Source organism: Scomber japonicus, chromosome 19 (assembly GCF_027409825.1).
Source record: "Scomber japonicus isolate fScoJap1 chromosome 19, fScoJap1.pri, whole genome shotgun sequence".
In the NCBI taxonomy this organism is placed as follows: Eukaryota; Metazoa; Chordata; class Actinopteri; order Scombriformes; family Scombridae; genus Scomber; species Scomber japonicus.
In genome coordinates, this window is record NC_070596.1 from 11,256,773 (window position 1) to 11,378,668 (window position 121,896).

Genomic DNA, 121,896 nt, shown 5'->3' on the forward strand with positions numbered 1-121,896 from the left:
TTTGTGGGTCTGGCCATAAATCTTCATCCACATCACAGGCGATGTTGTCTTCAGGTAGACAGCATGGAAAATATTGCCTGGAGTTCCATATCCAGGCCTGGTGTGACTTTCTGTCCAATGCTGGCCTCCATTTTTGTCCAAACCAAATATTTCTTTCTATTTATGAGTGCTCAAGCTCTGAAGTGTCTAAACATGTTTTTTCATGTGTAAGTGTGGAAAGGCATTTTGGAAAACAGTGTAGCAATATAGAGACCAGTGCTTACAGTTATGCTAAAAGTGTGTATAAAATCACAAACTGAGATAAAGCAGAGAGCGTTTGGCACACTTGGTAAATGCGTTGGCTACAAGTATGAATGGTTTCAGAGGTAAAGCTTCAAGAAACACTGTTAGTGATTAAGCATTCTGATAAAAACTGTAAAACCACACACACACACACACACACACACACACACACACACACACACACACACACACACACACACAAGTAGCTTTCCACCTGTATTCTTTGACAAAGTACCTGCTCAAGAGGTACTGTAGTGTTAAACCACTTTTGCTGTTACCATGGTAACCACAGCCATGCCCAAATCAACAAGGTCTGAAGTCTTGTGTCTTGAAATAAAAATAAAAAAAATGTTTGAAAATGCATAGACTCAATGATTTCTCAATGAAGGAGAAGTAGATGTCACATTGAGATTTTTTGACAAGTTAATTGAACTAGATTTTGAGTGGAAAAATCATAGACACAAATTACTATTCAAAGCAGATTATCTTCTATTATGATTATGTCTTAAAACATAAGGAGGGGATCTTTTAAGGATTATGACTTTAAGATGACTGACTTGGCGACTTATCCGCCTTAAGCTACATATACTTGGGCCTATTTGCTGCTTGATATAAAAGGTCTACAGAAATGTCATCATAGAATTAAGAGAGAATGCTTTGCTTCTTTTTTTCTCCTTTGTGGTGTGCAAGAAGATTCCAATCATTTTTATTTATTTAGTGGTTTCCTTTAACAATGTATGAACACTGTAATGTGTTACAGATTGGGTGAGGGTGAGATAAACTGGACAGTATTACTGAGACATGGCTCAAATGTTGTCTTTCAGTATGACATTACATTAAAATTTGGTCAGATTGTGATATGAGTTCCAGTGTCAGTATTAGCATTCCATTCATACACAATGGATAGTGACATGTTAGCGATTAGCATGAAGCCAACGTCAGCGTAAGATTAGCATCACAGGGATGATGGCTTCTGCTCTGTGTCAACATTAGCATTTTCTAGTCTCCGCTGGTGTCATCTGCTAGACAAATAAAAATGCACATGAGCTGCTGTAATACGCATCTGACTGAGATGAGTAAGAGGTATTGATCAAGCTATGTGGATGTTTGCAGAAGCAATTACCTAACGCGCTATGGATCACATCATGGCATTTTGGATGAGACTGCACATTTTAAAATGCTTTACTTGAATCCAGTAAGAGCAAGTTTCAAGTTGCTAAAATGGCAACTTTACTGTACCAAGGACAAAAAACAAGCTATGTACTGTGGCATAATAACTTGTTACTGCAATGACAAGTGTCTTCTTCTTACTCTTTGGTCTGTGCGGTAAAGTTTTAATACTGATGCAGTGAAAAAGTTACATGGGCAAAGGTTTTCATGGATAAGCATTTATCATCATTCAAAAAAAAATATGGTGGTAGACACTCACTCACACAGCTTATGGTCACTTTTGGAGACATTACATAGACATTAATGTCATGGAGACTTACCCTAACCATAACCATATGACTTTTGTCCCTAGTTGGACAAACCAACCCAATTAACTGGTCCTTAATCTGAAATGTGTACCCAAAAGTAGCCTGTGAAAGACAGACACACACAAACAGATGCACAAAGAAAGGAGGAGACTGCCACTTCTTTCTTGCTCACATCTTAAGAAGCAGAGAGCAAAACAGAAACTATAAAACTAACATTTCTATTAAGCTAGTAGGAGGCTCCAGCTATCAAAGTTCGCCATTTTCCATCCCTCTTTTTTTTTTTTTTTTTAGTGCCATCGACTTAAAAGTTATATGACAGCACCACAGTTTTAGCTATTTGCAAGATGTTGTAGTTTATACTAGAGTGAGAAAAGCTGTGTTGTGACATTTCTCTTTTGAGTGGAAACATGGAAGCTAAGCTGTTCCTTCAAAAAGCAAAGTTTTGTACCGGGTGTCTCTAAGGTGCAACTAAATCAGAAAGGGTAGAAACTGGAGGACAAGGGCAAGAAATAGGTCACAGTTGAAATGCCCCGCCTGGACTACTTTCTACTTTCACTTAGGCACTCTAACATCCCTGCGGTGTAAAGGGATGCTAGGAAATGAATCACTGGGCTCATTTCTATCTCACCCAAAATGCCTACAGCAGTCATAGATATATGAAGAGCCTCATCAAATCAAAGAGCTACAATCTTTTAACTTCACTCTAACTTCTGCCTACTGGAAAGTTGTTCTAATATAGCTGAGAATCCTTTGAAAACACCATCATTTACAGTATATCTGCTAACTGCTTTGGATCAGTTATTCAGATCTTCTTCACACATCTGGGAACATCTGCAATGTTAATGTCACAACTAACACATCATGTCTGGGTGATTCTTTCTGACATCATTTTGCAGATCAGGGATTAGATACAAGTTTCTGCAAAAATGGTTCTACATCAATTTGCTATTATTTCTGTGTAGTGTTTGTCATGCAGTGTGTGTCTTTGTCCCCTCGTGATGATGTGTTTTTTTTTTTTTTTTTTTGGTCTTTTGAATAAAACGACCAATTTGTGTTCTGCAAAAACTTATGTAGACAAAAAAAAAAGACAAAATGAGGATTAGAAGAAAAAGTAGAGGCAACACAAATTTTGAGGGGTAGAGGACAGAACAAGGCAGAGAAGAGAGTACAGACGCTTGTGTGGCACCATGCTGTCCTTTGGGTGTCCAGCTGAAAACAAGTGTATTGTTCTCTTCTGCCGAATCTGGGTTTTGTAATCTGGGGCGATGTTCCAAAGGGGGATTGACAGAGCAACAGAGACTGCCTGTCTCTGAGATAAAATAGATCTTTAGAGTGAAGGACTGTTTAGTTTAATGCTGATTAGAAAGCAACAGAAATGCTTTCCCCCCTTTCTACTCCCCCCTGCTCTTTGTGTGGAAGCTGTGTTGCTCATGTGTGTTTTGTTCTGTGTCTCTGCTGCCATACCAAATTTGTTTATTAGAACTTCTCTCTGAACATCATCCTGTTGCATTTACATCATCAAAACACACATAGGAATTTCGGACTCCAAAATGAACTATCTCAAAATCTCAAGGTTATGTAGGAAATTCAATATCAATTACAGGCCAATGGAATTTCACTTTCTTTATATGAATGTTTTTTAGTGTCAGGATTCCATTGAAATCACCACAGCTGCAGATAATTCATTCACTGCTGTGTTATATGTGTATCCCAATAGTGCACATATATAAAGTGATAATTGTATTGATTGATTTTGTATTTTTGGTGACCTAGACTGGATCATTTAAAAATAATTGATAAAGGTCCTCTTAAAAGTGCAGTTTTCATACAGAAGCACAGCTGAGGATACAAATATTCTTATCACATTTTCTGCCTGGAACAAAAAGCTACAAAAGTCTAATGTGAATGTAGATTGTTCTCCATCTAGATTTAAATGTTCATACATCAGAAGTACTGTGCGGTGTAATACATTAGTTCAAACATGCTGAATGAACCCTTGAACACTGGATGTGTAAATGCAACCGTTTGAATTCTGGTGAATGAACAAGAGAAAGAAAGTGATGAAATAAATACCTTGCTGTTTGAATACCTGATGTGAGTTGTCGGCAAGTAAGACGCATAATGAAAACATATGGATAAACTACTGGAAACCACTTTATTTCTTGTTCTTTTTTTTTTTTTTTTTGGCTGTAAAACTTGACCTTGGCAGAGCAGAGCTGGATTAAGAGAAAAAAAAACATCTTGAAGTAGTGTATTTGTTTGCACTATGCTAAGTCTGATTTCTACAGAATGTACTTCATCATTTAAAGCATGTGGATTTTTCGACAAACAACAAAAATCCTATCTATAAAGAAAATGCTTCACTCAACTAAATTAATTAATATGAGACTCACAAGGGAAGAAACAGCAAATTAGTGTGTGTGTGTGTGTTTCTCTTTAGTATACTTGTAAAACATTATAATTCCTCTTAACAATAGCAGTATCTGATGACAGAAAAAAAACATTTAAGAGGCAAAAAGTCACTTTAAAGTTATTTTAGCGGACAGGTGATAGGTTGATCTTTAAAAATCAGGTGTTAATTCATGCTGGCCGTGCTGTATCAAACCTGATCATATAGATAGTTGTGTTAGTTAAGACTAAAGGGGCAGATTGTGGCTCATTAATGCCCAAACTGCAGCACATCTTCTACATCACCTCACCTGAACACTCATCATCATCTGTTTGAATCTCAGTCTTAGTCATAATCTTGCAGCTTTCTGCAGCTCTTGTAAGCTTTTTCTCTCTTCAGATGCCAGAATGCAGTGGCCCGTATTTGTTCATGTAAATCAATGTACCTGTATGCATGGAAGGATCTGTCTCTGTGATCTTTGTGCGTGTTTGTGCATTGAGACCCATGTGATCAGGTGTGTGTCTAATAGGAGCTCTAACCTTGGATTTTATTTTATTTATTTATTTATTTTTGTGCCTTCAAGTTTCATCAATTCATAAGCCCGAGCACTGGGGAGGGGAATTGAACCATGGAGGAATTTGGTTGGCAGGTGTAAGGGGTCAACAAAGTCTGCAGAGTCACTACACAGTAAAACAGACTAACAGAGAGTTGGGCTGGAAGGTAAAAGCAACAGACAAGCAGACAGTTACACGATGACGCTGACAGACAGACAGACAGACAGGTGGGATGATCAGCAGGCAAACAGACAGGTAAAGGAAATGTTCAGCGAATCAGACAACCAAAGTAGACACACAGGGGACATGGATGTATACTATCAGAAAAGGGGTCAGACAGATATTCAAACAGGGACAAAAGAGAGGGCAAATTTATAGATGTGCCGACTAGGAAGGTGGACAGGCGTGTGAAATCACATCAGCCTGCAAGCAGGAAGACGAGAAGACAGCTGACAGTTGCAAAGGAAGAGAAACAAGCTGGAAGTTAAATAAATGGAAAGTGGAGGGACAGAAAGATTGAAAGACAGGAAGTAGCCTTAAACTAAAATGGAGTAAAGTTAAAGGGAGTGCAGGGAACACATGGAGAAATGTGCTTTTGGTCAGGTTTTTACTTATGTTTATGTTACTTTACAATATTAATTAATACACTGCTTGAGTATAAATCATAGACTGTATATAAGAAATGGACGTAACATCCGTGACGTCACCCATTGGTTTGTGGACTGCTGCTCGGAAGACAATAGTATCGAATCTAGGCAGCGCCATCTTGAAAATTTCAGGTGCATTCTGGGAAAAAACACAGATTCTACTTATATGGGCATGAGGCGGAGTCATGAACGGACGTATGGGCGGGACCAACGGCGGAGCGGGGAAGCTGTGATTGGTTGCGAGGGCTGGATCTCAAGGACAATGGTCAATCAACCTGTCAATCACAACGTAGCCACATACCCTGCTTTATCGTCAAATATAAAATCAGGGAGGCCAAAATTTCACAAATAAACACCAGACTGCATTGAAGAAGGCTTTAAACTAGCGATTGAGACCATAAACACATTTTGAAAACGTTTACTGAGGTTAGAAATCAAGTGAGAAATTGGGGAATTCTCCATTGACTTGTATAGAGCCGGAAGTCTTTTTGAACACAAAACGGTCGCCCCCTGGTGGCCTTTTGATAGAATGCAGCTCTAAGTTACTTCCGCATTGGGTTCTTTTCAGAGGACAGGAACTCCCCGCCTGGTATAAATCCTCCATGACAAAAAAAAATTAAAAAAATAATGGCTTTTATTAAGTAGACAAATGTGTTTGTTGTTTACTCCAGACAGTTGAGCCAAAGATCACAAATATGAAAACATGACAAATTAATTACTAGCTTGCAGACATGGTTAACGTCCACTGTTTATGGATGCTACAGAGAGATTATTTAGTTTCACACAAAGTGACATAAACAAAAGCATTTAGTGTCTTGGCTACAGTTCAAGTCATTTTGGAAGAACAAACAATAACAGTGTGTGTGTTCAGATCAGTTTGCAGACTAAAGAACTTACCGCTCCAAACTGTAAATCATATGTTTATGTTTACTTGGCAAGAAGTAGGAATTGTTTGATACTGAACTTACATTATAGGCTTTTTTTTTCTCCAACTGTTTCAAAATTCGACATAAACCACCAAAATATTTCATACATGTCTCAAAATAAGCTTGTTTGACCATAAAACTGGCAACAATTCTCAGTTAGAAAGCTTCCACTGTGACTCATAATGCACTGACATAAAAAACACTACCAACATGGAGCATTATATACATGATTAACTTTTATCTTTGATATGATTTTTCACAGTATTTTATTACTGAATAAAACCAGCGTTTCACTTTATTGGGAGTACTAAAGTATGTGTAACAAGGATGAATCAGTAATGCAGTCAATTGCTTTAATATCCTTTATTTATTCTTTATCTTTTGCATATAAGTCTCACTAACTTGTGAAAAATAACCCCCAAAAAATCCTAACATTTCAGGGTTGCAATAATGATTACAAAAAACTATATTTATGGTGCCATCGCTCATGCTGTGATCAGTGATTATGACTATGACAGCTCTCCTGCATTTGGCCATAATTTCTCATCATCTCATGTCTTCTCTAGCGATGCATCTTAGAAAGTATGTTCTTGAATGTCTGACAGTCTTCAGGAGAAGAATCTCCACATCCCGCAATCATGGCATCCAGCAAGGACATCTGGACATGTGGATGGGGGTCATAAATCTGCTACCTCCATGCAGAGAAGAACTTTACTATGGTGGTTAGAGAGGGGGGGTGGGGGGGGGTGGCGGAGGGATGTGTGCTGACATCCTGGGATGTGCAGCAAACCTGTGTGTGACTGCAGCAGAGTGGTGAAGGTAGGGGAGTTTCTTGCCCTTCTCTCCTGGGCTGGAACAAGTCGATTATGCATGTCATCCAGAGAATAAATGAGACTATCTGTATTGTAGGGGGCAATGAGTAGTTTGTATAACAGCAAACCATTATTGGACAGAGGTGCAAACATTGTATGTGCGCTTTGCCTGACTTCCATCACCATTACTCTCTAAAATACAGTAAATTCACTCTTTTACTTTAGCTGTGTATGTACCCTGTTTGGTTGTTGAATAGACATCTTCCATATGGATACCCCAGTTCTATCACACATTGACCATTTTTCTTAAAGGGTCGAATGTACAACTGCTTTAACCTTGTTTGATTTTTCTCGAGGACTCTGGCAATTGTCGTTGTGCTGACCGTATTCACATTCCTAAAAGTGATAATGTCTGCCAGCACTTTGTCCCCAATTTCTAGCAGTTTTATTGCATTGCTGCAAATTACTATGTCACAAAAGCAATTTCCTGCGTATCTGAACTTTTGGCAACCTTTGGATCCTACTGTAAAAGACAAAAAAACATATATATTTCAAAATGTCTGTACAAGTAAACATGTAAACTAAATGTTTTGTACTGTAATATGTAGCTCCATTTTCAGTGAAAGATAAACATCTCGTCTTTTGATTTGCCGAAGATTTTGTAAGATTGATGCAACTGTTGAACGCCGCAGATGTGTTTGGAACCTTAAACTGGCCTCTCTCAAAGAGAGACCATGGTTTACAACATAGTCAATAATTGTGGCCCTTATCTAATCAGAGACCACCACTCTGGGTCTCCCTCTCCTTTGTCCTTCACACATTCTCCCTCTCCCTGCCAATCTTCTTTCCCCACCAACCTGTTTTCCTTGGTCCATGTTTCCAGACAAAATCATTGTGAAGTCGTCCCCTTTTGTCTGTCTGATATCACCACACATGGGTAGCTGAGACTCCAATCAGCTGTGTTTGGAATGATTACAATCATTTAATTTAATTGTAAATATTCTGCTAAGATTTTCTATGCATTTCAATATGCTTACTGCAGAAATGCTGAAACATTGCAATAATTCTGCTTTGAAGGTGTTTTTGACAGTTTTGAAAACAGTATGTTAGCATTTGAAAAATGTGCTGAAATATATAGTGATTTGCAGGTGATATATGAAAAAATAGGTCATGGATTTTGGAAAATGTGGTCATTTAATGCATTTTGTGTCAACACTTTGATCCACATAGACTTCTGTTTCACTGAGTTTGCAATGATTTTTGACCATGTGACTTCAGTTTTGACCAATTCATGCTAATAATCAGAAGAAAAGAAAAACTAACACTGCAGTCCTGTTGGGTGAAGGCCACTTCAGGCTGCTGAAATAACTGCATGCTTTCTTATGACGTGATAACACTCATTCACTAATAACTGAGAGAATTATTGGTACATATTGGTTCAATCAGTTACAAGTTGAATTTGATAAGGAAAACAAAGCTTTGATACAGAGATGGGACTTGTTTGCATGTGGTCAAGTGCAACCATGTGACATAAAGGTCATCTTTGTGATTTAGTTATTACTTCTCTTTTTACATAGTAAATGCCATAAGGTATGGCATAATTAAAAAATACAAATATGGAGTAAGAAAAAAAAAACATGTTCTCCATTCCCTCTATACATTTTTGTACAGTCCCTAAAAAAGTATTTCCTGTGGAGAGGTCAGCACTATAGCGCAGCCCATGGAGAAACTGATAGAACAAATGTGGTGAAAATACATTTTAAGAGTCTGCTGCTGAGCTCAGATCAAATGGCAGAGGTAATCTTCAACATTTGTGTGATTAAACATTCTTTTCATCACGAGCTGGAATTAGAATTAACACGACTACCGTATCAAGTCTTTCTGAAAGCCCCAATGCAGCATATGACTGTCTGATATCCAATTCCTACACACTGCAAACTGTAATGGCAAAAAAAAGAGGGGGATTGCTTTTTGGTGCAACAACAACTATGATGACTCTTTCAAAGATTCACTCTTAAATCTGACCTTGAGTCTTTCTCTCAATGTCCCCTCTCTTATTTTTGTTTTATCTTCTTCAATAAAATGTCTTCCTCTCATATTTGTTAAACCCTCATTTTTTGCAGAGATTGGAGCTGAAACAGCCTCTTGTGTCTCATATTTTGTCTTCATTTACCTATCCTTGTTCCTCCTCTTTTCCTCTTCAAGTTTTTACTTCTCCACTCCTCTTCCTTTTATTCCCCTTTCCCTATCTGCTCCTCTTCTCTGTTGCTCTACTCTCACCTCCCATCAATCCCCACTTTTACATCTTTACCTCTTATGCTTCTCTTCCTCCTCTGCCACCTCTGCTTATCTCTCCCTCCTCTGTTCCTGTCCCCATTGGTCACCTCCTCCTCCTCCTATTCCTCCTACCCTGTCAAAATCTCTCTTTTCTGTCTCGTTCCCTCCTCTCCTCCCTGTCCCATTCCTTTCAGGTCACGCTGTATTAGATCGATCAGGGTCATTGATTGTCCAATATCCCGGTAGGCGTACCTTTCATTTAAAGCCAGACCATTAGCCAATCATTAATCTAGATAAGACCATTAACCAATCATTAATCTGGGCCGCTATTTAAACTGAGGCTGGTGATTAGGTCAATGGTAACCTCTGACCTGTGGGTTACCAAAGCAACATGAAAGGCATCAGTTAAGTATTCACTCCTTCAGCAGCTCCTAATGATCTAATTGGGTGTCCTATGAGATATGATTTAATAAAACAATTAAGAGCAGGTAGCTGTCTGCTTTTGTCTAAAGTGGCTGCACTTATATTCCCACACACACACACACACACACAGTACAAGCCATATCTAAAATAAACTCTCACATCTATAATTTATAAGCAATCAGCTGCACACTGGAAACTTTTTGATATGTTCAGATTATGCATGAAAAATGAGATTAAGATGTTTTGAAACCTATAGATCAGCAGAATAAATGTCTTTCTGTACACCATTGGTACCTCAAATGATAATTATTATTATTATTATAATTAACATTTTATTATTTCTTGTAGCTCATTGTGCTGAGCTTTAAAACATCAACAGTGTGCTAAGAGGAAATGTGGCATTTTGCAGGTAGATCTTGACACCCTAACTACTCAGAAAAACTAAATCTTGTCATTAACTGAGTTATAGACATATAATATTACACATCTGGCATATCTAGTTTAAAACTTTACCATGAATCCGAAAATAATATTACATTTAAATCTAGTTCCATGTAGCAATTTTGTTTGTGTCCTTGTTTATTCTTTTAGAGCATGTCCCCCCAGACAGTATTGAGGGGTGAGGGGTGGGGGTGAAGTAAAGACTGGGTTAAATCTCATTGGAACGTGCGCAGAAGACCGCGCTCGCGTGCCGGAGGTCTCGCCGGCACAATTGTCAGTACAGCGGTTGACTCGAGCCAAGCAGCGCGCGCGCTCTGGAAAGCTTCTAACAAGAGGGGGGGAGGGGGGGAAACATGTTTTTCTTCACCTGAGTGCCGGGACGAAGTAATGTTGTCTTGGCTCCTGCGCTCTGGATGACAATGGGATAATTTTCCTTCGAAGCCATCAAGCCGGCAGATGTTTCCAGTGGTGGATTTCACTGTTTTGGAATGTGTTTGATGCGCATTAGCCTTTTTTTCGGCATTTCCTCCTCTGGGCTTGCCTACACACTCTGCTGCATTTTTTTTTCTGCCAGTGGGATATGTGGTGTGAAATTTTAGCGTAAGATCCAATGACCTGTAATCAAAAGGCTTGAATGATGAAAATCTTTTGAGATGAAAAACAGCACTTTTGGGGGTCATTTTTTCCTTGTGCGTGGCTCGTGCCTAATCGCGCACCTCAGCAGCCTGTTGTCTGTGTCCGTGGAGAAACACACAACTTTGCCGCGAGCTGGAGCCGCGGCCGGAGCTGGAGCTGGAGCTGGACCTGGAGCTGGAGCTGGATCGGGGCCTGCAGCTGGTTTGAGCGGCGCACCAGGGCCACACTCGGGGGGCCAGAAGGGGGACCAACGCAGCGGCCCCCGGTGTTCGGCCGTTCTGTGGAGTGGAGATGATGAAGATAGTGGTGATGATGATGATGAATGGCCCGTCAGCTCGAGCAGGCACCGGGGTCTCGCCACCATTATGTTTACTACTGTGCGCTCTCGTTGTCCTACTACCGTGCGCTCACTCGCACCCGCAGCCGTGCCAGGTGCTGAAACGGATTGGCCACACGGTTCGGGTCGGGGCTCTGCATGTTCAGCCTCGTCTGCTTTCCGCCACTGCCGGTAGCGGTTCTGGGGACTGGGACCCAGAGGACGGTCTGACAGAGAGCGGGGAGAGACGTCTGGAGTTGGAAAAGCAGGTTAAAACAAGTGCCAGTGCGCCTGGGTATGCAAGCCTCAGGACTAGAGGCACTGCCAATAGCCAGCGGGGCGCGAGCAGGAGTAAAAGCCAGGCACGGCAGCGGGAGGAGAACACCTCGAGGGAGAACCGCGTGTTGGCACCCCGAGACTCGATCCTGCTTGCGGTCGAGGCTATGAACCGGGCCGGATTGCTGCCCTACAATTTATCCCTGGAGATCGTCATGGCCGTTGGGTCCGGACTCGGTGAGCTGCCCGCCTTCTCCTTCGCTTCTGCGGGCAGCCCCGAGACCGAGGACCCACTGTCCTTCGTGGAGAGCGTGTGTCACACTGTGGTCGTGCAGGGGGTTTCCGCCATGATCTCCTTTCCACGGAACAGGGATGAGTTTGTCAAGTTGGAGTTCCTCTCCCTTGCGCTTCATGTGCCAGTCGTCAGCGTTGTGCAGAGGGAGTTCAAGCGCCACAGCGAGGTAATAAAAAAGTTATGTCTGAGTTACATCTAAACTGTTAACTGTTGATTTCTGCGCTCCAGTGGGCAGTGTGTGTGTGTGTGTGTGTGTGTGTGTGTGTGTGTGTGTGTGTGTGTACGGGTGTAACTGCGAAGACACACACGCTGTTGCAAATGATCATTAAAAGGTCAACAGCTATCTATAAACACAAGCCTATTACATTTACACAACACACATTCAGCTCAGTTCGTTAAGACGTGAGAAAAGCGCGTTCATGTGGATTTCCAAAGCCCAATTCACTAAGTGTTATCAGCGGCCCAAATATTACACAGAGGCTGGAGGAAAGGGACACTTGCTGTTGGTGTGTGTCCTCATTTCCTCATCCTTCTGTGTATTAGGAAATCAGCAATTTTGTCCCGCTTGTCTGGCCTCAAACCTTTCGAATGCATGACCATCTCTTCTTTTCAGCTCGGCATTGTTTAATTATCCCAAAATGAAGCTCGAGTAGAGAAACAATTCGTGACACAAGCCGATGGCCACATAAAGCATGACATTAGAAAGTAAGAAATTGCGGCAGTTGCTTCAAACTGACACAAACTTAAGGACCATGGAGAGAGCACAAGCTGACTCTGTCCATGGTGCTGACTCTGTCCATGGTGCTGACTCTGTCCATGGTGCTGATGTCTGCAGCACACGCAGGGTGTCTCCAGGCAGATGAGGATGAGAGTGTATCCTCACGCCTTTTTACACACAAGGTTACAAATAAAACGTTTGATTGAAGGCAGTATGCACCCAGCAGCAGCATATGCCCTGAGACAAATGCTTTGTTGGTATTCACCATCCCCACTGGGTGTACGTCAGAAGTTCAGCAGTATGGAAAGAGTGCACAACAGTACAATGCAGTCAATGTGGAGTATATAACTCTTTACTGGAGTCACTGTGGTGCAATCTCAAGAATAACAACTCCATTTGGAATTGTATTTCATTTTTGACATTTCACTATGTGGAAAACTGAGATGAACACACACACACACACACACACACACATACACACACACACACAAAATAGTACTCATTTAGGCTAACCCAAGGTTGTGCTGACATCTACAATATTGATCTCTCCTCCTTTCCTGTCAACAAAGAAAATAAAAATCCTCTCGCTCCATTAAAAGTTGTCACACATACACGTGTTTAGGCCTGAAACTACAGTCGATTCATTGATTAGTTGGCCAGCAGAAAAATAATCAGCAGCTATTTTATCAATCAAAAGGTAGTGAATCTAAAACAAACTTTACATTTTCTCTAGTTTCAACCTCTCTAATTTAAGAACTGGCTGTTTTTTGTTGGTCATGTATCATTACCTCTGGGTTTATACTGTTGGTCGTGTAAAATAAGACATTTGAAAATGTCATCTTGGTCTCTAGGAAGTTGCCATGGGCATTTATTCACGCTTTCTGGCATTTCATAGACTGTTATTAATCAAATAAACCATCAGCAGGTGGATTGATAATGAAAACAACCATGAGTTGCTGCCCTACATGTATTAAATCAGATTCATCTGCTTCAATATATTACTAACTAAAGGTCGAAACATTTCCTGTCCAAATGTAATTTAGCAAAGATTTCTTGGCTTTAGATTTGAAGGCGCAGCACCAATCAATCTAAAGTCAAATCTCTGACTTGATCATAGCCTTCTATTATGCTTGTACAAGAAAAAGAGCATTTATGTGGAGCCACCCATAAGAAAGACAAGTTGGATAACACATTTGGCATTTAGCATATTCAAAGGTTGAATGCACATTGAACTTCTTACTCTACTTCAATGACCACAATGAGCAATATCTGGTGTTTCTCTTGGTTTTAGTTCTAACTTGTTCTTCCTCACCTGTTCTCTAAATTTCTTCACTACAGCTTTGGTTAGATTATGTGAACTGTTCCTTTTCATAAACAATAAACCCTACTGACAGGAAAACATCATTATAGAGATTTCATCATTGAGTATATTAAATTCTGCAGTGGCATTATCATATTTTTCATAAACTATAGGCCAGTATCCATTTACTATCATGATGTGTTTAAATCAAGATGTATCATTCATTCTGTAAAAAATGACTTACACTTCTTCCACAAATTGAAATGTGACAAAAAGCACAAAAAACAAAATTACTTAATTTGTCACTTCTCATCTAATATTAGCAAGTCTCAGATTGACTGATTGCAATTTTTTTTTAAATGTGGCTTTAATATGGAGGTGTGATGTGTTTGTAGGCATCATGACTCCATATATAACACCTAAACAACTAAATAGATTGTTGTCAAATTTGTAGCATGTAGCTTTTTAAAAAATCTATCTCTCTTATGGATTTATGGTTAAGATTAAGCAACTACAACTGTTTTGGTGTTTTAGTTAGAGTTGGGAAATCTCCTCTTCGTGCTTAATGAAAACCAACTTTGACTGCTATCAAAAGATGAGATGAGCCTGGTCAATTTCATGAGCTGAAAAGCTACTCTTGTGCCAAATGCACCAAAAGAAGATTATCAGTATTATTTACAGCTAGAATATGACTGTGACAGAAAATCTGACAAAAGGGGAAACATTCTTAATTAATCACTGTAACAGACAATTTGGTGTGTGTGTGTGTGTGTGTGTGTGTGTGTGTGTGTGTGTGTGTGTGTGTGTGTGTGTGTGTGTGTGTGTGTGTGTGTCTCAGTGTTAGGGAGTAACTAGTCACATTTTAATTGCAATCCATTACAGCTACTGGATAAATATGTAATTAAATAACAGTTACTACTCAACATCTTGGTGATTACAAAAGTGGTGACATTTGAACATATTCTCTTCAGTAAAAAGCTTCAATGTAGATTATAACATTCATTCTGTTGCTTTGTTGTTGCATTGTTTTTGATTGGCTCTTTTGTTTAAATTTGCACCGCCCCTCGTTTGTTTGTGCATTGCTCTAAACAACCTGAGTCTGTCATACCTGCGACTAGCTGACTATGTCGAGGCGTGCGAACATGATATAAGACAAGACAGACAAGAACACCATTCAGTGCTGAAAATGAAGTTAACAATGAGGTTTGCACTTCCTGCTTTAAATGTATTTTTAAGGCTTTTCAGTTTTATAACATGTTAGAAAAGTAATCAAAAACTAATCAAATATAACAACATGACATAACTGAGGTAATTAAAATATTTACCTATAACTTGTAATCTGTAACCTTTTGCATTTCATAAGTAACCTTAGCAACATGTGTGTGTATGTGTGTATGTAGGTAAACACTTCTTACAACCACCAGTAGACACACCCTCACAGACACTTACACAACATGATGTAATGTAACTATACACTGTAAACCTCTTTAATTGGGTGACACTAACAAGGCAGTTATTGCATATCAATGTGTGCAGACTAACTGTGTGGGTGTGTATGTTTGACATTCCACACACAACTTTCCTGAGAGGGGAAAGCACACACACACAGACACACACAGACACACACAGACACACACACACACACACACACACACACACACACACACACACACACACACACACACACACACACACACACACACACACACACACACACACACACACACACACACACACACACACAAAAACCATTAGTTAGACTGAAGGGTTCTGGGATACTTGCCACCTACTGAGCTATAGTAGTGTGTGTGTGTATGTGTGTGTGGTATCCAGGTATCTTCATGTTTTGGGGACGTAAATCGTTTTACACAGTCACATTGAGAGGACTCACCTCCTTTAAGGGGACGAAAACAAGTCCCTTTAATGTAAATCGTTAATGCTAATTACTTGATTTAAAATTATGTTAGGTTTAGGAGTATGTTAAGCTCAGGGTTAGGGTTAGGGTTAGGGTTAGGCATGTGTTAATGACGGTTAATGTTCAGATAAGTCTCCAGGAAATAAATGTAAATCAATATTATGTCCTCTAAAGTGATGGAAACACAACTCTGCCTGTGTGCGTGTGCGTGTGTGTGTGTGTGTGTGTGTATGTGTTTCCCAGGTAATATCTAATTTCCTGCTCTATGCACAAGAAAGCATTTAACTGTAAGTAGTCAGCAGGTGTGTAAAGTCCAAACAGCCTCTTAAAAGTGAAATAACAGGTATAGATGGAGCGCGTAGACCATCAGATGAAGATGGATTCGTTGATAGATGGATGAGACGATGGCTAGATGAAGGCTGAACAGGCAGAAAAAATTGACTAGGAAATAAACGGGCAAACAGATTGTGGGGTGCTCGTGTGTGACTTTTAGAGAAAATAGCTTTACTCCCCTCTGACTCAATCTAGTGTCGCTAGAAAATCCCAAATGAAGGCTGACAGCAATTTCTCAGAAACAGAGTTTTTAAAATGTGGAAAGGTTTAGAATGTCTTACATCAGGATCTCATTAGTGTTTATTTGGTGACCTTGCTTACATTAGCTTTAGGTTACCAAAGTTTAGAGTTAAGGTTAAACAGAGTTCACTGTTAAGAATTACATAACATAATGAATCAGCAGAGCGACCCTCGCATTTTGTTATGTACATGTCAAAATGATGAGGTTGCATGAGAATATGGAGCCATGGATAAAGTGGCATCAGAGTAGAGGGACTATGTGGGTTTTGGAGTCGGTGGTGATGAAATTTGGAAGTGGCAAGGTTGAGAATTTAGATTATACATCTAAGAGACCAGGGGATGAGAAACCCCCAGAAAAAGGAAACTCCTTGGGAAAGACTAGTGTTTAATCACCATGAGGTTCAAGTTTTGGAGTGAAAATAAATCCCATGCTGACCCACAATACTAAAGCTTGTGTAAAATGAAGGCACAGCATATTCACTGTCAGTTTGAAGCATATACAGTATGCAAATATCTATTGATACCTAATCCAATCCATCCAATCCATTATGTAAATACAGTTTCCTCTTTGAATTTAAATGTGTAGCTTTACATCACCAATGTTAATTATAGATAGAGGCAGGGCTATACACAAAGTTACACCTGCCACCTGTATATGTGTAGTTAGTGGTGTTGTATTAGTGGTGCTGCATGAGTTTACACAGGTGTAGCTGAAAAAAATAAATACTTTGTCAGCAGTTAGAAATGCTACCTTGCCTTCGGGTCTTACTGAACGCCACTAAGCAGAGTTGTCAATGTGTTATGACATGACAGAGCGCTCAATTATTGATAACTCAACACAAACCCAAGATTATTATAACAGCAGCACTGATGATTGCATGTTTAAAATGAACTGATAATCATGATTGACACACTGTAAGAAGTCTTGACAGGCAAGCAGCAACTTACAGTAACCAACCAACATAACCAAACACTTCACTCCAGTAATCATTTAAGTGCCTTTTCATGATCATTTTGTCACATAGCAACCCTGAATTTTATTTAAATCACATAACAGTAAATTAATTAGTAGATTATGCTGATTAGGATATTGAAGTAATTATGTCCTCAGCACCTATGCAGGGATAATAGATGAATGATAGGGCTTTGCTGAGTGTGTGTGTGTGTGGTGGGGGGGGGGGGGGGGGGGGGGGTCTTGGAGTTTATCGACCCTTCATAAATAACGCACTGACATAAGGAGGCCAGTAGGATAAAAGGCCAAAAGCTATGGAGAGGTCTATATGGACATTGGTTTGTTTTTGTTGTCTGTATGTGTACTAAAGAAAACTTTTGTAATCTTGTTTTAAAAAAAAAAAAAAAAGAAAAAAGCAACATTTTTTTAATCAGTTTTCACACTTCCCACAATGAATCATCTAATCAAGTGCAGATCAATAACCAAGTCATTACCAGTTTATTTGATTTGTCCACTGGCTCATGATTCTGCCAGTCCCAGCAGTTTTGCCATACAGCAAGGGCTGCAATTTTCTCTGCATAAAAACTCAGAGTGAATGTATTTTGGCTGTGGAAAGTGATGAAAGAGAGCACGGTGACAACAGAGCTGGGTTTTCCCGGTGCATCGAAAGCTCCAGATGTCTGTATTTATGTAAGAGAGCAGGCGACGGCACTTCCTAGCATTTTTTTTTTTACTCTTTATTTACATGAGGAACAAAAGAGAGGGTAACAGATTTATGGCAATCACAGAACAGAGTGAGTGCAGCTGAGAATAAATCCTCCAATCCTCCAAAGGGGTGCGAGGAGGTGAGAGTCTGATGCCCTATGGACTGTATTACCATTTCTTTCCCTGAAGCAGGACTTCTAAATCTGATATAAAACACACTGTATTGCTTTTGTTGGTGCTTTTGTAGGAGCAATAATCCATCTCTGCATAAGCAACACACAGATGAATAATGGTTATCTAATTTGCATGCCTACCACGTAGTGTGATTAATGAGATAAATGAAATTAACCAATAGATGGCTCTAATGGACTTTTAGTGCAAACCTTGTGTAAAAGTTGTAAAGTCATTAAACAGTTGCTCACAGCCTTTTAAGCGCGTAGTTGGGAGTGTGTGTGTGAGTGCATGCAAGCAAGCGAGCAAGTGCATGACAGATTGATTGCCTGTGTGACTGGTATGTTGTGGGTTGGGTACAGTTTGCCAAGGTACACTGACGCAGATCTGGCAGCTCATGCAGCCTGATCTGGCCTATTTAATTTTATCGAAGGTATTAGAGGGATGACTGCGTCAACTTTGAAACCCATCTGCTCTGATCTTCTATCTTACTTTAATCCTGCTGGGGCAATGCACTGTACAGTTTGTGTAGAGTTGGGTATGCACTGATCTGATCATAGGGTCTCTGGGGAATCAGTTGCCTTTTATAGCCAAGTATCAAACAATCAGCCACATTATACACAACTATCAACCACTCTCTATAATACTATATGTTTTAAGATTCATTTCCAAACTTGCAGAAAACGGGTTGTGTCCGTAGAGCTGCAACACCTACACCTACCTAATTAGACCAAAAAATGAAATGCAACTACTTTGTTAAAGGAATAATTGTGCCAAATATTAGCTGGATACCACTTTTAAAATGAGGAAAGGATACTTTTTTGTGTACATATTTGTTTACATGAGAGTAAACAGAACATATTTGGGATTTTACTGACATTTAAAGTTGCCACCATGGTCTCTAAGAAGTTATAAGAGGCATTTTACAATATCGTTTCACATATATAAAAAAATTATTAATAAGGAAAATAATCTGAATGTTAATCACTAATGATTAATTCCTTAGCAGCTCATTACAGTATGTTGTTATTTCAGTGTGACTATAGTGCTTGACACATGATTTAGATATTTAACCAATAGGAGACAACATTTATTCACATGTATTTATGTATGTCACAAATAAAGGTTTTTGGGCCACTTGGGATAAAAAGACACAAGCTGTAACACGATATATATATCAGTATATTATCCCTTAATAAAGTACCACGAACATAATAGTTCATGTCTATTATGCACTTCTGTTTTAGCCAGTCACCATGAACCCCTATAGGATCTATGTAACTCTTAAGCACCTCAAAGCTCCACTCTGTTCTCCAGTCAATCTTTCTCTTTAGTTGACTGCTTTAAATTGGTGGCAGCAGCAACAGGGATCAGGAATTGAGTCTTGGGGAGAGACTCATCAACTCATCTCATCTTTCTCTGTTTAGGAGCTGCTAAATTGACACTAAAGTGAGAATACCTGGTTCACCTTAGAGGTCAGTCTACCTTTAAGTGAGCCTGGTTAGGTCTGGCTAACCAACTGTTGTTAACTTTGTGGCTAACCCCCTTCACAGATGAAACTTTTCTATGTGTCAAGAAGCTGCAGCATTTATTAACTGACACACTGTAGCCTGTACTGTACATTTACTGCCATATTGACAACTTCCTGCTAACCTTTTCCTCTGTTCTGCTCACGTTCAACGTCACCTTTCTGCCGCTCAACCACCCTGTTGCTACTCACCCCCATTAGGCACTGCCCTCTTATTTAAAAAGGAACTACGCTACCAAGAGTTCCCCAGGTATAACAACACAGACATGGACTCCTGATTCAGAACAATTCTGCATAGAATATCCCAAATGCTATTATTATTAAATACTATTTTGGCCCATAAAATCTCTTGGCCTGGTTGGTGTTCTTGTTGGCCTCTTGGCCCGTCAGCCCTATACAATTATAAGGAAAACACTGCCAGTGAATCACTAATTCCTGTCTTTTGTTTGGTGTTGTAAAGGTAGTATACAGTCAGTGGGTTCATCAGAGCTTTTCACTGCAAACCATGATGAGAGCAGTGAGAGTAAAGTTAGCCATAAAATCAAAACAATGAGCTGAAAGGTGCTAAAAAAGATACATTGGGTTGGTGATTATTCTCTGTGGTTTCATAGCTGGGAGCAATTGTATTTATGTTATACATTTTATCCACTGTTAACATCAACATTGTAATTACAGCAGTGTTAAGTCACATAGTACTTGAGTTGGAAAATTCTCTCTCTCTTTGTGTCTTCAAAAAGTTGCCCAAAATTTGAGGTTAGAGAGTTCGCTATTGAACAGCGACTCCAATTCATTACACATGTATACAATATGAACCGTTGCTGATCATTTATCTCCTGAGTTGATTTCCTGACAATATAGTCGTCAATGCACCAAACCAAGGAGACTTTTAATATTGAGCCCTGTTTAGAACCGTAGAAGTGGCTGAAAGAATAAATCAAGATTATGGATTCTTCACTGTGGATTAGCTATCTCAAGCAAATATAAAAACTCTATAAATGTGACATATTGAAATTCAACCAACTGTAGCCTGGAGGGGAGGAAATGAATCAATACAGTGTAGCTTGACAAATTGTCAGTTGTGTTGTTATGTTTGCAAGTGTCAATGTAAAATCTCCACTTTGGTCTTTTTATCTGAATTAATTCCCCGTTTTCTGTTTGGATGATATCTGTCCTATATTTATTTTTTGGTGAAGCTGTTGCTCTGATTTTTCATAATCAAGCCTCTCACTTTACTATCTTTCTTGAGCATTTTAGCCATTTCGCAGATGGTTTTCTCACAGTGAGAACAGTGAGACCACATAGTTTTAGAATTCATGGTCCAGGCAGAAGTCACGCAGCAGTGGTGTGCTGTACCCATAGATCTGCAGGGCTCATAAATCAACTGATTCTCAGGTGTACAGTATATTAAATTATGTGGAGTGGATCAAATATGTGAGAGAGTCTATTGAAAGAGACCCCAGTTGTGTTTCTTAAGGATTTAGGTATTGCTAAAAAGATACAAAGAGAGTACACATGAAAAATACATGTGTTTCTTGTGATGTGAATAATGATATTCATAGGAGCAGGTAAGTGAAGGCTGAAATCCATTATATCCAGCAGACTGTGTTTGTTCTCAAGGAACAAATTGAATTCTAAGATAGAAAGTAATTCTACTGTTGAGGTTATAACCTTTCTGTCCTTCTTTCCATCCTTCCTTCTTCTGTTCTCTCCTCTTCCGCTCTGCCACATCTATTTCACCTACTCCTGTTGCTCTCTAACCTTCTCTCCTCTTCCTGTGTGTTGCACCCCGCCACCTCCTTCACCATCTTCCCCGTTATCCTTTCTTTTTCTCTTGTTTGTTCCAACCCACCCATGTTTGGAAAAACCACCCTGCAATGTTTTTCTCCGATCTTTCTGCCCTCTTTGAAATCAAACTGACCCCCACCAACCCTTTCTTCGCCCCATCACCACCCTTATGTTGTCATTACCTCCATTTTCTTTTGTCTATTTAACTGTCCCTCCTCTCTATCCCATCTTCTCCAATCCCATTCCCTTGGCTATTTCCTCATATCTCTTCCATTCATTTTTTTTTCAATCTCTTAAATCTTACTCACTCTCTCCCCTTGTGCACTCCTTCTCTTCAAATACACCTTTTACCTTCTCTTCCTTTTCCGTCTCTGTCTTCCACCTTTACCTTCTTTTTTATCTTCCTCTGTATAAACCTAACACAACCACTTGCCCTTTTATCTCCCATCAACACATTTCCCACCTTTACATTTTCCTTTCAGAATCCTCTCCACTTCCAAATGGCGATGCGGAGCGTGGAGGCTCCACCATCCCGTCTCCTCTACTCCCTGCTGATGATGAATGGCTGGTGGGACATTAGTGTTCTGCTCTGCCAGGAATGGGACGTTAGTGACTTTCTTTCCCTCATCAAGAACAACACCCGTTTCCACCTGGGCACTCTCGTCAACCTGACAAATACCGGCTCAGCCTCGTCACTGTCTTCGTCTTCATTATCATCCTCAGGAGTGGCATCAGGTGTTGCGACGGGAGCAGAGGCATTGTCATCATCGCCTTCTTTACCCTATTTTTCATCTTCTGCCTTATCTTCTGCCTCTTCACCTGCTTCATCCTCTAAAACAGACCAACAGCAAGCTCTCATGCGGCAATTGGAGGCCCTGAGAGAACCTTCATCCACAATTGGAGTGGTGACATTTGGGTGCGAGATCCGCGAGGTGCGTCGTCTCTGGACGCTGGCCACTCGGATGATGCTCCCAGAATTTCACTGGGTCTTGGGGGACAGCCAGAATGTGGCCGAGCTGAGAACAGAGGGGTTGCCCATGGGGCTACTGGCCCACGGGGTCATGGGATCTCCTTCTCTGGATCATTACGTCCATGACTCATTAGAGTTGGTGGCTCGGGCAGTGGGAAGTGCAGCCCAAGAGAATCCCGCCCTGGCACTCATACCTGGGACTACCAACTGTATGGATATACAGCAGAACAATGGCAGCTCGGGGAAATACTTGGCAAGGTAAGAAATCATGTGGATACCTCAGTGATTATTACACCCTCTCATTCTCACAAAATGTCATACAATGACCACAAATCACAAACACAAGAACACATAATAATGTGACGATGATGCTTCAAGACTATAACAGGATTATTGAAACATGGTCATTTTTGCACTGTTAAGAGAACTAACACATTACAGTGAAGATTAGATGATGAATACAATGATAGTAAAAGCTGGTGAGAAGATTATGGCTAAGTTTAAAGTGTTTTTTACCTGTGTTTTGCCCACTTTCTACAAATCACACATCACATGGTTGTATTTTAGAAATTTGAATGAATGTGTCTGTGTTCCAGGTACGTTTTCTTCGGTAGTTTGAATTTATTAGCACTTTCTTGAAAAATACTTGTTTCAGTCACAGTGACCTTTTGGAACACTGGATGTTTATCAGTGTTACATTATTGTGTCTTGGTAATGCACGTGTAGATTAATTGAAAATGTCTCCTCTCCATTATCACACAATTATTATCTAAACAAGCAACTGATATTTTTTGGGCAGAGCAAATCCAAAACCGACATATATTATACTTTTACTAGCAACTGTTTCTTATTTATGCATCCATCAAATTTGGAACAACATAATCATTCATTTGGAGATATGTTTGTGGAGCCATGTGGAATGTAGGTCCCATATTTCCTTACTTAGCTCTCTTTTGGTTTCCACTGAATCTTGATGGAAATGTCTGGCTTCTTAGCATCTAAGTGCTAAATTATGTTCACCAGCTGGTTGCTGTCTTTGTTTGTTTGCCATCCAGTGCTGACCAGGGAGCATACACTGGGTTTTTAGAGGTTTTTCACTTAAAAACTGCTGCCTGCTGAAAATGATGCTGATGGGACTGAACCAAAACAGTAAAATTGTGAGCTGGGAAAAAAAGAGTTCTGTAAAGCCTGACTGAGTGGACCTGCAGAACTGGGTGATGCTTTTCTGTTAGATTCATTACAGCCACACAGATATGGTGCTAACACATACTATCATTGTATAAACTTTATAAGTAAAACAAATCTGATCATAAAAGAACTTGGATCATCTCCACCTAACAGCCCCCATCCTACTTCCCATCCCTCACACCTTTACTTTCCACTGTCACTCCGCCTCCTGTTTCTACACTTTCTCCATTATGTAATCCTTTTGTTATCGGAGAAACTTCTCACATCACGTATATTTTTTCTTACAGCCACAACTGAAAAGACTGGAATTCACCACAGATACACATAATTCATACACATCTGCATAGGTGCAGTGTATACACTCCATAACTGCGGCATTGTGATAAAATGATGACGTGCGAGGAATTTAGCAGCAGCGTTGTAATCTGCAGCTGGGCCACTCTATATTCCTGAGATATGAGTGATGAAGAGTGTGTGATCACACACCACTGCATTACAATTAGAGTTTGACCTTTCCTACTGAGATTCTCCTCAAAACACCTGAATCAGCAGAGTGGTCGTCACAGGAAGAGATTTATTTGAACATGGTGAACTTGGGGGAGCTGGAGGAGATTTCTGATTTTGTTTACATTCCTTTGGTTCGCTTTAAGAGGCTTATGAATTGTTGATTAGTCAGTCAGTGTTTTACATATCACAGAACAAAGAACAGGCGTCTCAGCAGCGTTTACCAAATTTATTAGAGCCCTGTTGTTGACCCTATGAAGCCAGGGGATTTACCTGAGGAGGTTTAGTTTCCCATGTCGGAGACTGGGTCTAATCTAAGCTGTTACACACACAGGGGATTTGGAAGAGTCAGCCATATGCCTGGCTCAGGGAAATATGTAGGTATTAGATAGCAATATATGATATAACCAGCTGAGGAAGCTGCGGAAGAGGAAAGGATGTGTGTTTGTATGTAACCTGTGAAGATAAGAAAGAAATGTTTCTTTTTTTTGTAATTCAATTTTTGTAAAGCCAGGGAACTGTTTGGACTGCCCAATCTCATTCATGCTGCAAGGATTAATAGATGTTGACGTATTGTTCTTTTTCCAATTTCCTTATGTCTCTCTAAATTATAAAGATTGGCAATAAATTGAATCCGGGTCACAATCATCATCTATTACCATTAACTTTAGTTCTTTGTAGTATCAGATATATTTGAGTGCATAGTCTTACAATGTTATTGGTTTCCTCTTCTTTTCTAAATCTTTATCATTTATTTTATCACTTGTATCACAATCTATGATTCCTGTGGATGTTCAAGGCAACACCACCTGTGGATACTATGAGCTGTGAGGCTTTTAGAATTTGTGTTTCTTGTGTTGTCCAAGTTTTGGCTGTTCCATCGTTTTCCTCCTCACCTTAAGATAATTTGTCATGTGCTGGTAACCAATTGATGACTTTGCATTCTTCTAAACACGCCATTTATAAACAAGCAGTATGGGAAAAGTGCTAAATATTCACAAAATGTAATGTATACAAAATATGAAATAATAGTATTCAAAAAATACCAACTGTTTTATTCATCATTCATAATATTCCCCACAGAGGGCCCAGGGGCTGCAGAGAGCCCAAGGGAGAGTGAGATATGTAAATGAGCTGAGGGTGTGGTGAAAGGTTGAAGTTGACCGTTCTCCAGTTCTGGAGAGGAAGGATGTGATTATGTGCACAGGAAAGTTCCTCAAAGTCAGACTACATATATTTTGAAACCAATTTTCACTTATTTTGCTTCAGGGTTGTTGGACATTTAGACCCAAGTGAAGTGCTTAGCTACATCAAAGTTTTATAGTATTCTATAATAATACTATTTTTATTAAACTTGAGTTCAGTTTGGGATCTGGGGATGTGAATGAGATGGATGCGAGTCTACACAAATGATGATATTTTAGAATGATTACAGATGCAGATTTATTTTAAAAAGTTGTATAATGTAACGAATTACAACAATTCTAAAAAGGGTAGTGCAAGGTGGAGGATATATTAAATGCAGATAACCGACGTTTGACACAGCACTTGTCATATCTGCTGTAAAATGGATTAAAGGCATGTTAACATACATTAAAAAAAGGCTCAGAAACATAGTACTAGTTAGACTTTATGTTAAAGAAAGAGGGATTTCATCCTGAAAACCGAAAGCAGCAAAGAGAAGACTTGATATTAAAGAGTCACTGGTTCTCTAAATATACACAAATATAATATGTTTGCCTCCAAACAAAGCAAACAAGCTAAAAAGGTTAGCAGCAAGAGTAGGTGCACTTTACATTGGCACTCCACAGTGATGTTCTATCTAGTGCACTAGTGTTCACTTCATAGGTGCTCTGGTGGACATGTGGCTTTAGGCAGTGTGCACGACTGGAGTGAGATTGACTTTAAAACTCTCCACCTGTTACCAGCAAATTGCCAGGGTGGCACAGTGCAGCTCCAACAAAAGGAAATCACTGAACTAATTAGATATGGCAATTAGAAAATCATCAATCAACTAACCTGGAACTCAGACTTCTCTTTCCCAGGCCATGTTAACAAAGTCTCACAGAGATTAAGCTGATGTAAGACAGGCTGACATGGAGTCACACTCAATCAATGTTTTTCAAACACTGATAGACAAGTTAGCTAGTATAAGTTTATACCTCTGTTCTCCTTAGTGACGTTTAGCCTTTACTCAAAATGCTTTAAAAAAAACTTAGTGTAGGAAAATAAATGAAAGTAGTCTCACAATATTTGTAGACATAAAAATACCGATCAACATGAACACTACTTGAAGCCACTACAGAAGTGAAAATATGTAATCTTTCCCTAATCTGTCCCCCTTTGACCTCCTCTAGATGTACTTTCTGTAAAGAAGCAGCAGTGTTACATTATAAAGCAAGTTGTATAGTTGTATAACACTCAAACATTTGAGTGCAACACTTGTTGGCCTTGTCTTACACCAGTGGTCCCCAAACTTTTTGACTTCTGAGTCAATGTATATTCATCTGTGTACTTTATCCTCTTCTGCCTTTTGTAGCACATTGTCTTCTGAATCCTTTGTGCCACACAGCACATGTGCACTTGAGTGTGTACAAGTGCACTTGAGTGTGTACATTTCACATTTTTTATACTGGAAATATTGCACAAGCCACCGACATACCAGGCTGTTATAACTTTAGCATTTTAATACTTGTATTACTCATAGTAATTATTATTCTTTATAGCAGCTGTGTCCTTTCGCTGTACATATGGTATGAGCATGTGAATGAAACCCCGGGGTTATAAGATAAACTTGCAGCCATTTTACGTGATTTTACAGATTTCTCTCGCAGGGATGGGACCGCCTTTGGTTTGCATGGTGGAGTTATATCAGGTGCTTGGTGGATGAGCTGGCCTAAAGGGAACTGTCGACACCATAATAGTGTTGAAGCCAGAAACTATGTGACAGATGAGCAGCAGAGAGGCGGTGTGGTGTGGTTCTCGAGACGGACATCGAAACCCTTCAGGGAATTTATTGCGTGGTGATTATGGACTTACGGTTGCAGTAGATTTGCTGCCAAAGCAATCAACCAGTCACAAGGGGAAGTAGCTGATGACATATAGAGGTGTTAGTCATCAGACAACTGTGTTGGCGTGGAGGGTCATGGCAGGTGATGATTGTAGAAACCACCAACTGGATGCTGAACTACTTCAAGTGTGTCTGAGCAAGAGAGGAGGAGCCAGATGTTGTTAGCAGGATGTGAAAAGTGCAGACTTTGTTGCACCAAACAGCTGGAATTGTATATGTAAAAGAGGAACAAAAATATTTAAGAATGCAGTCTGTCGCATATTGGAAGAATCCCTTTCTCAAACAATGGAAGAGGAGAAAAAAGTAAAAGGCAATCAAGATTACAGTGAAAATCCTGGCCCTGCAGGTTTTGATAAGAGAATCCAAATCACAAGTGCACACAGATAGTGGCAAAGTGAGGAGCAAAACCCTGCGTACAATAACATTTGGCCAGACATTTACCTTGATGTTCTCCTCCAGGCTATGTGATACAACTAGAGAAAAGTGGTCAACTACAGGGCTTACATAGGAATGGTGGCTGTGTAACGGCAGAGCTGTGACTGTGGAGTTACAAACATTACATTAGAAACATTACAAAGTGATATGAGGTGAAATGCCAGGTTGGACCCCCCTAATTAACACATTGTACGTTTGCTCGATTGACAAAATTGGTGTTGCTTGTTCTAGTGTTGGGTGATGTTGTTGTGCATACAGTAAGAGACAAATCATAACTTATACATAAACTGCTTTTAGTGTGTAGGAGGTCACTGCAGAAGTTGAACTCCCCAACAGTACTGTACATGTGTTTTCCTGTGTTGTCTAATTGGTTTAGGTTTTGTAGCTTGTAGTAGTAAACTGCCATTATGAAAACATGTTGAATGCTGCTTAATATTATTAAAAATATTTCTAAATATATTCTACCTTTTATAATTGAAACATGTGGTAATGATGCACAGTAGACTAAGTGTGATGAGCAGTATGTATGCAAGTAGGCACAGAGCTCTGAATTGCTCCAAGGATGAGAGCCAATCAGCACATTGTGGCATAATGTTTGACTGGGGTGTAAAAGCGTCTTTATGGAAGTAGATTTAGCTTTTTCAGTAATTAATTATTCTTAGGGAATCTCACCAAGTGTTACTACTGAGAAAAGTCCCAAGATCAAACGTATTCTGCCTGTTTAGAATAGTTACAGGCTAAATATACGGACATAAATAATGTATAACAGAAAAATGAAACAAAAATAATCTAATAATGTAGAAATTGAACTGATTCCATTATGAGAAATCAGATAATTAATAATTCTTTATTTCAAATAGAGTTAATCAGTTACCGCTGGCTAGTCTGCTTGGCTCTACTGTTGATTTATTCATTATTACTTTCATTCCCATCTCTCTCCATTTGCTTTCTCAGGCTTTGATCCAAGAAGGATCAGGGGGGGTCAAGCTGTGCCATGGATAAAGTCTTCATCCCTATGGTCACATCACAGATCTTTTCTTTCTATTTACCACTGGGTTCCATTTGCTGAGCACTCTAAGAGCTGAGCGTTTGGACATTCATTGAGTTTGTCCAGTGGGAAAATTCTTTCAAGGCACATCACTTAGCATTACGGGGTGGAAATAGCCAAAAAGGGACACTGGAGTGGACAGGACGCAGTGCAGCACAGTGAGAGACCACACTTGGACAGGAATCCTATGTGGAAAAACTCTTTTCATCTCAACCCTGTCTCCTAGAAATTACAATTATACTGCTAATTTGCAGCCATCAGGGAAAAATTCTCAAAATCTGTTTTACACAATGAATATAAAACTGTAATAGGATGTGCGGATATCCATGTTCTCCAGAGGCCGAGCCCATTTTGATGTGAATTCTTTCCTCGAGCGCCACTATTTCCCCGAAATTACCACCTGCACACCAGATAGCTCATTGTATAGTATGCTAAAAGACTCAAGGTAAAGCTGCATGTCCAAGGCAGAAAAAACTAGCTTTCACATGAGTTGATGACCCATGTAGAAGACATGCATGGGACGAAAGACACCGCATTGTTCCTGTGGTGCAGTGTATTATGGAAAAACTTCATTTTATAGATAGGTTATATATTCTGGTATTCTGATCACATACTTTCAAATAGTTTGTTTGACTTTTAATGAGATGAAAGGCTTTGTGCAGACTGCAGAGCATGTTATTCCAATAACAAAGCTATGATAGGACAATTGCTGTTTGACCCGTTTAGTGAGCAGTAATTTGCTATAGTGCCTTTGTTTCATAGTGATTAATTGGATTCATTAGTGTATCTTTTTCATTCTTAAATGGATAACTGCATATACTAAACATTTCCACCTCAAACCCAAAGTTTTGATATACGCAAGTCTGAATCATTTCCAAATTGCAGTCATTCTATATAATGTCAAAGGCAGTAATAACATTGATGGTTGTGGTTTAACATCCAAACCATCTTTCTGTCAATTGATATGTCAACAAGCTATTTAAATGAAATGTCAAAATATGTTGTTGGTTCTTGCACACCAGAATGACACATATAGGTATGTTCTGATCTGACAGCCCTCTGACAGCAGGTATCAATGGGAGGATATAATGTTTTTTTATAAATCACTTTTGAAAAATAAATATTGTTTATGATGTGACAACACTGTTGGTGTCTGCACAAAAATGCCTTGGTTAAGTTTGGGAATGGTTATGGTTTGTGTTAAAGTAAGAACATTGTTAAATGCTAAAGTCTGATGCTTTGTTAACTTATCTAAACACTAAACACATCTTTTTTTTTTTGGGGGGGGGGGGGGCTGTGTCTGGTACATATATGGTGGTGGCACTTGTTTTTTAACATGGATTGAAAATACGTCCATTTGTGGTTCATGGTCGGTGTCCCTCTTATTACAAGTGTGAAGAGTATTATGATGTTCCAAAGAATCAGTGTTTATAGAGTGTGAGAGGGATTGAGAAGGTTTTCCCACCAGTCTAAAGTTACTGGGTAGGTGGCAGAAGATGTGATAACAAAACTGGAGAATTCAAAGAGTAGGGTGCAGAAAAAGAAAAAAAGACAGAGAGTGGAATTCAAGAGAAAGAGGATTTTCACATAAATACTGAAATAAATGCTGCGTATAACCCCTGAGGATGCAGATACAAAGATAAACTGCAGGGGGCAAAAGTCCTGGATTAACAGATAAGATACAGCCAGGACAAATCCCAGCAGGTTTTTCTTTACACATTTCATTTCTTTCCTCCACCAGAGACAATTCTTTCTGATAGATACCATTTTTTTTAAGTGATGTATGCCCACCAAAGCCAAGTACAGTATCCTTAACATGCCAGCCGGCTGTGCTATAAAGATAGAAAATGCTACATAATAAATGTCCCCACCGAGGGTTGTACTCCCTGAACCAATGTAAGTAAAACACTTTCCTGTTTGCTGCAGGGGAGGATTGGTTTAACAGGGAGGAATGCTCATGGAAGATGCTTTTATGCCGCTGAAAAGGCAGCTGCGTTAACTTAGTTCAGTATCTTTTGTTATTAAGGACAAAATGCTTTGATACTAACATCTTTAACATTGTTGATGAAATAATATCATGAGCAAATGTACGTGCATCACCATCCCTTTTTCATTGAGATTGCCTTTTCTGCTCGGTCCACTCTCTCGTACGGCCGGTGATGTAACATAAACACGACTTTGCGATTATAGCCTATATTATGCTCTGGATCTTTTAGATGATTCATGAGGCATGAATAAGGGTGGACATGACATTGAGTTAGTGTTGGTGTAGTAACAGATGTGATTCACCTAGATTTCACTCTTCAGCTTGAAATACCATCAAGACTCCTCTGCTTATGAATCATGTTGCATTGCTTAAAAAGTAAAACCATGTAGAGCGTGGGAGGTGCTTTAGTAGACGCGGAGGAAGTCAATGTCTTCTTTGATGATCAGCGACCCTTAGATGATTTGTGGTGTCCAACATGAACCTGTCCTTGCTCTAGCCATCAGCTTGCGGGACAAAAGCTTTTTGTTGTTCAGACTTTGATCATTCTTTTAAATTTGACGTTACACTTAATTCAATTTTTATGATTACTTACCAAAAATGTACCTACAGCTACAACAATGAATTGATTAGTTAGGAGAAAAGTCAAAAGTAAAATTAATTGGCAACTACTTTGATAATCAATTAATTGGTTAGTACATCAAATTTCCATGTTTATAAATATGATATTTTGCTTTTGTATATTATAGAAAGTTTAACATATACAGGTTTTGGACATTTTTCTGGACAAAAAAATCATTTAATCATGCCACCTTGTGCTATGGGATAATAAGCAAATAACAGATTAATAGAGAAGATAATCAACCAATTAATCGATAATGATAAATAAGTGCTTGCAATTTTGTTTTGTTACACAGGAAAACTATTACAATTTGTACAATGAACCTGAGCTGAACCAGATGTTTTGATTTCATTATATGATACACACCTGAGCTGCTATATTAATACCCTTCATAATTCAGTTTTATGTAACACATTGTGAAATAATAATTCATACACGATAGGAAATGACATCCCCATGGCCGCTGCTGCTTATTCCAGACTGTGAAGGTAAACATGCAAATCCATGCCTCAGTCTCCAGACCACATCTGAATTCAAAAACATCCCTAAGCCATCACAAGGCGAGTCGTCCTGTGGTTGTCTCAGTCCAGCTACTGCAAAATATGGTCTGATTAGAGGAATTAGGTAATCTGTTAATGAGGGGATCCAATCAAGATCAACCCCAGTTGTAGTGCGTATCCTTGGACTTTAGATTTTGTGAGTGGAGAAGCAGCACTCTCAGTCCACTCCGGGTTTCTTGTGTACGGCTGCCTGTGTGCTCTCTGTGTGCTGATGCATGAGAGAAAATGGTCTGTCAAATCCCCTAAAAAAAGGTTACACAGGAAAATCCGCATGTACACTCATAGCACTTCTCTGTGCGACTTAGATACTCTGTAGGCATGTCTCATCGTAGCATGTCATGTTTGTTATACTTGTGGGAGAAAGCAACACTGGAGCATCTTTTGAGTAAAAGAGAAACAAGAGAGCGTCTCCCTAAGAAGAGAGAGTTCCAGCTGCAGGCAAAGCTGTGGAACTCAACACCCCTTATACAACTCTGCATGTCTGCCTGTGTCTTAAGATTTAAACAATGCAACACAATAAAATGTTATTGATGCTTTGACTTAACATATGAACCAGCAATATAATTTGACCTTTTACTAAAATGTCACGTTTCACTTGTAACCCTCAACACCCTCTGCACTGTCAGGAACCTCCGAGAGTATGTCATTGTGTACACCAAGGAAAAAGACACACTCCCCAGGTAGCTTAACATCTACAAGCAACAGTGAAGACGCTGACCTTCAGACAGACTAGTTTTGCTGTCAGGTTGCTTTAAAGCCTCTTAAAGATGTTGGAAAGGAGACAAGGTGGTGAGAAGGGGAAAGTTTCCAGCGAGCAAGGTGACATGGAAAAGATATTTTGGAAAAGGTCACATCGTTTACTTCATTTACTCCTGAAGGCATATCAGAGAGGTGTGCATCTACCTGTACAGAATGGATGCCTGCATTCTTTCTTACATCTATCCTGACAACCTATCCATTCCAATGGACAAGTGTGTGTGTGTTTTTTTTTTCTGTGTGTGGTTGTGAGTGTGTGCATCTACTTTGGTATCTGACACTCTCAGACAGCCAGTAGCATGGCTCAGTGAGATAGATGGCGTGATTACTGGACCATGGTCTGTCTTATGCTGTCACACACACACACACACACACACACACACACACACACACACTAGACAGTCACTGAGGCCACCAAGATAATACACCTCTCCGGTGCTGGTGTTACACCATTAAATTGGGATTTTTGTATAAACTATCCAAGAGTAAAATATAATCGTACATTTAAGCCTATAAATCCCAACTACAGAAATCCAACAAGTGTCTGGAAAAGGTGATATTATTCTTGATGGGAAATGAACAAAAAAGCAAGCCAGCAGAAAATGTATTTCATAGCTGAGCATCTTGCAGTCACGGTGACTTGATTGTATGGTTCAAATTGCGTTAAATGCAGTCTCACTGTCATATTTAATAGGCTGAGAGACAGAGGAAAAACAAAAAGTTTTTGCTGTCAGTATACTTACAGATATATGCTTAGGAGCACAAGACAAATATTAAGTTAAAAAAGACTTTCACTTTGAAGTAGGTACAGTAGGTGGCATTGATTGAATAGCGTTTAGCAACTGCTCCATTGGTGGGTCGATGGGTCAACAAAGCGTGATGCTTTGTGACTGCTTTTCATTTCCTGTATACTGCCAACAGCCAGCTTTTCCTTTTTCAAATTCATGATCACTATATATAAGAATCTTTACTAAACAATGCATCTTGTTGAAGACCAAAATCATTCCCAAACTCTAAACAAGTATGTTTTTAAACCAAATCAAGCAAGTTGTTTATCTCAACTAAATGTCCACTTACTCACCTGCGACCATACCACACCATTCCCATCAGGAGATTGAGTTTGCTCAATTGTCATATATCATAACTGAATGGAACTGACCAAAGTTTCCAAAGTCAAAAGTCAACTTTCAAGCCAAACATTAGATAGACTTCTGAGCGTTGCTGAGACAGAATCTTGGAAAGTTTAACTTTCAGATGCTAAAGTAAGACATCTGATCTTTCTTCTATTTGATGATATCAGCAATCCTCTAGGTCTTTGTTGATCATGCAGGTATTGTACTAAACCTGTGTAGTAGTGTTTTCCGTGTGCTTGCTATGGCAAACCACAGTTATACCATTACTACCCTGCATATAAATCATCTAGAACTGGACATTTTTGGTCTGCTACCCGTTTAACAAACAAGAGCGAAGATATCAACATAATATTTTTGATACTTTATGCTCATCCTGTGGAGTGTTTCACCATAAGTAGCACAATGAAGCCGTTTTTTTTATGAGTAAACCCTGATTTGTTTATTTCATAGGATGCACATTCTCATGCATGTGAGTGACACAATAAACATTACTGCTAATGGATTCTTCCTATTCAACTGATCTTTATGTGTAGGTAACATGCTGAGAAATGCAGAAAAGTGCCAGCAATAACAGGGAATAAGAGGATGTTAACACTGCAGGTTTCAAAATATTGAAAAGGTCAACATGAAAAGTGTAGTGTAGGGAAGGAAATACACTGATGATACACAATGTCTTTTGGTGAGTAAGAGACTGAATGTAAACTTTTTGTTTACAAGAAAACTCCAGATGACATCTTTAACTTTGCTTGTGTACATGAAGCTAATAATAATAATAATAATAATAATAATAATAATAATAATAATCAATATCCACATGCATTACTACATGTGGCCACTAGTGGGCAACAGAGACATGGTGCTCTGTCCATGGTACTGAAACATCCCAACCTAGTCTGGCTGAATTCAGTGCTCACCATCCAGTCTACACACTTGGTCCTGGCAGACTTTGATGATTTGTACTCTGACATGTCTTACCAATGGTGATGTCTTGACCTTACAGTCCATCAAGGACTACCTTCTTGAAGGGGTTCTGAATGGAATTTGGATTTGTACTGAAAGCACTATGTCGTAATCTTTGTTGTATAGGGTTTTGGCTGGATACAAGATGTAATGTACCTTACTATACCAACTAATGACACAAGTCAATCAACATCCATCAACTTGGAAATTTACCTGGTTTAAATGGTTTATTTTTGTTGTGTTTGTATCTGTGGAGCTGTCAAACTATTGCCCACAGTTTTCTCAAGTTAATTCCTGGGACACACCTGCATAGAAGAAAACACCCAAGATGTACTGTTCTGTGTGTTGTCACTTGATATACAAAAAGACTATACTCCAACACTCTTTGCTAACTCTTCTGCTGTCCTCATTACTCACCCATCTTTCTTCCCCCACTCTCCTCCCCTGCCTTCTCCCGCCTTTCTTTTTTTTCTCTTTTCCCTTCATTTCCTACAGATTTCTATCCAACACATCCTTTGAGGGCCAGAGTGGTTATATATCCAGAGACAGTCATAGCCAGAATGTCATCTCAGAAGCTCACCACTACATCTGGTCCCTCCAGCTGGACCCCCTAGGCCAGCCAACCTGGACCCGTCTGGGACGCTGGCGCAGAGGGAAAGTTCTGATGGACCAGAGGGCCTGGCCAAGCCATCAGGGCTCAGGAGTGGGAGGTGACTGGCGCAGATCCACGCGGCTGCATGTGCGGGTGGTGACACTGGTGGAGCACCCATTTGTATTTACACGTGAGGTGGATGGGGATGGGATGTGTCCTGCAGGCCAGTTATGCCTTGACCCGCTCACCAATGAATCTTCGGTGTTGCAGGGACTTTTCCAAAACCTTGGAGCACCCAATGGATCTGTTCCCACAGACCTGAAGAAATGTTGTTATGGTTACTGCATTGACCTGCTGGAGAAGCTAGCAGAAGACATGGGATTCACTTTTGACTTATATATTGTTGGCGACGGGAAGTATGGAGGGTTCAAGAATGGTCGATGGACAGGATTAGTGGGTGATCTGCTCAGTGGCGCAGCCCATTTGGCAGTGACATCTTTTAGCATTAATTCAGCGAGAAGCCAAGTCATTGATTTCACCTCGCCTTTCTTCTCCACCAGCTTGGGAATTCTGGTCAGTACAGCTCTTGTGATTGCTCTCTTTTTTTAATGTTCTTTTTCTTTCCACTTGTTATATTTCTCACTGCTGTTACTCTTTGCTTCATCCTTCTCCACTCTGTCATTGACCTCACCTCAAATCTCTCCGTTTGGTATGCTGGTGGTCAGTAGAGTTTTCCTTTACTGCAAGCCCTGCGTTATTGGATTCTAATGCAATTCCCCATATGGGTTTAGACTGGTGAGTGTACAGCTTTGTGAGGTGACCCTATTACTGCATCTAGTCTCACTAGTGGATAGGCATAGCGGTTGTGGTAATCACTGTGTCCTCTCTTCTTCTTGATATGCCCCAACAGACAGAGATATTCTGCTTTATTTACAGAGTCTATTTCTCCTATTAGCTATGAGTTTTAATTTTTTCTGGACTCTACAACAGTGTCACAAACCACACCTTTACCTTTTGATATGAGTATATTGTTGGGTTATGAAATACATGTTTGTACAATTAGGGTAAGAATAGTGCATTTCTGCTACCCTGCATTAACTGATTTAAATATAGTATTTATATGAAGTACAGATTGGTAAAAAATAATAATAATAACAACTTATTTCCATCTTATGTGGTTACAATTTGTTTCTTTCTATCCCATCTTGCCTTTATGATTTTTTTGTGAGGTTCCTGACGCTGATTGAGTTTTCCCAACTCAGCTTGGTGGGACAGGCCTACATGTAATTGTCATTATTTAGGGCTTTATCTAAATAAGAACAACTTGTAAGACAACTAATGATACCAAATGTATTCCAATTCTATGCCCTCTGCCCAGGTTCGTACTCGTGACACCGCTGCACCCATCGGGGCCTTCATGTGGCCTCTCCATTGGTCCATGTGGCTTGGCATCTTCGTCTCCCTCCATGTCACTGCTGTCTTCCTCACCTTGTATGAGTGGCACAGCCCATTTGGTATGACGCCACGTGGACGAAACCGTGACCGGGTGTTCTCCTTCTCCTCAGCGCTCAACGTGTGCTATGCTATTCTCTTTGGAAGAACAGTGGCCATCAAGCCCCCAAAGTGCTGGACAGGTCGCCTGCTGATGAATCTCTGGGCCATCTTCTGTCTGTTCTGTTTGTCAACCTACACTGCTAATCTGGCTGCTGTTATGGTCGGGGAGAAGACCTATGAACAACTGTCAGGGATTCATGACCCAAAGGTACAAATGTCAGTAAAGTGAGACACTGCAAATAAATGCTGCTTCTATAAGCTGAAAATATGGGTTTCATTCAAGTGTAGTTAAATAAAAAAGACATCATGCACTTATTTCCTTTTCCCCTCTGTTTTTTAATAGTTTATCACTACTATATAAATACATTTTCGTTCTCAGACCAAACATGGTTTTGATGTTTGCCAAATTTAAATGATAAATGGCCTGCATTTGTGTAGTGCCTTTCTAGTCTTCAGACCACTGAAAGTGCTTTTTACTAAATGTCAGCATTCACACACAAGCACACATACATACGCTGATAGCAGACGTTGACATGCAAGGTGCCAATCTGCTCATCAGGATCTAATCAAATGCACATTCATACAAACACACACTGTTGGTGCAGCCATCGGGAGCAATTTGGGCTCCAGTATCTTGCCCAAGGACACTTCGACATGCAGACTGGAGGAGCCAGGGAAACCGCTGATCTTCCGATTAAGAGACAACCCGCTCTACCCCCGAGCCAAAGTCGCCCACAATTTAAAATTGATGTTGACATGGTTTCATTTGTGTGTTTGTTGATGCATTTCTGGTACACCATTGTTTAATTTGTCTGCCTTTGCAAACATGTTTGTTTAGTCTCTCTTGAGATTATGATATTTGATTTGCTTTTGTGGAATATCTGAACATGTCTTTGATGTTTGCTTGATAAAACTGCAGAGCAGAAGGTCAAGTATTTATTTTCAATTTTAGAAGAGCTGCTCTTGTGAAGCATGCAGTCTTTTAAACTTTAAGTCAGCAGATATAGGTTACACTATTCTTTAATTAAAGCACCTTTTTAAGAGCAATTTGGTTTGGGTAATTATTTTTTTCATCAACTCATTAATTCAATGTCAGTATGTTTCTGACAAGAAAAGTCATCTTACAAGAGCATTGCCTTTTCATCTTAGAATTAAATAATGCCCACTGAATAAAATGAAAAACAGACTGAATAACTACTATTAATCACTATTAATGCTTTTTGAAGGTTTTCTGAAGGTAACATCTCTGTTTTTTATGTCTTTCCTGCAGTTGCACCATCCCTCTCAGGGATTTCGATTTGCCACAGTGAGAGAAAGTAGCGCTGAGGACTATGTCAAGAAGAGTTTCCCTGAGATGCATGAGTACATGAGAAGATACAATGTCCCGGCAACACCAGATGGCATAGATCAACTCAAGTAATTCAACGTTATATATACAATCCACACATAGCATGCAGTCACATGCATACATTCAAGTATATGTTAGTCTTCACTGAACCATGTCCCACCATCATCTGCCCTGATATTCAGTGACCATCCAGCTAGTATCTCTTCTTGAAAATCAACTTCTCTGTGGTTACACAAACTGTTACCATCTATATACAAAAATGGAATGTGAGTTGTGTGTCCATGGAAAGACAAAATTTGAGGGAAAAAAGGAGAAAAAAATTGCCTTCCCTGCTGCTGTCATTCCCTACTGCAAGCCTGCCTGTTCACATACAGATCTCACCCTCCTCCTTACCCTGCCATTGCTGTCATCCTAAGCTGCTTCGACATTCAACTGGCATCCCTGTGGAGCATAGCAGAATAAAGTGAGAAAAGGCAGCTGGAATGCAGGCTGTGACGGGGTAGGACACAATTTGAATGGATGAAACAAGATTTTTTTCTCTTTTTTTTATTGAGCTTGTAAAATGAGCTGGGAAAATGCTGATTAAAGGGTCCAAGGAAAAATGTCATCTTTACAGAATTACAACTCAAGAACAAGACAGCGCGCACAAGTGTGCCGCAATGCAACTTTAAACGCTAGTTGCTCAGGATTTACTCCCTGGGGTCTAGACATTATTATAGGTTACATATCATACCATGCGTGTGAAATGAATATAATATGCATATATTTTGCAGTACCAGGAGCAGCCAAATTATCAAAATTGTTTTTGCCAGATTGTTTCATTTTAAATGAACATTTTACACCACAGCAATTGAAACCAGCTACAAACAACAAACTGCAGCTTGTCTGTTATATAATTACAGCATTTTGAGAGGGTGCACTGCCTGAAGAATTATCAGCCATCAGACTACGGTCTCACACTGTTTTTGGGTTGCTTATTAAAGTGGCAGGAATATTGGAAATGCTGTTCTAATGTTACTTAGTACTATTGTGATGAGTTTCTTGTAGCGCATGCTGTTTAGACCTGCTGAATATAAAACAAGACAATTTATCAGACAATTTTTTGGGGGTGCTAGCAGGTCGTACTTCATGATGTGAAGACTTTTCTCTAATCATCCTCTGAGATACAACTTTAATAGAACTACTCCATCTTTTATTATACTGTATTAAAGTCCAGCTGAAATTAAATTGCCTTTTTTGTCAATTAGAGTATGCATACCTGCTGTAAAAATCACTTTGGAAACCAATTTATATTTGAAATTTTTGGATTTCATTATTGTGCCTACTAGTTTTACGTCATGTTTGTTTAAATAGTGTTGCGTCACCAATGTAGCTAAAGTCTATATTTCCATGCAGCAAATCAAATCTTGAACAAAATAATATGTTGTTCAATCGAAAGCAGAGCAGACAGTCACACTGAGCCTGATAGCATCCTGCTACACCAGAACCACAAGCTCTGAACAACAACCCCCACATTAACTGTTCCTGCTAATGTCTCCTTATCTAACTTACAAACATGAACACAGCTTGTTGAACAAGCCACCAAACAAATATTCACAGGGGAAAAGTGCACAACTATTGTCAATTAGCAACTAGACTTAAACACCATATTAACATAAATGTCACTTCAGTTCAGTTAGATGCTGGTTTGGTGATTGCTCTTCAAAATCCCCATTAGTGGCACAATGTCCATGACTTGTGGCTACTGTAGTTTGTTTACTCTGTTTACTCTGCCTGCCAGCTAACGTCACTCAAAGAAGCCTCTAAAATGTCCCCTCAGCTGGTAGCAAAAACAATACAAAGAAATGTGTCCTGTCACTGGTGATGTATTTGAGATGGATGCAGAAAAGGTTTAGACAAGTTGGTTAGTTAATTAGTTGGGTAGAGTTTCAGTCATAAAATACATAACATCAGTATCATGGTGGAAAAAGTGAGGACATAACTGTAACCTAATTCAACCCATAAAAATGAACAGCCGGCTTGTGGGTATGAGATAGAAGAGGATTTTAAACACTGTGCTTGATAACAAGAAAAAAATGTATTGTGTATCTTGAAAAAGCCTTTGTAGCATTTGTATCCCAGAAGGCTTTAGCTGTCAGTGAAAACATTTTAGAGTTGGTATGTAAAAGCCTCACTGAGAGTGCTATGACTTAATATCTCACCTCTGTGTAGCAGACTTGGGGTGAAGATAGGAGTAAATTGGCAAAAAAACAAAAAAAAAACAAAAAAAAACTGGCAGAAAGGCAGTCCTTTCACTGGCACATGGCCAGTAAAGCTATTGAAAAACCACACACAAGACCAGCCTAAGAAATGTGAGGTTCAGACAAGGCAAGAGGTTAAGAGAAGTTTGTTTTTAATCATGTGCAGCCCATTTTCAGCGATTGTGGTAATCTGCTCCCTGAAAGGCTCTACAAAATCCCCACAAACACAATGAAAAACCATTCATTCTCATATGCTTTGTGTTCCCTACTCGCTGCTTATCCAGCATCTCTATCAACAGTTACATTTCTGCACTTCACTGTTTTGTTAGGTCAGGTTATATCTACTGTATGTTTTGATCCTGTCCTTTATCATTCACTGGAACTTGTTTGGTGTAATTCTCAGTGAAGCTGAATGTAAACTCTCACATGTTTTTTGCCCCACTTATTAAATTAACTGAAGACATGAAAGGTATAATTTCAAACCAAAAGCAATTTTTTCTTACTCTTTATACTTGCTTGGTAAGGTCAGAGGAGTGACCTGAGGACAAAAGCAGAGAAAATAAGACCCAGAGTAGCACACCATAAGTAAGATGACATAGTAAAGTTTATTTAAGTTTATGTTTCAGGTGGTGTTAAAGGTTAGATTTTCATGTGAGATTTAGGGAGTTGCTTGGAAATGTGTGTTTTTCAGCGGTTGATTCCTATGGTAGATGTGAGATTGTTGCAACACTGAATTTGGTGCGTTTGAGTGACTTTTGTATAGATCAATCCTTGTCAATCTAACTGTCTGTCTAGTGATTCATTAAAAACACATAAAGGCCACTGATCAAACTGACAGGCATTATTCATTTCAACACTGTTCCAGCATTACATTGAATTCCCTAAACATCACGCAGTATCTAAAACATCATATATTTGATTTGTATCATATTTTATGGAAAGATGCAATGATTGTTTTTTATTCTACAGTGTTTCATTGAATAGTAAAGCTGATCTCACACCTAACAAGTCGCACATCCTCTCAAAGAACTTTCACCTTCTTATCGCTGAACAGACAACAGAATTTGAAAATTGTCAACAGTTTCTTTTTTGGTGGGCCAACAGTGCAGCAGCTGGGTGTTATCTACAGTCCATCTAAACTTTCTGTGCCCTTACAGTATATCTTCTTGCTGTGTGCTTACAGGGCTGACCCTCAGAAACTGGATGCATTCATCATGGACAAAGCTCTGCTGGACTATGAGGTCTCCATAGATGCAGATTGTAAAACGCTAACAGTTGGAAAGCCATTTGCTATAGAAGGTAAGAGAAGGAAACTGATCATACAATGTGTTTATTTAGAGAATCTGTGCTGATAAGTCATTATTTTGTCTTGTCATGGGCAATAAGCTGTTACGTATTACTCATTACTGGCCATAGTAAGCTTATTTTTGGCTTTACAACAGTATTCACAGATATGTTTTCTTTTTAATTGTCATCAGAGTCTTTCTGCATGACCGCAGACTGACTTACCATGAACATTTTTGGGACAGCCCTAAATATAACAATATCAATCACTCGACATTTTGCACTGCAGTTAATCTTCTAGCTTTCAACAGCTTACATTCTCCACTGTCTACTGTTAATCTCTGATCCATTTAGCAAGCTTATTCATCCCACTGTGAAAATGTTCCCATGGTGGTTACTTCCATTACAGGCCACTACAGTCCCAGATTCCTATGTTGTTGTTAATTACTTAATGCACCCCTAAGCCTTCTGGATACAATACAAATCAATCAGCATACTTCTAGCAAGGCAAGGTACTTCAGTAATTGGCTATTGCTTACCTGGTGTGCTGAGGAATTCAGGAGGTACACTAACACTATCAACTTCCTGCTGTGTTTTAGAATAACAATCATGCTTTTTGATAAGCAGCTAGCAAAATTGCCAAGACTCACTTCTTTCTGCTTCATGCTGTAATAAACCAACAAAAGAATATAATGGCAGTACATGGAGGTGATGTGGAAATACTTCTGCTGTTGTAACAGAAGAATAATCACTGAAGAGTCTGTTTTGTGTATTTGTGTGTATTTGTGTGTCCACTGGCAGGCTATGGGATTGGGCTCCCTCAGAACTCTCCGCTCACTTCCAACATCTCAGAGCTTGTTAGTCAGTACAAGTCAGATGGCTTCATGGACACGCTGCATGACAAATGGTACAAGGTTGTGCCCTGCGGCAAGCGCAGCTTCGCTGTGACTGAGGTAAGAGCTGAATCACACAGAAGAGCAGGAAGCCTATTGTTTGTGTTGATGGATTGGGTACATGTTAGATGTTGAGTTTTGATGTACAGAGTCTCTTCTTATCACCACCAATCAATACAGTTCAAATATACAGCACAGTGTTTCATTTAGCATCGTAGGCTTTTTGTTCTTGCCAAGCACGTCAAAGACAACAAAGACACAGAATGATGACAAACTCACAAAAAGTAATTACCCAACTCTGCTCCTCTCATCTCTACAGAGCATTTTAGCATCTTTCAGGTGATTGTTTTTGTTTTTCTAGAAATTGTACTGTTTTTGGTTCAGTCACACTGCTCTCATCATCCTCGTTTCCAGCAGCAGAAGGCAGTTCTTTTTGGAGAAAAGGCTTTGATAAACCAATTATTTGCCCAGTACCACACAACAAAGTTAGCAACTAGCCTGTTAAGAAACTGGAGCATCTTGCAGCTAGAGAGTCCAATATTTTTCCCTCAGAATTATTTGGATACCGAGAGGAGAGTTTTATAATTGACTTGTTTTTCTCAGATGGCCCGAAACACAACTCATAATGAATGTCAATGTTTCTACTTATTTGCCAGATTTGTAAACAGCCAAGGTTTGCCAACTAATTTGCCACAACAAAAACTTTATACTATAAAGGAGACAATACATCTTTACTGTGTTTTCAGCTAGTTCAGCTAACCCCCAGTGCCCAAAAAACCTTTAACACAGCTTTAATTATAGCAGTATGACATGAAATGAGTAGATTAAATAAAGGAAGTTATCATGTCAGTGTTAACATTGTAAAACATGGATCACCCTGTCAAAAACTGTGCTTTGCCACCAATTAAATCACCAGTTATTCAGAATTTTGACAATATCATTATTGTATAGAAGCAGCTTTCCTGTCACTTCATTATCTCTGGAGTTTATTTTACAAAGCCTTACCAGGCACTCGGCTCCTCGATCGACCATTTTTCCAGCTGTAGCTCTCAAAACATTTCCTACACTGCCTCCACAACCTCCATGTACAGCAGTTGCTCCTCTCTAATTCCAGCCCTGCCCCTTGACCCTCCAGCTGCTAACCAAGCTGTGGCCCCACAACTTCAGTCCTAAGCAGTCAAGGCCCTGGTGTCTGCTCTGCTCTGCTATTACTAAGCACTTAGCTCTATTAGCAGCCAGGCTGTCTCTCCACCCAGCTGTGACTTTGGAATCCCCAAACGTATCTCCTAGCTCAGTACAGACTTCACACAATTATCATTTTTTAAATTACACTTTTAGACTTTTATCTTTTTTTGTAACTACTCAGTGACATTCTTCTTTGTAAGGGTATATAACCTCTGTCACTGTTTTTAATGATTTCTGATCAGGAAGTTAAGACATATTCTGCTGTCACACTCATGGTGAGATCTTTTGAATGATAGCATTAACATCCTAAGCCTGATATATGAATATCAGAAGTACACTGCAGTGCCACAGATTTAGTCAGTGGCACTGATGTCAACCATTTTCCTCTTTGCAACAGCTAAACATGTTGTAGATGTTATCCCCAGTCACTGACATTTAATTTGCTCCAGGTGCATTTCATTTTGCAGCATCATACCAAAGCCTGCCTACAGAAAAGGCTGCTCGGTCATTAAATTTTACATACAACTCTATCAGTCAGGTGCCCTGCAGAAATCACAGTAACATGATGATGTGCGGACTCCTTTTTTTATATTATGGAAGTTCAGTGCTGTAGAATACAATTAAATCTTGCTAAAATGATTACTAACCCTTCACTTCGTTGGTCATCGTCTGCTCACACAACTTCATTGTCAGCCAGGAAGTCCAACAAAAGTAGCATGTTTTAGCCAATCACAATGTGCTGTCAGAACAGACACTAGACGGCATCTGCAGGAAATTCATGTGATATAAGCAATGAATTACTGACAAGGCTGGCTCAGTTTAGTCCTGCTCAGCATTTTCCCAGCAATCTTTTATTCCAATGAATGACTGCTACACCAGCAGCAGCGGCGGCAACGAGCCTGGGTTTCTGAAAAGATGAAAAATCTGATGGATTGGCTTCAGTGAGGCAGCCAAACTCTCTGGCAATCAGCCAGCTCTCTGTCACCCCAAAGAAGTTGATCCCATTTGAAGTAATAAAATCAATACCAATAAATGACATATTTTTCAATTACCTTACATTAAGAGGGCCAAACTTAACATTATCAAGAAATAAATTGTGATCAAAGGGAGGAAGACCATGAGTGTTATGTGCTTTACTGGTGTTATTCATAGATTTTTTTGCAGCAAATTTATGCAATTAATCAATGAGTGTAGTGAAGCAAAGAGGGTACAAAATACAGAGGTATCGTTGTGAATTATAAGATCACAGTGAGGAATGATTGGTCTATGTGGTTCCATAGAGCTGTAAGAGACAGGAAGTGTGTGTGTTGCCAAAACTTGGTAGTATATGTGCTCAAATGTGCTGATCCAAGGGACACCCATAACTGTGTGGAATGTTGGAGTGGGATGATATACTAAATTACCCTGCGTTTTATTCAGTGAGGTATTAGATTAGATTAACGTCATGTATCCTCAAAAAGCTTGTCCTACTGTTAAAGGATAATACCATTTTACTTTCCCCCCCCCCCTCTCTATCCCAATTCATTCCTTCAAAAGTTTAAAATGTATTCAGCAGTCAGATTCTACTACTGTCTGATATATATATATGTATCATTCCCAGGAATCATAGGCTCCCGCTCTCCAAAATTTCATTACAGCCTGCCCGCCAACTCACAATACTGCAATGGCGAATTTAATCCATCATGTATTTATTTCCAACATGACTTTATAATGCAATCATTGCAGCTGCATCGCAAGCTGTTCAATACTCTGCAGTGAAAAGATTCTGCAGTAATGGCAACAAGTGCTCAATTAAGAATAGTGTAATATCGCATATCTAGAGGGCTGCACTTACACACTCATTTCTGAGAGGTTTCACCATGCCGGCACATTAGAGGTTTTTTGTATAAACTGAGTGCAAATTAAGATGTAAGGTGGAAAAAAAAGATACAAGCATGATTTGTTACATCACAACTAGTTTGGATCCAATAGTGATCCGCTACAACTTACACAGTGTAATGTGAAAACTTGAAACCTCCAACCTCCAGTACACATACCAAAAACTGACCTTTTAGTGTAGGAAACAATGACAGAGAAAAAGTAGATGTCATTTTTGAGGATTTTAATGAGGTAACTGAACTTTTTTTGTTGTTGTTGTTGAAAAACCACATTAGACACAAATTATTATTCAAAATAGAACATTTTAGACAGAAGTCTGCAGGGGCTCTTTGAAGCAGAGTTGTTAGTGCACCCAATTGATTATCTCCTCACATGACATTTTTGGATAAAAAGCTTTTTGATACAGCTGCAGTGTTTGTGTTATATAAAATCAAATTAAGCACTAAAAGTATATGATGCATTACATTTGTCAGTGCTAGCGTTTTGTCTATGCAAGCTGTTTTTAAATGGGATTTTTTAAACAATAGGAGTCAGTGACTCATGGGAGGTCACCAAACTTGCTCTAATAGAGACAGTTGAAACTTTTTGAAATGTGGTTAATACATCAGTGGGTTCACGCATTTTATGGGTAATAATGCAAACAAAATCACAATGATGTTATCTTTAAAGTGTCAACTGGAGAAACAGTTTTGCATACACCTACCAAAAGCTGCTGCCACACCTACTATTGCAAAAACCTGCTTAAATAAGATACGGATGCCCAAACACATACGGTTGTATTATTGAACTATTATTAGTTTATAATCTCTTTCTTTATGACTTTCTTTCTCTTTTTCTGTGTAATTCACTAACCCTGTCTCCCTCCAGACGCTGCAGATGGGTATAAAGCATTTCTCTGGTCTATTTGTGATGCTGTGTGTGGGCGTGGCTTTATCTCTACTGACCACAATAGCTGAACACATTGTGTACAAGCTGGTGATCCCGAGGGTCAAGGAGCCACGCTTCAAATACTGGCTGCACACTAGTCAGGTACTGAACTCACACACAAACACACAACATACATATCACATTGTAAAAAAAACTCCATTTCAAGTATGAACGGTCCAAATAAAAGTCCAAATTTTACCAAAGTGTAAGTAAAGAAGTATTTGCAAGAAAGTCTGTTTGTCCAAATATGTATTTAGACAGTGACACATTTGTTGTTGTTCTCTGTCTGTCTCTGTCTCTCTCAGTCTCACTAACACACACAGCCTTTTAAGTTCCCAGCCAGCAACATTACAATGATAGAAAAACAGACATTTCCAGTATATGTGACAGTATCAATGTTGCTTGTTTTCCAGAGATTACACCGGGCGCTCAACTCAGTCTTCACTGATGACAAACTACCAACTGTTACCAAGCCTGAGAAGAGGTACAGTTCACTCTCAGTTCACTCAATTAAGTCCAGTAGACACGTATTGTACTGTATCATAATGTTCATGATGTAATGTTTGAGGAAAATCCCCTCCCTCACTGACTGAACTTAATGTGAACCGAGCCTAGTCGTGTTGTGCAGCTAGCAGTTAGACAGCTCCGAAATGTAAGTAAGGCTGACACAACAGTTTTACTAATATGGTGTGTCTCTTTATCACGTTTTGTTACTCCTCACGTAGTGGAACCATACCGCTGCACACTGCACAGTCTTTAAAAGCCGTAACAGAACAATAACAAATAAAATAAAAAGTCAAACCTCTTGCACATCAAAAAAGGCACCTTGCTGAATTCTGGAGAATCATTATGGATCACATATGAGCCCATTTGTAACCGTTATTCACACGAGAAAAAAAAAATGCACTGAAGCTTTTCTCGCATGAGACCAATTGACCAAACTTTAATGGCCCATTGGCCAAATTATCAGGCTGAGAATAAGTGACATCAATTAACATCCAATGACAGTTAAGGGACCCATTTTTAATCAAAAACTAAATAGAATGGTCAGTCTGTTGAAGACTAATTATCAGTACGGGAAATTGAGGAAATAATCTCATGATGACGTCATAGAGTATTGTTTGGCACCACGGGTGAGAGAGGGAGATTTAGTCAATTATGAAATCTTCTGTTGGTCAGTTTCAGTGTCAAATGTTGGATAGTTGCATTTTGTCCTAATTAGTTTCATACTTTTAAAGTCATTTTGATACCACTAAAAAGGTGTATGTGACTGTAGTGTCATTGTGTGTTAGCCTTATTTTATTCACATTTGGTCACTCTTCATATTACTATGATCAGACCACTATCAGATAATCATAATTAATGTCAAATGTACATCGAGAAGCAAACTGGGAAACTTAAAAAAATCTTTAGGCTTTTAAGGGAAGATCAAAAAACCCTCAAGCTTTTACAAAAAAAAAAAAAAGTTATATTTTATCTTTCTCTGTTTGAAACATTCTGCCATACTCTATTTCACACCTCTCTCAGCTTAGCACCACACACACTTAGGGGACACTCAGGTGGAGCACTCAAAAGGGGGATTAAATACACGTAATAATTATGGAGCCAAGGCCATGTGAGGAATGCCTGTGGTAATGAGGATAGATTACCTACTCCTGCATAATTATGCTCATTCAATCAAGCCCCTCTGCATCGTGCCTGCACGCTGTCTGAGAGTCAGAAATGATTACTGTCATATTGTCAGTGTCCTGCAGAAACCTTGTGTGTCAAAAATGTCTGTACTGTATGAGATGCTGTAAATGATCCCAGCTCGGGGGGGTTATAATGAGTAAATAGTCATTGAAACATTTTGGTGATATGACATCTTTCACACCTAAAACCTCAAAAATATTAATACAGTAACTAATATATACATTGGTGTTTCATCAGCATAGTAAAAAAAGAAGGAATTGTATAACCAAATGGAGCATATGGGTGAAAATGACCAGTTATGGTAGAAAGATAACTTATTTCATTTCTTAATTGTGCTAACAAGGTTGTACAGAAACCCAAAGGCATCACAGACCTGTCTGTCTGAGAGAATTAGGAGTACCCCGAAACACTCGCTCCGAAGGCCAATTAAAATCGTGTGATTTAGTATCAAATGGAGTGTTGAGGTCATGTAGCTCTAGAAAAGACCTTTAAGCGACATCAATGTTAAGACAAGATTATCTGTCACTTTGAGTGGATCGGTGCTGTCAGTTACAATTCAGCTGCTATACCCTTTTTGATGGAGAAATAAGATCAAATACAATCACTGCTTCTTCACTTCAATCGATCGGTTAATTTTCAATGTTTTATTGTTTTCTATGTAGTCTGTTTTCTTGTTGAATAGTTGACTCATATATGTACTGTGCATTATCTGCCATTTCTAAATTCAAAATGTAATGAAAAAATGTAAAGTCCAGTTTGATAACCCCTGACTCTTCATCCTGTTTTAAGGCCATGGTACAAGATTTGATGCAATTTAGTGCAAAGGTAGGTTAGGGTTAGGGAAGGGTATTGTGTTCTGGGTGGACTTGCCCAACTCCGCATACTCTGTTTTGGGTTGTCTGCTGTCATTTGAGCTTCATTCCATTTCAAATTGCTGCCAGTTGGTCGCAATCACAATCATCCCAATCCAAACACCACAATCTTTGTTGTCTATGAAAGATGGATCTCCAGGAATGAACACAACAGCTGAATCACATAAAACAACACAAATATCATAACTTAGATAACCTCACTACGTAAAAATAATAATTCAAACATATAAGCTATGTGTTTTCAACAAAAGCAGCGCCCCTAGCAAACACCATAGTAACAATAGAATGACCTGAAATAATATTTGGAATAACCAGCAAGCTAAACATTATACATTGACTGAATGAAGATTATGATAATAAAATGCACATCTCTCTCTAAAAGAATCAAATCAAATCGCATTTTAATACCAAATCTATCTTTAAATATTTCATTTTCCACTGAGAATAAAAGGAAAGTCAGCCAAAAAAACTTCAGCCATGTCACAGCATATGGCTGATAACAGGACTTTTGTGCCAACTAAGTTTCACCAGTATTGGCTCACTGAGTTAAACTGGTGATAACAGCCTCATGGACCTATGAGTAGGCCCCTTTACATTGCAAGGCAGCTAGATTTGAAAGATCACGCGAGAATCCATTTCATCAGGCTTTACGTTATGCACTGGCTGTGGTTCTGACCAATCATTGTACTAGAACTATTGGCAGCTACAGGCATACACCATGACAATGATAGACAATCCAACCACCTCCAGGTATTTTTTGAAAGTGGCTGACCTTTTCCCAAACAGTTTATGAGGGCGATTTCTCAGATGATTCTGTGTGTAACAAACCATCTGGTGTATTTGGGACAGATGTGTGACGATAATGCCTATTTAATAGGCTGCTAACATCGGGAGGTCTAACTCACTGGGGAGCGGTTGCGCTTCCCTGTTGCAGCCCCTCTGTGTAATTTGTGGCAATGAGGTTTTCATGAAAAAGTCATGTGTAATGAACCATCACCACCAGTTAAAGAATTATAATAATAGAGTTTTTGTATTTAGTCCAATAAAAGACAACCCAATCTAGCATTCAGAATTCAATTTTAATCTAAAACATGTCTAGTAATTGGATGAAGTTTTCAACAACAACAGAGAGGTCCAGAGGTCATTCAAAGCTGTTCACAAGCGCACCCCTGAGCTGGTAGGGATTCCATCTCATAATCAAGGACACTTCAGCAGGGTGCATATTTTCTGCTGCACCTGTGTCCTGATTCCCCTTTTCACTGTGCTACAAGCTCTGCCTGTGTCATGTTGTAACCGGTGTCAGCAACATCTGTACTGACAGATGGGTTGGGAAATACTGTTAATTCTATTCAAAGGATGTAGCATGGAGAGCTGCTGCAGATGAATTTAGGGGATAAGGTGTGAAGTATGAACTGCAGTGAGCTGTCTTCTCTTCATTATGCTGCACTGGTTGACACAGGATAGAAATGATAGAAAGTATCTGCAGTTATTAGATGTTCTGAGTAGTAACAGCCTTGGATTCTGTATTTGGTAAGTGCATCTTACAATTCTGCATCTACAGTAGGTTGTAAGGACATGCATTTAAAAACTGCATGTGGAGAAAATCAATATTTATGAAAATGTAAATAAAGGACTGGACCCATTTTAATGACGAGAAACTGGTGACCCTGAAAAGTGGAAGTGGAAGGGACCGGATATCTCTGGAAATTACAATAGCCCTCAGCAGTTGTGGAAACAAAATTGATTATCTCTCTGTAAACAATAAGGAAGAATTAAGGCTGACTCGCGGTTATATGTAAAGCTCCTGGCCTCTTCATATACACAATTTAAAACAAAGAGCTCTGTTTGTTTTTTGGGCTGGAAGCAAAAAAGCCTTCTCATGTTATTGAGAGGAATACAACAATGACATTCACAGTTTAAAGATGTTTATGTATAATTCTTCTTCACACAACACACATACTAGAAGAAGTTAGTAATATCTATTTTAAAGTAAATGCACATATTAAAAAAACAAAACACCATTTTGGAAAAAAACTGACAATGTGAAGGACATCGTATCAGTCTGGGGAAAAATGAGGATTTGTAATTGAGCGCACTTTTCATCTGCCGAACATAATTGCCCACACTGCATGGTGCACATCTCCCCTTCTGATTTCTTGTGGGACACACTGCACTGTGGTAATCTCTACCAAGCTAAATAAGAATAAAAGTAAAACAAACTAAAAGAGCTTATATAGTTTCCTTAATGTAAAGGAAATGAAGTTAAAAGGTAAGCGGGAAAACAGACACTGACCTTGGATAGAGGGATGGCTTTAAGAAGCTGAGAATTAATATTACTACAAATAATTATGTAATTTATCTACACAGCACCTGTCACAGCAGTCACAAAGTGCTTTCCAAATGTATGACAAGGAAAAAAATAGTTAAGTTAATTCCAGCAAAAACTGGGCATGTAGGATCAAAGTTAATCAAAATAGAGGCATTAAAATATTGACTTTAAAAAGGTGTAACTGAGTCTCATGGCAGTGTGTGAAATGGTCAGGAAATGTAATCTATAGAATCGTGTACATAAACATGAATTTTCTATTTTTTTGTTAGACTCAGTATGACTTTCAAACTAATATATGTTTCTGTTCTTTGTTTTTATAGCCAATCCAGTCAGTTAAAGATCATGTGCGTGCATGTGTGTGTGTGTGTATTTTCAAGATCACAAACATCCATTTTTTTTCATATTACAGTTAAACAGTACACTAAAATATGTTTCTGAAAAGAGAATCTTGATTCATATTTGATCAGCGCTGCTTAGGTTTGACAGATTGCTCTTACTGTTGTGAGCTGTTGGTTTAAGGGCTACTTTCTTTTTTTTTTTAAAACAATTTATGGTACATTTGTTTGGTCTGAGATGCTGATGCGCAACATCTAGTGGGTCAGAATGTTGTTTATTGCACCTTTAAGCCTTAAGAGGTCTGAAAATATTGCCACATTCAAAAATATCCTTTCTTTCATTTGAGCCTTGATGCATGCACAGGTGCCTTTTTGTCAAAAGCTGCATATCAGTTAAAGATGAAAATCCTTTATGTTCTTATGTTCTGACGCCTCATCCCTCAGCTTAAGGCCTTCCTTTGATGTCAGGAGTATCTCATTAGATTTGTCCTGTCAGTTTTTTTATCGTCAGTGAAAACACCTTTGATTCAGAGAGTTCTACAGTTAAGCTGCAATTCATATGATGGGAATCTCTCTTCTGTTCCTTTAATGACATCTCGCTTGTTCTGCAGCTAGCAGATCTGGTCCAACAGAGATGAGAAGTTTCTTTTTGAAAAAAGGAAAGCAAATGTTTTTCTTTTGTAGGCTAAGTCTCTGGCAAGTAGAAACTATCCTATTAATGACTACAGTTGGCAGAGAACATCCAATCATTTAATGCAAAAGGCTGTTTTTCTGCCTCCTGTCATCATGTGCTGATGGTGTGTAGAAAGGAAGAAGCTGTTCTGTGGTTTGATATGCTTACACGGTACAGGAAACATGATTACAGGATAAATGAGTTTAAAAGAAAGCAAGGCAAACGCTGTAAAGGAGACACTGATTGAGGATCACTTAAGGACTGGAGTTGTTTTCACTGAGCCTCTCTAGAGTGATTGGGGGGGGATGTATGACTCTACCTCCACCATAAATAACACACCAAACATACTGGAGAATATAAAAAGCAACGACTGACCATTTCTAACCATTATCTTTAAAAGTGAACAATGACCCTTAAATCTTGGCCCTTTGTCCTCTTCCCTCGTCGGGGGAGAAAAGCTAACTATCAGGCTAACTTACTGTGTCCTCGCCTAGCTACTGCTAAACATACGCAAATTTTAGCTCTGGAAGAAAATAAGGCGCTAACTCTGTCCAGTCAATGCAACTAGCAAACAGCATGAAGTGAATGACCAAAACAAACACTTAATTTCTTAAGCAAAATGCAAATCCTCTACACACAATCATCTCACAGGCTGTGTGTGCTTCAGCAGAATAGGGGTGCATGACATCTACCCCCCTACCACACAAAACCAGCAACATTTAATAACATCACTCACACACACACACAAACACAAACACACACACACACACACACACACACACACACACACACACACACACACACACACATACAGCCAACACCAGCAACATGTGTATATTAACAACCGTTTCCCCAAATAAACCAATAACATACACAACAGTGGCAGCAGCGGCCAGAATAGGCTAATGGCATGGCGGCCATTATGAGATTTAAATTAGATAAAAACTTAACTTTTGATGACCACCGAAGGTTAGTTGAAAACGATATTATCCTGGAGTTGCACCATATTAGCTCTGGTGTAAGTCCTTCTTGGCCAGTTAACTCCAATTTTTCATTCAAAGTTAATCCTGAAATTAGGCGGTAACTGTCTGTCGCACCTGCCGGCTAACATGACTGTCAAAAGGTGTGCAACAATTATTTTAGACCCGCCCTACTCTGCCTCTGATTGGTTAGTACTTGTTGCCTGCGTTGGTTGGGTTGGTACGGTTGAGGCATGAGGTTGGATAGAGTTGGATAGAGTGAGGGTAAATATCGAGGTAAGCCAATCAGAGGCAGAGTAGAAAATAGTAAAAATACCACAGACTGCGCCTACTCAGGACAACAGGTTGTCTTTCATGTGTGCATCTTTTGGAGGGCTGTTCATTAAAAGACTGACACTGACATTAAGACTGAATCATCATCAGTCTTCAGTGTATTTAGTTCTTAACACTGTGAATTCTTGCTCTACCTGCTGCATCACAGACTTCATTAACAGATAATCATTATGCAAAGTACTTTATTTGAACCTCAATGGCAATGTAGAAAATAGGTTGGTAATGGTACTTACACTAGCTTGTTATATCACTAGGATAAGTATAAAACCTGACTAAAATAAATAAAAAAAGAAAGAAGGTTATACAGTAAATTGACATAACTGATATAAAAATCATGGACAATTTGTTAATTGGCACCAATTACAGTTAGAACTGATGAGTATGTCATTAGTTTTGCATTTTTTGTATTTGGTCAAAAACCAAAGTATTGGATGGTGGCACTAAATAAAAGTAAGAGAGGATCAATCTTTGGAGACCATGGATATATGTCCAAAGTTTTATGGTAAATCCATCTAATATGTCCATCATCTATCAAATATATTTGACAGACAGATTTGATGGATTGATTCAGGTCATGATCTTGCTCTGTATAAGAGAAGTTTATCTTGTTTCTGGTTCTAATTTGCATTAGCAACTCATAGTGTAAACATAGTGTGGAGATCATCTGTGTGTCTGTACAATAGTTAGTGAGAAATATACCATCTCAGCTACTCATTTTGTAGCATTAAATCTATATAGATGCGGTCAAATGATACATAATTCTCATTACCCTCTGTATCTATCTTATCTCCAGATGCAATGAGGGAAGCAACCAATCAGCATCCTGGAATCCTGCAGAGTCCTCCCACTGTAACAGGCGTAGAGTCCTTCCACAAGAGATGCAGAATGACCTGGAGCATCCATCCTCACAGGATCTTCCTCCTCCACCACCCCCTTCTCCCCTGCCTCATCTGCATTCTCTTCCCTTACTGGAGAAACACCTACCCATAGTGACCAACACGAACGGTCGCTCTGACCTGTTAGGGCGTGGGGTGGGTCAAGGACAGGGGAGCTCTGCGCAGAGCATATCACAGGGACAGTGCCGGGGTTTGGGTGTGGGCGACTGTGGCCCCGGGCTGGGTGTGGGTCGGAACCCACTGGTTCAGGAACTGTCAGAACTGGAGGGTCAAATCCAAGTTATCAAGCAGCAGCTGCAGTCAGCAATGAGGAGGAAGAGAGAGCTAGAACAGTACCAATCAGAAAACCAGCAAGCAAACCAGACTGCACCCAGCCAACCAACTACACACCAGTCTAACCAGTTTCCTCAGTTTACCCAGTCTCACCAGCAGACTAACCAACACACAAACACGCTCCCAGAGTTCTAAAGTTTTGCTCCTCTGTTTTACTCAGAGGTATCTGGTTAGACACGGGACCAGTTTCCAAAACCTCATATCGGTTCTGGAAAAGGATACTTGCCTGAGCTCTGGAGCTGGAACCTTCACAAATTTCTGGAAGCTGAATCTTTCTTTAGGCTCAGGAGACTCCCTGAACACTGGATCAGTACCTGCTTTGAAACTCCAGTAAAACATTTCCCGACCTCTGTAACATGAGATTTGATCAGGCGAGAGGTATTGGACAAAGGTGAAGCAGGGACATTGAACCAAATCTGTTCACTGAAGAGCCGTGCAACCCCTTCCCCCAATGCTCTTCACCTCATTTTCACCTTTTTGATGCGGTCATATTTTTTCTTTCCTCATCCCTTCCTTCTAAGCCTTGTCTCTTCAAGGGTACAGATTTGCTCGCCATGACGATAAGCTTGATCATAGATATGAAGACTCTTTGGTATTTAAGCTTAATGGGCTAATTCACTTGAGTCTTATGTTGAGACTCATTGAGAGTGTAAATGACCTGAGGTTGAACCCAGCCAGTTAAGTCTTTATGTCCTTCGTGTCTTGCTGAAACCTTGTATCTTTGAAAGGGGGCAAAGGAAATAAACACACAAGAACTAGTTGATTTTATCATCGATGTCTTCATGTTTTTGACCTTTCATGATGCATTTGATTTGGTTTAGGTCATTCATTTTATAGTAATCCTTTTGACTGTTGTTTGGTGACAAAAGAAGATATAAAGCTTTGGCAAGACACCTTTATATTAATTAAGACCATCTGGCTGGCATCTTGTGGTGGATTATAGGACAATACGAAATCTTATTTTATGGATCACTGTATAATGTTGTCCTGCACCTCACTGATGCACTCTTGGTTTCTTAAAGAGAACTGCACCTATAACATCATCATTAACTTGTCAGAGTTTGAGCTATGGTCTGGAAGCTTTTCTTCTTCATATGGCTTCAGGGTTATAAATGACACAGTATCAGAAGAAGTAACAAGGTACATGTAATATGCTAATAAATCCAAGAGCTTTTTCAGTCAGGGACCCAAAACAGACTCACTTTTTGCCTATAGCCTGTTGAGATCTCACCAGTGCTCTTGTAATATCACAACACAACAAACACAAGACCACCATTAAGTTCTTGGTAGGTAAATAGTACACATGAACACAAATCACTGGTAAAACTCTGACATGTTATTTTGTAATGATGAACATTCACAACTGAACAAACAGTCCCTCTGTGATGAGACCTGTTTTCTTGCATCTTTTTTTGGTTTAGGTTTGGATGTGTTCTCTTATTAAAGACTTACCTCTCTTGTTTGCACTTAATTTAATTGTTTTTTCTTCAGTCCCACAAAAAAGTTTAAACTGTCTATTATATCTATTCACAATTTCTAGTACAAATTAGAAAGTAGAATGTTGGATATTCAGAGTGTTTGAGTTCTGTGCATGGTTGAACCGCAGTTTAGTTTTGAATGATTACTCCCTGAACAAAATGAACCCATTGACAACTGACTCAAATGAAGAGCAATGGTTTCATGATTTCAAAAGACTTGTTTTTTTTTGTTTTTGTTTATTTGTTTCAAGGATTTCAGCTCAAACTGATGGGCAACAGCTCTTGTGTAAGAGACAAAGCTGAATCAAGACACCAGAAGTACAGTACAATGGCAGACAACCAGAGCACACCATTCACACTGTGCATTAAGGATTTACTTGCTAGATTTTTTTCCAAGTTGGCCATTTAGATTCACTGGCAGTCACTCATTTCTTCACATCTAAACGGATTCCATTATGGTTTAAGAAAAAAAAAACCCAAAACCCCCTGCAGCTATATACATAACCAACCCACTCAGAGCTTTGCAGCCTACCTTGAAACAATTTTGGGTTGTTGCGCTATTTTTCACTTATACTTCAAGGGGACAGTAATTTGGATAGGGAAGCATTATCCGAACAGTCAGGGATGATATTTTATAAACATGGCATGGTCAAATACTGTCACACACACACACACACACACACACACACACACACACACACACACACACACACACACACACATACACACACATATACACAGCCCCTATCTATTTAGCCAGTGTTTCTGCAGGGTAAGCGCAGGCTGTCACAGCTGAAATGAATACCTGACAGAGCAAAAGAGTGAGTGCACTGGCTGAGCCGTCAGCTTTCTTTGTGTCTCTTTGTGTGTGTATGCCTTGCTTAGCAGTGACATAAACATCACTGAAGTCAATGCGGTTGTAACAGGATGAATCAACAAAATAACTAAATAGGATACTGGTTTTTAGCATATCTGTGCTCATTCTAATCACTTGTCTGGGAAATGTGTGTGCTTGGATAGGGGTGAGGTGTGAGGAGAAAAAATGGCCACCTGACAGGATGCTACACTTGGTACCCAAGACAAGAATACATAGTTACTTTTTTGGGGCCTGTCTTAACAAATTTTCATGAAAATGTCACCTTTTTTGCTGACTTGTTCTAGGAGGCAACACAATGAGACATCAGGCTTCATCTTTTTTCATGAACAACTCTGAGGGTGTGCAGGTCCTCACAGATACACTATCTGTTATTTTAAACTCAAGTTATTGAAATTGTCCTGCAATGACATTCTTCAAAGAATTACTCTGACTCAAACATGCTAGAATATATATCTAAAGATAGTTTAAAGCAGATAAGAGACTTCAATCCTTTGAACCAAGCCTCCTACTGTAGGAAACACTTCCCTGTTGGCTGTGCATTGCCCACAGCATCCTCTACTACCAGTCAAATGCTTAAAGGTCCCCTCCAGATATGTATTAAGACATACGAAAATATTCTGCTTGGAACAATAATGTGTGTCTGATATCACCATGTTAAAATCCTTTAAATCTACTCCTTTTCCCTCTTTAAGAATCTATATACAAACATTTTTTCATTTCAGAGGTTTAACCGTTGGTCACACAGTGCATCATTTGGCAGAGAGAAGCTTAAACATTCAACTGTAGGGACTGGAGGGGGACTTTAAAAGGTTATATACCCATCCTGACAATATTTCCTGTCACCAGTTCACTGCAATTGAAACCAGCATCTTTGAGCATGTGGATGAGCATAATCTACCAATGGAAACGCTGCAGTAGTCATTCTTGTATTTGCCATCGCCCAACCTGAATGCAAACTGTATTGAAACTATGAGATGTGTTGCACAGTTTTGTTATGGAAGGGTAATGTGACTATCACTTTAGGCTGTAGTTGGGTCATGGTTAAGGTTATGGCACATCCCAGCAGAAGGGATTTATATGCAGTGGAAAAGATGCTGTAGCTCTGCTGTTGAGGCTCAGGGTAAAAGGAAATCTCTTGTATATTCAAACAAATACAAGGACAAACACGTTCCCCCGCTTCTTCCAGCAAGGTAACTTGCTACGTCTCCCTGTCAAGATGCAGTTCCACTCGGTGCCTCAGTTCTTTGGTATTTCAATTTAAAATTGAAACAGGAGAGGAATTGTCCTTCTGCTCTTTTATTATTATTACATATCATGTCTTTCTTTTCTTTTTTTACAATTAGAAATAAAAAAGTGACCAACACATAATGAAAAACACAAGAAAACACACTGTTGCTACTGACTATTTAATTTGTGGACAAACCAAGAAAAAAATATATGCAGCATTTCAAATGAAACACTTTTTTGCACTTAAAGGAAAAGACAATTATAATTACAATGATGAGTATAATTCAAATCATGAATATCTATAAAACATCTTGACTTCTCTCTTCATGCTGGGCGTATCTTCCAATAGGAAATGGAGTCACAACATTGCATCACAATCCACTGGTGGGTCTAGGAGGAGGGGGGAGGGGTGCCTCAAGGAGGAAAAGTGAAGCAGGAGTCATTAGCCTGGTTTCCATTAAAAGGGCTAGCCAGGCCTTAAGTAAGTCACTCAGTGTCACTCCAAAGAGCATGTCTGTCTCTTTTATTTCTCTCAAGTATGGATGTCTTCTTTTCGATATTAGTTTAAATTTAAGTCGTACCAGTGAAATCTTCATGTAGATCTGACACAGGCTAGCCCCACTGAACCTCTCTATCAAGAAATTCCTATTAACATCACAGTGAATCAGGAAATTGGGGTGAAACACACTCATAGTGAGAATTTCAACCAATCATATTTTCAAACATTGTGGCTGATAACATGGCACTGCAGGTGCCAAACCCCATTTTCTGACTCGGAGGATGTCACTGACTCTTCCTTGTCGTTTCCTCCAAAGGGGAGAGGGGTCGTACTGATACCAAAACATATCCAGGTTTACAGCAGGCAAACAGGTCCAAATGGATCATAATAGTCATACAGATTAACAAAAATCTTTACAAAATATGACCTGACATGGTCAATTAATGTACAGACAGAGATAATAAAAAGAAGGATTCTGTCTTTTTTTCTGTACAAATGACAAACATCACAGAATGACAACATCAATAATTTTTTTTATCCATAGCAGATTTTCAGACTGAGGGGAATAGATGTGGTGATCGACGAGGCAAGTCACCTGACAGGATGTGATGTAAAACAGTGAGTCAGCTGACAGGAAGTGTGCAGGTTTAACACCGTTAGGCTACAACACTCGCTCATACAAAATGTACAAAACACCGTCCTCTAACTACAAACAGAACACCTTGGAGGAAAAAAATGTCCCATGTTTCAAACGGTTTCAGGTATCTGGAAAAACAATCTGTGCTTCAGTTTGCCTTGCGATATTTTTACCACTGATGTGATCTGTGTGCCTTGGCGCGTTGAACATAGCTCAACGAGATGAGAACCATTACAAACATGGTGTATTTTGTCCCCCAGGTGAATTAAACAGAGATATCAGGAGTGTTTTTTGTTAAGCATTCGGAGCCACGTGGCATGCGTCCTTGTCATTGTGTCTGGAAGTGCTGTGGAGACGCAAACGTGACCCGGTGCTGCCCCCTTAGTCATGTGACCTCTGTCATCGATGCCGAGTGGTTCTGAAAATGGACGTGGGAGGAGGGATGGAGAAAGAGGTATAAGGATAGAGAGAGAGAGGAGGGGGGAGGCAAATGGAAGGAGACAGGGGAAGGAAAAGGTGTGGAAATCATTGTCAAGCAGTGTCAGGAGTGCTCCATTTAAGATTCTGTATGGGTTTGTTTGTGTGCATTTAGGAGGGGGGGACAGGGAGGTAGTGCATAATGTCATGCCTGTTTATTTGTGAACATATGTCATTTCTGTTTGAAAGAAAGAAAGAAAGAAAGAAAGAGAGAAAGAAAGAAATAGAAGAAAAGAGAGAACACACAGTGACCCAAATATGTGACACTCAAAGTACACCTTTTCTCTGTAGGCATTCTGGGAAATGTAGGAAACTGCTAATTAAAGCATGAAACAGTAAATTAGAACAAATTACAGTTACAACAAGTTACAGAACAAACCAAATTACAGTTGACAAAAATTAAAGTACCTGAAGGGGGGGTGTTCTGTTTTAAGCACAAGGCCTCGAGGGAGCTTTGCCAATTAATGGGGAAAGATAATGTGCATCATAGAGATTACGTTTTTGGGATGCCAGGTTAAGTGTTTTTAAGCTACCTGTGCGCTGAGGGTCTCCAGAGGACTCTCTACACGGGGGAAAGTCATCAGAGGCAGACCGCGGTACTCTTCAGTCTTCTGTTTAGCTGCCGCACTGTGGACACCTTTGAAGTTGTTCACGACACATATGCCCTGTAAAGTATGAGGAGTGTTCAACATGAATAGTGAGGCAAGTTAACAACGGCACAAGCTGACATGGAACTGAAATATTACTGATTCTGTAAAATGAAATGTGTATTTACAGATGAGGTTGAGTGAATCCATGACAAGCGTTTCACATTTCCCATTAACTTTCTATTGTCCCAAACTGTTCATTAAATACAATCATTTAATGTGTTCCTATTACTGGACAAAGTGCTGTTATTCAACAGATAGGCCACAATTATATGCATCAATTTAGCATGTAAATGTCAGTTAATGTGTATATTAAAATGTGAATCCTTAAACCTTAAATCAAACTGCTTATCAATCCTGATGTCACTCAGATATTACGCTCGAATTAAAAGGAATTAGGAGCACCCAGGGATTTTTTTGGAGAGATGTGATCTTTTTTTCTGCTTTAGATCCGTTATCACTGTGATATAAAGTTTATATGGTTGTAAAAGCTACATCAAACTTGCTATGAGTCTACAAAAGTCAGCCATCATTTAACACAGTCAGTGGGAGATGCTCTGGGTTGTTCATCTTTCTGGCATGGCGCTGTGCCCAGCATGCATACTGAACTGACGCTCTCTTTCTTCCTTTATACATCTGTTAAAGTTCTTGTAAATTAGTTATTTGTTAATTCTGTTTTAATGAAGTTATTTTAACAGCAGAGAGACACCACCGAGGTCGCTGCATTTTTGAACTGCTCCATGGACTAGTTAATCAAAGAGGCCACCACGAGGAAGACCCCCCTCCCTCTCTCTCCCAGGCCAACTGCCCTCAGGCAGTGGCAAAGTAGAAAATGAAGCAGTTCATGGGCAGTGCTTTTTAATGCTTCCAGACCAGAAAAATTAATGAATCATGGCTGCTGGGCTAAAATCTGAGGATGACTCTTCAGCATGCCAGTTTCAGAAAAACATATGAATCTTTAGAAAAATGTGTGGCACTGGCAAGGGTGAGCCAACAGTGTACAGTGACACTTTCGTTGCTTATAAATGACTGGATGTAACTTCTCTTTAATTCCTATATCTTTTAAGCTAACTATTCAGTTTGGCATCTGCTTTGTTTTCACTCAGTTGAAGCCCCTCACAAAAGACAGTGGATGACTGCTACAGGATGTTGCTTTCTTTGCATTTTCATGTCTTGTCATCCACGATAAGACAGGTTCAGCCAAGCTGCTGTCTGTTGTCTCAGGTGAGCAAAGTGAAATTAGATAGTGCTGAAAAATCAAGATTTGAGCTTTCAATAAAGATTACAGGTGTCTTGCCACAGGATCCAATTTTGTTGGGGGGGCAGCTGTGGCTCAGGAGGTAAAGCAGGTTGTCCATTTATCGCATGATCGGTGGTCCCCGTCTACATGTCGAAGTGTCTTTGGGCGAGATAATGAACCCCAAATTTCTGGCATAGGGTGTGCCATCATTGGGTGAGTGTGTTTGAATGAGTATTGGATTACATCTCCTGGTGTGGTTCAGATTTAACTGATTTATGTATGTTATATTTTTGGTTTATAGATTGATTAACATGCATTATAACCTTCTCTATCATGTTACAATCTACATGGTATTAGACAAGTAAAACAAAAGGATATGGACTTTTATCTTATGTTGTAAAATAAAATATATACCAGACATGCCTTTTATATGGCAATTCTACATACTTTGAAAGCCTCAAAGCAGGCGGTCAGCATGTGCCTCTGCTCTGTCTTGGATTAAGTGGGCACCTGTCTCCTCGGTTAGGATTTTGCCAACATCAACCTGGGAGCCCCATGAAGTGCTTAACACTGATCCCTCAATCTGCTGGCAGTGCACAGACCTCTTGTAAGACCGAAAGCAGTTGCCGTTTGATGGGATGGCTCCATTCAGACCTCCTCTGTGAGCACTGGAAGCACAGTGATTTCATCTGCGCCTGGTTTCCTCTCCCTTTGTGCCAATTAATTTCCCTCAAGATCGCTGTCCATCAAACTACCTCAGTTGCTAGATGACAAGACCTTGTTACGCTTCATCAGGACCATTAGGACCATGTGTAGAGAAGAGACAGCCCTCCTAAGTTCATGGTCTGCTGATAATAAGCTGTGAATGAACAGGTTTAAAACTGCTGATGTGATGATTGCTTGCTTGTATTCATCTTTCCCTGGAGATCACTCACTCACTGTATGTCAATTTTTATAGGTCAATCATTGAAAGCTTATATTGTCCATAAAGAGTGGAGTCCAGTGGCTCATCTTCCTCAAGGACAAGCTGCTCTATGTTGACCCCACATTGCCCGCTTGCCTCCACCGAGAAGTCCACAACATAATGGCAAAAAAAGAGAGAGAATCTGGAATCGCCCCACAAACTCATCCAGAGACTCCAACTACTTCCCTTTGACAATCTATTAAGACCAACATTGCTTTAACATTGTTCATAGTCCAACTAATTTGCCCTTCATAAGCTTACCCTTTGCAAACCCCACACAGTATGTGGATCCCTCCTCACCTTCATGTAGAGTTGTTCGTAAATCTCACTGCTGTCACTATTTATTGTCCTACACTTTCTTACCATCCAACCAGATTTTAGCCACGGTCATTTTGTCTTACGTCTGCACAAACATGACTTCACTCAGGTCAGCATGATAACTCTTGCACCTCATTGTCTTCAGAGTCTACATGCGAAACAATGCTGTTTATAACATATTTCTGCTTTATATATGCCACATAGCAAAACAAAGCTTTCTGTATGAAATGCTCAGCAGTGTGGCTCCATATATAGCAATGTCAGTCTGTCAGTTGTCGGTCCACCACTGTCCTAGACTGAAATATCTCAACAGCTTTTACATGCATTAAAAATTTGGCATTCTTGGTGTCTAGAAGATGATGATGAGTTTATGTGGCAATACCCTGGTTTTTATCTGGTGCCATCAGCCAAAATCTCATAACGTCTAATACTTTTGATCAAACACTTACACAACTAATTTCATTCCAATCTCCATCAGCTCTACATTAGGTTTAGTCTTAATTAGCAATTATTAGACTGCTCACACATTAGGCTAACATGGTAGATATGGTAAAAATGAAACCTGCTAAACATCAGCATGTTAGCATTGTCATTGTGAACATGTTAAATGCTAATCAAAGTTAGCATTTAACTCAAAGCACTACTGTCCCCAATAGAGCCTCAGAAAACTGCTAGCATGTAGAGAGTCTTGTTCATATTTCTGTTATTGGGCTGGTATATTGGACACATTTTAAATGTTAGATATTAGAAAGTCAGTCTCATCTACATTCAACATGATGTAGTGTTTAGAGAGAGTTTGATGGTGTCAGTTTATTATTAGTTACACATTTTGGCTACTAATGTTTAACAGCAGTCCTCTCAACCTCTGAATTTCTTTTATAAATGAATAGATGTGCTAACTCCAGCTGCTATTAATAAGCATTAGATGTCTTAATGGAGCTTTAGAGGAAGTTCACTCAGGAAGACACACTGAGTTCTGTAGTTTCATTTCTCAAACCATCTATCGTTCCCATCCCTCACACATGCTCACTCATAATTTACTTGCTGTCATAGCCCGGGGCGTCAATTGAGATGTCAGCTGTTCACATCAGCTCGTCTCATCTAACCAACAGCATGGTGACACGCCTTCATTGTCAGCCTGTCATACTGCCACTATCTTTTTAAATATGTTTACTCCCTTCTCTGCTTTAGTGCCGTTTTATGCACACCCCACCACCTCCCCATCACCTCCCAATATTCACAGATTCATCAATGCATCACTTCATCAGCCTCATCACTGTATCAGTCTCAGCAGAAGTCATCAGATACCACCACCAGTGTCTGGACTCCATGGGGGGATTTATTCTGCTGCTGCTCAGGACTGATGTCCCTTGATTCAAAATCTCCCTGTAGTCCCCCTAAGTCTCCCTGAGTCTAAGCACCAAAGACTTTTGGCAAGACTTAATCATCAATATCATCTGTGTAATAAACAACTTTTTGCTTCATTCATGTGTCTTTCCTGATTGAAATTCTAATGTTATATGATCTAAAAATGCATTTCAGATTGTTTTTTCCGCTCTGCCACATATGGAATATAATTCAGAAACTACAAACATGAATTAATTGTTGTGATCAATTTTTAAAAAGTGATTATTAATACAACAGTGTATGTACTGCCTTCCTAAATATATCTTGCCGAAATGATTTACTTATTTTTAGTGGCACTGCATATGAAGGTGCTGTTGTTATTAATCTAAAAGTATGACATGAGCTGTCAGGCTCTCTGACAATGTAAATTCCCATACAGCCTTCACAGAGCAGTTAGTTTGATCACAGTAGGAACAGAATATCTGAAGGCTTTCCCTGTGAATGCATGTCACAGTGCTTGTTTGTCTTTCTTTGGATCAAAAACTCCATAGTATCAGCCATCAGCAGCTGACGCACAAAGAACAGTCGCTGATTTCGTCTTTCCTCAATCTTCCCTCCATGCCTTCTCCTCCTTCTTCCTGCTTTGACGCTCGGGGGGCCCAGTGGCAATTATATGTAATGAAGATTCTGAGGCTGTGAAATAAATCGTTTTTGATTCACGGGGGTTTCCCTTCACCTTCCTTCCTCCTCGGCAGGCTTTCCGCTTAAACCCAAAAACAACTTAAGGGTTTCAGCTGTAATCAGTATGCCATATTTAAACACTCATAGCATCAGCATTAAATCTAATGTTGACAAAGCCTTTTTAATTTTCAGTGGAAGCAAAACAGTAAAGGGAATTTATGCCTTGCTTGGAAAGACACAAGTCAAGCCTGCACAATTTATTCCTTGTTACTGTATAACGTGTTTTAATAAGACAGATAATAAGATTCCTTCCCCTCCTCTGGATAACAATGTTACAGAAACAGAATTACCCGGTCACTGTCTCGCTCCATCATCTCCAAGTTAAACACAACCTCTAATTGAAACTAGCGTTTCCCTTCAAGGTTCTTCTAACTTTATGGTCCTTCCATAACCAACTGTTCCTTCACAGAGCTCTCTCAAAAGCAGATTGACTGCTGCAGATCGGTATTTTCTCTCCTTTGTTCTTTTCTCTTCTTCTTCCTAATCAGCCCGCTGCATCCTCAACTTTTTTCCCTCCATCCTGAATCACCTGTATCTGAACCTCCTTCAAGCCCAGTTTAAACCACGCTTCATCCTGTTTCACATCCTCACACACATCACCTCTTCATGAACTACCCTTTCTTAGCCTCTTCATCAAACCAGTGTTAAACATTCATGCACAAGCCCAAAGGATCTCCTTACATCTGACTGAATAGGCTGACAGTAAACTTAACATTTGTACATTTTCTATAAAGCCAAGAATATGTGGAAACCTCTGTTCAAATATAAAAATAAAACATCCTTCCGAGAAGATGTCCCACATGATAATATGCTGCAACATTTTCATGGTCATGTATTTTTCAATGTCTCCATGACTTGAATGTCTATGAAAACTAAAACTGAAAAAAAATCTGCTGTGTATAAGAAAAGACATAAATCCTGTTTACTAAAAATGGCATAAATTCACATTCAGACTCCAAACCCATGTTGCAGAGGGTTGCAGCCTGAATTCATCATTTAATTACTTGTTTGGGTCAATTCCAAAATGAAGCTGAACATTATTACTATATGACAATAAGTCATGACCAGAATCCACCTCAGAATAATCATCTTCCCCTTCCTTTTTCTCTCTTCTTTTCTAATCCCCCCACTCCTCTCAAACTTCCCTACACTTTTTGCACTTCCATTGTCCTCACCAGAAACAGAGCGACGGCTGATCCCAGTATAAATCCAGCCACTACATCCGAACAGTGGTTTCGGTACTCTGAGACTCGGTTGAGGCCGGTGAGGAAGGCCGAACAGAGCGTCCCCAGGCAGAGCACGGGCTTGGCCAGGCGGCTGGACTTGGTCTTGATGGTGCTGGTGATGTACATCTGGAAATAAGCACAATGAAGATTTAAGATTGTGTTTTTTTTATTGTGTCCCAAAGGTTTGACAAGAGCCCTTGTTCTTTAGGTAGACATGTACAGAAGCAAGTCTCACGCAGATGCTCCAGCAGAGATGGTATCAAATATTTAACCATTTCATGACAGCAGAAAGCCTACTGCATAGTGAAACAGTTAAGAAAAGATGTCAAAATCTTACATCATATGAGTGCAATAACTCTATAAAACAAAGGTTTTTTTTCACAGAGAATAAAAGATTACAAGTAGACCTAATATGGGAACTACTTGTCAGCATTTTACAAAACATACACTCAGTCTCTCTAAATGTATGTTCTTACATCTTGAATTTTACCTCCTCCAAAGTCAACCAAGGAGACATATCAAAATCTCTCCTCATCAACAATCTGGCCATGTGTTCTTCGTGCTCCTGCTGATAAAATCTACACCTCTATTCCCTCTTTCATTTTTTAGCAGCGGGGCCTCTTTGTCAAACACTACAGCCGCTCTTCAAATAGCCCTTCAAAAGCCATTCTTCATGAGTTCCTCCAGCCCATTTTACAAAAATGCCTGAACCCACCTTACACCTATATGACATCCACACACTTTTAAGAAATATGAAGTCCCTCCTTGTCACAATAAATGTCACTTTCCTCAATCAGAAATCCACATGTGCAACAGTAGGCTACATAGCTTTTTTTCCAGAGCCTTTTAAAATTTAAGGCGTAGGGCCTACTGTGTAACTTTAATCAATCCAGGGTAAAAAACAATCCATATATCTTTGAATGTTTGGTTGTTTTTTTAAACATTCCAAAATCTATTTCCCCCACATGTAAACTGATTACATTCAGTCCCAAATGAATAACTTTGGCACCACTAGTACATTTGAAATTGATTTTTAATTAACTGTGCTCAGGTGCTGTTGGGGTAAAAAACAATTTGAGAATAACAGAAAAGTCACTGAAAAAAAATCAAATCTAAGAGTAACAAATATATAATATCTTCTTTTCGGTAATTACTTGCTAATAGAAATGGAATTAAATAAATAGGAGTATAAGATGTATCAGGAAAGTATTTTTCAAACTGCTATAATTATTTAGGCCAAACTCTTCTGATTGTCTTTAACAATTGAATGTAACTGTGCAATATTTGTGGGAAGTAGCAGTGAGAGTTTCATCCTCATTCCTGTGCAGCTGACACTGAAAGCTTGGACAGTATCACGTTATTATGGTATACCAGGGTATTTAGATATCCCGGACGTATATATTTTCAATACTGTCAAAATACTGTACATAACTGAACGTTTACGAGGAGCACCTGAAGGCAGCATGTAAATTACACCGGCAGTGTGGCGCTGTCCGTTTTTCCGCTCTTTGACTCCTCAGGAAGTGAAGACGGTAGAAGAAGTGATTCAAAATTTCTAACTTCGCTTTAAAACTTTCGCAAAAATATGAGTTATTTGAGTCTCGTTAAGTTTGCGGTGAATGAAACTCGCCATATTTTTCTTTCTTTGAGCTGACATTTATTCTGTGGCCGTTGGTAACTTTGTTTCTGACATATATTGAGCTGTTTCCCGGATGAACAGGTAAGACAGCATTAAGTTAGTTGTTTTCTCTCTGAAGTTTTGCCTTGTACCTCTACATAAGCGGTAATAACCTAGTTTCTGCTCAGCTGGCGGTTTTTGGGTCATGTCGGGTTGGTGGTGGTTGACTGAGGGGTCGGACGGTGTTAGGGTTGCTAACTCCCTAAAAAATAAATAAGGGACACCTAGTTCGCAGGGCCGGTGTTACAAATCAACTGGTTTTCACGTTAACTGGTTACCTTTGTTTGTAAACAAACACCGCTCCTGCAGATGTTCCAGTCACGGAGAGAAAATGTAGCTGGCCTCGCGAATGCCTGAATGCACGTCCATATATATCTGATGATCTCTCGCTTCACCTGCTTAATCCAAGCACGATGCCTCATGTTGTGAAGTACAATTGTGGGATCCGAAATACTGGACACCATATTCTGTATACATGTTCAAATAAAAATAAATAAATAAAAAGTCACCCGACACGGGATTTGAACCAACTGCAAAATATCCCCAGCCTAGTGATTTACCATTAGGCCACATGTCTACATAGCTGACAATGGTTATAAAGTGATACAATTACTGTTGAATTAAAAATGACGTTTGCATAGCCACGACTGTCAACACACCACGGCCAAATTAACTTGTGACCACTGTTATTGCAATGATAACACTTTAGCACCTTACAGGTCCAGCTTGTTGCACCTCTGAAAAACATTTCACGATGATCAAAGATCACGTTTGGTAAATATGGTCGAGGAAAATCACGCATTTGATGTTTTAGACACGTTTACGTCCGTGTGTTGTAATTCATGTTGGAGCAACAGTGTGTAAATAAAACAATTTGAAGTCGAGCGGATATCTATCTATCTATCTATCTATCTATCTATCTATCTATCTATCTATCTATCTTTATTTGTATAGTGCCAAATCACAACAAAGTCATCTCAAGGCACTTTACACATAGAGTAGGTCTAAACCGAACTCTTCAGGTTTCATTTAAAGATCGTGTAAAGTGAAAATATATTTGTGTTCTGAGTTAGTCACATCACAGACAGATGTGTTATTAACCATCCTTCCAAATTTGAATGCTAGAAAAATTGTCTAAGTATGTAAAATTATCGTTTAAAATCATGAAAAATCAAGCACTTCTCTGTACTGTCAAACGCTGGGGGCGTGTCTGCTGAAGGCTCAACATTCCCACATGAGCAGCACTTGGTGACAGTGGAGAGAAAAAACTCCCTTTTAACAGGAAGAACCCTCAGAACCAGACTCAGAGTGGGAGAACAAAAAAAAACCAATCCTGTCTAACTAAATAGCCACAGGAAAATGATCTTTTAGTCTCAATTTCATATTTGGTCATATTGCTTTCCTCGCTCCACTACCCATCCAACCATTCAGTCCAAACTTCCTCAAATCAACAAGTGATGTGATGAATGATTTTATAACTGAGTGTGCCAATATGTGTGGATATCCTATATGCCACGCGTTACTCCGCTCGACTTCAAATTGTTTTATTTACACACTGTTGCTCCAACATGAATTACAACACACGGACGTAAACGTGTCTAAAACATCAAATGCGTGATTTTCCTCGACCATATTTACCAAACGTGATCTTTGACCATCGTGAAATGTTTTTCAGAGGTGCAACAAGCTGGACCTGTAAGGTGCTAAAGTGTTATCATTGCAATAACAGTGGTCACAAGTTAATTTGGCCGTGGTGTGTTGACAGTCGTGGCTATGCAAACGTCATTTTTAATTCAACAGTAATTGTATCACTTTATAACCATTGTCAGCTATGTAGACATGTGGCCTAATGGTAAATCACTAGGCTGGGGATATTTTGCAGTTGGTTCAAATCCCGTGTCGGGTGACTTTTTATTTATTTATTTTTATTTGAACATGTATACAGAATATGGTGTCCAGTATTTCGGATCCCACAATTGTACTTCACAACATGAGGCATCGTGCTTGGATTAAGCAGGTGAAGCGAGAGATCATCAGATATATATGGACGTGCATTCAGGCATTCGCGAGGCCAGCTACATTTTCTCTCCGTGACTGGAACATCTGCAGGAGCGGTGTTTGTTTACAAACAAAGGTAACCAGTTAACGTGAAAACCAGTTGATTTGTAACACCGGCAGACCCGATTACATTCACCCCTCCCGGCTTGGTGAAATGTTTTGCCTTATTTTGTGTGTGTGAAACGATTTTTAAATTATTTGACTCAAACCTGAATTTAATTCGATGCATTTATTTTTTAGTGCAAAATAACAAATCGTTTTAACAGAAATATGTCCTGCTTAACTTAACAGAATAAAATCTCTTTCTTCTAACAGAACTGTCCTGCTTAACTGAAAACAGTATAAAATAACAAAAAACAATAGAAAGCAAATTCCTGTATTAGTGCAATAACAAAAGTGCAACCTGAAAGTCTGTGGAAAAGTTGTAAACATTTACACTTCTTGCCTCAAAGTCTTCTTGCAAGCAACAGTACCTCGACCAATGAGAAGAGCCGGATTCTGCATTGTCAATCTCGTGAGTGAGTGTGCTGTCAGCTCATTGGTCACAGAGCAGGAGAGGGCTGGCAATAAGATTACCGTAAATGTTCATATAAAATGCCCTGTCATTCATTGATTCCATTGGGTAACTATTTTGATTCTGACAGAAATACGGGACAAAGTGCGTCCCTTTTCAGCTCAACACAGAATGCATAATTTTGTCTCTAAATATGGGACGATTCTGATTTTCAAGGGACAGTTGGCAACCCTAGATGGTGTGGATTTGCTTTCATAAGGTGTCAAGTGGGTGCTGGTATTAAAAAAAACCCTGTTCCGTTTATCATTATTTGACAATACATGACATGTATCATGTTACAATGACTCCTATATCCAGCAGCTCAGCTTTTACGTTTCTTTTTCTTCTTCTCCGTCATATTACCGTAAATGTTGCTCCTTTTATGCTTGTATACATGCCTGCTTTTGTGAAGCACGCTGGTAATGTTGGTGATGAAAATGTCAGGTAGGTATGAACCGATACTACCCAAGCCTACAACATGTCAATACTTAAATGTATCCCTCTGATCAGATGTATCTTCTATGTACTGTATGCTTCTAGAAGCATTATGAGGTACATTTAAATGTTGAAAACAAAACAAAAAAACAAAAAAAACAACTTCTGCATCATTCTCAAGTGAGAGAAAAGAAAGACTCGCTCTAGCTTTTCCAGATATGAGATGTTGAGGTGATGCTATGCCAAATGGTACTTATACTTAAACAAATAAAACTATTTAACTACAACTATATTTAGAGTGTGTAAATCTTATATTTTTATAAAAATATATTTTCCACTGTTTAAGCATTTTTCTCTCTGTAGAATGCTGACAGTGAACTTCATCACAGTGTATAGCAGCCATGCACAGTCCTCTCACCGTCAGGTAAACCGCAGAGTAAACGCTCAGCGAAGCGTCCTTGGATGGGAACGACCGGCGGGCGTTTTCCACAGCAACAGGGTTTCCAGTGCAGATGTTGCCGTTGACGATAAACTGGTGATTAAAACGACACTCTGTGCCAGTGTAGTTGGGCTTGCAGACAGACAGGAAGTAGGGCGAGAGACCTCCCGTCACCACCTGGCCCGCATTGACAAAGATGTCTGTGGCAAACAGGCCGAACGCAAACACACCTGGGGCACACACAGAGAGAGACAGAGTGAGAGTACAGCATGATGAGAATTTGCAGCACATTACACAGAAAAGACATATTCGCACACACATTATCAAAAAAGTCTTCACACATTTCCACCTTGTATCATGATGCCAACTACCTTATATCCACGGTTAAATTGAGCTGTGGGTTGCATGGCTCAGCACCAACACATAAGCTCCCAACTTTTATTAGGTTAAGAGTTAAACCCTATAATATGTACTATTAACATTACATTTAATACAATTGTTGAAAAATGCATTATTTCTCGCCACTTATTATTTTTAGCCAAGAGAAGAGAAATGTTGGAATTAAATGAAATTTAAATAGTGGGAAAGGATAGTGGACAACAGGCAGAGAAAGAAACATAAACACACGGGGAAAAAAACTGCTAATATGAATGATTGCACTGACACTTTTAGCCCACCAACCCTGACCAGTGTCTGCGTCTGCATTCCTTTTGCTGTGAAATATGACTGCTGATTATCTGGCCTGCTTAGCCATGAAATTACTCTGCTTTGTATTCTCATCCGGGGGGGGCTGCGGGGGGCTGGGGTTGGGGTGCTTGAGAGGAGTACAGGGATACGATTGTGTGAAGGGCAATGAGAGAGAGAGATGGAAAGGGAGCGAGGGAGGGGAGGGGAGGGGGGTGAATTAGGGTGAGAGGAGAGGAGATGGGAGGGAGCGAGAGAGCGGGAAACTGAAAGCCTCAATGATCCTACAAATTTGAGAGACTGTTCGGGAACAGACGGAAATATAACTCATACGAATTGCCTAATGAATTTCTGATGAGAATTTTATTAACTGAAGGGGTATTATTTAAAAAATGAACAATACAGTTCGGATTATGCCAGGAAAGCGACCTCCCTGGAACAGAGAGGACAAAGTCTGTCAGTCTGCCCAGTTGAACTCAGTTTTTTAAAGAAAAAGGCTATTAAGCATTTTAAATTCAAGCATTGTAGCTGAATGTCTCATTAGTTCTTTGAGAAAAGTGACAGTTTTGTGATTTTAAAAATGTTACCTGTAATTGTGTAAATCAGCACTATTGTAAGAATGAAAATCTTCTAATTGTAGTCTATACACTGCATGATCCAGCATGTTTGATAAAGATATTTATATTTCATTTTGTTCCAGTGGCTAATGCAGTTTTAGAGAAGCTGCAGTAAATGCATCACAGCTGGACTTGATCCCAATTGGCTCCCTTCACTGAAGAATTACTGAAATCCATTCAGTCAAGCCAGTTTGCTGTATTTAAACTGAAACATCTTAACCAGCAGGTTTATATCATTTAAATCATACAGCAGAAGTTGGTGTGATTAGCCAATCAGGATCCAGCTAGGTCTAACATGACATGACTGTCAACCCAAGGGGAATACAGAACAGCTGAATATTCTTTCCTTCATATGCATATGCATGAATGTTTTTTTGTTTAGCTATAAATACTTGTGTGATTGATACTGTGATGTAATTTTATTCAAACATGAGGACCGAGGTGTTTGCAGCTGCTGGCCTAACATTCTGTGTAAAAAGCCTATTACATGTTGCTCGGTAGGCCAGTACACTGTAAAAAACTGTCAAATAGCAACAGTATATCATTATAATAGATGCACTGAATTATTAAGTCAAGAAATGGTACATAACTTTAATTTCTACTGTACATAATGTGTATAAAACACACAATTTTACTGTGGAAATAGAACATTTTGGTAAAACTAATGGGGTAAAAACATAATGTTACAAGCACTAAACTGCCCCAAAATTAACTGTTATTGTCTAAATTCAGATTTAGCTTTCACCTTTCAGCTAAAACATACCTTCATTTCTACAGAAACAAGATGTTAAAAATAAAGTGTATCTTTGTTAAATTATATTGATTTCAAGACAAAACATATGTTTAAATATAATTTACTGTCATTTAATGTCACGGAAAATTAAAACATAACTACCAAGATGCATTTCTTGAAAAAAGTGTCTCAGATGATGGACAAGTGCTTATTAATAATTGTAATAATTTTTTCAGAGCAGTGATTTCTATCATTTATACAGTTCAGCACATTTTTCTTAATCTTGGTTGTTCAGAAAACAAAGGAACGGTCACTTAAACCATAATGAAAAACACCACTATTTGCTATCCTAGCCTTGTCAGACACTAAAATCCAGGCATGAATCCAAATCACCTGAAGTCAACTGTGCAATGGGCAGATCTAGTTGCTGTTTTTTGGCCTGTGCTGCGACCTAGTCCCCACGCAATGCCTTTGCTCCCACGAGGCCCGGTTTTGGTCCACCTCCCTAAGCATTTTCCAGTGCTCTTCCTCCCAGGTGATCAGCCTGCATGAAAGTATGTTCAATCCCATCTCCTTGGTGACAAGACAGCCCTGATGTTATGTCACCAACCTGGGGCATTGATGTATACCTACCAATAATAGCAGGCAGATAGATATGATTAGGTGGTTGGTTTATTTAGACATTTGCATTGATTTGTTCACTTGGTTGGGTCGCAGCCGGGATAAAGGAAAGTCTTGACGAGTGCTTTCATTCCATGGCAAAAATATGTATTAACCATATTTTTGTGACGGGACAGCTGTATGCAATTTCTTTGTAAGGGCGTCACTATGACAGTCCTGGGACCAGTATATAAAACGCTATACCAATACTACAAACTTCCTACCCATTGCAAGTTTAACTTTTAGCAGGATCAGTGGGTCAAGCTGTCTTGCAAGTTAAAGATGGTTCTCCATTTCACTCATACAAAGGTGACAGTAGAAATGCTGTATAAGGGAACAACATACAAGGAGATAATTCCTTGTCACAGGGAACATTGACTCGGGGGGGTTTGGTGAACTACTGTAGTGCTTATTTTGATTTAATAAATGAACCTGTTCATTTTATGGTGTCAATGTACATAGCAGAATTCCTTCCTCAGTACTCATATAGGAAAGATGATGAAAAGATACAGTGTCTGAACATCAGTGACTTGATTGATTTCTATCCATTTTCATCTTACATGAGGGATGGATATCAAATGGTTCCATTGAAGCACAGTGTGTTGTTAAGCTGATGAATGTTTCGGGCTGTCGGCCTGTTGTTAACTTTATTCACACGTCATACTCAGAAATGGATGACGCAGAAAAAAGCAACATAAGCAGTGCCATTACTAAGGTGTTGCCAGACCTCCCAGCCTCAATTTGAGATCCGTTAGAGGAGACACTACAATCGTTGGGGGTGGAGACCACTGAGGATTCTCACTTCATCCAGGAAGCTGATCTGCTTTCAGCACTGAGACCAATTCAAGCGAGAAAATTGGTGGTTGGCTGGAAACAAATCAGTGAGTACATTTTGCCAAAATTTATTTTTAAGTATAAAAAAGGATAACACATAATTCAATACATTTAGCTAATTTCATTATTTTTTGTTTTACAGCTCAAAACATTGAAATTCACAGCCAGTTGGCATTAAGCTCTCAAATTTGTTCAACGTGCTCCTCATTCTCGCCCTCCCCCTCGCCCAGCTGCCTGATTACCGCTGCAGATTAGGATAACAGCTTCCAGATTCCATGGAAGAAGTTTCCTGAGGCCTTGATGCAGTGTTTGGAGAGGTAGAAAAGGCCAAGTCCACAGTTACAGAGAGAAATGATCCAGATTGTTGTTTCTGAGATGATAAATGCCTTTGCTTCTCCCAGTAAACAAGCCTCCACAGAAGGAGCCAAAACATGGTTGCCAAGTATGCACAGTCACTGCAAGATGTCATAGAAGGTGATGTGGTGGGACCAGGATATCACTCACTGGTCAAACAGTTACAGTTAGAATTGAAAATCTGAAGCGGTCTTCAGTACCAAAGATTATGAAGTGCAAACAGGGGTCAGATGAGGATGTAACAGAAGAAATCCCAGCCAAACAAAGAGCAGCTGTTTAGGACACATAGCTGCACAAAGCTGGACAGGGAATTCATGCCAGTAAGTGAGACACCAGAGAGCCAAAAGGAAGAGAAAGACAAAATTATTAATTACTCTTAAAGACTTGTATGAACTGCACCTACTACCCCTGACGTAAAGAGATAAACAAGGGACCAGATGTGCAATCCGTAATGGAGGAGAGGCCTTTTTTCTTCCAGGAGACTGGCATGACAGTCCAAGAGCTCACTGGGGTATCACTCAGAGCATTGTTGTGTGGTGGGGTTTCTGGACTTCATGAGAACCATTTATGCAGAAAGTTTTTCAGCTGAAGAGGATCGTTGGAGGGTTGCTAACACCATGTCAAGGATATTGTGCTCCTTCTCCCATGGCACCATGCATGATTGTATGTGGTAAATTGATATTCAGTTTTACTGCCTAAGTTAATGTAAGTAGTAGTTTGATGATGTTGTGGTTCTACCAGTGGTATTTTCTCCTCCATACGAGTGTAATTGATCCTCCAAGTTTGACCTGTCAGCTTCCCTGGATGAGGAAAAACCAAAACTAAAACTTTTTAAGACAACTTTTGGTTTGTAATGGCTGGTGTGTTGTTAATTATTTTCTACCTGTACCTTTGTTGCAGGAACCTCCCGCTATGCCTCAAGGCACTTCACGCTGAGTGTAGACCGCGAGGTTGTGAATGACCGAATCCCCACCTTCATCTCTACCATCTGTTTGATGTCTGGAAGCTATTACTGCCTCAATATCTACAATCCCATGGATCTGGACTCCACACTTGAGTTCCTTCAAAAGGTAAAGAAATATATTTTCTATGTTCTGTATGTGGTTGATTATGAATTCTTGTGTTTATGAAGTTGTTCTTTTTATCATCCAGAGAAGAGAACACAAGTTCAGACCTGCCAACCTGTATGAATTTTGCGTAGCAGGTACGCAATTTGACATCTAAATACGCTGGTACGACATGTGAGTTCTGTGGGAAAATTGCATGTGCAGTACTCATGTCTGACAGCACGATGCAGAAGCGTGGTGAAGCAGTTTCAACCAATTATTGTAGAGTAGCGGAGAATAACAAGTCTGCCGAACCTATAACGTAACATCCTTGCTCCCCTTCCTGCCCTCTGCCTCCCTCCCTGTTCCCTGTTAGGAAGGTAAACTAAAAAGGTAAATTGTCTGTGTCTGTGTGTGTCAGCAGACCTGCCAGCTTTTGGTAAATGTGAACCGTTAATAACGTTACTTTCACTGTGAAAACATTCAAGCCTAAGACTAAGTGAAAAAAAGTTTTTTCCTAGCAAATCTATCGCTCATGTTCCTCTAATGACCCCAATGCGCCATTGAAAAAAGAAGAGAAATTACTGGGAGGTGTGTGTGTATTTTAGCCTTTATATATCCATTGCAGATAGAGTAGACCTGTATATAAAGAAGAATGTGATTATTTATACAGTTTAAACATGTAGCCAACAAATCTTTTGTAGCAACTTTACCACTCTGCCACCATCATGGCAGATGAGGAAGGAAAAGACAGGGAGGGACAGGGCAGCAGACCTGCCAAAAAGAAGAGGGTCTATGTCCCCCAGAAGTTTTGTAGTAAATATCAAGAATAGTGGCCATGCTTCCGACCCTTTAGAGTTCCATATCATGCATTTTGCACAGTGTGCAATGATGATGTGGACATAAGCCACCAGGGAGCTGCAGGTAATATATAAATTAGCCCCGGTGATGTGTGCTTATGTGCTGTAAGCCAATTTAATTATTACATTCTTGAAAATACAAACACCTATTGCAATATACAAAATAAATTATTACTATTTTAATGAAATACATATTAAAATAATTTTAATTAAATCAGTATCAGAAATAATTCATTGTCTATATTTGTTCATTAATAGGTATTGTAATCAAAAATATAGGTTTTACTGTTTTTTTTATAACCGATTTCCAGCCAGTGAATGGGGAAATTACTGTGTGCAAAGCAATGGAGTTGCAAAAGTCTGCGAAAAAAGCTGCACGACACAAGTGATACTCAAAATATTTTGCCAAGGTTGGCAGGTCGGCAAGTTGAAACAAAGAAAAACAAGAAGCAACTGTCAGTGAACTAGAGTCCTCACCCTCATCGTATATCTCTCTGATCACAAGTAGAGAGAGACATGTTAAAGATGGATTTATCCAACTGAGCCGTTAAGACTGAACTCTTACACAACACCAGCTATATGGGACAATATATACTTATTGTACCTGAGCTGTTAACCATTGACATTCACAACAGTTTTCTTTGATGTTTTAAGATAGTAATTCCACCAATACCTAACAATTACTTAAACAATAAGAGCAGTTCATTTCTAACAATCTTTTATGCTAGCAGGGAGTTTACAGAGCATCTTGGCTATCCATGCATTTGAGTTTAAAGCCTTTGTTTCAGTGGTTTTGTGACACTTTTAAGAGTAGGTAAAGGGTGATGGCATTGCTAAGATCTAAGAAGCTTCTCCTAGGATAAATAGTGGTAAGTGGTTGTACAGTTCATTGTACATTAATTTAACAACAGAAGACTTTTGGTTAATCCTTTTGTAAGCATTGTATAGCCCTTTCATGTTCAAACAGTGTATGCAGTTGTTGACTTAAAGGACTGCATGAATCTAGGCATTGCATAATCTAATGTCACTTCAACTTTTTGCCTGTCTAACCCATCCAAGTCCCTTTCTTGAGTTGTTTTGAGCACATTCAATATTTGATCACTGTTGAATAAATCTTTTATTCTTAGCCTGTGCCCTGAGGTCCACATGCTGTGATGGGAGCATTGCAGTTGTTTAGAAGATCCTTTTTACTGCTACATTTTTCAATAGATTTCAACATTTACATTGATAATTCCTCTAACTCCTCAGCCAAATTTTAAACACTACAAAACCATTTAACTTTCTCCTGAGCACAGTGAAGCTGAAGAATGCAAGGCTGCCAACTTTGCAGGCATGCAGGGTGGCCAGCACTCTGATTCAGAGTTATCAGCACTCAGCACCAATGAGAACATTAAATTGATGGGCTTCTGAACTTGTACAGCCCTTAAATGTTTTTTCCCCTACCTATTAATGTTCATATCAATAATTATGTGTGCTGTATGTGTCTGCTACCCTTATATGTGGAGCTCCTGAAGGACCGATCTTGGACCAATCCTATTCATTTTATACATGCTACCTTTTGGCCACTTGCTTAACTCTTCCACTAGTAGCTATTATCACGGGAATTTTCACAATCCTTCATGACTGCCTCGCTTGTATCAGTGATTGGATGTCTCAAATTCCCATCTTAGCTCAGACATAACAGAGGTCCTTATGATTGACAGACTGCTTTGCTTAAGATGTTATTCATTATACTAGGAACATCAGAACCTCCTCTAATAGTCTTGGTGTTCTTTCTGATCATCATCTGAACTTGGAACATCACAATACAAAAGTTTTCAGTCTTATTTCTTGCAGTTGTACTGAATATGGGTTTGGAAATTAATATTAACAACACATTCACTGACACAAAAGACACAATGTAATTATTATACATTCATGGTATGTACATGGTCTAAATAAAATGGATATATAAGAGATATATTCAACTAGGCTGGAAATACAAAAACTGTAAAAACAATACAATAACAACTGGTGGAAATCAGCATATTGTAGTGTAATGCTCAGTATTGAAATAGGTAAATGAACAAAATGATCAGCAACTGAGTCGGTATAGAAAGAATATTTTGGTCTTTGAGGACATTCATTCACTATGAATTTGCTGACGACTGGCCCAGTACTTCACAGACAATGCCTCTGGTGAACTGCAATGCTAGACAGCACTTTAACAGGTCAGTAGACACACTGGCTGATGGCAGGGCACTCTGTCATGGCACACTGAGAGCAGGTCAGGTGGTCTTGGCATTGAAGAGCTGACTTGGACAGCTCGGCTAGGTTCTAAATGTTCTGTCGGTCTGGTAATCTGGTTCAGAAGATGTGGAAAGCAGTACAAACCTGTACTGTACAGCACAGTGGGAACTGCCTCTTGATGTTTCTTTATTATTCACGAGCTGTTGAGCCCTACTGTAGCAGTCAGCCTCCCAGAATGTCTGATCAAGGACTTATGACTGTCCCTTATTCTCACTTTAAATCCAAAAGGTGGCTGTGTGTTTTCTCGCTTTGTCTATTTGATCTGCTTAATCTGTTAACTGTTTTAAGCGGCTCCTGAAATCATATTTTTAGGGTGAAAAATGTTACAAACCCTTCATTCATCATATCATCTTTTTGTTGTTGTTGTTGTTTTATCTTTAGCACTTTGCAACTGTGTGCAAAGATGATGATGATTATTATTAATGCTTTCTTTGTTTTCTTTTTTTCTGGCTGTAGAGAGGATCATATCGGTCCACAATGAACACCTGATCGACAACAAAATCTTAAAGCAGAACTGATGACACTGCTCAAAGTTCCAGTTTCCTAAACATCGTATCATGTCTGTATGAGACTCTGTCCCACCTGTCCTCAGTCAAGGCTCGACCCCATGACACAAACACCTGTCTTGTCAAGGCTAATTAGTAGTATAGTTCAGTGTAGCAAATGGTAGGTAGATTTAAGCACAACTTAAACTTCAGTCAGTCGATCTTCCTCCAGTTGCACACTTGGCGCTAACAGCTTCATACACAAATAGAAGAAACCAGCATCAAGGCAACAGGTAGGTACTATATGTTTTTTTCATAGTCATTTACAGCAAACAAAAAACTGTTCTCAACAATGACATTTGCGGTTGCCTAAATAGCATAATATAATGTCTTATATATTGTCATCATATTTTTTACCATAAATTACACAGATTTTTATTTTTCGATGCAACACACCGCATCTCAAAACAGCAAAACGTGTATCACATTTGCTCCAACCCAATTCCCAACTTTCAGTCCTTCACTATTTCTTGTGTCAGCATAGAAGCCAAGAGGTACAATGCTACATGAGCAGTGTGTGTTGCACTTTTTCCACAAGTAATAAACAACAACAACAACAACAACAACAGATCAAAATCTAGAGCTAAAAACATGACCAAGCTCAAATCAACACATGTTGGTAGAAATAAAGGTTAGATTAGGGTTAAACAGACTGAAGCAGAGATATGAGTAGAAAAAATGGTTAAGATGGTCTCCAAATTTATATGGTTTAATTTCTTGCTCCCAGCATTCATCATTCTCATTTCATCCTTCACTGTTCTGCATCGACTTGTCTCTGACACAAGAGAAAAATGGCTGATCCAGTCATTTATCATGTCATTCACAGGTCATGGGAACTTTGGCTGCTTGATCACCATGTTTGTTAGTTTGTTGCTTGCATTCCTCATTGAGGACCACCCTCTTTTTCCTTTCTATCCCTCTGTGAGATAGATTAGTGTTTCAGTATCATCCAACCTGAAGTCTTTTACAATCTGTTAGAAGTTTTTGTTGCATCTTTAACACCAAATCCTCAAGTTGAACTGAGTGCACTAAATCATGTGTCACTGACCACATCAGTAGCCTTTTGCTTTGAAGCTGCCCTCAAAGATGATTGACAACTCTGACATTCAGCTGTCAGCTTAGCAATGACATACATCATGTCGCTTCATGGTTGAAAGCTACATAAACAATCATGATAGGAAACCACTGTTGCAGATTCAAGATTTACTGAGCTATTAACCATAAACAGTGCTTCTACGGTCTTGTACTACATGAAATATAGAATAATAAGAATATTGAACTTTAATTTAACATAATCCAAGACTGAACAAAAGAAAATTTAAAAGCAGTCACTTGAACCATGTCACTTCATTCATATTGCTTAGCTACAAAAAAAAGTCAAATGACATATTCAATTAATATGAGTCTTTGTACGGAACTGAACTGCACTGAGATGTGCGATGAGGCAAAAACAGATGGGACGTGTTATGTTGCAGTCAGTCACAATCATCAGACGAATATGTCATTTCTTTTTGCCTTTTTGAAGGCAACACACTAACAAGCAGGGTCACATGTTGGATGACATGGGCTATGAGGGGACCAACAAATCCCAATTGATGGAGGATGTTCTCCATCATGTGGTCTGAGAACATCCTCCTCCTCATCCGTCACTAACAAATGTAACTAAATGGAAGTTTAGCAAAGGTGTTACAACCAGAGTCCCATTCAAAACATTATACCATTTTAAATTTGAAAAATGGTTAATGTTACACATGACATACAAAATCTAAATTAGAACAAAGCAGTCATATTTGAAGAAAAAAAAGAAGGTTGCATTCTGCTCCAAATGTCATAATGCTTGTATATTCTTTTTGACTTAAGGGCTAAAAAGTGTTGCAAGAACAGTAATTCTGATTTTGCATCCATGTGTACTTGTAACATTTTTTTGTCGTGCGCATGCATGTTCTTTAAGTTATCGTGTTCCTGACCTGTCAGCTACTGGATACCATCAAATGGCAGGGCTTGGGGCGATTTTGAGTACCTTCTTACCTATGAAGCGTATGATGCGACGGATAAGAGGGTTGAGGTAACAACAGTCTCCTGTTACAATGGTTTTCTCCTGGGCCAACAGAGCTTCCCGCGTGGATTTCATCACGTACATGGACACCTCTCCAATGAAGATCTACATGTGCATGCGCACACAGAGAAACACACAGAAAAAGCCCAAGAAAGAAGCAGATACAAGAGGAGAGTGAGATAGAAACAAAGAGAAAGCAAACAAAACACACAAACACGAAGAGGAGAGAAAAAAAAAATCAGTTGGGCATCACATTATAGGGCAGAGGAACATTTTGCCCCAGTCTAGCCTGTGTACATAAACCACTGTGTCTTAATGCAGCCTTTCTTCAGGTCCATTATAGTGTGGACATTACATCAGGACTAATGGAAAAAGTGCTGCTGGACACAGAAAATGAAAGTCGTTGCCAGCCGCCTTGGATAAGGCAGGCTGCTACAAAAATATGTGTGTTTGTGAGTGAGTGAGAATTTGTGTATAAAGGAAGTGCATATGTGTGCACACATGTGGCTTTTGCCTCTAGTATGTGTGTATGTGTGTTCACAAAAGAGTTTGTTTTGAGCCCCAGGATAGGTAAGAAAACTTTCTCCATCCCTCGCAAATGGTTTTTCATCATCAACATGCCTCTGTGAATGCAACCCTAATCTATTTTTTTCATTGTGGCAAGGCATAGGAAGAGTGACTGATGTTGTGATGTTCAAAAAGAAAAAAAAGAAAGAAGGACTGGAAGAAGACACAGTTATGAATGTTTTAAAGCTTTGTACTGGATTTAGCTATGTCTGGAAGGGAAGTCAAATTAATATTTTTACCCAGAACAATGACTGACATAGAGCATGCAAATACAGAACGCAGCAATCATCAAATGCATCATGACAGAAACATCCATCTTCTAATGTTTAATGACCTAGAAACATCACCAAAAAAGAAAGGCATTTATCCTCACATAGACCTTAACTCTAAAAGTCAAGGAACTTGTACCACGTAGTTTGGTCGTGGCCTAGAAGAAAGGCTTGTGTAACAGTATAATTCCATACTCTAAATGTAAACACAATGATTAATGGGCTGCCCTGAGCATCACATGTATATTACATAATTAGAGTCAACAAATTATTTACTTTGGAATTTGTTGGTAACATATATATGCAAAGCATCCACAAAAACATGTTTTCTTTTAATTATGTATTCCTTGTTATGTCAAGAGTCACAGGACATGTCATCTTCCTACAGATCCATGTCACTGTAGCTACATCTATAATGCAGGTCAGTTTTGGGACCTTAAGTGTAGCTTTTTCTGGTGACTGCTTATCTTTGGCAAAATTAACTTAATTCAAAATCAGTTCCTGGTCAGCTCATCCACAGCTGCTAATCAGTGCTCTGTAATGTTTTGTCTAAATGATGATTATACAACTTTCAAGCAACTAGCCTCAAAGTATTTGTCTCACAAGAGTCTGCTTCAGCACTGGAAAGGTTAGCTACCGCCGATTGACCGTCTTCTTTCAACTCATGTAAAGCCCAGACTCCTTTTTATGAAAATGTCATGAAAACCGGCGGAAACAATTATCTCTAAATGTGCCGTGTCACAAAACTGACAAACAACTTGGCATTCAAGTGACACAGTGTGATGTCAGAGCAGAAAATAAAAAGGTTAAATATTAAATACAGAAAAAGTACATGATGTGGAACAAAAAGAAAATACTTCTGGTTCATGTACTATCTCAATAACACTGACCCATCCATCAATACCCTTATAGTTCATACCCTTTTAAGCCCATATAATACTGTATTTATGACATTAAAAAGGCAGACAGAGCACTGCCTGCAGTATTTAGGAGTACCCTTTTTTTGCATTTCACCTTATTTACATTTTTCCCACATATGCATTAAATATAACAACTGTCCCATGTGGAAAGCTATAAATGATTCATGGCTCTTTCTGCCATAATGAACTGCTAAAAGTAGATCCTTTTTGAGAAAAACAATCAACTGTGCAGCCTGAGGCGACAGTAAACTTAAATTCTTACAGTTGACAAGCTGTTTATGTTATATTATGATCTTTTTTTCCCCAAATTTTAACCAAAACAAATCTCCGCAATACAAGTTGAGTAAAGTATGTTTGAAAATAGTCAACACATGCATTCTGGAAAGACTAAATTAATTTCCTACCAAGGTCTCATCAGTTTTTTAAATCATTTATCCTGTTACACGTCAAGAAATGGTGAGAAATGTCCATCACAAGATCCTAGAGAGAGATGTGACATTTCATTTACAATGATATAAAATTATATAAAACAAAAAAACACAGACAATCTTCATATTTTGGAAACTTTATTCATTTATGGTTGATTAATGACATATTAATGGTGGAATCTGGGTCAGGCTAAGGAGGGATGAGCAAGTGACATCACTGCTGAGCATAACACTGTAGGCTGAAACACCCTCAAACCAAAAGTTATTTTTAAGATGCAATAATCAATATTTTTATAAATAAAGGATGAAATGACTATGTATAATGTGAAAGGTGTCGCCACAGAATTATCACCTAGCTCTGCAGTCCGTCTGAGCGCCTTTTAGCTCATTTTGGGTGTTTTAGGACCCACAACCTTTTATTGTTTTGGTTCAGTCACACTGACTATTTAATTTCCTGAAGCAGCAGGAAGCTTTTTTTAAAGAAAACAAGCATCAGTACACCCACCATGATGTACCTGCCCCACATCGAATGACAGAGTTGGCAAAGTTGGCAACTAGCTTGGGAATATGATTTAGCATTTAGCTGCTTATGACCCAGATACTTTACACAAAGCTAAAAAGAGAAGAAACTTGACACCAAATGAATACTAACATTGCTCCGTGTCTGCTCGATATGTCAATAGCTAACATTTTGCTAACACATACGTCATTTAACATCTATACAGTTGAAAAGGAGTTTTTTTAAGCCTTTATAACAGCTGCTGTTCTGCTGCCTCAAAGTGACCAAAACATATTAACAATGCTTATCATTAAGCTAATCTCTTCTTAATGGAACAATCATTGTTTTAGTATTTCTACCAAGATACACATACTGTACAAAAGAAGTGGAATTAGCCCTTATGGACTTAACTAGGTATGGAAAACAGTGCACTGACTTTGTATGTCATGAGAGGAGTCAGGGATTTCCCATTAACTTCAACACAGTCCTCTCTTCTTCAACTTTTCCCAACTGTCTCTTACACAGTCAGGTTTGTGCTCAGTCTTAATGTTAATCAGTGGCCTGTTTCTTTTGGATCCACACTTGACAAGAACATCATCACGCTTTCATTATCTTTGCTCTGAAGGTGAGGGACTGACTCTCTGATTCATGTCTATGACTGAACAGGTTTACAGACCATTGCGGAAATGCCACCCACCTAACCTCCACAGCCTCCCATTGGTCCAGCCATGTGGAACACTCTGCATAAATTACTGCCTCCAAGCTAATTGGCCAACATCCCAGCCCTGTCATCATTAATTCTGATTGGCTGCTTCCTTGGTTTATGATGCATGTGGAGACAGAGTGGTCTACAGTGTCAAGCACACATTTTTGCACCTGACACAGCACTCTCAAAGGGCACAATTAAAAAGTTTGGTAACATACAGATGGATAAATAGACTGCTATGTGATGAAATGCAAAGGCCACACTCTTTATATGAGAGAGGAAATAGATGGATATGAGCAGCAGTGTTAAACAAAACTTCAGCTGCTTACACAGCACACTCTGAGGAGGGATGTCTGACCAGGGATGGGCAAGAACAAGGAAAAAAGGATGGATCTTATTAGGATTTAATTAGTTTTAGATGAAACTACTCCCAAAAGCGAAACACTGACACTCTGAGAGACATGACCTCACTGATAAAAAGAAAACCAAAAGTGAAAAGACACATAAAACCTAATATTTTCTGACATGTTTTGTCTTTACTATGTACTTATACTTACACTGTAATTACACTTTCCAATCAGTGTATATTGACTAAGCATCCTTTTTTTTTTTTTTATTTGTTATGTAATCAGTGCAGAAGACTCTGTCAAAACTCCACATAGATGCACTCTCACCAAATCAGCTGTAAATAATACTGTCTGTCACATTTCCAGGCCAATCGGAGCACTCTTCTAGATTTTGAACCAATTTATTATTTTTTATTTTGTGTTTGTGTGTTTGTGTGTGTGTGTGTGTGTGTGTGTGTGTGTGTGTGTGTGTGTGTGTGTGTGTGTGTGTGTGTGTGTGTGTGTGTGTGTGTGTGTGTGTGTGTGTGTGTGTGTGTGTGTACAGGTTTATAACACTATGGACTGCTGATGCATCTGTACACCAGTTAGTTACAGCGGGAGCATGTGTTTGAAAGTGACAATAATTCAGTTTTTACTTTGGCCTAACATACCTCTAACAGCACTCAATGCTTAAAGCCTGAGAGCTAAAGAACGAAGTGTCCTAGACACTAAACAAAAAACGGCGAGATACAAATTAAGCAGGAGAACAGTAATATCTCATTACAAATAAAATGGGTGGCATGTGTCCAGGACGCAGACATCTTTAACAACATCACATCCATGATTAAGTGCCTCTTGAAGTCATAATAGAAAAGGAAGACATCAGGGAGGTAAGAACAGAACACTGCTAAAAGCTTTTCCATGCTGCACAGCGGTTTGCCTTAACACCTAAGAACCTGCAGGAGTACTAACCTTGACCTGTTTATCACTGCTGCTCTGAGTTGGTTTTGATGCCAGGAAATCATTTTGTGAAAAACGGATAATTCCTTAATCGAACATTACTATTTTGTGACAGTGAGCTCACCTGAAGCAAAATATCATTTGTATTTTCAAACTTCTCATGCTAAATGTATAAGCACCCATATTGAGGAAAAGACAAGGGAAGGGAATGCTGATTGGAGCGGAAATATTTAGCTGATTGGTTGGCTCGGTTTTCAGATGACACAGACCACAAAAAATGAGGGTCTAATTTGTACATTTGTGTTTCTCTCATAATGACCTGTGACAATGAAAGACAGACTATAGTACATACTGAAGTGAATGAACAGAATTATTGAATTACACACCACCAGCCAAATCCCTAATTCTTGCGGTTTTAATTCAAATGCCCGATGAACTCTCCATGCACTCTTTAGCTACAGTTAGCTGGCAACTACACATGCTTTAGATTTTGGTGAACCACAGCGACACAGTAAAAATGACTACAGCTGACCAAGTCAAAATGTGAATTATTTTAATATTGTGGGATACTTACAGATCTGACTACGGTGGATGTGATAATATAATATAATAATAATGATTATAGCAATAAGAAGTATGGTGCAGTCTAATTATTTAGGTTAATAGCATTTTGATTGGATCATTTTGTCAATGTCACACCAACTTTCAACTTAAAGCTATTTGGACAATACAATATTCTTACAGTTAGCTTGTTGCAGTATTTTCTGTTTTACAAATCTGAATCCACAGATAACACACACTAAAGTCAAAGGTGATGGGTTGAATTTTAAAGCATCCTGTACAAATAACATCACATCTGGAGAGACATCATTGCACCCTTTAATATGGCTGCAAAACATGTTCTGGGATTGACTCATGTTATCCTTCACATATGCCCCGTGTCAAATGTGAAAATAGAAATTAGAATATTAAACAGACAAATGCAAAGACCTGACCAAGGGGTCTAGAGTTATTTAATGTCTGGTCTGGTTTGCTGAGTTTCAGTCAACAAGCATGGAGCAAATGTGACACCTGCTGGCTGTATGCTGCTACTGCTGTATTAGGCATTTGTATCATGTCCTACAGTATGTTCAAAGACATCCACAACTCAGGTTTAAACATCCACAGCTTGGTTAATAGCTTCCACAGCAGATGTTTTGACTTCTAATTTTAAGAAAAACACAACTAGGCTGCACTTAACCTTTACTGGTTTCTGGGCCCTTCCACCATGGACGCTGGGTCATTCACATGGCTGGCCAACATACTTACAACCATTATTAACAGTTGACAGTGATCAATGATCGTTCACAATTAATTACACCTGTGATTTTCCATCTATGACAAGTCAAATTGAATGTCATCTCATCAAGGAAAGTCATGTAAAGAGTCTATTTATGCTAGTTTGTTGGTGTCCAAAATCCATACTACATACTAATTCTTCACAGTAGCATACATATACGTAGAATACTGTTTTAATAGCAAGTACACAAAAAAAGTTGTGTACAAACAAGAAATTATGCAGTAAGTGCAAGGTTGGACATCAGTCACACTGCAACTTTGGAATCTCACTGCCAGTTAAAGGATACGTCACAACTTTAAATATTTTTCTCATGTGCAGAGTCAAACCAACAATGAAATGATCCTGATTACAAGTATTATGTGTGTGTATCCAGTACCTGATATATCTTCTTTTTCTGTGCTGTAGACCGCCATGTAGACTCCAGGTTCCAATAACATCAAACCACATGCGCGACTGTTTACAGCGTTTCACTAGCTCATTGACTATGTGCTACATTGTAAAAATTCTCAAAGGACTTCAGTACAAAGAGGAACATGTGTAACCTGGTGCAGCTGTGTGCCTCACTGATGTTTTTAATAGTTTTTGAACAACAGCTGAAATCTATGGCACAGAGGAATATGATATATACACATACAATGCTTAAGTAAGTAGGATCAATTCATTGTTGGTTTGGCTCTGCACAAAAGATTTGTTGTTTTACAAGAGTGTACTTCATTTTGTCACTTTTCTAGTGTTAACACACTACATACACGCACGCTTATAATTTATTTGTGTAATTACACACCTTCTGTCTGGGTTTTTTTTAATGTAACAAGCCCTATTGATATTGAAAAATTATGTCAAATACACTTTCACCCAACAGGCCTGGCTGATGAATGGGAAAACATCCTCAAGCCTGCATAACCACTGCATCTTGTAACGCGTGCCTTTCTTACTTTTACTCTTCACTGGTTACATGGAGCTTTGATGTCTTGTAGTGCGAGACAGCGACTAGCCAGTCAAAGAGATACAGTATTAAGATCAAAGAACAGAGCCAAAAGTTCAGTCTGTAAAATCAGTGCCAATGTGATCAACTGACCTATAAAAAGATATGAAAACAGTCTTAAGTCAAATAGTTTTCCTTGACATTTTTGGCAGAGAGACTGGATATAGGGACAACCACACTACATAGCTGAATCTCAACCCTGACTATAATGTTAAACTTAAATGTAAAATTAGAAGCATATATTTGCAGTAAGCGAAGTCTGTACTATAATAAGTTTCAGTAGTGGTTACTTTGCTGTTCTAGAGGAAATTGGCAAGACTGAGTAAACACAGGCAGGCCACATTTAATGAGTGCGGTTTACACTCCAGCATGCAGCAAAAAATCATAAAATTATAAAAGTTGTCCTCTATACTGCTGTGAAAATACACACAAAAAGAGAATTACTTACTATAGCTGTGGGAGCAGCAGCCACCACGCAGTACAGGATGAGAGGGGGGATGAAGCTGGACTCCTCCATGCCGGGGTATGGCTTCATCAGGTCAGCATCATTACAGAAGAAACCCTGCACATGGACGCTGAACAGATCCGTGCACTCCATGTAGTAGGCCAACAACACCGTGCCGGACATGATGACAAGCTGGAAGAAAAACATGTTGGAGCGAGATGGAGGAAGAGGGTAGAGAAAGTTGAGGAGAGAGTTGTTAGTTGTACATCCACAGAACAGAAATAAAGGTTGTCCTCCTTGGTTCAGTTATTAGTAGTTAGAAAGTCGATTTCCTTGAACCCCCCCGAACATCATCCCTGTTCTCTCTTAGTCGTGATGTCTTTCTGACAGGTTTTAATACAAAACAACTGCATACATCCTCCAAAACCACATTTCTTTCTCTCTCTCCTTCTCTTTCTCTCTCTGTTTCATGCTAACTGTGGTCGTGAACAAGCACCCACCACCATCACTTACCACCTCCTCTCCTCCCTCACCCCCTCATCCTTTTATCCCTCTAACATCATCTTTTGTCTCTGGCCTCCTTTCGCTCTCTTTCCAGAATCAGCTGCAGGCAATTTAGGTTTTTTATTTATTTTTTCCCATGTATGGTATCTTAAGTCATTTATAACGACAACCAACACCGGTATACAGAATATAACACACACACACACACTTTTTTTTTTTTTTTTTTGTCTTTTTCATGTGGTTTCTGCATTTGTACCATTCAGCCGCTAATATGCCCATACTGCTGCCAGTCTAGCCAAACTGCTGGCATTATGCTGGAGTTTTGAGATGTTTTTTTTATTTAAAAGCTATGGAGCTAGATAAAAGAAAAAAAGAGTCTGACTTCTGACCCCTGTGGGAAAGAGACAGAATAAGTTGCTTATATTGATCGTGTGGGAATCCATAAACTATCAGATTATTACTTAAATACACACGATTCAACATGTTATGTGAAGTAATGTTCTTTCACCTTTGCTAAAAAACTGCAATTTGCCAAATTTTGGAAATGTGCAAATATCTTGTAGCAGTGATAAGTGATAAGTAAAGTAGTATCTTGAGTTTGCTGTGAAACATGGTGAAGCCAACAATTTTTAATACATCTTTCCAACACCAGGTGTCACTATGTCACTGCTAAAGCATCAGCGTTGCCTCAAAGGGAAGTCTCGGCACATGCATACAGGGAAATAATTCTCCTCAATATCTTGCTCTGACATTATAAATTGATTTTTAATTTATGAGCCATCACAGAAGGGTGTTTGCTTTTACAACAAACAGTTTGTATTAATTAATATAATTATTTTCTGCTAACTCAAAGTGAGAAGATGAATGTGTTTGTGAAAACACTGTGTGCTTTTAGAGTTTAGTTTATTGGTCTTTTAAAAGTCACACACACACAACTTAAAATACTGTATCCAAGACATCATAGACAGCATGAGCCAGATGGCAATCATTTAGAAGTGTGATTAACAGCAAAAAAGAAAAAATATGGCTTGGACACACATGTCTGTCACCCTACAGCCTAAAAAATCTGGCTACTAAACCAAGTTTTCAGTTCACATTCTGGCTCCTTTGATGGCATTGAGCTGCAGGACTAAGGCTGCTTGATTATGGCAAAATCATAATCAATAGTCAATATTGAGATCACAGTTATTAAACACGATTCCTCATCCACTTTGGGGACATCATGCATTTATTGGACATCTTAAATAGAAATCACTGGCTTGTATTATCCTGCAGTGTGTTTACATGCACTTGAATAACCAGTTTACAGTCTGTTTTCTCCAGAAAGCTGATTTCTTGAATGTTATGTGAATGAAAAACATGCTTTGTGAGTATAGTATTAGAGAAACCTGGTTTCCACAGGTAGATTTTACTCCTCAGAGCACACTGATTTCTCTGTCATGTATACGCTTAACCAGGTTTAAAATCAGATTTCTACCAGTAAGCATGAGCACAATGACAGACTGCAGACAGAGGAAACATGTTGCTGAACGGCTGGATGTCAGGAGAGATCATTACGCAGGGTGAAGAGTCCTTGTGGATCAAATAATAATACAACAATGTAGACTGTAGATGTCTAAATAAGTCAGTTTTCCACCAGTGAACATTTGACATATTTCGTGCTGAGGAAGAGCTCCGCTCTGCCTGTCTACAAAATGTGAGTATTATTGCAAAAACAAAAATGCACTATTTATCTTGATTATCCTTTTCTCATAATTGCAAGCTAAGTTTGTAACTAAATTAAATTTGATTAATTGCATAGCCTATCAGAGAGTCAATTTCTTTCTTTCTTTAAATTTCTAATGAAACATTGCAACTAGATTGTTGTTGTGGAACTTCTGTAGTTTCTATTCATACTATTTACACATATCACTACATATTTTAGCAATAACTGTGGCTGTTTTCATATTCAGCAAAACTTTTGAAAAAACAGTTTAATTAATGCTATTATTAATTTTGTGAGAAGTCATATCAGATCAACAAATCAGTGGCTTTTCTATCATATAAATATTGACTCCTTCTGCGCATGACAGTAGAAATGTAATGACAAGCTGCATGTTAACATTAGCATCAGTAACTACCCTCATGAACGTGAGACTACACTTCACAAGCTGCATCTCAAACTGTTTCAGAGTCACAATAACTCACATTTGCAAGAACCCTGTATCAGACTGTTCATTTTTACTTCAAGTATTTAATTAGCAAATTATAATTTGTCTCCTAAGCTACCTCATTATGAATGCACAAAGTTGGCACTAGACAGTTATTTTAAGTTCCCTTTTCAGGAGTTTGCTTCAGTACCTGGAACAGCCTAAAATAATTCTCTTGTTCAAATATTCTTCAAATGTCAGTGTATGAAGTAAATCAGATCTGATATTTGGAGAAAATGTTTTGTGTTCCTTATGACTATGTCGCATGAAGTTTGTCTAATCAAAAGATGCCATGTTGTGCAGTGGCTATTATTGAGTTAAGCAATATCAATTAGTTAGTTAAAATTAAGTTGTTACCACCGTCCATAATTTTCAGTGGGTTTAGGAATATTAGCTGTTCCTACTGTTGGTCAGATCAGCTGTTAATATTGGGTTCAGTCATCCACAATTAAAATAATAAAAACCTGTTAATGCTGTTTTAACTGAATATCAGCAATATGTAATTTCCAATTGTCTGACCAGAACTAACTATTATTTAATGCTACTTTATCCATGGCAGAATATGTAAATTGTGTGAACTAGACTGGACAATATGGCCAGTGGGTTGTAGACAGAAAAGACAAGAAAGCAACTGTATTTACAGAGGACAGGAGAAAAACCTGGCAAATATAGTCCTGCGACAGATGGCCCTGCTGAGATGTCTAGTGTGTGTGCCTGTGTATTTGTGTGTGTGTGCTTCATTGGTTTCTATGCCATCTCTTATGAATAACACTAAGGTAGTTAGCATTATTTTTTGCTTCATCCTGTTATTACAGAGGCACCCTGCTACGAAGAACACTTTTTACACAGATCACATGTATTAACCACTAGTGCACTGAGGAACCATAATACCTGGTTGCACCCCATATCTAGCCACATCGCTGATATACTAACAGCAGAAAGCACAGTAAAGCCAGTCAAGATGAATAGAAATTACATTTTCAGGGTTTCGAGTCATGCAAAAAGCCCCAATACATATAGCTTATCCACACACAACATCCAAAATTAGGGACAGACAGACAGATAGGATATCATTTCAATATTTCTGGTTGTTCCACTAACAGGTTCCAACAGGGTAATCGGCTAACATATTATTCATAGCCCTGCTCTGAAAAATATGTAAAATCCTTTGCTCGCAGAAATGCCATGTAATACCTTGTGAGATCACGTACCTAAGGATGTCATGTTTACAAGAAAACACCTGAAAATAGCTTGGACAGATTAATTAGAGGGGTGTATAGTAGAGCATGTTTGTAGAATACTACTGTGATTTCATTTACTTTGACCTTCACCTTATTTGCATTTGAATAAAAAAGAGCAAAGCTTGCCTCAGGCTCCATCCAACAGCAACCTAAATATATAGTATGAATTCACCAGGCTGGTTTCAGCAGTTAGGGTTGCTAGTACACAGTAATGGGCTAGTTGGGAACGTCAAAATACCCTTGAGCAAGTTCTGGACCATTTCTTCTGTACTACATTCCTCCCAATGAGATTCTCTCCTCTAGGTCTCTATAAAAGCTCAAATATGTCTTCTATCACTCAACCACCACACCTCCATCTTCCTCTACACACCATAAATCATAGGAACTCATAAACAACCTGAGCCATTAGACATGATAAGAGTCATCGGAATGGAGCAAATGACCAAAAACAGGCCACCAGAGACAAGCAATTTCAGCTTGTTCAGTCTGATCTGATTCGACTTTTCTCTTGTCTCTCCTATACTGTACTGCTGCAGTCCTTACTTGGCTCTGAGTCAGGCAGCCCTATAATTACCTTTTGATAAAGATGTTGAAGTGTGCCAGCTCTACTGAAGAGAAAATAGTGGTGCAGTCTTAATGCCTAGAGGCCGCATTCCATTTCTGTGACTTTTTCATGAGCTGGCTTTTCTGTGACACTTCTACACCTGGACAAGTGTCCCTTTTTCTTTTTAAAGCTTAACTTGTGGCTCTATTATATCCACTACCCAGCCCGTGTCATGCTGCATTAGCTGTGTGAAGGGCAGACTGACAAGGCTGGCTGTCGTAAAATGGTTATACAAAGTTACTGCAGCATGCCATTATCCTTCTCCCTTGGAGGGTACAATTTACCACTTTTACCCAAGAGTCTGGCAGGGCATTTTGATGCAGACATCTACCTCTGTAAAGTTTTAACATGCTGTCAGTGCCTTCTGGGAATGTATATCACTTCGGTGGGGCAAGAATTTCTTACTGCCTCCATTTATGAATCAATTAGACAAAGCCTGCTGAAGGTCTCTAACACATTCAAATCTCAAAATCCTCTTTTAAAGTGAGACAATCTAGCCTTTAAAAGCAAGAAATAACAGTCTTTCTCTAACAAATTTAATGTTGAATTCACAAGGAATAAAACTCACCTTGATTAGTTCATTATAAACATTTTTGCTTCTTCTAACCATGGTGGCTAATAATGCTAGCACACCATAGACATTGTATTGCTGCTGTGTAATTAACATTACCAATTCAGTCTGCTTACTTAGAGGATAACTACACATCAAAATTCTGCTAGTTCCCGCCATCCAAACATATTTTATAAATGCAACTGACCACGACTCAATGTAACGTTAGCATGAATAATTCCTTAGCGCTGGTAGTAGGAGCTAACCAGTCATGAGCAGCTGCTGTCAGACTCTCCGTGTCCATGCTGGTAACACTGAGAGTCCTAAGAAGCTTCTGTAGTCACTAGAAGGACCTTCATAGACCTTTCTAAAAGTTTCTGTGTGGTACCTCCCACTGAGCAAAGAGACGTCCAAACGACGTCTTTTCTAAGTCATTTTTGGACGTCTAATTTTGGTCCCCTGAAGGTGCAGACTGTTACTCCAGACGACGTCTTTTTCTGACGTCTAACGGACGTCCAGTATTGACGTCCAGAGGACCGCCGTACAAGGTCTATTTTTAGTCCAAATGTGGTCGAAATGAGGTCATTGACGACGTCTTTTCTACGTCAAAATTTAAACCGACATCTTGTGAACGTCCACAGGACCGCCGTATGAGGGCTATTTGACGTCCAAATATGGTCGTTGTGACGTCCAAATATGGTCGTTGTGACGTCTTTTCTACGTCAAATTATAACTTATATTAGACCTTTTTCCTTTACTGGTTTAGTTCCTATGCATAACCAAATGACACTACAGTAAAATTAACTGGTACAGTAAAACAGATCACAAGCCAATCCTGACTGTTCTGTCACCCATTTTTAATTACAAAAGTCAATTAGCAACAGCATTAACAGCAGGCAGTATAAACTTGTAAAATATATATATACACACATATCTAAATAACAACAATTAGCAACAGCATTAACAGCAGGCAGTATAAACTTGTAAAATATATATATACACACATATCTAAATAACAACAATTAGCAACAGCATTAACAGCAGGCAGTATAAACTTGTAAAATATATATATACACACATATCTAAATAACAACAATTAGCAACAGCATTAACAGCAGGCAGTATAAACTTGTAAAATATATATATACACACATATCTAAATAACAACAATTAGCAACAGCATTAACAGCAGGCAGTATAAACATGTAAAAATATACAAACACATATACTGTACAAACACAATTTTTATTCTTAGTGTCTTAGTGTTCTTGAGTGTCTATGAAGCCCGCCCCTCCCCTCCTTTGTGGAGCATGCTTTAGGTGTTCTGCCACGTGGCTCCTTATTATTTCCTCCGTGGCGTTACTGTCAAATTGCATGACTCCATCTGCAAGTAGATAAAGAAAAATGATAAGAAACTTGCACAGGCAATCAGCTGTCACACACCAAGTCTGCATATCTGTAAGCAAAAATGTTGCTATGCATCAAAAACCATCTGCCATTATAAACAGTTGGCATTGTATTTTAAATGTCAATGAGGAAGGAAATGTTTTCATGTTGTAATGTTTGCAATTATCTAGAGATTGGCAGGACCAAAATGCTCTTCCCTTCAACATATAAACTAGGCCAGGGCTATTCAATTACAAATTCAGTGGGGCCAGATTTTAAAACCGAGACCTCAAGCTGGGCTGGACATTTTCAGAGGTCAATAAGGAGGAGGTTATTACAAATGAGGGGTATTTTTAAAATCAAATCAACTTTATTTATATGGCAGTTTTCATACAATTGTAGCACAAAGTGCCTCACAGAGGATAAAAACAAAATACAAAACACTGAAAATCCCAAACCTCCCATCCCCACAAATATACACACAAGCAGGCTAGCTGTGTTGAAAGCAAATTAGAAAATAGAAAAAAGAATTTCCCTTGTTGACTCCCTTATTGTCAACATGAAATATAGGCTTACCTTGAATTGCTCTGTAGATTTGACTGTTTTCAAGTCCTTTCTTCCCCTTTTTACCCTTGCCCTTCATATTAAAGTGGCTCATCAGGCCATTAGTGAAGAGTCTAAAGGAAAACAGAATACATCTATAAATCAATTTGAACAATATATGCAGGGATAACAGATAAAGGGCTGCAGGTCTATACAATGCATTGTGTTGTGAACATTTAATTTAATTTTCACTCGTTATTGCATACTCAGAATAGGTATAGAGTATGTTATGATGATGCCATTTAGCCCTTTGAGACAAACCGCCTTTCCATACTCAAACATTATTACATATTCAAACATTAAACACAAAATTAATTCTTCATGTAGAAACTAGGGAGGGGCATTTAGAGTAATTTTCTTCTTCTGGGTAAGCCAACCTTACAAACAGGTCAGTGTAAAGGCTGAAATTTCCTGCTTTTAGATGAGAAAGAGACCAAATATACACCCGGCATCGCCGTCAAAGAAATAATCCTCGGTTAACCAGTTAATAGTTAGTAAACAAATAGCAGATTATCTACTTGGATATCCAAGTATCCAGGTAAATGTGCACATCCTTAGTCGAAACATACCTGTCAAGAACCTTGTGGACACAGTCCTTGGTTGTCTTGCCACCAATTTTTGCTATTTGCTTCACCTGTTGAAATAAGTACATAACAAGTACATGAAAGTCCCCAGAGGAACCCAACAGTGTGTGAGTGCACTGGTTCTGTATTCAACACTTGTAAAACCTACCAAAGTGTCAAAGGCTGCTTTGTCAGTTAGCAGGCATTGCTCCTCTTTATCAAAGTCATCGACTGTGGCCATCCTTTCGATGTGTGTAGCTGGAGATGCAAGCTGTGCATCCTTCAGTACATTTCGGATCTCAACCAACAACCCCAAGACCTTCTTCTGGTACACTGAAATAAAAATTAGCACATTTGTTGATTACAATAGTTACCTCCAATATGAATTTCTAGGCTAGCTAGCTGGTTCACAATTGCTTTTGTAATGAGCCTCAGTGTTTGTCATTAATACAAGTGGGTTTTTTTTTTTTTTAGTTAAAATGTTATCTGACGTGATGGGAAGAAACCACTCCATAATTGATTGTAGATGTTGATGATAGAAAATGAAGACACTAGGCATATAAATCTTTGGGTGTCTCATTGTTCGATCAAATTCAAAAGCGATTCTCGATTGATGTGCATTACAACAGCACTATGCTCTCCAGCTGGTTCACTTGCACCTGCACAGATGAGCTGTCAGCGGAGCACCACTGTTCCTCTCTGGCTCTTTCTTTAGGTTTGCATTTTTTATAAAAAGTCCAAAATCTAAAGATGTAACCTCCGTCTGAGTCCCAATCAGCTGCACAGCAGTGTGTATTTTATAAGGGTAAAGAAGAAAATGTGGTCGCTGATCTGCACAAGCCCAGTCACAGACATCAATAGAGCATTTTGGTCCTATCAATTAAGAGTTGTTTGCAACTTAACTAGCAACACCACAGCTTGTTACAACGCTGTGTATGGAAGACTGTGAGACAGAGATGTAAAAGAGATCTTTCTGAAGTTAATGAATTGAAACACATACATGAATTGTTTTTTTTCCCTGACCCTAGAAGTGACTCATAATTGAAAAGTGGAATGAAATGGAATTCTGTATCTTGCTTGTGTCAATCTATATCTATTTGGTGTTTATTTAATGTTTCCTTTAAGCGCACGTTTAAGAAAAATTTCCACTGCTATGTGCAGGGACAATAAAGGTTTTCTGAATCTGAATAGGGAGGGACCCCCCCCCCACAAATTGCACACTGCATTAGACTACACACTTACCATCCAATGGCAACGGGAATGTCCACTTTCCACGCCCTGCATCTGCACCACAGAGAGTATGTTTTAGAAATTACCAAATGACAGAACTCTCGACAGATTTGTGCCACATTAGTAGTTTTAGAGTACATGCTACTGACTCAACTGTTTTGATGAAAATAGTGGTCTTAAGGCAACTCACCTGGCCTTGGTGTCTGATGGGGGGCGTGTCTGTCCCTGTCGGGCCTGTGGCGCCGCTGAGAGGCCTCTCTCTCGCTGCCGGACCTGTAACGCCGCTGAGAGGCCTCTCTCTCGCTGCCGGACCTGTAACGCCGCTTAGAGGCCTCTCTGCCGCTGCCGAACCTGTGGCGCCGCTTAGAGGCCTCTCTGCCGCTGCCGGACCTGTGGCGCCGCTTAGAGGCCTCTCTGCCGCTGCCGGACCTGTGGCGCGACTGAGAGGCCTCTCTGCCGCTGCCGAACCTGTGGCGCCGCTTGGAGGCCTCTCTCTCGCTGCCGGACCTGTGGCGCCGCTTGGAGGCCTCTCTCTCGCTGCCGGACCTGTGGCGCCGCTTGGAGGCCTCTCTCTCGCTGCCGGACCTGTGGCGCCGCTTGGAGGCCTTTCTGCTGCTACCGGACCTGTGGCGATGTCTGGAACTGGACCTGTATTGGGACACATTGTTCTGTTGCGTTGGTTGCTGGATCCATCACTGGATGTAGTTCCATTCAAATTTTAATCACTGTGCAGTTTTATAACTTTACCTGGAGCGATGGCCAACACCACCACTTGTGGCTGCATGTCGAGATCCTGAAAAACACAAAGAATGTCCTTAAGTTTCACAAGGCCTGATAAAATAGGAAAGTCATGAGAACAGTATCTTGTTGGACCTCGGCCCTCTTCATTTTTGGAAACCAGAAAAACAATGTTTGAAAATTAGGAGTGGTGGCAAATAGGACTCTTTATAGGATTATTTGAAGTTTTACAGTAGTCAAAGGGAGAATACTCACGAGGAGTGGACATTTCCCTGTCATGTGAGCTTTCCGCACGCTCCGCTTGTATGGAAATGTCTTCATCCTCAGAGGCTGAAACACATCCAAACCAGTCTTTACCCATCAACTTGTCAATACAACACATTAACATCCTTCATAAGCTGTCATCAGTACTCACAAAGATTGTCTATATTAGCTGTTCCCTGAATGGGCTGCAGCTTTTTCGGTGGAGCAGGGTAGTTTGGCAGCTTGGCATCTAGAGGTTAGAACAAAAACATAAGCATGCGAATCTTCAACATTTATCAAATTTAAGAGTTTTCAAACTGGAATTTCAAATTCATTGTAGAAAAATATTACCTCCGACACTCTGCTCTTCCTCGTCTGAATCTGTTAATACTGAAGAAAAAAGGTGTTAGAAAAATTGATTTGTGAAATTAGAGGCCAAATTTCTGTATGTCATGCGAGTGTCATGATTTGATTTTTTTTAATCAAAATCGATCCAAACTACGTCATGGTCTCGAGCATCGAAGTCAAAGAGAGGATCAACGATCACCCCCTCCTCTGCCCCACGTGTCTTTTCAGTCACTCGTCCACTCCTTTACTTTTTCCTTTGAGACAACACTCATTCTCACTTCTTAATTTTACCAGCGGCATCAGTTGATTGCCGGGGTTTTTCGGGGATCAGATGAGGGGAGGATCAGGGAGTGATTCTCTGATCAGACTGCGATGACATGACTGTCACGTTACTGTCGCATATCAGCGCGGACTCGTTTACATTACAGTAAGCCGACATCAGGAGAATGAGACGCAACGGTAAAATGATTAAAATAAAAATAAGATAATGTACAGATATAAATATATTTGTTTCAAAACACAAATTTCGATGCCGAAAGGCTCCAATTGTTCAGTGACATTGATACATTATGGAAATTGCATAACTTATATGTAACCCATCTTTTGAAATAAGATTTACTGTACAAAATTTGATGAACAAAGCCAATGATTGTAGACTAGACTAGTCTGAAAATGGTATAGGTCTCAGTGCTGTAAGAAAAATGAAAAAATAATCGAGAATCGAATTGTGACCCTTAAATCAAAAATCAAATAGATTTGGAGCATCATGACACCCCTAGTAATGTCTCAATTACTTGAGAATGTGAAAACATACCATTACTTAGAAAACCCTCAGGAATTTTTTTTTTGGTGCGGTTCCTCGACCTCATCACCACCTCTTCATCGTCGTCGTCCTGCTCTGCCTGACTGGTCAAGTTATAGTTTTCGCATTCTCTACGGACAGCTAGAAGTGAGACAATTAAACATTTGAAAACATTCAAAAGTATATTTTGACTTGGACATACAAGTAATTTTATTTTCATTAAAACAGTACCAATACTTGCCTGATTTCATTTTTATCTTTATTAATGGGAATGTCATCCAGTCATCCTGGGGGTTCTGTTTCTCCTTTATAGCCTTCTCCGTTTTGGTGGTGCTCATTCGTGGCCATCTTACAATATTTTGTGTCTCATCAATCCAGTTCTCAGGAACCACACCCTCCTCCTCAATTTCACGCTCCTTCCAAACTGCCCTTGCATACATGACCTGTAAAGGACAGCATATGCATGTTAATTTAATTTATACATTTTTATTTTGCCTAACCATCTATTAGACCAGTGGTTCTCAACTTTAGACATTTTTAATATTTGAAGAAACAGTCACAGACCTGCATTTCCTAAATTTCAAACATAGGGGCTCTAGAAGCCATTTTAAGAACCACTGCAGACGTTTATATGAACTGAAGAACAGATGAAAGAGGATATAAAATGACATGAACCATATTCCGCAAATCACCAAGTGTCATGTTAGAAGAGACAACACAGAACTAGAGGTGGCAGAAATTAAAATGCATATATATTCCAAAAGCTCATTGTAAAGAAAAGATTACCAATAAGTAAATGGCACCCAGTTATGTTAGTGGATGAAGCAAGAGAGTTGAGTTTGAGAGGGTTTGGATGTGTGGATGAGGGTTAAAAGGAAGGAAAAGGATGTTTTTACAAGAGGCCAAAGAAAGTTGCAGGATAAAATCAACAGACAGATGGGATATAGCTTTAAAAAAAAAAAAATGAACCTTTAATATATGTGTTCCCGACCATGGCGAAGTGGTATGAGCACGGCACCACCAGATTCTTGTGGGAGGTAGGCCACCTTGCGGAACAGATCCTTTTCACGCAGCAGCCCATCTTTCATCCTGACTTGACCGTTTCCTATGCAGACTATATTTAAAAGTCCAGAGCTACATGGTTGGTGAAACAATGGTGAGGTGTGACGCTGGCGCAGGATTTGACAAGCCAAGGTACCATCTGCATTTTTTTGTCGAACAAAAGCAAATCTTTCATCTTCCAAGAGAAAACAACTGTCCCTTTCTTTAACAGAAACAAACACTTTAGGATGCATTTCTCTCTTCTTTACTTCTGAATGTTGGATTTCTGACAAACGCCTGGTGACTTGTTCTAGAGGATTTCTCCCACTCCTCACATGTTTTTTGATTTGTTGTAGGTAGTTTTCAAATGGAAAACAGGAAATGTCATTTAAGGAGCAGTTGAAGCGGCTGGCATCTTCATGGAGATGATTTAGTCCATGTACGTTGTACACAGGAAAGGTCTTACCATACAGGGCAGTACAGCTGGTGACAAAGTGTTTGATGAGTTCATTAGCATATTGGAGATAGGCATTTCGAATCCTGTCATCTGACTCTAGCAGTATCGACATGGCTACTGTTAAGGACAAGAAATGCTTGTACCTTTCAGGGGACACAACAGTTTTTAATACCACAGGCCCTGTGTATAGCAGAAACTGTCGAAGTTCAGTGGCTTTCCACCTATCTATTTCATGTAGACTACGTGGCTGCCGAGCAAATTCACTAGGCATCCTCCCTCTCAGTGCAATTAGTTTTTGAGAAATTGCATCCTTTTGCCTCACAGATAAACGACAGATTTTTGGGCCACGAGTCAAGTAAATTAAGAGGCGTCTGACTACTCCCAAGCAGACCATATGCATGTAATCCAACACAAATGAACTGATACAAGGAATTCCTGCAGCAATGAAGGGGCTGACATCAGTTTGATGGTTCTTGTACTCCACTCTGGAGAAACAGTCGTCTGTTCGAGAAGTGCATTGCTGTTCACTGAACACCATTCTTCCCTCCACACGAGTACCTCTGATTATACATCTCTCACAACTCTCGTACGAAGTATGACCCTTAATACATTTGAGATATGCCCGTGCTGGCGCATCACAGATGAGAGCATCAATGTTGACAGTGTAGGTTTGGCCTTTATAAACTATCCCATTGTCTTTGAGATGTTTGTACTCTGTCAAAAAGTCTTTCAGATAGTCCTCAAGTGGACTTGGCTTACTTTTTCCACAAAACATTGCTGCAATAGAGGGATCAAAATGGCCACATTTCACCAGTATTGGCCAGAACTGGAGTCCACTACTTTTGAAAAGTGGGATGCCGTCAATGTTTACAGTGAGGTGCACATCATTATTGTCCATCAAACTTAGGAAACTACAGATTCCTTTTTCTAAGCCGTAATACTTGTAGTTCCCCCCACATTTAGGCTCTGTTGTGTTTTGTTGTGGTGTAGCAAGGAGTGTCCGGCAATCCACAGGCAATACGTGCCCTTGCTTTCTTAATGTGGACAATAACCCGTTGAGTGCTCTGTGTGTCACTTTGTGCTCTGTAGCCCACTGCCTGAGGTCATCTTCAAGGCTGCTGATCACTTCAGCTTCATCATTATCTGGTTCATATTCTGACTCGGTAGACAAGTAGTCCACATCAGTGTCAAAATCAAAACTAGGAACACTGTCACTTGTTGAACTGCGTGGGGTCCTAGGTACACTACTACTCTGACTCCCAGTCACAACATCACTATTAATGTCACTGCTCCCTTGTTCATCTTCGCTGTCATAACGAAGAAGTTCATCCATGTCTCTTTGGCGTTTCCGCCATTGTCTCATTTTCATAGCCATCTGTAGACACAGATGCAGTACAGTTTAGTTTTACAATTCCTTTGACTATGTGTGTGCAAAGGAGCATGAGGTCACAATCTGTACCTTGTTTGGGTGGCTGGACACACTGGCTGGACACACTCACTTTAAAAAGACCAAACACCACCTGACAAAGGGATAAGAAAAAAGGATTTAGAAACCCCTTACTAAAACTGTACAATTCAGTACTTCACACTCCAAATAGATGGCAAAAGTACCCAGATTCTTTACTTGAGTAAAAGTACCTGTGTAAAAAATGAGCAAATAACTACATGATAACTTATCAGGAATCCATTGCATCAATGTTATTGTGAACAATTTAACATTATTCACTTCACCTGCGTTTTGCATTAATTAACGAGTCTCTGGCGGCTGCTCTGTCTTTCTCTCCTCCTCGCACACACAGCTAAACACACGGGCAGAGGTAGGGTTCCTACATGTTTCTTCAAGTCAAATTTAAGTCTTTTTAAGACCATTTATAAAAAAAATTAATACCTATTTCACAGACCTACCGGCAAAGAAAAACTTTTTTTTTTTTTATATAAATTTTTTCATTTATTTCTCAAACAAATGAAAGTGTGGACTGTGTAAAGCATTGATGAAACATTGCAGCATAGTGGTATTAAACGCTACAACACCACAGCACAGACACAGACCACAGACAACAAGCCAAACAGAGGTGTGAAAAATCAATCATTCAGTAGCTTATTATTAATATAATTTGCCTACTATGAAAGGAAATACCTTTGAAAAAAATTTAAATAAAAAATAAAAACCGCTAGAAAATAAAAGATTTATAGATTAGAAATATTATCCCCCGCCCACTATGTGACGTAGTTGAACCGGGGAATCCGTGTGTCCACCACGAAAGAGGATTCCCATTGACTTTACACTGGTATTGTTTCCGTGATTGGGACACGAAAATTTAACACATTACGTGTCCCCATCACGGAAACAACCACGGAATTCCTCGTGAATAATAATAAAATCAGTAGTTTCATAGGCTGTTATGAAATCGCGTCATACTACTAGAGTGTCAACATCATATTTTCTAGCGGTAGCTTGCCTGTACATCGCTGCAAGGCTGATATTTATTTTTCTCAAAAGGTATTTTCTTTCATAGCAGGTTAATAATAATTAAAATAGCCTGACATTGATAATGTGTTAATGAATGAGAAATAGAGTCAGTGTTACCACACCGGGAGCACAGCTGTACGGACAGTGAGGAAATTAGTCTACTTTAAGCAGCGGGTTATCCGGTCTGAGAACGTTATAAATGTGAGATGAATACTCGACAAGGAGAAATATATCCCTGTTAAATATTGACTAATGTAGCAGTTATTGTTTCCAAGTGAAAATTATAGGCTATGTAATAAAAAAAATCTATAGCCTACGGCTTATTGCACAGCTGTGCTCCCGGTGTGGTAACACTGACTCTATTTCTCATTCATTAACACATTATTATGGAGTTAGATTTGTTTCATAATGTTGTGTGTGTGCAGATCGACAATCTTGCTATCCGAAAATGGCCGAGTGATACGAGTGGATTTTCGTTCGGACCGGCGGAAAGTTTGTTTCAAAACTCCGTGTGTGTAAAAAGCAAATCCACAAGCGTAGAACTGAGATCCACAAATGTTTTTTCGATTCACAAATAAAAACTGAGTTCACAAAATTAATTTAATGCATTTTTTATATTTGTGGAATTTGTTTGTGTATTTGCAGATCCGTTTTATATTTGCAAAATATTTTTGTGAGTATACAAATCTTTTTTTTGTATTTGTGGAAGGTGTTTATATTTACAGATTACACATTTACACACAGATTGTCGATCTGCACACACACAACATTATGAAACAAATCTAACTCCATATAATACCATCTATATGACTTAGCGACAGGACAATCTCCCAGTGTCTTAAACCCAGATCAAAGTAGAACTTGATTAAAGTAAACAAGCAGGTCATGTCTGCTGCCAAGAAAAACAGGGGGGGGGGGGGAATTACTCAGAAAAACAGGGGGGGGGGGGAAATTACTCAGAAAAACAAGGGGAAAAAATTACTCAGAAAAACAGGAAAAAATTACTCAGAAAAACTGATCCAAAAAAAAAAATTACTCAGAAAAACAGGAAAAAAATTACTCAAAAAAACTGATCCAAAAAAATTACTCAGAAAAACAGAAAAAATTACTCAGAAAAACTGATCCAAAAAAAATTACTCAGAAAAACTGATCCAAAAAAAAATTACTCAGAAAAACAGAAAAAAATTACTCAGAAATACAGGATCTGTATTTTTTTTTATTGAATGAATGCAATAAGCTTCAGTATTTTTAAGGTATTATTTCCAAATTCATAAATTCAATGCTTTTAAGACTTTTTAAGACCCCGCGGGAACCCAAATCCGTCTAGCTGACCTGACCCAGGCAGAACAAACGTCAATCATTTCATTGGATCATTTGCTAGTGACGACAGAGTCTGTGGGCCACATCATAGGTCCACACGCTAGGTAGAGGCCACTGATTGGCTGAGGTTCAACTGGCGTCCTCACCATGGTAATCGTTACTAGGCGTCATTGGTTAGGCCAATCTAGCCACTTCTCCCATCCTCCAAAACTGCCCCGGCCCTCCTTATAACAGATTTCTCATAATCAAAAGTGAAATAATTAAAGCCAATTATCATAACGTTTGTTGAGGTATCAAGGACACTTTCATGTGGTTATGTTGGCAAATGTCGAAGATAGAAATAAAATCGACAGTGAGTAAAATCGCCTACTTCAAGCAGGATTATCTGACAGCGGGATAAATGTGAGATAAATACTTAACAAGGATAAATATCACCCTATTAAATATCAAGTAATGTAGCAGTTATATTTTCCAAATGAAAATTAAATGTAGGAATAATAGAAATTTAAAAAATCCATTATTGCACAGATGCGCTACCGTTGTTGCCGTTGTAGCGACTAACTCTTTTTATTCATTACATTACCACATTATTATAATTATACCTAATTAGCCTACTACGAAAGAACATATTATGTTCTATATTTTTATTAATGTGGGAAAATGATAAAAGAGGACAATAGTTAGTAAAATAAAAGGAAATATCCAGCTGTAATAAATATAATAACTACCTCATCACCACATCAAAATGACAGTTATATCTCGCACAACGCATGTTTTCTAGACAACAAAAAAAGTATTTAATACACTATAATAAATTCAGTTAAATTACTATTAAAATAATGATAAAATAAAATATTTATAGATTAGAAAACAGTATTACCTACCGGCCACTGCGTGTCGTTGTTGGTCCCGGGAATCTGTGTCCACCAAAAGAGGCGGTTTAAAATCCGTCTAGCTGACCTGACCCAGGCAGAACAAACGTCAATCATTTCATTGGATCATTTGCTAGTGACGACAGAGTCTGTGGGCCACATCATAGGTCCACACGCTAGGTAGAGGCCACTGATTGGCTGAGGTTCAACTGGCGTCCTCACCATGGTAATCGTTACTAGGCGTCATTGGTTAGGCCAATCTAGCCACTTCTCCCATCCTCCAAAACTGCCCCGGCCCTCCTTATAACAGATTTCTCATAATCAAAAGTGAAATAATTAAAGCCAATTATCATAACGTTTGTTGAGGTATCAAGGACACTTTCATGTGGTTATGTTGGCAAATGTCGAAGATAGAAATAAAATCGACAGTGAGTAAAATCGCCTACTTCAAGCAGGATTATCTGACAGCGGGATAAATGTGAGATAAATACTTAACAAGGATAAATATCACCCTATTAAATATCAAGTAATGTAGCAGTTATATTTTCCAAATGAAAATTAAATGTAGGAATAATAGAAATTTAAAAAATCCATTATTGCACAGATGCGCTACCGTTGTTGCCGTTGTAGCGACTAACTCTTTTTATTCATTACATTACCACATTATTATAATTATACCTAATTAGCCTACTACGAAAGAACATATTATGTTCTATATTTTTATTAATGTGGGAAAATGATAAAAGAGGACAATAGTTAGTAAAATAAAAGGAAATATCCAGCTGTAATAAATATAATAACTACCTCATCACCACATCAAAATGACAGTTATATCTCGCACAACGCATGTTTTCTAGACAACAAAAAAAGTATTTAATACACTATAATAAATTCAGTTAAATTACTATTAAAATAATGATAAAATAAAATATTTATAGATTAGAAAACAGTATTACCTACCGGCCACTGCGTGTCGTTGTTGGTCCCGGGAATCTGTGTCCACCAAAAGAGGCGGTTTAAAATCCGTCTAGCTGACCTGACCCAGGCAGAACAAACGTCAATCATTTCATTGGATCATTTGCTAGTGACGACAGAGTCTGTGGGCCACATCATAGGTCCACACGCTAGGTAGAGGCCACTGATTGGCTGAGGTTCAACTGGCGTCCTCACCATGGTAATCGTTACTAGGCGTCATTGGTTAGGCCAATCTAGCCACTTCTCCCATCCTCCAAAACTGCCCCGGCCCTCCTTATAACAGATTTCTCATAATCAAAAGTGAAATAATTAAAGCCAATTATCATAACGTTTGTTGAGGTATCAAGGACACTTTCATGTGGTTATGTTGGCAAATGTCGAAGATAGAAATAAAATCGACAGTGAGTAAAATCGCCTACTTCAAGCAGGATTATCTGACAGCGGGATAAATGTGAGATAAATACTTAACAAGGATAAATATCACCCTATTAAATATCAAGTAATGTAGCAGTTATATTTTCCAAATGAAAATTAAATGTAGGAATAATAGAAATTTAAAAAATCCATTATTGCACAGATGCGCTACCGTTGTTGCCGTTGTAGCGACTAACTCTTTTTATTCATTACATTACCACATTATTATAATTATACCTAATTAGCCTACTACGAAAGAACATATTATGTTCTATATTTTTATTAATGTGGGAAAATGATAAAAGAGGACAATAGTTAGTAAAATAAAAGGAAATATCCAGCTGTAATAAATATAATAACTACCTCATCACCACATCAAAATGACAGTTATATCTCGCACAACGCATGTTTTCTAGACAACAAAAAAAGTATTTAATACACTATAATAAATTCAGTTAAATTACTATTAAAATAATGATAAAATAAAATATTTATAGATTAGAAAACAGTATTACCTACCGGCCACTGCGTGTCGTTGTTGGTCCCGGGAATCTGTGTCCACCAAAAGAGGCGGTTTAAAATCCGTCTAGCTGACCTGACCCAGGCAGAACAAACGTCAATCATTTCATTGGATCATTTGCTAGTGACGACAGAGTCTGTGGGCCACATCATAGGTCCACACGCTAGGTAGAGGCCACTGATTGGCTGAGGTTCAACTGGCGTCCTCACCATGGTAATCGTTACTAGGCGTCATTGGTTAGGCCAATCTAGCCACTTCTCCCATCCTCCAAAACTGCCCCGGCCCTCCTTATAACAGATTTCTCATAATCAAAAGTGAAATAATTAAAGCCAATTATCATAACGTTTGTTGAGGTATCAAGGACACTTTCATGTGGTTATGTTGGCAAATGTCGAAGATAGAAATAAAATCGACAGTGAGTAAAATCGCCTACTTCAAGCAGGATTATCTGACAGCGGGATAAATGTGAGATAAATACTTAACAAGGATAAATATCACCCTATTAAATATCAAGTAATGTAGCAGTTATATTTTCCAAATGAAAATTAAATGTAGGAATAATAGAAATTTAAAAAATCCATTATTGCACAGATGCGCTACCGTTGTTGCCGTTGTAGCGACTAACTCTTTTTATTCATTACATTACCACATTATTATAATTATACCTAATTAGCCTACTACGAAAGAACATATTATGTTCTATATTTTTATTAATGTGGGAAAATGATAAAAGAGGACAATAGTTAGTAAAATAAAAGGAAATATCCAGCTGTAATAAATATAATAACTACCTCATCACCACATCAAAATGACAGTTATATCTCGCACAACGCATGTTTTCTAGACAACAAAAAAAGTATTTAATACACTATAATAAATTCAGTTAAATTACTATTAAAATAATGATAAAATAAAATATTTATAGATTAGAAAACAGTATTACCTACCGGCCACTGCGTGTCGTTGTTGGTCCCGGGAATCTGTGTCCACCAAAAGAGGCAGTTTAAAATCCGTCTAACTGACCTGACCCAGGCAGAACAAACGTCAATCATTTCATTGGATCATTTGCTAGTGACGACAGAGTCTGTGGGCCACATCATAGGTCCACACGCTAGGTAGAGGCCACTGATTGGCTGAGGTTACGGCTTCAACTGGCGTCCCCCTCACCATGGTAACCATCACTAGGCGTCGTCATTGGTTAGGCTAATCTGAACTGTCAAGTGATGTTCGTTTGGCTGCCTGGGGCTCCTCCAGGATATAGAGCGACCAACTTTTTTTTGAGCAAGCATTGATTATGCGTGACACGGTATCAATTTGCGGAACGCATGAATCGGGCTTCAAACTGCATTGAAACATTGAGAAAAACAAATACTGTTAACAAACAAAAACATTACTTTTATTGAAAAATAATGTTTAATCACAAAATATGTCATCATGTCCATACTACTATAGCCTATGGTAATTATAATGATAATAATAATGTAAATAAATAAAATTACATCATGTCAATTATCTGCACCTGCCTTAGACGTCGAAATAAGTGACCTAGCCCGACGTTCAAATGTTCAACTGCATATTGACGTCTAAGTGGGGTCATGATTAGACGTCCAAAAAGTGGACCTAGTTTGGACGTCGTTTAGGCGTCCAGAATTGGTCATGGACCGACCGACGCAATATAGACATGATCTGCACGTCCATAGGACGTCCAATGTTTGGTGGGCTGTGTTGTAGCTGGGCTAGAGGCTCTGCTACGAGAGGCTCTCTGGTAAGAGAATGTCAGTACATAGCCGTAGCACTGCTATTTATCATGGCTAATGTTACAGTTGTTAGCCTTGAATATCTTATTAAACTCAGAATATAGCACATTTATCAGCGAGTCCACGTGTTGTGTTTACTGCCACAAAAAGGAGTAAATCTCCTGTTCATGTATAACATCATCCTTCTCATTTCTCTGCATCTTGTCAGACTTGCTAACGCTACCAGTTGCTCTGATATTTATACTTGGTGAGACAGCTGATGTAAGAAAAATATCTCACCACCTTTCCTAGATTTTCAAAACCAAGCAGACACTTAATAAGCTAATTGTGAGCAGAAATAATTTTTTTACATATAAAATGTGTAGGTAATATGTAATATGTGGCTGCTGTTCAGCAAAAGTGGCATTCTCAATTTAAATGAAAATGTATGAGGTGCATTGGGGAACCATTATGTTAATGTCATGAAATATGATTTTGTTAGGCTGTAAACTTGTAATTCAACACAGCCAATTCAATCATAATAAGAAAATCAAAGGCAGCCTAATGAAATCTTTACCCATCACTCCCTCTTCTCCAACACTCCAGGTCTCTCCTCTTCCTCTCCTCCACTCCAGAATCCTTTACTGTCAGTCCTACCGCCCATCTCCTCCCTCACAGCATGAAAACAACCAGGAAAACGTTATATAAATCCAACACCAAGTCTTAAATGTTCGTTTCGCTGTCATGTTGTGTTAGTAGACTGGAAAAGAAAGACTGACAGAAATGGGCATGTTCAGCTGGCTTGCCTGGCTTTAGAGCATGATATTACACTTCTGTTGTCAAACTTAATTAGACATGTGATGGAGAAGACATCTACTTTGTCTGGTTTCTCTTTTCTGTTTTTTTTCTCCTAACATTTATTCCAAAAAGCTGTGACATAATGATGAATAATCAGCTGGTAAATTTGAGCCCCAAAGCAACATGCTTCTTTTACAATTTTCACTGAAAACAAATTACAAAACACTGTTAAATGACTTCAAAATGTAAAAAAATCCAGCTTTAACAAAAGATATTTAATTGCTGCATCTCTTGTGGATTGAAGGCCTAAGGCATTCTGCTCCAAACACATGCAGTGCATTCAAGCAGGTGCACCAGACTGGAGTCTATTTTAGTCGCAAGCTATGACAGACAGTCCACTTCTGAAAAGAGGGTGAAAACATAGCACAAATGAAAATGTAACAGAGCCCCTAAGAAAGTTGTGGTGGCAAAAATAGGACATTCCCTTAACCCTTGAGAAATCTCATTGTCATCAGATATTGATTTGCAACACAAAAACATCCAGAGATCAATCTTAACTTGAATTTGAACTTGTGTTGATTTCATTCACTACGGACTGCAACTGCACTGTTCTGTCTTTTATTTCATGCATTGACTCTTTACCTCCTGCAGTGGTTTGTGTGTTTTATTCATCCTATTGTATCACTTTTTCATTTCTCATAAAGATCACCTATCCCCTATTGAATCAATAATAAAACTATTCCTGCAGATTGTAATATGTAATATGTAAATAATGTAACAGTGGTTGATGTAGCTATTGTGAAGTCAAGATTGTCAAGCTAAAAACCTATTTTTCTAAACCTGGCGACCTTATAGAAATCCCACTGCTTAACTGAGCCAACAGTATAAGCTCTCCTTCATTCACAGAAAGAATATGGAGGTCAGTCCCAGGTGCAGCTCAGGTGCTGACTGCTAAATGAGCTGCAGCTTTAAACAAATCAGGAGCTACGTGTTCACAGGTTGTGGCTGAGAATTCAATGATAACTGCAGCACGTGTTTATGCTGCACCATTTTCTAAATAAATCTATACATCTACTTATGTTGTTCCAAAGTGGTTAAAATGGTATTTTCAAATCTCACAAATGTATTAGTCATGTAATACTCTTTGTCCGTCATGGGATGTAGGGCCATTCATATATTCATAACAGTTGGATATTTTTCCCATGAAACTCAGATTCAGGCCACAGGTAATTTAAAATGACATATTGTGGATCCCAATATGACAACAAAACAAGTGCATTTTAATGAGTGTGGGTCACAGATACCCCTTTTTCACCGAGCTGGAGCTGGTGCTGGTTCGGAGCCAGAGCCTGACTAAGCACCGGTTCTTTGCTTTTCCAACGCCAAAGCTCCAGCCCAGAGCCTCAGAACGGGAGCCAGAGCAAGCACCAACTCTTTGCTGGTCTAAAGCAAGAACCGATTACGTCAGCGGACTGGGGGCGGGGCTAACATTTATTAGCTGGCTAGCGGGGTTGACGTTTATTAGCCGGCTAGTGGGGCTAATGTTTATTAGCCGGCTAGCGGGGCTAACGTTTATTAGCAAACTAGCGGGGTTAACGTTCTAGCGTGGCATTTACAGAGGGTTAAAGATTTGTTGATTAAAAGTACTATTTTTATCTTTTTTTGCCAGAGCTGTCTTCTTCTTCTTCTTCGTTTTCTTCTTCTTCTTCGTTTACGGCAGGCTAGATGCCTTGCGCCATGTTGCTGCCTCTCACTGGTGAATCATGGAAGTACTTCAAAGCACGCGCTGGCTACGTTATACAGTGACGTAATCGCGTGGCTCCTTGCCGGTGGAAAAACAACAGGTTCATAAGAGGTGCTTGGATTAGCACCAACTGAGTACTGGCTCTAGCACTAGCTCCGAACCAGCACTGGCTCCAGCTCGGTGGAAAAGGGGTAAGATAGTACACAATAACCACCTCACCATTCATAAATGACTATCTACATTACCTGCCATCTGTTCAGCTTTAAGTCAAAATCTCTAACCTCAAGCATCATGTACTGCTGGCTTATTTCCTGTCTAAACTGTCTAAACAAAACTAACAGGTTTAATTAGGCTGTGTGCTGTTCCAAAGCTAGACTTAATCGTGATTCCCCAGATAAAAGCCCCCTTTTAGAATCCCCCAAGTAAAAATCACATTGCGTCAGTGCAGCCCAGAGAGAGGGAGACAGAGCGACATCAAAAAGAATCCCTGTGGAGATTCTTTTTTTATGCCTTTGTTTTTGAAATAATGACAGCCCAGCACATTATTACTAAGGCTTAACATCATGGTGTCTCCATAGCAGTGGAGGATATGGAGCCTGACACTATAAAAAAGAAGAAAAAAATGATCTCCGAGGCTGACTGTGCGAATCTTACAGAGTGATAGTCAGGAGGATTGGTTCTTTTCCTTCCAGGCTGCTGATGCTGTTTTGAGAAGCTTTATTTATGCAAACAGTGAGCACAACCAGGTTTTTCTGCACAAAACCTGAACAGTCTAGGTGGTCTTAGTTAGGTTAATGAAAGCCTGGGGTGCTGTGTATTACATAATCTCATCCAGAGGGAGGTGTAGGGTATATCCGCCTCCTATTCTACAGTGCTCATTTTATATAGCTCTTCCTTTAATTAATTTCTCATAATGTCTGCAACATCACCCACACCCCTCACTTCATTGTACTTTCCTCATCCTCTTCATCTCATCTTTCTTTCTCCTCCCTTGTGCCCCTTCCTTCTGTTGCACTCTCATTCTATTCTTATTTTTATCCCCCTTTCATCTCACAGTCGTCTTTACTTTTCGCTCCCACACTAACGGCGAATGGCAACAACAAATGATGCTCTTGAGGTTAAGTAACAGATGAAAGAAAAGCAACAAGTTACATGACTAAATAAACAAATCACCAAAAATAAACATCCTCCCTGTCACACTGCCTAAGGCACTTAACTACACGGCCCCGCTGCTCCAATCGGGGCGCTTTGTCTCAGTCATGTGACAACACTGTCCCTCTGCCTTGCTCTGTTTGTGACAGGCGGGGTGAGTAAGAGAAAAGAGGGAAAAAAAGAGGGGTTGGGGGGGGTGGGGACAAAGAAGCAGGGGAAGAGTGAGTGAGGGGCACTGAGATGGAACGATACAGAGGAGGATGGAGGAGGAGGAGGAGGGGAGGAAGATCTCCTGTGACACCATGAGAAATAGGAAGAGATGAGGGAAGAGATTGAGGGAGAAAGCAGGTTCAGTGGAAAGAGGAGGGGTGGGAGAGAAATGAGGCTGTGAGGATGTGACAGAGACATCAAAGAAGGAGAGGAGAGGAAGAGAAAACAGGGATGGGCAGAGTGAGACAGGGAGACCGATAGGATGCCTATGAGAACTGTGAAGTAAAGGAAGGGTAACTGATAATAGAGGAATGAAAATTAAAAAAAAGGTTGCTCAACACGCCATTACAGTCTCTCAGGAGTCTGCTGCTGCAGTATGGAGGAGACGTGTACGGTATGAAAGTGTTTATTAGATGCTAACATTGTGTGAGGTAAACTACTAAGCATTCAATTTCACAGTTTTGTTTTGTTTATTCAAAACCAAGTTACACCATGGGTATAGGTGACAATTCAATATCTAAATGTATAAACTTTCATTGGTATGACATAAATAAAGTATTACCATGTGTTATAATTCACAACCACATAAGTACTACACCTACACATGAATGATTCCAAGCTAAATGTGATTGTTTTAACTAACAAAATGAGCAACTGAAGGGTTTGTGCTTCAAATTTAAAAGTTGTGTCTAATGTGGAGCTGCGACGTTTTCTGGTCTATGACACTAAACTGAATATCTTTGGGTTGTGGACTGTTGATCAGGTACAAAAAATTTTAGGTTGCCTTTTGGGCTTCAGGAATCAGTGATCAACATTTTTTACCATTTTGTAACATTTTATAAACCAAAAATAAATTAAAATAATGTGATAATAATTGATGTAATGAAGAAATATAACAGCCATTACAGGGACATGAATAAAATCACCAAGCCCTAGCAGAGCTTCACCAATCACCAATAAGAGCTTGCTGATTTGCTTCATTCTGGTTTAAGCAACCTTGAAGGCACAAATGTATCTATGGTAACAGTGACGCTTCCAACTGGTGGGAATAAGCTGAAGCGGCTTTCCACAGGAACAGAGGGATAAAACCGATTTTAACAAAGCCTGAGTATGATTCTGTCAAGGCTGACCCCTTCTCCCATTATAACCCAGACACTATGCTTAAACTCTACCTCCACCATCCACCCGGATGCTCTGCATGTCTGGTAACAGGGGCCTGTGTGAGCAAATGTTCTATATCAGGAAGAACAACAAAACATGTCACAGTACATGTTTCACTGACAGACACCTTCACTCTATCCTGACAGTTTCAACAGCTCAGAGTTTGACCTCAAATGCTATCTCGCTAAAGCAAATAGGAAGACCCAGTGGAAATAATACAAAGCCCCTGAGGTAAGAATTTAAAGAAATATGAATTTGTATTGTTGATTTATTATTGTCATTTGATGTTTGTACTGTTGAATGCAATGCTCTCAATATTGTTTGATATAGAGCTGGTCTATATTTTGTTGGAGTTCATGAGATATATTTATCAGTAGGCCTATTTATGTTTTATATTTTGAATATTACAAGCATAACTTCACATTGATTATTGATATTTTGTTGTTATAGTAAGTGCTTACAATGATATTTTAATCAAACTAAACATGTGCTTATATTAAAATGGCATTGTGGTAATACAGCCCTGCTTATCTAGCCTGCAATGTCTTTAAGATGGCCCCTACACTCATTGAGTTTGACAGCCCTGACCTAGATGCTGATCAGCGGCTGTTGTCGCCAACGTAATTAACAATTACCTATTAATCCCCCTCTATAGTTAAACATTCTAATTAAACTAACTGCACAACCATGATTAGCAATGTCCAACTGAGCATTTCATGCTGAATTCCAGCCAAGACACTTGAAAGCCATACATGGGTAAATCGCTGCACAATGATGACAGGAAGTCCAACAGAAGGACTTTCTACAGAGGCTGGAGGACTCTGTGATGATTAGTCATGTGTCACAAATCAAAATAACATCCACTTTGTATGTTAATGCTAGCTATACAGGGGGATTCTCATATGAGCTAACTTCAAATCTGGCTGTGTAGGAGTGACATTAGATTAGTAATGTAGCAACACTGTGCAATCATAGCATGTATGTCTGATCTTTCTGCTCTGATTTTATACCTGATAGTTATCTGTCCTTAAGTCAAGTTGGTATAGGAGGGCCTAAGTACCTACTGAATTTAGCTGATACCTTATGTGCCACCTCTACTTGTTCAACAACACAAAGCTCTATTTAAATAATTGATTCCTGACTAATCAATAACTGAGGGTGTCTTTGGTAACCATCTCAGGTGTGAAAAGAAGTGCAGAACAGTAATCTGATTCTTACATAAGAAGCACAAAGGCAAAAAATAGGCAATCAATCCATGAGGCTGCTCCACAAGCAGCAAGGTGCAACCATCCTGAATCATATAGTCTGATATCCGCTTATCTTATTTACTTATTCAGTCGTCTCTGAGGACATCGCAGCAGTGTAGCAGTGTGACAGTGTCATGATGGAAGGTTGTCAGAAAATATGAGTGAGACACAAAGGTCAGTCTAAAAGAAGACGTGAGACAAAAGCAAGAAAGAGGCCATGACAGTGCACTCATCTGAGACTGTTAGGCAGGATATTTCCTCAGAGAAGCTTTTCTGTGTGTGTGTGTGTGTGTGTGTGTGTGTGTGTGTGTGTGTGTGTGCTAGGGCTGCATGACATTGGAAAAAACTGACATTCCCATATCTTTTTGTATGTGTGTGATAATGATTTAATATAGAGGAGAATGGCTGAGATTGTCACTAAAATAAGAATCATGGGTCCATCTTAAAGGTCAGCTCTTAAGTCAGCCTGGTCTGGTTCCAATTAGCACCAGATGTTGCTGATTTATACTCCATCCCAAGAGGTCGACTTCGCTCGCTAACTTCAGGGCTAACCTCGGGGCTAACCTCCTTCACTTTAATCAGCAGGTGGCACCAAGACACAGGAACTTAGCTTATAGGTCTTGAGGATTTAGCATATTCACCGCCGTTTAATGTTAGCCTACATTGCACTGTCATGTTCACAGCTATACATTAAGGCACAGACCGACCCTGTGACAGTAACGGTTTAACTTTTAATCGGCAATGAGACAAAATGCAGCTGATAACAGGAATACACACACTGAGAAGCCACCTCGCAGAACTGAACGCCTGCCTCTAGCATCCAGGTAATATTATCTGTGACAGCAGCGTCGTTGTGTGCGTGTTTACTGGCAGGTGATACATACAGTACGCACAGCCATCATTTCTCCGGTGCGTTCATTTTCAAGTTGTGGTGGGGGCGGCTACTGGGACCTGCTTTAGTTCTTTGATAAAGTGATGAAATGAACCCCTTCACCGGAGCACATCAAAAGTTGTAGCAACGACATATTTGAGTTAATTTGCTTTATATGACATCAAGCATCCTGCAATGTGACTGCTGCGCATGCATACATCGCGATGCTGATGGTGAAGTGATATATTGTGCAACCCTAGTGTGTGTGTGTGTGTGTGTGTGTGTGTGTGTGTGTGTGTGTGTGTGTGTGTGTGTGTGTGTGTGTGTGTGTGTGTGTGTGTGTGTGTGCGACAGAGAGAGGAAGAAAGAGAGAGAGAAAGCAAGAAGCAATGCAAGGCGTCCTGAGACATCTCTCTGATTAAGGACTTTCAGCTGACATGGTAATTAAATATGGAGGAGAAGCACAACCCTTATACACACACACACACACACACACACACACACACACACACACACACACACACAGCTCTCCACTCATTCAAACACTTCACGCTCTGGTTAACTGTGTATAACATTAAACTGTCACTCAAATGCAGCTTGTGTACATTTCCCAAACCAGGATTCAAAATCAGACATATATGCATGATTTTTTATACTTTATACATAAGTGCATATTAGCATACACACACACACACACACACACAGCCTCTCACCTCTACAAAGATGAAACATGGGATGATGGAGTAGCTGCGCAGGGTGTTGTTGGACGCCATCTTGTCTCCTGTCGGGAGACTTCTCCTCTCAGGATTCACAGCAGCTCACTCTGCAAAGACGGGAACATGAAGTGTCAGTGCTGATTACCTGATTATGACAGAAACCCACCAATGCTATTTCTAACCCAGACAGTAGATCTTTGTTATTAGGAGTACTCGCTGAAATGTAGTATTGATGAGAACCGCTCGATAATGACCTACAGCTGGGGAGTGTGTCTTTATTGCAGATTATTACATTTCAAATACTTTAATTGCACTTTCTAAACCTCTGTCCATCTATCTGTAACAGAATAAAGATAAAAAAAACTGTGAATGGGGTGAGGCTTTCTTTCATAACAGAGCGGCACTATGCCAAAAATGACATTAACTGTGATTTACTCTCCACAGAAATTACAAGAAAAGCATCATATCTTGGAACGTGCCTCAGAAAATCATCTCTAGCCTATCTATCCATTCATATCTGAGCTGCTTATCTTGGGTAGCAGCAGAAAAGGACAAACTGAACAGCTCAAGTGTCTTTCTAAGGAAGTCCCAGAGCAGCTTAGAGATTAAATCCCTCATTCATGTCCAAGGTCTACTTTTTCGTTCTGCTTCCACTCAGTTGTGCCCATACAAAACTCAAAAGAGAGGCAGACTAGAGTTATCCTGAATAACTGCTGTAAATAGGCCTTGTAATGGCACCTGCAGAAGTGTCTAATAGCCAGGTTTGCTGGGCTCATCACCTTCAAAGTAAAGAGACGGTAATGTCAGTTTGACAAGGGACCAGGCAGGCCTTTGTGGACCAGTGTAGTGAAAACTGGCAGGTTTCCAGATGCAGATTAAAACTCTTTAAAGTCTAGTTCATGCTGTGCTCTCTGTTGCTTTATTATTCTGATGATGACATTTGCATCTGTTCCTTTTTTGTATTATATCACACACATCTGATTCAGTTAAAGCTTCATTTGTTCCATCTTTTAAAAGCACTGAGTCCAAATTTGCCCTCAAGAGATAATATATGTTTGAAACATATTCATTAGATTCGTTAAGACCAGAGCAAAAGAAATCAAAGATTCACTTTAAACTACTTCCTCTGGTTGAAAGGGAAATGTCATTTTCTGAAAATGATTAGTAATGCTTGACTGGAAGATAGCACATATAGCAGCTGCACATACTGTACATACCATCTCTAGGTGTCTGTGGCCAACTAACAAGCTGTATATAAGAAACCACTGCTACAGTACAGTACCATCTGCATTCACACACAGTCTCTGGCAGTGCTCCCGTCCTCCGTCTGTCATCTTGTTTTACTGCATTTCATTATACTGCAGCTTCTAATTGTCACGAAACAAAAACATGCCATTTCCCAAAGGAAAATAGCACGCTTGTTAGTGACAGTGGGAATTAAACAGGGATATGTGGTGAAGAGGAGAATAGTGGAAAGAAACTGATGCATTATTTGCTTTTATGGCGACAGAAGTCCTGTCACTGATTGGAGTGACTCATTGTTTTCAACTGCAGAGCACTGACAGAACAGATGTCATGAGTGTGTGTGTGTGTGTGTGTGTGTGTGTGTGTGTGTGTGTGTGTGTGTTTTGTGGACATCCAGTGATATCAGTAGTAATTGATTTATCGGTATTGATTAACAAAATGATAAGCTTTTGCAGATAACTATATTATGTAATCATACTTGAGTCCCAATTAAAGAGTGATGCTCCTGGTTTGAGCTTCTTGCTGCCTACTGTGCAACTCTGAATAATGAAAAGCAGCGAATATGGAGTGGAGGAGGTTTGTTGTTGAGCCAAGTCGGAAAGTAAAGGAGCCGTGGAGTGTTTCAAATTCTACATATATAGCACTTTTTTTTTTTACCAACTCATGTTTTTTGTATTTTTTGTACAAGATGATGAATAGTCCTTGAACAATGGCTTCTCATTTCAGCCACTAAGGAGAGGATTAAGCAAGGCTCAGCTGAATACGGGAGCACATTATTTCTACTCAACTGTTGACAAGATTGCCAAGATTTGTTGCATTTTATAACCAAATAGCACCAAATACCAATTCATAACATTCTGCCTTTAATAATGGGGAGTTTCTGATGTGATGAAACATAGCAGATCAAAATCATAAAAAGAAAAAGAGTGAAAAAAGTCAGAGCGATAACAAGGATCACAGCAGCTGACATGATCTCAGAGTATAAGTATCGAAAAATCTATTTAAAACCTTCATCAGAAACAGGTAGATGTGTCATTTTCACTGTGTATCTCATTACCACATAACAAATATAGGTACAGTTCTGTTCATTTAGAGTGGGTGTTATTCTGTTTTTTAACATTTGTCTGGTAACTTGTCATTTAATGAATTTGTAGAACATCACCATGGTAAAATTATTAATACAAATCACATACACACATTAGAAAGTCAAGCATAGATTTGAGCAGGAAAGTAAAACTCAAGAATCAATTAGACATATGATTAAAATAAAGGACAGTCAGATATAATGCTGTTTTTCAAAGTATGGGTTAGGGTTAAAATGAATGAAATCATCATTTCCTGTCTACAAACCTACTAAACCTCCTAAAAATTATGATTTACAAAGCTGTTGTGTTTTCCTATGTTTGAGATTATATCAATATACTTCTACCCTTTACATCCTACTCAATAACTTACCATAACTGACCAGTCAGTCAGTTTTGTGGGTCACATTGAAAGGGAGGGGGTTGTGACCATCAACTAGCAAAAGTACACATGAAAAAAATCCCCTCTCTCCTCTCACAGGGTTAAATGTCATCAATCTGTGATGTTAAGTGCTTCAGTCCAGCTGTTTTGATGCACTGTTCCACAGAGAGTCAGGTTTCCCACGGTCATGACATTCCTGGAAAAGTTATGAAATTAGAAAAACTGTTTTCCAGGCCTGGAAATGGTTTAGAATTAGGGGAATGTTTTGGAAAAGTTTTGAATTAGGGATGGCCCGCTCTGATATCAAAGATAACGGATATAAGACAGGCTGCATGAACATGGACCCCCCTACTTTTACCATGTCAAAAATCAGTAGATTCATGTAATATTAATATACTAATCATCAATTTCTATACTTTTGGCTTTTTAATCTTTTCTAATATGTGTTCTGGGGCCAAACGCTTCCTCTGGATGTAATTATAAAATATACCCATCATTTAGTGAGATCAAAATGTCAAAACACCTGTTAAACGGCAGGAAATGACA

The 121,896-nt window shown here is 39.2% G+C and overlaps 2 protein-coding genes across 2 annotated transcripts; one reads left to right on the forward strand and one right to left on the reverse strand.

Moving 5' to 3' along the window:
• Positions 1-11,156: 11,156 nt before the first annotated feature.
• On the forward strand, positions 11,157-55,108 carry grin3a (glutamate receptor, ionotropic, N-methyl-D-aspartate 3A). The gene is made up of 10 exons (XM_053340553.1): positions 11,157-11,918; positions 21,882-22,627; positions 35,125-35,794; positions 36,600-36,983; positions 38,046-38,191; positions 41,547-41,662; positions 42,449-42,600; positions 46,471-46,632; positions 46,944-47,014; positions 54,538-55,108. Exons 1-10 carry the CDS (start codon positions 11,157-11,159, stop codon positions 55,106-55,108), a joined length of 3,780 nt encoding a protein of 1,259 aa, XP_053196528.1.
• A 4,852-nt stretch (positions 55,109-59,960) lies between these two features.
• plppr1 (phospholipid phosphatase related 1) lies at positions 59,961-118,702 on the reverse strand. The gene is made up of 7 exons (XM_053340182.1): positions 118,639-118,702; positions 89,940-90,128; positions 82,465-82,597; positions 71,794-72,044; positions 66,601-66,777; positions 60,702-60,833; positions 59,961-60,109 (listed from the first exon to the last, which is right to left on the reverse strand). Exons 1-7 carry the CDS (start codon positions 118,696-118,698, stop codon positions 60,077-60,079), a joined length of 975 nt encoding a protein of 324 aa, XP_053196157.1. The 5' UTR covers positions 118,699-118,702; the 3' UTR covers positions 59,961-60,076.
• Between the last annotated feature and the right edge of the window lie 3,194 nt (positions 118,703-121,896).

Bases quoted from the DNA above. Each gene is read 5' to 3' on its own strand.
- plppr1 (XM_053340182.1), bottom strand. From the start codon at position 118,698: ATGGCGTCCAACAACACCCTGCGCAGCTACTCCATCATCCCATGTTTC. The intron at 90,129-118,638 runs GTGAGAGGCTGT...TTTTTCTTCCAG, and splicing joins CATGTTTCATCTTTGTAGAG to CTTGTCATCATGTCCGGCAC. The intron at 60,110-60,701 runs GTAGCTTAAAAA...GTCCATTTTCAG, and splicing joins TGGAGACCCTCAGCGCACAG to AACCACTCGGCATCGATGAC.
- grin3a (XM_053340553.1), top strand. From the start codon at position 11,157: ATGATGAAGATAGTGGTGATGATGATGATGAATGGCCCGTCAGCTCGA. The intron at 42,601-46,470 runs GTAAGAGCTGAA...GTCTCCCTCCAG, and splicing joins GCAGCTTCGCTGTGACTGAG to ACGCTGCAGATGGGTATAAA. The intron at 46,633-46,943 runs GTACTGAACTCA...CTTGTTTTCCAG, and splicing joins ACTGGCTGCACACTAGTCAG to AGATTACACCGGGCGCTCAA.